The following is a 121896-nucleotide window of genomic DNA, read 5'->3' as shown; positions in this document are numbered from 1 at the left end:
TGTTAAGGAAGTCTATTACAGGAGAGTGTTGGGTTTTGAATGAGAAAATAAATACTAACCCATCATTTCATATGAAGTAAGACCCTCTCACAGAAGACTTAATACCCACACAAGGTTGAGGTGGGTATCTTCCCACTTGAAATCACAATTTTGCCATTACAGTCTATGACTGTATCTCATTCTAGTCAGACTGCCAAAGCGAAGGGTCAGCTGGGTGGTTTATAAGCAATGGCAATGAATGGCTCACAGTTGTGCAAGCTAAGAAGTCCAAGGGCAAGGCACGGGTAGATGCGTTTGGTACCTGATGAGGGATGTATGCTTCCTCAGAGAGAACTATAATTTCACATGGCAGAAGGAGCAAAAGTCTCAATTTTTTGGCTCTTTTATAAGGGCATTAATCCTACTCATGAGCCCTTATGACTTAATCACCACCCCCAAATCACCATTCCTTAAAACTATTAATATTTAGGTGTGGTCTGTATAAACCTTTAACATCCAACCTCAGCCTGATGTAGCAGCACCCAGCAGGTCTCCTGGACCACTTCCTTTCCCAGAGCCTCCTTCTGACATTACCTGCTCCATTTATCATCTCTCCATTCACGTTCGTCCATTCATCTCGATACCTTGCCTTTACAGCTTTCACAATTCCGTACCTTGCCTCTGTAGCTCACGTCAACCTAGTGCTAGGCTCAACCCTGTGACCCTAGAGCCCCTGCAGCTCAGTACCTCCAGTTGCTCTCCAACAGGGTTCATTAACATCCAAACTCTGCAGTAACAACTCTCTGCATTTCTGTCAGCCCTCTGTCTCCTCCAGTGAGGCCACCGAACTCCTCTAATAATGCCGCGGCCAATGGTCAGCCAGCATGGAAAATCAGGAACACTTTGCAAATTGCAGCCAACAAAACCAAGGCAGCTTGTGGATTTATTGTTATTTGATAAATTTGGGCATGGCGGGAAGATCTAAACATGTCTGACTTTGCTTCTGACATGGCGCAGGAGGGGTGTAAATATTCAGTCCACTCTACATTATGATATGTATTTGTCTGATTTCTGCACTTATGTGTAAGTTCCTTGATGGCCTGCATTTTGTCTTACTCACTGACAGGCTATCTGTATCTAAAAGAATGTCTGGCTTTGTGATGCCTCCACAGGAAACATGTGAGCATGTTATAGAAGTTAAGACAGAAGCAAAGGGAGCTGAACTTATGTCTCAGCAGTTAAGAGAACTGGCTGTTCTTTCGGAGGACCAGGGTTCAATTCCCAACACCCACATGGTGGCTCACACTCTGCAACTCCAGTTCCTGGGGATCCCAACCCTGCTTCCGGCCTCTGGCAGCACTAGGCATGCAAGTGGTACACGGACACACAGGGTAAACACCCACACACATTTCTAAATGATTTCTTTTTGTTGTATATGAATGGGTGTTTTGCCTGCATGTATGTCTATGTGAGGATGTCATATCCCTGAACCTAGAATTACAGATAGTTGTGAGCTGTCATATGGGTGCTGGGAACAGCAGCAAGTGCTCTGAACTGCTGAGCCATCCCTCCAGCCCCGACATTAACAGAAACCTTTTAAAAATAGAATACACTCTTTTTTTCCTTTCCTCTAGTGATAGCCATCAGGTGAGCCAAGATGGGTGCATACAAATACATCCAGGAGCTGCAGAGGAAGAAGCAGTCCGATGTCATGTGCTTTCTTTTAAGGGTCCACTGCTGGCAATCCGCCTCCCGGTGCTGCTCCCCGCCCCACCCGGCCTGATAAAGCGCAAAGGCTGGGATAGATACAAGGCTAAGCAAGGTTATGTCATTTACTGGATTCGTGTCCGCTGTGGTGGTCGCAAACGCCCAGTTCCTAAGGGTGCAGCTTACGGCAAGCCTGTCCACCATGGTGTTAACCAGCTGAAATTTGCCCGAAGCCTTCAGTCTGTTGCTGAGGAGAGAGCTGGGGGCCATTGTGGAGCTTGGAGAGTCCTGAATTCCTACTGGGTTGGTGAAGATTCCACATATAGAGGTTTTGAAGTTATCCTCATTGATCTATTCCATAAAACTATCAGAAGAAATCCTGACACCCAGTGGATCACCAAACCAGTCTACAAGCACAGGGAGATGCTTGGGCTGACATCTGCTGGCCGCAAGGGACGCAGCCTTGAAAAGGGCTACAAATTCCACTACACAATTGGTGGATCTCACCGTGCAGCCTGGAGAAGGCGCAACACTCTTCAGCTCCAGCGTTACCGCTAATACACGTAATATTTGTAAAATCCATATCCAATAAAGTAACCTAGGACAGTCAAAAATAGAATACTGATTTTTGAGCATGTCAACTGAAAGGTAAGTGAGAAGATTAAGCTAGAGAGATAGGGAGACAGAACACACCAGGAACAAAAGACCTCATGGTTGATACTTATGCATTAAACAAGATACTCTTCTTCCTCTGATGCGAAACTTGGACTCTGTTCATCATCTGATTGACAAGTATTTCCAGCTAGTACATTACCTCCTGCTGCCAGCAAGCACTCAATTCAATTAGTTGAACTGTGTAATTGGAATATTGAATATGGTAATTATTCATTCAGAATGTCCTCTAAATTTTTCTTCTCTTATAGCTCAGACTCTGGCTACCCCTTTATTTCCAGGGTCCTTATTTTTGACTTCTACTCCTCCATTTTTCCACCTATCACCTGTCTTTCTTCCTCAACCTTTCTTGGTCTAGCCTCAACCATGAACAGTTAGTTTTTCAGCCCTTTCTGCCTTAGCTGCATAAACAACGGTGTTGCCATTAACAGGGTCTTCAGTCGCTGTCACATGGTTGGGGATGATGGGAAGACTTCCCTCAGCAGCAGCCAGCAGGTCTTCTGTGGGCACTTCCTCTCCCAGAGCAGACGCTGTCTCTTTCCCCAAGTTCCCCGTTTGGTTAAGTCTATCATGCTCAATCTTAGCAGACATTTCCTCCTTTCTTACTGAGGACGAGTACCCCCTTCTGTTTCTGTCTTAGTGTGCCCTTTTTCTCCCTTCTGATCATGTCTGCCACCTGCTGTCTGAATCTGTGACCTGTCTGTCACTCTCTTCTCCTTCAGTGTTGACCCTTTCCCCTGGGGAATTCTTCTGCTTCCTTCGTCTGTAGCTGGCACACTCATGTCTGTGGGTTTAAAGATTAAATAAAACTATCTACATTCTCTATATTCCCAAATACAAAGTTACTTGCAACTAAATTACTCACAAATTCTGTATTATTCTGACTGCTATTAGAATATCATTGAGTTGCCTCCTTACTGATTTGTAGTAAGAAATACACCCCAGTGAGACTAAGCTGTTGGTGTCTGTGGGAGCCCTTTACTCTGGAGGTCTTGTGTATTATCTAAGCTTGTAGGAACAATCACTAAGTATGGACCTTGAGCAAGTTAATATCCCAAGCCACAGTGCTTTTTTAATTTTCTCATTATGATGGTTTACATATGCTTGGCCCAGGGAGTGGCACTATTAAAAGGTGTGGCCTTGTTGGAGCAAGTGTGTCACTGTGGGGTGGGCTTGGAGACCCTCCTCCTAGCTGCCTGAGAATGCTCAGTCTGTTCCTGGCTTCCTTCGGGTAAAGATGTAGAACTCTCAGCTCCTCCTGCACCATGCCTGCCTGGATGCTGCCATGCTCCCATCTTGATGATGATGGACTGAACCTCTGAAGCTGTAAGCCAGCCCCAATTAAATATTGTCCTTTATAAAACTTATATTGATCATGGTGTCTGTTCACAGCAATAAAAGCCTAAGACACTCATCATCGTGACTGAACCTCGGGCAGCAGCACTTTAGAGGGGGAAGAGTTTATTTGGGTTCCTGATTTGAGAAGGCACAATCCACCACGGTAGGGAAAGCATGGCAGAGTTCAAGGCAGTGGGAGCATGTGACTGGGGATCCACACAGCTCAATGACCAGGTAAGAGCACTTGGGCCAGAAGCAGGGCTGACTATTACCCTCAAGGTCCACTCCTAAGGCCAAGGTCCACCAGGTAGGCATCAGCTGACGACCAAATAGTCAAACGCTTGAGCTGTCTTATTTTGGATTTTATTAGCGTGAAGAGACACCATGACCAAGGCAAGTCTTATAAATGCAAACATTTAATTGGAGCTGGCTTACAGTTTTAAAGGTTTAGTCCATTATCATCATGGCAGAAGCATGGCGGCACCCAGGCAGACATGGTGCTGGAGAGGCAGCTAAGAACTCTGCACCTTGGAGAAACTGCACTGAGCAGACCTTCAAAGCCCACCCCTACAATGACGCACTTCCTCCAACAAGGCCACACCTTCTAATAGTGTCACTTCCCATGGGCCGAACAGATTCAAACTGAGCCTATGGGGAAGCATTTCATATTCAAAGTCATATATATATTATATATATATTATATATATATAAAATGGTACCTATTTTATAGGGGTATTTTCAACATTAAATGAGATATAATCCATTTAATACAAGGTATTTTCTTGAAACAAGTGCTATATAGGTATATAAATATTATGCATAATTATTGCTGTTATGCATATTTAAATGCATAACATTAAAACATAAAACATAACATTTAAATTAAATTTTACATGCATCAGATTCTAAAAGAGAGTTGCTTACTCCATTGCTTACTGTCTTCAGGTAAGAAACATCCAGTGCAGGCACTGGAGAGCTCAGTCACAGGCTCTCGAGTCCTGTTATCTGATATCGCTATAACAACCGACACTCTTGGAGTCTTTGTCTTTAACCTTCTGCTTCATGGTAACTTCTCTCAACTTCGGGTCTAGGGAAATAAAGAAAGCTTTCTCCTTCGTTAAGCTGTTAAATGTGGTGTCTCTTTTCTTTCCCTGCCCTTACACGTTTGCTGTGTAATCTCATTTGTTCTTATGACCCTAGCCAGCAAATTCCAAACCCACACACGGTTCTCTGAGCCTTAATGCTTAAACTCAACTGCCCACTGAACGATTTTGCTTGGACACTTCAGATGTCAAACAGAACCTCCATGGAATAAAAGTCCCCGTGTTCCTAAACCTGTCTGGTATTCCAGTTTTGGTTGGGGCACCAATCCAGAATCCTGGAAGTTATCCTTATCTATAACCTCTTGCTAATGCATACTGTACAGTCTGGCCATTCCTCATTGGGAATTCACTGAATGTCCCCCCAACCCCCCATGAACTATGCTACCACATTGTAGCCACCATATTGTTCTATATGAATTTCTATAACCAACACCAAATAGGTCTGTAGCTTCCTAAGATCTATCCATTATATACTCTCCATCTCATATGCATATGAGTAGCTCCGAGGGAGTTTATAATGGAGTCAAGAGGTCACATTAAACAATACCGGTAGATCCTGGAGAGATCTCAGGCAGCATTCTTGTCCAGAGGAGACTCTTCCCTGATCCAGAACTCTCCGGTGCTAACTGGCTGAGGTTACCAAGGGCCCAAGAGACCAGGAGAGGAAGATAATTTACACAAATGAGACCCATGAGGACAAACACATCAGCTAATTCTTCTTCTCTTCCTTAATGATGCCTCCATTCTTTGATTGTGGCATTCAGGTTGCTGGGGTGGTTTGAGTAGAGAAGGGTGGATTGATTTACCCAGGAATAATGTAGTAAGATACAGCAAGGTTTATTGGGTTAGGAAAACGTTCTACCTCAATGACAAATTACCTGAGAAACAATTTAAATAGGGAAGAGTTCTTTTGGCTCCATTTCTGAATTATTGGAATTCATGGCCTGCTGGCTTCATTGCTTTAAGACCCTCATCAAGTCAGAAAAAAAATTTTTTTTCGGAGCTGAGGACCGAACCCACTGAGCTAAATCCCCAACCCCTCAAGTCAGAAATATTATGGAGGAAAGATGCCAGGGAAAAACTAGTCAGCTTGTATCAACCAGGAAGCGAAAGGGGGAGTCCAGGAAGGATCAACAGCAAGATGGACCCCAAAGTCCTATCCTCAAATGACCTAATTCTTCTGGCTAAGCCTCATCTTCTAAGTTCTATTATCTCCCAAAATAGTTCCCTCCCACTGGGGGCCAAGGCTTCACCAAGGTGTGTGAGCATGTGTGTGGAGCGCGTGTGGTGATACTGTACAGATTGCATTCCTGTTCCCCCTCCAGAAGCTGATTTCCAGATCAATATAAAATGTTTTACACGTGTTTCTAAGAGTCCCCAAAGTCTCATCAGTTCCAACATTGTCCAAAAATCCGAATTTAAAGTCTCTGAGGCTCAAGACGAATTTTTAGCTGAATCTCCTTACAAAATAAAGATCACTTTAACCCAGTATAAAAGGGTACGGAGTAAATATCCCCATTGGATAAATAATAGAGTTGGAGAATAGAAAACAGGGCCAAGTAAAAGCCAAGCCCTGGAGGGTAAATACTGAGTCTTATAGGTCCATGTCTGGCATGACGTAAGCTCTCAGGGTCTTCTTGATCCTATAGCCCACATGGCATTTGTTTGTGTAAGGGAGGTAATGTGTGTGAAGTGAGTTTTGTGTGTGTGTGTGTGTGTGTGTGTGTGTGTGTGTGTCTGTGTGTGTGTGTCTGTGTGTGTGTGAGAGAGAGAGACAGACAGACAGACAGACAGACAGAGGCAAAGAGATAAGAGACAGAGATGTGCATCTGTGTAGGGTTGTTGGCCCACCTCTGCTCCAACATTGGGCAGGGCAGCTAGGGGAGGCAGAAGGCGGGCAGTTTGACTGCATTTATCCCACTTGGGAAGACAAAGGCAATGAGTATCCCATCATTTCCCACCTTATTTCTTTAAGGTAAGATCTCTCTGTGAACCTAGAGCTCACAATTTCTTCGTTCAGGCCAGCAACTAGCAAGCCCCAGAACCCTTCTGTCTCCATACCTCAGTGCTGCAGTCCAATCTTCCCATTCTGGTGCATGAATAGGAAGCACCTTTAACCAGTTAGCCATCACTTCCATCTTGCATTATTTTTCTTGTGGGGGTGGGGAGATAGACCTGGCTATGCTTCTTTCCTGCTGGTTTTCTCAGCAGACATTCTACATTCTTGGCATCTCCTGCTTCCTGGGGTCTCCATCACATTGGCTTCAAAATGGTTCTCTCAAGTCCTACTTGCAGGAATACTGATTGATCCTGCCACACAGAGCCTGATTTCCCCAGCCTTCCTTTGAAATAGGAGTGTAAACTATTGGGAAGATTGGTTTTTGTTTTTGCATTTTGCCTTTTTTGGGGAGGATTGGTTTTTGTTCTTCGATTTTGCCCTTTTTTGATAAGTGGGTAATGAAACGTTGTTAGTTTTAATTTTCAGTAACTAGTGGTTAATTGAGAAGTTTTCATGAACGTAAGTGCTCTCTGTATAGTCTCTTCTATTAATGTGATATTTCCATTCTCTAACTGGGTTTTTTTTAGTTGGCTTATGACAATTCTTCCTATTTTCTGCTTACATGTCTTTTGTCGGATATGCGCCATGCAAATATTTCCTCCTTCGTAGTTATGAAAATGTTCTCATTAGCTGGCCTTGACAGGTGCTCTGAGGCAGCGGGAGCCAGCATTGGAAACAGTCTTCATTACTGTCACTGTAACGGTGACTTTTGGTATGGGGAGTCTACTGTAAATTAATAGTTACAGTTTGAAGACTGTGTGGACCAAGAACTGGGTTAGAACCGACAACAGTGCTTCTCAACTTCCCTAATGCTTCCACCCTTTAGCATAGTTCCTCATGCCACCTGGATGTGATGGTACACACCTTTAATTCTAGAACTCAGGGGGCAGAGGCAGACAGATCTCTGAGTTTGAAGCCAGCTTGGTCTACAGAGTAAGTTCCAGGACAGCCTGGACTATACAGAGAAACCTCGTCTTGAAAAACCAAACCAAACAAAAACAAACAAACAAAAAACAAAAAAAAACCCTCCCTCATATTGTGGTGACCCCCTAACCATAAAATTATTTTGTTGCTACTTCATAACTGTAATTTTGCTATTGTTATGAATTATAATGCAAATGCAATGTAAATATATGATATGCAGGATATCTTATATGCAATCTCTGTGCATTTGACCTCAAAGAGGTTTGACCCAAAGGTTGAGAACCGCTGACCTAGAAGTACCAATAAGGCACCACCTGCCTTCAAAGGGTAATTTCAGTACAGAAATAGTTTAAATTTTTTTTCTAGTAATCTGACATGCAAGGTACCATGACGGTATCCTCTCAGAGCACAACCATGTCAAGGGAAAATCTAGGCAGCTTAAGGAAGTATTCCTGAAGAGCACCATCTAAGATAACTTAGAGGGAACTCTTTGTCCTAGTTAGTGGCATGTCCTCTTTCTGATAGTGTGCACCACACTTCCCATCCTCTCTGAATGGAATTCGGCAAACCCTTTTTGCCACCAATCAATAAGCAACGCACAAATGGAGAAGAAGAGCTTTTCTAGTGATCTTCAGTGAGCCCCTCATGGCTCTTATATGTCCTCAAGTGGCCTTTTACTGTAGTACCCAGAAGTCCAGCATTACAACAGTCCCCAGAAGGATCTGAGTTTCTCTAATAATCCTGGCATATGCCCCACAGGAAATGAGAACTTATATAAATAAAATGATAAAGCCTCTTAAAACTGAGGCAGATACATAGTAATAATAATTATCATTCACTGCTGGTTTGCAATAAATCCTGGTTTGCAAATCACAAATTAAATCCATTCATGTTGTCCCTACTCCATCTCTCATATGTCCAAGCATAGAGCTAAAATTACACAACAGGGAACGGGAGGTGGCCTAGGATGTTTGAGTTAACTCCTCTGGTTCAAGGAGCTTATAAATATTCCCTGGTATCAGCATGGATATTTACCCAGTAAAGTCTCCATGTTAGAAAAGGTGGTTATCCATTGTGGAACCTTTAACCGAAGATCTGGCAATGTAGATCAATTGCAGGGACAAGCTTAGCATCCACAAGGCCCTGTGTTCAATTTTAGTACCTCCCCCACCAGTCCCCCACCAAAACCAAAACAAAACAAAAAAGTGTTAGAAGAAAACAAAAGGGCAGTCACCAAAAGCCTGCCACAGATGCGGTACAACTGCATCAGTAAGAACACTGAGGATATGCTATCTCACTTTCAGATTTTTAACAGTTCTGGGTCCTTTCTGCGTAGGAAAGAAGGTCAAGCAAGAAGTAACCGCTGAGCCTGGCGCTGATGCTCGAAATCACCACACCTGGGAGGGGGAGGCAGGTGGAGCCTGTTCAAAGTTGGCCTCAGCTCCATTGAAGCCGACCTGAACTACAGGCTTCAGTCTCAAGAAACGATCTGGCTTCTAGTGGAGGTGGAGGTGGAGGTGGAGGTGGATGGAGGTGAGAATATGGGGGTTTGGTGGGAGGTGGGAAGGACTCCGTTACCTTTAAGGGGCTGGCCACCAGGACTTTGGCCATGCTTTAGTGAGTATCTGAGCCACTCCAATTGAACTTTTTTTTTTTTTTTTTTTTTTTGGTGAGGGTACAAGAGGGGGGGATGGGCATGGGAAGAATGGGAATCAAGTTGGATGGGGGTGCACTGCATGAAATTCCCAAATAATTAATAATTACCTTGAGAAATTTTTTTAAATGTCAAACAAAAATAAATGACTGCTGCCCATAGTCAGAGACATTTTAGAATGCCAACAGCATCGTCTCTATCCACTTTTAAACGGAAATCTTGTATAATATTAATCAAGAGCACAAATCATCTACTGATGCTTGCCTCAATAAAACCCTTGTTGATTTACTTGAAGGAGTGTTTCACATGGTTAATAAAAATGGTTAATATGGACATTTTGGTTCTATTTGAAATGATACTGTAGATAAAACTTGGAAAACCATTAAGCCCTCCTTAAATCACAGAGTTAAACTCAGAATTCTGGAGATGGCTCAATGCAACAGTAAGGGCATCTATTTTTTCCTTTTTCATTATTTACATTCACCTTCCACTTGGCATTAGCACCATCAGCCCTGACAAAAACAATTTACAGATAATTACTGGAATTGTGTTGTGCAGTGCTGCAGCCAGTAACTACACGTAGCTCTGGAACATTCTAAATGTGCCTGAGTCCCAATGAGAAATGCTTTGAGTGTAAAATACACATTAGCCTTCAACTAATTTTCAAAGAAAGAGGCTATGCCATTCACATTTAACATTAATTACAGGTTACAACGATACCATCTGAGCATATAGGAGTAAGGATATTAAAATTAATTTCACCTGCCTTTTCTTTAAGGCGGCTTCTGAACATTGACAATTAAGTGGTTTGCAATTTTTGCTCACGAACTTTATTGGACAGCGAGGGTGGAAGATGCAAGAGGGAAGAAGCGGACGTGCAATGGAAGGTAGTGTAATTTTCTAAGAAGTTCCTGGAGGGAAGACACAAGGGCAGCGGAAGAGGCTTGGTGGACGTGACCTAGTGTGTGTGATAACACCTAGCGGGAACTGGAAGGCGGGCGCGGTTGCGTTCTGTTTGCACTCCCTTTCTCCGCAGACAACCGGGCAGAGGGAGGGCTGCGTCCCGGGCCCCCTTCGCCGCCAGGCCTCGGGGGTCGGCCGGAGCGCTATCCCTGAACACACCTGCGCGCCCACTGAGGTGCGCGTCGGCGAACCCTGGCGCTGCGCCCACGCCCCTCCCCCCGGATTATTTTCCTGGCACCAACCGTCAGTCTCGCACTTTTCTCCAGAGGAACCAGCGGGGAGGTCGGAGTCGCCCGGTAAGCGTCCCCCGGACTATCCCTCAGCCCGACCCCGGGAGCCTAGACCGCCGAACGCGTCCGTCAGCGGAGCCGCCTGCTGGCCCGGACGTCGCTCGTCCAAGCGGCTGGGTGAAGCCGCGGCTGCCCGCCCGCCAGCCAGCCTGCCTGCCCGCCCGCCCGCCCGCCAGCCAGCCAGCCAGCCATCCGCGAACGCGAGCGGCCGTCGCCAGCCGGCGGGAGGGCAGCCGCCCCGGGCCTCCGGGCCGCGGGGGCCCTGTGACCTGTCTCGGCCCCAGCTGCGGGCGGGCGGGCAAGTGGGGGGGGGGAAGTGGGGCTTAAGGGAGAGCGTCCGCCAGCCGAAGGGAGCTGGGGAGGCGGGCGCTGTGCTGCGGCGCGTCGGCGGGGGCCCGGAGCGCGGAGGACCGAGCAGGGCCCGCCGGCCTCCTCCATGAGGCCTGAGTGAGGCACAGCGGTGACAGGCGGCCCGCGGCGCCTCCCGCGCGTCCTATTCGGAGCAGCGGCGGCGGCCCCGTTGGAGAGCAAGGAGCATGTCGGACAGTTTCGATCGGGCTCCAGGTGCTGGTCGGGGCCGGAGCCGGGGCCTGGGCCGCGGAGGGGGCGGGCCTGAGGGCGGCGGGTTCCCGAACGGAGCGGGGCCTGCGGAGCGGTCGCAGCACCAGCCACCGCCGCAGCCCAAAGCCCCGGGCTTCCTGCAGCCGCCGCCGCTGCGCCAGCCCAGGACCGCCCCGCCGCCAGGGGCCCAGAGTGAGGCCCCCGCCGGCCCCGCGCGGCCTCCCCGGCCTGGGGCGCTCCCAGGTACGGAGCAGCTCGAGGGGCCCCGGTGCTCCTGGGCCAGCTTTCCCCCGCGGGCCTTCGCGCACGCCGAGCCCCGGCGCGCCGAATCCGCCCCCCGGTTCTCCGAAAGCATTCCCCGAGGGGCCCGCTCGGCACGGGGTAGGGACTAGCCAGGAACTGGGTTTGGAAGGAGGTGGTGGCTGGAATCCTTTGTGCGCTCCGGCCGGGGGTTGGGGCCCGGGCCGGGTGCTTAGTCTGGCGTCCCGGGAGGAAGTCAGAATCGCCAACCTCTCTCCAGTGAACCCGGGGCCCCAGGCGAGCATCACACTTCTTAACCAACTCCTTACTAGAGAGGGAAGGGGTGGGAAAAGCCCTCGAACTTTCGGTTTGCAGGCAGGTATGTGCACCCACTAACCAAAGCAAGGCTATTGTTCCGTTTTGCAAGCTCTTTTGTACGACTCTTAACGATCTTACGTTTTGTATTTAACTCCTAAAATCCGGAAGTTCTCAGACGGTTTCTAAATCTGTAGTAAGTTGCTATATACAAAGGAATGAATACATCTAGCACTGCTTTTTCTTTTCCTTTTTCTTTCTCAGAACAAACGAGGCCCCAGAGAGCTCCACCTAGTTCACAGGATAAAATCCCACAGCAGAACTCGGAGTCAGCAATGGCTAAGCCCCAGGTGGTTGTAGCTCCTGTGCTAATGTCTAAGCTGTCTGCGAACGCCCCCGAATTTTACCCATCAGGTTATTCTTCTAATTATACAGTGAGTACATTTTTTTTAAACCTCCTACAACTCTTGTGTAAAACTATTGGAATAAAGTGGTTATTCTCGCTAGAGTATGCTGGCTGCTTTCTGTACTACCCACAGAAATATCTTACTCAGCGAAGTCATGATTTAGGAATATAATTTGCAGTTATGTATGAGGTATTGGTGTGTAAGCTTGCGTGAATGGGAATTCTTGCTGGCTCGTTTCACTGTTGTGTTCCTAGTACTTAAAAAGAATATATTAAATAACCTGGTATGAAAAGCCCACTGTCAAACATTTTCAATTCGTAAAACTAAAATCCACTTCTGAACCTTCTAGATAACCTGTACAGTGAGCAGTCAGGAAAGCTTCCTTTAAATTGATTTTAGTCACGTTGCAGAATATTCTTTGGTGTGGCCTTTGAAGTAAATTAAATAGCGTTTTGCTGTAGATATTCTTATGAATATTGAGAAACACACATCTTTATTTCTAGAGCAAGTTTTGTCCATTATGTTAAAACAATTTTTTGTTGCAGGTTACATGTTATATACAGAAATATTGTAAACAGTCTTTGATTGATTGGGTTTTGTTGTCTTTATTTTGTTGTTGTTGTTGTTTTTGATTGAGGCAGGCAAGGCAGTTGTCCTGCTCAGCCTTCCAAATCTGGGATTACAGGTATAACTTCACCATGCTTAATATGTAAGCGATTTTGGCAAAGCATTTACATAAGTATACTATACATAGGTATAAAGAACTTTCTGCACTTTTTTAATCTTTGTCAATAATGCAGCAAATCTTAATTGGTCCTTGTTTTCATATTAGTAGGACGCATAATGTATGGTTAAAATGTATAGGAAGAAACTCATTGTGCTTACTAAATTCAAATGAGTCAATGCAGAGAGATTAGCATTAGAGAAGGGAGGCATAACAGTGGTGAATTGAAAAGATGATTGGTAATACCTCAGCTAGAAGTCTCTCAGTCTCTTCAGTTTACTGGATAATAGAATGAACAAGGCTCAGCTCACAGTTAACCACTCAAGACAACTCTGACAAGCAAACAGAAAAGTATCAACATACAATAAGCCCCATTCATCCCTAAAATTATCACTCATGCCCAAAGGTACCCACTGAGCTTTGTTTTGTTTTCTTTAGATAGTTTTGATTTGTATTACTAATTATCCTTGAGCTTGATAACCTCTCACCTCACCTCTCCTCTGCTGCCCTGTTCCCAGTGTTTGGGTGTGAGTACTGACTCACCATTTTGACATACAAAGTATTTTTTCAAAGCTTACATAAATGAAGTTTTTTAGATTGTTCTAGCTCTACATCTAAATTTATATTGTAACATAATTTGAGATAATTTATTCACATCACTTGACTCTATCAAGGTTCCATTTGTTCCTTTATCAATGGATAATTTCTACTTTGGGGCTATTGTGCTGACTCTTGTCTATGTCCTGACTGATATATGCCTTTATTTCTGCTTGGTATGTAAAAGAAGAATTATAGTAGCCAACCTTAATAGAATCAGCCATCGTCTCTAAGACCTTCCCAGTCTACATTCCTCACAGTGTCTGATTTGCTGCTTGCTGCTCTTTCTAGTCAGAACTTGGTATTTTCTGTTTAGCCATCCCAGTAGTTATGGTTTCTTAAAATTAATGACTGCATACCTTCTGTAATCTGTATTTGGTTCTCCTCATGTTTGATCAGTGTGGAAACTCTGAATTTTGTAGAAATAGAAGTTCCATTCATCTTTTAGCTTTGGGATTAGACAGGAGACAGTATGAATATGGCCGGAAGAGCAGTCGATTTGGTGAAGAAAGCCATTGTCATGAAAAGTAAACAGGAGTAGCTTGGCATGTTGTCAAAGTTGTATTTGGCTCAGAAATGGAAGGAACCATTAAAGAGCTTGAGTAGTTGAATAAACTCCTTGAGAATGTTTACTTTTAGCAGCCAAAACCAGTTACCCATTCATTTTCCTTCCTGTTGCCATGAACTATTTTATCATGGGAGGAATACAGGTTTTTTTCTTTGTTTGTTTGTTTTTTGTTGTTGTTGTTTTTCATTTCGAAGTCCTGAATAAAATTCAAATGACCCTTCAATTATAAGTATATTTGTTTGTGGTTATGTACAAGTGAGTGCATTTGTCTGAGCAGGCCAGAGAAAGAATCGGATCTCTTTGGAGATGGATTTACAAGATGGTTGTGAGTAGCCAGTGGATGCTAGGAAAGGAACTGGGTCTTTACACAGGCCCTTTTTTTTTCCTTCCTTAATGACGTATGTGTATGTGTATTAGTGTTTGACCTGCATGTATGTTTGTGTGAAGGTGCTGGGTCCTCTGGAACTGGAATTATGTACAACAACTGTGGTCCGCCATGTGGATGTTTGAAATTGAACTCCAGTCTCAGGAAGAGCAGCCAGTACTCTTAACCACTGAGCAATCCCTCCAATCCCATGTTATATCCTCTTAACCACCAAGCCATCTTCTCTACCCCTCCACCACTTCCTTTGAATCAGTGTTGTATTTTAGGAATTCTTTCGCTTATTTATTAGTGCAACAATTTTTCTATTCAGTGTACTAAAACAAATTATGAACTAGAAGCTTCTTTGGCCCTGTCTGACCTTTTGTTTTAAAGATTGTTTTAATTAGTTGACAAAATTTAAATTGGATATTGAAAAGTCTATATTTCCTAATTTCTGTTCAGTCCATAATGGACTGGAATTCCAAGCAAAATTGGTTGAAGCATAAGAGCATTAATTAACAGTTTCTTCCCTGAATGACTCTTGTGTTGTAATTCTTATGAATTTCATGGGTAAGTGCTTGGGCTTTTGCTGCTATGCCCCAGTACATTTTCTCAACCTTACTAGTTCACATGAGTGTTTACTCATAGTCCAGGTTAAATGTTTTTTAGTCCATTTAGTGGAGAACAAGAGAATCCTCATTAGCCCCAACTTTTCATATAAGTTCCTATAAGGGAATCTTTTCTGTATAATAGCCATGTTCCAAAGTAAGCTAGATTCACACATTCCACACATAGTTCAATACTTATGCTGGGTCAGCATTAGTCATATAGTACAAAGCAGAGAAAACTGTCTTGTTGTTGAGTGTACTTTTTTTTTGATTTGTGAATGAGTAAAGGCACTGTTGCTGTCTTCAGACACAGCAGAAGAGGGCATCCAATCCCATTACAGAGGGTTGTGAGCCATCATGTGGTTGCTGGGAATTGAACTCAGGACCTCTGGAAGAGCAATCAGTGCTCTTAACCACTGAGCCATCTCAGCGTAAAAAAACTGTCTTTATGGAAGTTCTTCTCTAGAAATCTTCCTGTTTCCAGAAATCCCTTGAGTCTGTTCTTTTATACATAATTGGTTCAGTGAGATGGCCCTGCAGGTAAAGTGATTTGCTGCCAAGCTGATGACCTAAGTTCAGTTCCTGGGACCCACATGATGAAGAGAACCAACTCTCACAAGTTGTCCTCTGCCTTCCGTGCATAGACAGACCCACAAATGTGCACACATGCATGCACACAGAAAACCTTTATGGTGGTTTCTGCTGTGCCTTTTAGGTTCCTTCACAACTATGTGTGCTCTTAATCTTCATTCCTTCTCACTCTGCTGCTAGAATTTCCTCCTTTTCATATTGTCTTAGCAAGTTACTATATCCATCTCTTCATGGTTGCTTCTTAGACAAATTAATATGACCATGAATATTTAATCATAGGTTACTTACTGGTAAAAGGTTCCATATAGGATCTCATCAAGCCCTTGTTAAGAGATGAAAATGTTAGTGTCTTACTATACCATCACCAGCAAAAAAAAGCTTTTTTCCTAAAAGTATCTTCCTTCAAGTTACTGCTGCCTTTTTTTCTCTTGAAAATTGTCATCGGTACTCTGTGATGCTCAGTGAATGCACGTCTCTGCAGTTGATCCCTCTAGGTATGTCGATGCTATTTTTATGACTGTAAATGATGCTCCTCTGTTTTTTAAATATGTAGTCGTCTTAACCTGCCTTTATTTTAGGCCCCAACACAATATAATCTGTTCAGTTTAAAAGACTATGCTGTGTCCTATGGTATATGTCAGTTACCTTTTGTGATCTTTAATAAAATCTCTTATAATTATACTAGAACTACATATTTAATATTACTACTTTTGTTCTGTCTTTGTGTATAATCATCTTTATTTCTAAGACTGCAGCCAACATTCTCTTTCAGATTTTAACCTATGAACCTGACACAGATCATCACTTTTCCTTACTCAGCTACCCTTTGATTTCTGAGTTGATATTTCTCTATCCTCCTCCTCCTCAGACCACAGCCTCTAATGTTTTTCCATTTTATTACCTCCTTTGTAAATCCTGCCTCCTCCCAAATTCTGATGCTTACTTTCTCGTGTATGAATAACCGTCAAATCTCATTCTTTAGAACTCCAGGCTTTGTAGCTTGACCTTTTTCTTAACTTCATAAGGATCTCATATTTAAATTAAAGTGTAAAACAATTATCTTACATAGTTTTTTTCCTAATAGGGTTTGGGCAGAAACTTGGTTGTGTTGACTCACCCCCCATCCTTTTCGGGATTCATCCAGCTGATGACCTAAGTAGTCTGAATTATTCCAGAGTCTCAGTCTGTGCTCAGGTTCCTCTCCCAGTGCCTGGATTAGGACCTCTTGACATTGCAGTACGTAGTGACTACCTTCATGAAAGGTACATTTGTAAACTAGTGGTCCCTCATAATCTCCTGCGTAGAACTCTAAGAAAAAAGCTTGAAAAAATACTCTTCAACTGATAAGCTGGTTGTCTCCATGATGAAGACAGAAGAATTCCTTGAAAGGTGAGGGGCTAGAGAAGCAGTGCAGGCCTCGACTCGAGCCCAGGTGGGATGCCTCTGTTCAGAACTCTCTGTACAACGGCAGACCTAGGTCTCTCCTCTATTCTGTATTCAGAACAACTTTGTTTTACTTACCAGACTTGAATTCTATTTTAGAGAGTTCTGTTGACTTTATATAAAGCTGAAATTGGACACTGTAAACTGTGCTTTTGTTGCAGTGAATGACATTTGATAGAAAATATCAGCTGCTGTCTTTAGACTCCTTGTCATTATATTAAGATTCTTTTAAGTCTCCAAAACTGACCATGTCCACCAAAACCTTATTAATTCTGAAATACTGAGATAGGTAATATACATGTTAATGTTTTATGCTTAACTGCTTCACAACTTTTCAATAAAGAGGAAGTATTAATAATATGAACAATGTTTTCATTCCAGATGTGTTGTTAAATTGTTTAGCTTTGCGGAAATGTTGATGGGTCTGTACAAATAAGTCCCTTTCTTAAAAAAAAAAAAAATTATATTTGCTCTTTTCATTTAACAGATTATCTTGTGACTGTTTCTGGAAGGATGGATATGTATATCCTGCCATATATATAATATAAGTTATATGTTAGATATATAAATTCTGTCTTGTTTTCTTAAGTGGCTATATGAAAGCACACTGTATAAATGTAATTTAACCAATATCTTGCTTATAGAATTTGTTTGTTACCAAGAAACATATCTTAACACTTACAAAGTGTCAAATTTGTGTTCTAATATGTAGTTATTTTGACAATAGTGTAGGATATAAAAGTATAATTTTTAGTTAGCTTTGTTATCGTACACAAATTATTCAAGTTGTGTGCAGCTTTACTTTGTATAACCCCCCCACACACACACACTCACACACACGCACTGCATTTAATTAGCCTCCTTATTCTACCCCCTAAAACCAAGCAGGATCTAACTAACTCTTAACAGCCACTATCCCTTCCTCAGTCCTCTGCATTAGCTATTGATTTTGTTCCTCAAAAGTGTCAAGCCAAGTCTCTCCCTCTTTGGAACCAACATTCTGCATCTGCCCCTGCTTAGGTTATCTTTCCACCGATTTCTGACGAGTTGGGAAGGGATTTTGTTTGCACTTTTAGTCAGCTCAGGTGTTCCTACTTTAACATTTTTAGTAATCTGTTTTGTTTTGTATGTATGGATGTTGTGTGAACAAGTAATATGTGTGGACCATATGCATACCTGGTGGCTGCAGAGGTCAGAAGAAGGCATTGGATCCTCTGTAACAGAGGTAAAGAGGCGGTTATTATGATCTACCATATGGGTGCTGGGAACTAAACCCACATCCTCAACAACAGCAACAAGTGCTCTTAACCACTAAGCTTTTGTCTACCAGCTTCCAGATATTATCTGTCAAGACTGTCTGGCCATGTTTTCCATAATTACCTCCATATCTGAATGCACCTTACATCGTGGGATTATGAGAATAGAATTTTAACTTTGCCTGCTGTGCACGGCAGATAATTGTCATAGAAGTACCATATAGTTTGTCACTTAGTGGTCACTCAGCATGTGGTTTGATCTCAGATTCAGTCTTACTGTGTAGTGTGACAATCTAGTTCTGGAGTGACTGGTGTGTCTCTTGAAAGGCTGAGGTACAGCCATATCAGAAAGAGGAGCTCCATCACAGGAAAGTTGGCCTGGTGTGCTATTCTTTGTACTTACTGACTCTAGAACTTAGAGTCCTTCATAAACTACTTCTCTGTTCTGCTTATTATTTCTAATTTGAGTTTGAGCATAAGAGATAAACTTTAGCATGCTTTGGATAGTATTCCATGTGATAAGAGCGAGAGGGATATGTTATGTTATTCTAGCCTGCTAGAATTTTACATAATTCTATCAAGACTCCTGGCACTAGTTACAAGGTTAGCAGCTATGAAAAATGGAATATTTCAGTGAGAAAAATAGTGTTTTAAAACTACTGCTACTATCCAGATTGGTTAGAAACCACATAAAGCCGCCAGAAAGGCTTTATGTTGTTGAGGATGTGGGTTTAGTTCTCCTACTATATACATTATAATATAATTTTATACTTAAAACTTAAATATGTTTCCCCTTCCTTGGGTATCAACAAATAAATGACATATACTAATTTTGGACGGTATTTTTTCTTTCAATATAGATGTAGTCTTAAACTCATTCGAGGATGTACAGAATAGAATAGTATAGTGAATGTTTCTGGGTTGGCAATTCTGGTTTCTGTTTGGTCCATCTTTTCCCATCAGTTTTAATGCAAATTTGTAACTAGAGTTTATTTCATCTGTAACTAGATTCTTTTTATATTGCTTATTATAGTGATTTTAAAAACACTTAGGTTAGCAAGGGAGACTAATAACTGCATGCACTTAGTTTCTGATCCTTAAAGTTACTCAAGATACTAACCAAAACTCACTGCTAGAGACTGCCTCAACTGAAAGCCAGTTATATGAATTATTCTGGTTTTGTTTTTTTTTTGTTTTCATTTTTGAACTGTAGGAATCCTATGAGGATGGTTGTGAGGATTATCCCACTCTATCAGAATACGTTCAGGATTTTCTGAATCATCTTACAGAACAGCCTGGCAGTTTTGAAACAGAAATCGAACAGTTTGCAGAGACCCTGAATGGATGGGTCACAACAGACGATGCTTTGCAAGAACTTGTGGAGCTTATCTACCAACAGGTAGGCAGGCTCGTAGCCAGGGGTGGCCGGGAGTTTCTCTGGAGCCCAGAATGTGGATACTCTTTGAAAGAGACTAGGTTACTGTCTGTTTCATCCAAACTCATTAATGTTTTATGGTTAATTAATAGGAGCTTTGAAGTCTGCCTATAATTCGAATAGTTAAGAGGTCCCAGGCTAGAGTCAGGCCACACCATCGATTGGCCTGCATAGCTGTGGTCTACAGAAGCCGGGCTTACACATAAGTAATAGCACAGAAAGGGGCTTTAGGCTCTGACAAAGAAGTCTACACAAGAATCACATACCCACCCTCACATGCTCCCACTTTGTAGCATCGGAACTAACATACACAAAACAGTTGTAGGGTTTTCCCCCGTCTGTGTTTAATTATGTAGGACTATTGGAGAAAGGGAGAAAAAAGTTGAGAATTTTTTTTGCCTCACAAATGAGTTGTCTTTAAAAAGCCAAAGTGGTGTTGAGGATTGAGTTCAGTGGCCAAGGACCAACCAGGCAAGTACAGGACCCAGAATTTAGTCCTCAGCACTGAGATAAATAAAAATAAGCCAGATCGCAAAATAGTCAAAAATTAAGTTTCAAACATTTTTCTTGTCTTAATTTATGTATTCATATGCTTTTCAGAAGGTCTCACTTTGTATTCAGGCTGGCCTAGAACTCACTATCCCAGACTGGCCTTAAACTAATGGAAATTCTGCTTCCATCTTCCAGGCTGTAGGATTGGGCCATGTCCACTCTTAGGTTTTGGATTTTAATTCCTGAAAGACTTCACAATTGACATTTATCATACAATATTCAGCTTCTATCGCCATGTATTGAGCAGTGGCACATTTAGTGCCATTATAAGGGTTCAAACTGTATCAGACAGTGTTATTTTTTTTCCCCCAAAACTTTATTTTTGAAATCGCCTTCAGTACAATTTTAAAAGTTAAGGAACTTTCTTTTTTACCATTCCCAAATAATTATTAACATGTATAGAAGACCATGCATTACAAAGATGATATGCAAAGACATCACTCTTCTAAGAGGTTGTGTCATCCTTAGTCTGTATCAAGATTAGGAAGGCTGTCTTAATCATTCAAGTATATCACTTAATTCTGCCACATAAGACCAAAGAAGAAAAATAGATAGCCTGGAAAGATGTAAGTCTTCTTGAGTAACAATTGTGATTGGATCTTCAAATTTTAACACTTGAGATTTCCCAGTGGACCTTGAATTTGTGCACATGACTGCTATCATTCTCTACCTCAAATGTGGGGCATTCTTCTTGAAATTTCAATTAAAGAAAAATATACTCTGTCTCCAAAACAAAGCTTTCAAGATTGTGGATGGAGAGAATGGGAAATAAGTGGGGCAGCTTAAAGTAAAGTGCAATCTACAATCTCATCCTCTGATGTGGGGAGACAAGAAAAAGTATTTAAACTGGAAAATCACATATACAGCCATTAATGGGAAAATAGAAGTTTGGATTTCTATAAGGAGAAATCAGTGTTGTCCCCCCCCACCCCACCCCCGAAATGAACCAGATGTGAGAAAGAAAAAAAAAAAAACCAAAAAAACCTAGAAATAAAAAAATATTAATCATAAAGCATTTGCTATGTTTCTAATAATCCTAAGCATTGTACAAATAATCTAGCTCAGTGGCTGAAAGTGTTATTCTTCTGTATACTTTATATATCCTGAGCAGAAAAGTTTAAGTGACTTGGTCTGCTCTAGTAAACTGATCTGGAAGAGGGTAGAGAGGCTTCAGCCCATCTGTTAGACTAGAATCTGTGGTCGATTACCTTTGTGACCTTAGTCAGGCTTCTTAACACCCCAGTGAGTTTTCCTATTTCCCATGAGGTGGTGAACTGGGTCATCTGCTGTTCTCTAAAATCTGCAACTGAAGTCAGATTTCTTAGGTGTTGGTTTCACTACATCACGTTCTCTTCCAGATGTAGTATATTCTGGCTTTGTTGTTTTGTTTTCTTTTTTTTTTTTTTTTTATTCTCTTTTTAAGTGGCTTAGTTGTTTTTCTTTTTATTCCAAGTGTTTTGAGATGTCATGCCAAGTGCTGTTAATCACTTCTGTGTGTCAAAATGAAGCTCAGGGAGGTTTTAGTAGTGGCCAACGTCACAAAGCAGAAAACTTGGGTGTCTTGTGGACTGCTAGGTCCCAAAGTTTGTGCTCTTACCCTGAGAAGCAACGCTGATCAATAGTTATGTTTCTCTTTCTCATCTTTCATAATTGTTCCCAAGCAGCTGTATATATATCTGTATTTTCAGCAAAAATGGGTTAACATCAGGACATTTTCTAATTGTTTTCTGGTAACCTCAGATAAATGAGGAATCAGAGAAGTTGCCTTAAATGTTTTTCTTTGTACTGTGGTTCTTAGTATAATAAGGCTAAGTGAGAGAATTAATTTCCTTTTGCCTAACAAAACCCTTTTTTATATACTATATAATTTTGGTAGCCAAAATGGTTTCCTCCATACAATATTGCTACGTGTTTGAATTGATGATAATGTATTTGTGTCATACAGAATTTTTCTTTTTAAAAGGCCACGTCTATCCCAAATTTCTCTTACATGGGAGCTCGCCTGTGTAATTACCTGTCCCATCATCTGACAATTAGCCCACAGAGTGGCAACTTCCGCCAATTGCTACTTCAAAGGTCAGTGTGAACAAAAATTACACATAATAGACTTGACCATTGATGTTTTCTAAAGACCTCATGATATACAGAGTTCCAGGGGAATATAGGTAAACCAGGCTAATTTCTAAAATATTTAAACCTTACAGTCAAATGTGTCAGTTTTCCTATAATAGCCTTTGATTTGGGTTTTGGATTTAAGATTTTATTTCCCAGAATCATCAGAATGATTACTGATGTGTTCTTAGGTACTTCTGTAGTTTTGGTTTGAGAATTTAAGTTAGATAAAAATGAATAATGCGTGTTTTTTTCTTGATTGATTTGAACTACCACCTGCATCACACAGCATTATTAAACCTGAACTTTTGTTATGTTCCGTCTGTCACTTGTTCTTGTCTTTCTAATTGCTATATAATAGCTATTTTAAGAGCTCTAAAATTTTAATTATCTGGTCTAAATAGTTCTCAGTTCTTGTGGAATCTTCTTTGCTGTATATTTTTGTTACAGTGTAGAAGTAGTGCTTGAATTACACAGTTAGTATTTATTACATATCAAGAGGTGGCATTGATTATGAAGTACAAGGGAAAACTAATTTTCTTAGTGTGTGGTAGCTCATACCTGAGCCAGGATTGTTTTAAGTTCAAGCCTAAGCTGCAAAGTGAAATATCCTTCCTCAAAAAAAAGAAAAGAAAATAAAATATAAGCTGATTTTTTTCTTTTAAAAAAAATTTCTCATCATTTGAATGGTCCTTAGCAATAAGATTATTTTCATATTTAATAAATTTATTATTGGGGCCAGAAAGATGGCTTAGTGGTTAAGAGCACTGACTGCTTTTCCAGAGATCCTGAGTTCAATTCCCAATAATCACATCGTGTCTCACAACTATATCTAGTGGAAGGCTAGAAATGTAGTTCAGGACTAGAGTACAAAGTCCTGAGTTCAGTTTCTACTGGACATGCCTGTATGTGTGTGCACACACATATAACATACCAAAACAACAATATAATAATAATAATGGTTATAAAATATTTCTGTATAAGAGTGGGAAAAAATAATCTTCCCTATTGTCATAGTCAGGGTTCCTGTTGCTGTGATGAAACACCATGGCTAAAGCAACCTGAGGTGGAAAGGGCTTACTTGTGCTTTCATATTGATTTTCAACATCAAAGGAAGTCAGGACAGGAACGCAAAACAGGGCAGGAACCTGGAGGCAGGAGCTGATGCAGAGGCAATGGGGATGGGGGGTTTATGGAACGCAGGAAATACCTATCTCCCTCAGGGATGGCACCAACCACAATGGGTTGCACCTTCCCATATCAATGACTAATTAAGAAAATGCCAAACAGCTAGATCTTATGGAGGCATTTTCCTCAATTGTGGTGCCCTCCTTTCAGATACCTCTAGCTTATGTCAAGTTGACATAAGACTATTTACCAGTCCTAGGGAAGTAGTCAGCCCTGATACCGTATGCATACAAGTAACATACAGACTGAGCAGAATACTCACGCACACACACATATATACATATACATAAGTAACAACAATTAAAAATTAAGAGGCTAGAGACCATATATATTTGAAGGGGGAAATAATTCATGGGAGGAGAGAGAAAGGGAGAAATAAATGATGTAATTATATTTTAATTTAAAGAAATAAAGGTGGTACTTTAAAAATACTTATAAAAGATGAATGTGCTGGCAGCTAAAGGGGATAGGGTTCTTGTCCTATACCATGTTAGTACATCAAACTAAAATGAGGCAACTGGGGTAAGTATTTAATGAGTAGGCAAATCTTGGGTTCTCAAAACTATTTTAAGCAAGATATTGTACCCATAGACCACAAACTTAGATTTATAAAATTAGTTAAATATAAGTTACATTTGTGAGAAGTCAAATTTATGTAAAGTAAAATTCAAAATTTTATATATAGCAGTGAGCTCTTTTTATGCATTAATAAAGGAGATCTCTTAAGAGTGAGTAAGAAAAAGCCTAGTGGGGCTGGAAAGATAGCTCAGCAGTTGAGTCTCTGGCTGCTCTTCCCGAGGACCTGGGTTTGATTCCCAGAACCACATGACAGCTCACAGCCCTCTGTAACTCCAGTCCTGGCATTCTTTTCTTTTCTTCTGTGAGCAGTGCATGCACATGGTACACATACCTGTAGACAAAACACCCATACATATAAGAATAATAAAGTTTTAAGAAAATGTTTTCAAATAGCTCTGGATAAATACAGTTTGGAAAAATTGGCAAAGTTACATATATTTTTAAAAACTACCCTTACTGTAATTAAGTACAAACTGTGGTATCTGGACAGAGAAAGTGGAATCTAAGCAGGGTATGATGCCAGAAAGGCCACCTTATTAAAGTTCTCATTGTTTGAATTTTCTCTGTTCTGAGTTTTCTTTCCAATTGTGAACTCCTACAGTACTGTAATTCTATCAAAGATACTGATTTGAGAAAGTGCTAATAATGTGAATGGGAAACAGCACAGTTCTACCCTTAAAAGTATTTGCCTTAGTAGTTTGAAAAGGACTAAGTGAAGTTGCAGTGGTATTGCGGGAAATCTGGTCTTTGTTTTTTCACCTTTGTGAAATAAACACGGGTTCTTCTTATTGTTGAAAATAGTTAGGTGAAATCATCCATGTATGGGAGTAAGGATTTACTTGGGCACATACATTGTGTCTTAATATCTTATGGCTCTACTAAGTGACGTGCTAAGTTCAAGGGCAGCCTAGACAACTTAGCAAAAAACGTATCTAAAAATTATGAAAAGGGCTGAGGAGGCAGCTCGTTGTTGCCTTGCCTTGCCTCATGCACCCAAAGCCCAGATTCGGTCTCCAGTGTCACACACGCACACACGCACGCACGCACGCACGCACGCACGCACGCACAAAGAAAGAAAAGAAAAACCTTAAGGACTCTTTTTTTCACCCTTCAGCTGAACTGGATATATACATACATTCTTATTTTTAAAAAAAAGTCGAAGAAAAACAAAGTTCAGTTCTTCTTAGTAAAAAAGACCTATTAGACATTAAATAATTTTTTCTTCCTGTTTTTAGTACTAGGATGTTCTGAACCTTGTGAAGTCTTTATTATTAATATTGCAATAGTCAAATAGTTTTACTGCACTTATTCCTGCCATTTTCTCAAACTGCAGCCTTTGGAGAGGTCAGGGCAGTCCTTGCCCTCATTGCTGTGGGTTAACAGACCAGCTTGTTTTACTGTTGAAGAGACAAAAACAGTGTGAGAGAATAAAAGATACATCTTCATTAGGTATGAGATAATAAAAGATATGTCTTCATTAGGTGCCGGACGGAGTATGAAGCTAAAGACCAAGCTGCCAAAGGGGATGAAGTGACTCGAAAACGATTTCATGCATTTGTTCTGTTTCTGGGAGAACTATATCTTAACCTGGAGGTAAGAGCATTTCTTATTAGGACTTAAGGCTCGAACACATAAAATTCCAGGAAGGAATTTTGTTCATGTTAACTTTCCACCATCAAAAATAAAATGGGGAAAAACTAGTGCAGTGATAGCAGGTGATAACTGCCTGCAATCCTGGTACTTGGTGGAGGCTAGCCTGGGTTACATAGTGAGAACCTGTTAAAGTTAAGCAAAGTAAAGGGAGGGAAATAGGAGGGAAAGCAAATCGTTTTGTACTTAATTATATTTGAATGGAACACTGATAACATTTTCTCTACTCATGAGCAGGATGTTACAAAGTAACAACTGAATTTTCAGAAGCGCTGTGTTCTCAGGAAGCTAACGTGTCAGCTAGGCTGGCATCACCCTTGTAGCATTGCTCCTACTGGGGCCTCCCAAGTGCTAGAATTACAGGTGTGGGCACCACACATGGCTTCAGTGCTGGGTTATTCTAACCATAAAAGGATAACACTTTAAAAGTCTTTGTATATTTCTTTTTCAGTTTTATTTGTTTGTAAGATAAATAAAAACACCAATTTAAATTAAGTCACATTCAGGGGACTGGAAATCTAGATCTACTCTTGTGAAAGACTGAGAGCCAGCATATGGGTGGCTCGCAGCTGTCTGCAACTCTAGTTCCAGAGAATCGAATACTCTTTTTAGACCTGTGGATACCACACATGATGCTCATACATACATACATACATACATACATACATACATACATACATACAGGCAAAAACTCATGTACAGAAAATAAAAATAAATCCAATCCATCTTTGTTTTATGAAGTCATGTTAAAATGCCACTCAGAAATGTGCCTACTCCTGATTCGACTTAATGTGCCAGGGCAGGTTGGTACCCATGGTGGGGGGTGTGGGAGGGGTGTTCCCTTCACAGAGGAGAAGGGGAGGGTGGGACTGGGAGAAGAGGAGGGAGGGAGGAGGCTGCGATGGGATGTAAAATAAATAAGTAGATAGGAAAAAAAAAGAAAAGAATGCCGCTCAGAGATGGATGGTAGCAGTGCACACATTTAATCTCAGCACTTGAGAGGCAGAGGCAGGTGGATCTCTATGAGTTCCAATCCAGCCTAGTTTGCAGAGCGAGTTCCAGGAAACCCAAGGGTACATAGAGAAACCTGGTCTCAAAAAAAAACAAACAAAAAAGCCATTTAGCATCTCCTGTGTGGCAATGATAAGGCTGCAAATTCTATGGGGAGTATGGAGGCAAAGCACTAGTCCTACACATGAGTTAATGAAGTAGTCTAATATAGAAAGAGGGTAGTTTTAACTTGTATAAAAAGCAAAGGGACTGGAGAGGTAGTTCAGCAGTTAAGAGCACTGACTGCTCTGTCAAAGGTCATTTCCCAGCAACCACATGGTGGCTCACAAGATCTGTAATGAGATCCGATGCCCTCTTCTGCTGTGTCTGAAGACCGCTACAGTATACCTATCTCTTCCTTTCCATAGGACCAGAATTTGATTCTCAGTACCCACTTACTGGCTTAGAACTTTTTGTCCAGTTCCAAAGGGTCCAACTCTTCCTGGCTTCCATGAGCTGGAGACATGTACATTTTGCACAGAAATCTATTTAGGCAGAACACCCAAACACAAAAAAACTTGAATATTTTTTAAATGATAGCCTAAATTACAGCATGTTTGGTGAAGCAGCAGTATTGAAGTGGACTTACATGTTTGTTTTATATGTAATGAATACAAATTAAATTTTACCTGTGATTTGCAGTTTTATTAAAGGTCTCAATTATGTAGAGAACAATTATAATTAATTTGATGAAGTTAACTGCAGTGTATTCCTGAGATTTTTTTATATTTAACCCAAATACTTATTTTTGCAACCTTCATAGACTACTTCTATATGTCTCTATCACATTTTACTCTCGTTGCTTTAATTGTCTATTTTTTCTCCTAAAGATTAAAGGGACGAATGGACAGGTCACAAGAGCAGATATTCTTCAGGTTGGTCTTCGGGAACTGCTGAATGCTCTGTTCTCTAATCCTATGGATGACAACTTAATTTGTGCAGTAAAGTTGCTAAAGGTTGGTTTTTATTTTCTTTTTTCTTTAATTTTTCTTTTTCTTTCTTTTTTTAAACATTTATTGTGTAGTCAGAAGACAGCTTGAGGGTTTTCCTTTCTACCCTGTAGATTTTGGGACTTGCACTCTGGTTGTAGGTCTGGCTGCAAGTGCCTTTACCAGCTGAGCCATCTCACCAGCTTATACTCTTAAGTGTAACTTTCACCCACTTGATACATAATTTAGAAGATGGAAAGTATGTGTAGTTCACAAATTCAAGATTAAGTTTTAAAGTTAAATAGTTGGCATCCTACATTTGGCTTTCAAATAAGTTAGAAACAATATAGTATATTGAGTATATAAGGATTAAATTAGAAGGAAAAGTGGAAATCCTTCATCCCAGCCCATTTGTAAACTCCCTTCCCTGTCTATGCTTATGTGTCCTTTCAAAAACATTCTTAGTCTATTTCAGCTTTAGTTTTTGGCTCCCAGATGAAGTATCTTAATCACTCTAGAGAGATTTAGCTCTGTATTGAGTAACTTCTTAGTATTGTATTGTATTTAAATACATCATTCATCCATTATTTTAATAAAAGTTGGGGCAGTTTCCTATTTGGCTGCTAGAGCATTGCTAGTAGTCTCTCATTATCTCTTTACAGATACTTAATAAAGCGTTGAACAGATTCAAAGGGTCATGAGCATAAGTATTTTATATCAACAGTTAACATCAAAGTTTGATGAGCTACTGTATACTCTCCTTAGTGATGAGTCAGCATTCCTTTCTCCATCTTCCAGGGAAAAATATGACCAGTTGGGTTTGACATGAATGAATTTTAAAAAAGCCTCACTATAATTTGAAGTTATCGGTAGTTAATTTAAGCATTCCTTCATGCTTATAGCCATTTTTAAACAGTTACTCTGTGTGTGTGTCTGTGTGTCTGTGTGCGTGTGTGTCTGTGTCAAGAGGGTGTCACTATGTGGATCTGGCTGTCCTGGAATAGCTCTATAGACTTGAGGCTAGCCTTCAAAGTTGCAGAGATCCATCTGCCTTTTCCTCCAAAGTGTTGAGATTAAAGGTGTGTATCACCACTGTCGGCTGTTGATTTTTATTTTTTTATTTTTTTGGCAGGGAGGGGGTTATTTCAATTTATAATTTTTAGGTCACACTCCACTGTTAATTATTTTTTAAAAAGAGGTAGTCAAACTTAAATGTCCAATCTTAATAGGAAATATATAATTATAGATATGAAGCTTTATACTTTTATTTTCTAATTAATCAAAGGAAAACAGAGATAGTGTAGAAGTCTCTGAATAGACAATAGGCAGAGAATAATTGGAAATACCAAACCATTTAATTCATTTTGTTAAGAAAAAGTTCCAGCTTTTGTTAATACATTTTTTTAAATTTCTCTTTTACTTTATTTCTGTTTTTTTCTGACATCTGTGCTTTTAGTTGACAGGGTCAGTTTTAGAAGATACTTGGAAGGAAAAGGGGAAAACTGATATGGAAGAAATAATTCAGAGAATTGAAAATGTTGTCCTAGATGCAAACTGCAGCAGGTAGGAAAAGAAGCCAGTAGATCTTAGTCTTCTATTATTTTCTTACTGTTCTTTAAATCTGTGTACTTCAAAGAATAGTTGAATCTAGTATTTTGTCTATGGTTTCTCTAATAAATTTTGTTCAGCTATACTTAAAATTGAAAACTTAAGATTTTCTTTGTGGTAAGATATGATGAATTCGTTGAGAAAGAATATTATGACTTTAAACATGGACCCAGTGTTTATGCAGTGAACTCTACCATAAGTAATATAAGACACTAGTAGAATTCATGACCATATAGTCAGTAAAGTAGAACGTATTTTAAAGGTATTGCTTTGTTTGGCTTTTTTTTTTTCTAAGACAGGGTCTCACTATATAGTTCTGGCTGTCCTTTAACTTGCTAAGTAGGGCAGACTACACAAGGACCTACCTGCCTCTGCCTCCCAAGTACTGAGATTGAAGGAGTATGCCGCTAGCGTATGCCAGCTTCAAGCTTTTTTTCTTTTTTTTTTTTAAGTAAAAACAATACAGTGAATTATGTCATTGAAAATGTCTAGAAATTTAAAACATTGGTACCTATGTTAAATAAATCGAGCATTTTAAGTCACTGGAAGTATAGAGCCTGACAGCAGTTGCAGTAGATGCATATTCACTTTTTAAAACCTTTTTGTCTGTAGAGATGTAAAACAGATGCTCTTGAAGCTTGTTGAACTTCGATCAAGTAACTGGGGCAGGGTCCATGCAACTTCAACATACAGAGAAGCTACTCCTGAAAATGACCCTAACTACTTCATGGTATGCCAGTATTTATATTTTAAGTTTCACTTAATGCTTTGTTTTAGTTTACTTTTTTATAGCTGTCATAAAACACCATGACCAAGGCAACTTAAAAAGAAAGCATTTAATTGGACTTACAGTTCCAGAGAGTTAGAGCCTATGACTGAGCAAAGACACCGGCAGGGACAGCTGGGAGCTTATATCTCAGTTCATATACAGAAGGCAGAGCACACTTGTAATGATGGCTTGAGAGTCTTTTGGAACCTCACACCCTGCCCACCAGTGACACTTCCTCTAACAAGACCACACCTCTTAATCCTTCCCAAACAGTTCTACCAATTGGAACCAGGTATTCAAGCATATGAGCCTATGAGAGCCCTCCTTAATCAAGCCACCACATGATGAATTCTACTTTGGAAACTGTTTGCATTAGATAAAGCTATTCTCATAATTCAGTGCCTATTAAATTTTTTATTGCCACAGAAGCCAGCAGATCATGTAAATAGAGACCCTCTAGTAAAAAGGAGACTAAACCAAGATACACCGTTGTTAAGGAAGGAATAGTGATAATGCTTGGGTCAGCATTATAACCACATTTCTGTATCTCAGATGTTCTCTACCATATAACTTCTGACATTACCAAATAAAGCAGCTACAGAGAAATACTCAACCCCAATCTTGTAAACTCTTTAAAAGTGGCAGGATATTAAGAAAATAAAACTAAACTAAGTCAACATTAAGTTGCAGTTCATCCAGGAATGAATCAAACACGACAGCAGGGCCTTAGAACTACAAGAGGGTGAGGGGACAAATGGAAATATAAGAACCATGTGCATGCCCAGTGAAGCATAGGGGCTGTCGAGAAAGTAGGGGTGCTTACTGTGTATAATATGACTGTGGGTGATGGAACACTCAGGCCATATGAACTTTAAAATGAGTGCCGATTTTTATCATTTGGATTTATCCTAGAATGAACCAACATTTTATACATCTGATGGTGTTCCTTTTACTGCAGCTGACCCAGGTATGTTGTCTCAGTTACTTTCCCGTTTTTCTTAAGTGATAAATTACATAAAACCACTCCTTGACACAGTACAAAGTATGGTTTTTCTTGGTGGGTTTCATATGTTCTAAACTTGTAAGGTTACAATTTGTCCTATGTAGATTACTTGGGACCATTTTAAGTAATTAGTTTATAGTATCTTGTTACTTTCTCAAAGATTTCATACCTCCACGAAGTGCAGCCATTTTTATTTTGTACTTCCTTCTACTGTGTGTTTTCATCTTAACTTTTCTGATGATTAGGATAGAAGGCAAAGATGATTCTAGTTGACTGACTAGTTAGCAGCTTATTTTAATGTTAGTACTTACAGATTGCATTGTATCTACAGTTCAAAGTCATTAAAATCCAAATCTCTGCATACCTTCCAATAAAGGGTTATTTTAGAAAAAATGCAGTAGTCGTTATACAGGAGGGACTGTAGACTGAGAGTTCTGATTTAATACAAACTACAGCCGACTGTAACTAGGATTTCTCCAGTTGTTTCCTCTAAATAACAAGCATTGAATGTCCCATGCCTCGGCGCAGAGGAGTCTCTAGGATGAAGAAGTAGAGCGAAGTTACAGGCGCAAGCATGTTTAGTTTCTCTAAGTTACAGGCGCAAGCATGTTTAGTTTCTCTAAGTTGGGCGCTGTTGCTGGATAGATAGTTTTTCAGCCTGATCATTCCATTTAGTTTTCTAACTTGTGTCTTAGAGGACTTTTGTTTTTATTCTTGGCAGTGCTTATTAGATATAACTTCTGTCATTCCAGTCCTGTGAAATTGGACGTATTTTCGTGACTAATAACACTGAATTTCGGGGGTTGGAGAGATGGCTCAGTGGTTAAGAACACTGACTGCTCTTCCTGAGGTCCTGAGTTCAATTCCCAGCAACCACATGGTGGCTCACAACCATCTGTAATGGGACCCAGTGCCCTCTTCTGGTGTGTCTGAAGACAGGGACAGTATCTTCTCTTACATACATAAAATAAATCTTTTTTTAAAAAAATCCAGAATTTCTTCCTGGGTGTTAACCTATGTTTTATTTTGTCTTCATTTGAAAATTGCCTATTGGTTGGCTTTTTCCCTTATTTCTGTTGGGTCATTTGTCTTACAAATTTGTGATTCCTTACAAATTCTAGAAAAACATGATCTTGACCAGGGATGAGGCTTATCCCTTTGTGCTGTATGGCTCTCTTTCCATTTTATGTATGATGTGTTTCCATAGACATGCTGTAAGTTTCATCAGTCTTGATTTTACTGGTTTTACTAAATTACATTTTCATTTTCTCCTAAAAATCATGCTTGCTATTTTCCTATTTAAACCTTTAACCCACCTAAGTTTTACATGAATAATATAGTAGGTATTAAATATTTTTCTACTGTATTGTCTCAATATCAGGTATTAACCTTTTTTCTCTCTTCATTGTAATAAGTTTCCTATAGTATTCCGAATACTATTTATTCTTGTGGATTCTTTGTTAATATAGTTGTCTTTCTTTACCAATAACCCATTCTTAACTATTCTTATGTGAATAATGCTGTTTCTGGTAGGACAGATCTCTTAAAAGCTGGCTGGGAGAGTTGGAGCATGGAGGCCACACCAGAAACCTGGGGTAGAAGCCTTTGAGTTTCGGAGTTTGAGACCTGCCTAGGCAACATAGGAAGGCCCTCTCTCACAGAACAATTGAAAGACTTCCTTCTGTGCAGAATTTTCCAGAGTTATCCTCCTTCACTTTATTCTTTGGTGTCTATTTTGTCAAATTTGTTCCTACTGTTAACAGAGATTCACTTTGGTTTTCTCAGGTTGGTTTTTGGAATTTGGGGTTTTTTTGTTTGTTTGTTTGTTTTTTTGTTTTTTTGTTTTTTTTTTTGCTTCTTCTTCTTATTATTATTATTATTACCTTGACTTTTTTTTCAAAGTTTCAAATCCTTTCTCTCATCATTCTATATGTAGTCTTTGTTTTGTGTAAGCCTCTATTTAGGAATTACACAACAGTAAGGAAAGAGAATTGCACAGAAGCTGGTCTTTCCCCAGAGGTTCAGATACCGATTTACTCAGCACATCTTCTTTGCCGTCTCTGTCTCCACACAATTGTTTTTGTAAACCGTTTGACTTGCTACCTGCTTCAGTATGAATGCAGTAGTGTTTTAACCTTTTGTTTTCTTGATTAAAAACCTGTCGTCCCTTTGGTTTTAGGACCTCTACTAAAAATAATTTTACATTTGCTTTTGCCAGGCACTGCTAGTATATCACTAACTTGGAAAAAGTTGGATATTTTTTGTTTGTTCTTTTTGTTTGGTTTTTGTCTTGAGGCTTCTTTATGTGGAAAGTAGAAATTCAAGGTCAATTCTCTTGTTACAAACTCTGGATAAACCGTTTCTCCGGAGTGCCAGGCCTCATTCCAAACCCAAACATAAAATAAAATTTTGTTTGCCACTGAGGTGTTTTTTTTGTTGTTGTTGTTGTTTGTTATTTTGTTTGTTGCTTCTGCAGATCCATCCTTTAGATACCAACCCTTAGATGTTTATGAACGATGAGAGATTGGTGTATGAGTTCTGTCTTCCTGTTCAACACAGAACCAGGGCCTTGAACATTCTTGCCTGTGTGTGTGTGTGTGTGTGTGTGTGTGTGTGTGTGTGTGTGTGTGTGTGTGTGCGTGTTTTAAATGCAAACCCCATGGCAGCTGAACCAGCAGCCTCTGGGATTTATAGCAGGGAAATTTTTTATATAAAATTTTCTAATCTGTCAAAATTAGAGACCGGCACCAACCCCTGGTGTTGAGTTAGAGTTTTATAAAGACAGTCTTGGAAAAAACTAATCCAGTGATGTAATAACCTTTCAAAACAAGAATGAAGATTAGCCTGTATGGTGCAAGACAGTAATGCTAGCTACTCTGTAGAGTCCGGACGTTTAAAAGACAGGCCTGGCTCGAGATAAACCAAGCCAGGAGTAGTGGCTAATACTTTTAATCCCACACTGAGTGCTTGGATGTAGCAGCCGGAGAATCTCTGAGCTTAAGGCTGGCCTAGTTGGCATAGTGAGTTCCAAAGCACTATAAAGAGATGGCAGATAAAGGGACACTGTCTCAAAAACACCAAAAACAAACAAACAAAAATGATGAATGACAACAAGTGAAAAAGAGCCTGCTGTGGTGGCACATGCCTTTAATCCAGCCATTGGGAGGCAAAGCCTGGAGGACCTCTGTGAGCGTGAGGCCCATTGAGCTACATAGGAAGTTCCAGGATAGCCAGAGCTACATGGTGAGACCCCTCTCAAAGAAGTTAAAAAGAGGTCGATTGGGGGTTATCGTTCACTTGTAGCTATATGCCATAAGGGAGACCTTAGGTTTAATCTTTAGCAACCAACTGTAGAATGTACTTAACATTTAAAAGAATAGTATGTAAAAATATTTTAGGGTCTGTGAGCATGCAGTGAAACAAAGGCAAGGCAATTAAGAATGTATGTTTTATGAAAGCATTTTATGTAATTTTTAGTATAAAGTCATTAAGAACTTTATGGGGTAAAATTTACTGTTCATTTCATAAGATTATCTGCCCTTTTTTTTTTTTTTCCTGTGTTGTTTTATAGATTACCAAGAGAAGTATCAAGAGTTACTTGAAAGAGAGGACTTTTTTCCAGATTATGAAGAAAATGGAACAGATTTATCAGGGGCTGGTGACCCGTAAGTTCTCTTTTTCATACTGATAGTTTGTGTGTGTGTGTATTCTTTTTTTTTTTTTTTTGGTTCTTTTTTTTGGTGCTGGGGACCGAACCCAGGGCCTTTCGCTTCCTAGGTAAGCCCCGCTCTACCACTGAGCTTTCAAATCCCCCAGCCCCGATGTATTCTTAATGTACGTGTGTGTGCATGTGGAAGCAAGCGATCGGCAGGTATCAGATGTCTCTTTCAGTCACTGTCCACGTAATGTTGAGTCAGGCTCTCTTGCTAAACTCGGAGGTAACAGACTCACTTAGGCTGGCTGACCTGCAGGAAAGGCCTGTCCCTTCTCCCCAGATCTGGAGTTACAACCACTGGTTACACTTGGTTTCCAGCTTGGGTGCTGGGTTGCTAAACTCAGGTCTGTCTCCGTGCTTCCTAGCAACTGCTCTCCTCTGAACCGTCCTTCTAAGCCCCTTATTGCTCACTTTTTAAATGAAGGTTTTATGCCCAAGTTTTGAATAGAAATAGCATTTGGGGGGCCAACAAGATAGCTCAGTTGGCAGAAATGCATGCTTCACTTGTGCCTGGTGACCTGTGTTTGCTTTCTGAATTCCATGTCGGTAGAAATAAAAATTGATTTCTAAAGTTGTTCGACATCCCGTAGGCATCTCTGGAGTGCTGTGATTACAACCGTGTACCACTGTGCCGCAAGGCTTTGTATCATTTTAAACTCCTGTATTTGGGAACAGGGCCACCTGGATAACATAATCTCAAAAGGAGCTTTCTGCTACACAAGGCTGGTTTCAGATATGTGGAAAAGTGACCTGCCTTTGTGAAATAGCCTTGCAGAAATAGGTTTTGATATTAACTAGATATAACCACTGGTAGGATACAACTTTTTGAGTGGAATAATAAAAAAGTCATAGGTAAATTTGAAATAATTCTAATTAAAGTGTCTACTAATAAGATGTAAATTTATATGCCAAGCCTTTTATTAACTTTTAAGTGAACATATCTAAAAATATAACAAAATTCTGTTTCGGAAAGTACATTTAACATCTCCAGACATTTTTGGATTTGAAAAACAGAAAGGCACATGAATCATTTTTGACTTCTTTTATAGATATTTGGATGATATCGATGATGAGATGGACCCAGAGATTGAAGAAGCTTATGAAAAGTTTTGTTTGGAATCAGAGCGCAAGCGAAAACAGTAAAGTTAAATTTGAGGATATCAGTTTTTTTTTTTTTTTTTAAGTTTAGGTATGGTGATTTAGCAGAACACAGGAAAGCAAGAAACTGTGTCAGACTTATACCAAATTAAGGATGTTGAGTTATGTTACTAATGTATGCAACTTTAATTTTGTTTAACACTACCTGCCAAAATAAACTTTATTCCCTGTAACTTAAATGTGTATATATATATAATAGTTTTATTATGTACAGTTAATTCTACTGTTTTGGCTGCAATAAAATCGATTTTGAAATAAATGAAATGTTGAAAGAAAATTTTGCTAGCTGGTTAGATGCTTATTGTTCAACTTCTTTTACTCGAGGTTAAAAAGTCTTAGCCTGGAAATACATATTACTGCAAAAATGTAGCATTCTTTTTTAGATATGATTACTACAGCTTTTATTTTAGTTTAGCATTTGATGTTCTATACATTGAGTTTCAAGTACTAATCACAATCATGAAAATCTTTAGCACCAAAGTCTTGGAGTCTATAAACAACCTATTTACATATGTAGATGCTATTTGATACCAAGGGCTTTTAAATGTCATTAGTGTGGGGTGGGTGGGTCTTAGACACCAGCTAAGGAACCAAGACTCTTCATTGAGGATTTATTCCAATTCAGGAGTGTTTTGCTTTTTGTTTGCTTCACCCGACTAATTTCATTACCCGCCATCCTACAGTATTATTCTGCTTTCTTCATATGGCTTACTCATTTTTATTTCATTGCATGGTGCATTGACTTTTTACTAGAAAATTTTACTAGGTATTTGTCATTCAAGTTTCCATCTGCTTTATATTGGTATACCGTGAGGGTCACTTTTCTAATACTTTTACTATAATGTACCACCTCAGCCCTGTTTAAGTAATGTTTTTACCTAATGTTAAATCTTTTCCAACTAACTAAAAGTAAACCTATATAAAAGGGTTGTTGTAAATGTGCATGTAAATAGTTGTGTTAATAACTCATTGTTTTACATTTGGTACATCTGTGTCTGCTTATACACCTAGTTTTCCCACTTCTGCTTGTTTGTTTGTTCAGTCTGTATTAAAATTAGAATTGGAAAATAAAATTTAGTTTGTTTCTTCTAACTTTTTAAAATGGTATCTTAAAGAACTTTTTGTTAAGCTTGCTTACATGAAATAAAGGTTTAAAAGTTAGAGAAATTACGATACCAATTGAATAATTTAATTCAGTAACATAAATGAACCTAGAAAATTAACAAATACAGTAATTTTTAGACTCTGTTAAAAGTAATTGTAGAATTGCTTTCCTAAATGAGTGCTGTAAGTTGACTCCCAGCACAGCCTGTGGTCTAGGAACATAGTGGTTGCAGCACATTAGAACAGATAACTGAGAGATATGGTCTGCATCTGTTTTAGACAGCTACTGGTCAGTGTAAACATCCAGTATTTGACACTCCCTCCATTGTCACTAATTACTGTACTCAAAAGTAGCTATGAACAGAGTCTACATGCATTGGTATTCTGGTGGCAGTTCATCTGCATAGCATGCAGAAGACCTAAGCTTGATCCCTAGCACTGAAGTTAAAAACCACCCTAGTAGGAAAAACAGTGGGCTAGGGATAGCCTGAGCAGTCCTTGGAGCCATTTTCTCACATCGCTATGAAAGGACCCCTGTCTTCACTGGAGCCAACCTCTCACATGGCTGAGAGGACTAGAACTTTGACATTTTACAGATGGCAGCTTCTTTTGAACCTCTTGCAGCATTTTGGCTGGATTCTGAGAGTGGACACACCAAAACAGGAAGAAGCTGCATTCAGAAGCTGTACCACAGTACTTACTTCCTTGGTTCTAAATGAGTCACTAAATCTATATCAGATAGGAGGCATTGAGGAATGCATATATAAGGTCTAAATTTGTAACTACGTAATGAGTTGGTCCTGTGTCACGTTGTCTTAATAGAATGCATGCCTTCATGAGGCCCAAATATGAATGTCTTGTAGAAATAGTAAGACAGTGCCTTCCAATGAGCGTGGGCACTGTTGCCAGTCACAGCCTTGAGTTGTAACAACAAAACAAATATTAATCAAGCAGACAGGTAATTAACTATATCTAAGTAGACTGGGTTTGTCACAGTGGTGGAGAACCATAGGTTTATCTGTAAGAGGCTGGTAGAATTTAAAATCAGTCTTTGTTTGATTCTGTAAGTATTTCACTAAATCTTACCTGCGAGGAGAACAGATGAGTGTAGATATTTTTTCCATATTAAAAAGAAAAGGTTTTGTCATTTAATGAGAAGAGGATGCTTGGTAGGTAAATCCTGTTGATAGCTGAAAGTCAGCTCACGAAAAAATCCATTTCCTATCAGGTCCTGAGGGCAAACACATAGAGCTAGCTTCAAAGTTAACTGAACAGGTTTTTATCCAAAGTCTTTGGAGCAGCTCTTGAAAGATCCTAGTCGAGTCTCAGGATGGTGCGCCTCAAGAAACACCGATCCCGATTTGAGCCCCAAATGAAAAGATCCCCGAAAGAGAGACCTTTTTCTAAAGTCGGGAAATCACGGACCCCAGACACAGAGAGACTATTTTGGATGTAATAAACAAAGGCAAGGTTGAACATACGGAGATCTATTACAGAATTCTCCGGTCGACACATCCTGGGCGCAGGGAGACAGAGGTGTCACCCCAAGCTCAAAAGTCAGGGGTTATATAGGAAAGCTAGGGGCATTTGGCTTATTACAAGTGGCTAATTTTTGGCACGCTATAAGTGATTGGCTCATTTTAAACATGGCAGTGAGATTATGGCCAGCAGGGGAGTACATATTGACTGGAGCCGCATAGATTTTAGGAGCTAGTGGCGATCAGGGTTTGAAGGACATCTGGTTAAGGTGTGACTCTGAGTGTGGGGAGGTGCCTTCTGCCAGATGGTTTGGGTCAGTCCTGATAACTCGGGCTGGTTCCTGCATTCCTTTTCTTTATCTTTTATGGTCTGTTAGTCCTAGCGGCAGGGCGGGGCTGCCTGGACTTGCTTTTCACAGTGTTTAGCCCTGAGTTTGTGAATTTTGAAACTTATTCTTTTAACTTCATATTTTTAAACCTTAAATCTGTATAATTTTCCTTTCACTCTTAAAATGCCTTTGTGGTTCTCACCTTGTGGGACCATTGATTTGTTACTAGCAGCTCTGCCCTGGCATTGCTTTTGTTCATCTATTACTGGGTCAAACTCTTCTTCCCCTGTAGCTTCAGAAACAGCATCTCCCTGAACTGGTCCTTCTCTTAGGGGACGGCCCAGAGTGTTCCACCAGGAACCTTCCTCCCTTGCCAACTGACGGCTTGAGTCTGGTGGTCTTGACTAGACTTCAGCAGATGGAAATAATCTAAGCTGTGTATGCTAATGCCCTGTTGTGTTGGTTTCAGTAAAACTGAGCCATGAATGCAGCATAAGTTGCATCTGTGCAGCCACAAGCCTTAGGTTTGGTTCTGGTAGGTGTGTGGCAGAATTCAGAATCCTCGCTGCCACTTGGGCTGCCCTTACTGCTGGTGGTAGTTGTGCTTCCTCCTTCCGTTCTTAACTGGGTCTTACCTCCTCTAATCTTTTCATTATCTCATTTGTTTTAGGGGAAAACATGAGAAGTCAGATGTACACAAATGTATCTGTTCACTTTATCTTCTCTCTTCTACAGGAAGCATCCCAAGGAGATTTCCTGCCTCCTCTTTGAGTTCTGTTATTTAAGGCTTGCTGGGGTTTCTTTTCTGTTGTTTTTCTAACCTACCTTTTTTTCTCCCACGAGCTATTTCCCATGTCATTCTTAGCAAATAAAAGGTAAAATCTGGTTTTCTAATTTTCCTTGTTCCAGAGTCCTATAGTCAGCCTTCTCAAGTAGCCCATATTTATCCATTTCCTTGTCTCCTAATTGTTCTTCAAAGTTTTCTTTCCCACTATATGCGATCTCAGTAAAGTGGCTCTGGCCCTGCCTCACTAAACCTAATAGATCTGTTTTCAGCTTGCCATCTTTATACTGACACCAAAATTAAAACAGCATCTAGGCATCTAAGACAATAATTTGCTTTCTCTATGCTCTTCTGCAAATGGGTTTCTGGGCTTCTTTTACTTTACCTAAGTTTCTTTTAGTATTTTAAAAATTGTTTTATTTAGTATGTGTGGATATTTTGCCTATTACGTGTGTCTGCACCAGTGTGTGCTTGGTACTCAGGGAAGCCAGAATGGAGTGTCTGATTCCCAGGAACTGGAGTAACAGTTTTGAGCTGCTGTGTGGATGCTGGAATTTGAACCCAGGTCCTCTGGAAGAGCAGCCAGTGTTGTTAACTGCTGAGCCATCTCTCAGCCCCCTTAATGTTCTATTGTCACATTTCTTTGTTCAGTCTTTTAAATCTTCAGTTAGCATGTAGTGGTCATTGATCTCCATATGGGCATCTCCTAATTCCAACCAAATCTTATTTACACTTTTCACCAAATGAACTGAGAAGATTTAAATCTAGCTCAAACTTTTCCTTAATTTATTTTTATAACCTCTTCTACCTTTCCTCTTGCCAAAACCAGAAGTTTGGGTTATTTTAGAGTCTTATGCTCTCATAAACACCAGGTCCAGCAATTCTCAAGAATATAATTAATTAAATCTCCTGCTGGAGCTGTTGTCTTCTTAGTGCTGAGACCCTACATTCTAGGGGTTCTCTATTACTTGTTTATCCTTGCTGCCCACAATCCATTTCCCATCAACAATTCCAGTAATCTTTCAAAACATGAAATCCCTTGTAGCAGAAATTCCATTTGGGTTCTCAAACATTAGAAGGGGAAAGGGCAGGGGAAGAAAACAACTATGCAATAGAACATACTGTCACAGGTCATTAAGAAATAAAACTGTTATCTGTCCAAGGATGTCTTAAGATTGAGATCAGTTTGCATATCAGTATTTTTCAAGTGATGGTTAATTGAAGAGTTAGATGTTTTCCCAACCCCTTGATGCTGCTAGCTTTGCTTTCAAACTCTTGTACTAAACAAGTATTCCTAATAAAGCTTTTTTTAAAAGTTGTCTAGAGATTCTTAAATTTAAAATCAGAAAATTTCTTCATGTCTGGCCTATCCATAATGACCCGGCCATACAACCTCAGGCTTCCTTTCTCCCTAATCATGCTCCAGCCTCTTAAAGAGAAATCATCCTTCCCTTGGACTGCTTGGAGTTGTAACTCAGAGCCTTGACCTTTCCTTGTACTTAGCAAGCACCTATTTAAAACTCCAGATTTGGATAATGTCCTTGTGGAGAGATCTGCCTACCATTGCTCTGAGCTCATGGTCATACTGAGGTCATTACGGCAACACAACGAGGTCTGCTTTACTACAAAGAGTGTCTTGTGGACACTGTCTATAATCTGGATGCCAGACTATTTTGTTGGCAGTAAATAAGAAAAGGCTACTGTTGGGCTCTGAGGGGGACAAATCCAGGAGGTGGTGGAGCACGTCTTTAATCCCAGCACTAGGGAGGTAGAGGTTGGCAGATCTATGAGATTGAGGCCAGCCTGGTCAACAGAAAGAGTTCCAGGACAGCCAGTTTGTCTCGAAAAAAATAAAAACCCCAAAACTCTCAGAATTTAGTGGAAATATTTCCTCAGACTATATTCTCTCAGATCTCTTAGATCGCTGTTGTTTTTTTTTTTTTTTTTTTCTTAGGAACACCCATAACTAATCGAATGATTATTTTGTCTTCCCAGTCATTCTCCAATCCCCATCCTGATCCCTAATGAATCGGGCTAATCCGCAGCGTACATTGCTGACGTAATAGGCATGTCTAATGTCAATAAATTAAGAATTAGAAGATATTTTTCTGGCACTTTTTTTTTTTTTTTTTTTTTTTTGTTTTTTTTTTTTCGAGCTGGGGACCTGAACCCAGGGCCTTGCGTTCCTAGTCAAGCGCTCTACCACTGAGCAATTCCCCAACCCCTTTCTGGCACTCTTAAAACAAGTGGTTTTTGTCTACAATTCCCTATCCTTGGTGAAAATCCCCAAATCCCTACCAGTGGTGCCTGGTAGAGCAGAAGGCTGGTCTACAATCCCAATTCCCACAGAATCTCAGCACTTCCCCACCGAGCCTGAACACCCAATAGGTGGAGACTAGAATCCTGCCCGGAAAACCCCGTCTTTTTTCCGGTACCGCTCTTTGCGGTGGGAAAGGCGGGACTTCCGGCGTCACTTTCCGGAGACGGCCCCTCCTCTCGGTGCGGGAGGTTCAAACTGCTACCTCGCTTTGTGTTTTGTTTGTTTTGTTTTGGTCCTCCGGTCTCCGATGCTGCCCCAAAGGACTGGACTGATGTTTCAATCGAAACACTTCCTGTGTCCATGTTTTTCCGTAGATGTGATTATTTTTCTTCATCAAGAAATAGCTCTCGGTAGTTAATATATTACTTACTGAAGGAACCGTGGCGAAGCGGTCGCAGACAGTACAGTTCCTGCCACTTGAGCAAAATAAAGGTCGGTCAGAGGCCGTGGTTGCCCTCCTTTCGAAGTGGAAAACAACTTCGCAGCCCACAACTGCCGGTGAGTTTCAGATGTTTGGCGGTGGTCTTGTTGAAGGTGTTTTCCCTCCCCCTTTCTCTTTCCCCGGGTAACTATACAGTTTGTTTTGAAAAAAACGAGCCTTACGTTTTCAGATCTGAAAAAATAGAAAAGAAAAGAAAAAGAAAAACGAGCCTTCCGCATGCAGAACAGATAAGGTTTTCGGTTCGTTAGCCCCTTATGTGTTGAATGGTGAGAGTGCAAACGTGAATTAAAAACAATGCAAAACATCAATTTGCTCTAAAATACCTTGTAGAGCTATGCGTGTATGTACATATCTCTCCATCTGTTGTCCTGGCACTCGCTTATTGACCCTGCAAGGATGTAAACAAGTGGCGTAAAGCAGTTAGTGTGGTCTTGTGGGAAGTTACCTGTGACAGCCATATAGAGGTGCACTGAAGAGAGAAGACATGGGAGAAAGTATTAGTTGTAGGAAATAAGAGATCAGCTTCCAACAAAAGGAGGTGAAGGGCCAAATTCAAGCGAGATTTTAGAAATCAGTAGGAAGCTAGTTACAGGGAAAAAGCATCGAGATGATAGAGGTGTCATTAATACATATTGCAAACTCAAGGGGAAGAATTTAAACATTCTATTCTTAATGTATTTGATGAAAGAATATTTGCCTAACAGCTTCCATTGACTAATACTATTTTAGGTCCCAGTGGTACATTTTTAAAATGAGACAGGCGAGGTCCATTTTGTTTGAGTTTCTATCCTGGTGGGAGAGATTAATAAAGTCTATGAGGACAAAGGATACATTAGGACAAGAATGTATGGAATAGTTTAACTTAGGTGATAAAGTTGGGCCTTTGTGCAAGTGGTATTTGCACAAAGACGTGAGTTGTCGTATGATAAGCCAAGGAGACGACAAGCTAGACCGAGAGAACAGTGTGAGGATTCTGAGATGAAAAACACCTTGTTTCAAGAACAATTTTTACAAAGCCAGTGTGATTGATCAAAGTGATCTGAATAAGGAAATTAGGAAGTGACATTTGGAGGCTGCAGAGATGGCTCAGCGGTTAAGAGCACTGTGACATTTGGAGAGAGTGGTGGGCCAGACTGGCCTCTGCAGGCTGCAGTGTAGGACTGTCGCCTTCATCCTGTGTGCCAATGGCTAGGATTGATGGGCCCCAGCCAAAGAATGACTTAGGGCATGCCGCAACTTTTGGACGGAGTGTGTTTGTTGTCCTTTAATCAGAGTCCCTTTCTCTATGGAACAAAAGACATGGAAGTCAAGGCCTGAACTGTGCATACTTTATTTGCATATTCAAAAAAGAAAAACTGTGAGGATGAAAGTAACCATCGTTATTAAGGTAAGGTCTTGAAGAATCTTTAAGTAGTGGATAAGAATGATTAAAGTAAAGACAGAGATGGCAGTAGAGAGGAAACCCTTACTAACCCCCAGTGGGGTTGGAGGAGGATGGAAGGAGGAGTTTGGGAGAGGAGACGATGTACAACTTTGTCACAGACTGAGGAGGTCTAGTAGGATGACGTCTGAAGACATTGAGTGCACCAAGACATTGGTGGCCGTTGTGAATCGATGCTAGTGGAAAGGCGGAGGAGAAAGCTGGGTCATAATAGGATGAAGATTGCTGAGAGGATGCTAGCAATGAGGGGTTTACTGTACTTGGTTAATAGGAAGTTGGCATGAACTCAGAAGTATTGTCTCTGAACAGTGTTTTGTTGTTGTTTTGGACAGATGAGACTGATAGTACAGAAGGAGACAGGGTTTGTGTTACAAAAGAATTAACATTTCCCAAGGTCTTACAAGGCGGCTTTCATAGTGCTAGCCACTGCCGTGGGTATTTTCTCACTTAAACCCGCAGCAGCCCTGTAACCGCTCATTTTACAGATGAGCAGTCATCCCTAGGCATCTGCCTAGCAAACAGTGGTGCATAAACGAAGCCCACCTCCCCTCTGCACCGCACAGGCATGGAAAGCATAGTAAAAACCGTCGTTTTGGAGGTAAGAAATTGAATGGAAGAAGTGAGAATAAATCAAAGAGACGAGATGAACTACTTCCTTAGTTCCAGACTGGGGAGCAATGTATTCTGGCTTTTGTGGTTTTTCATGATCTTTTCCCTTAAGCTTAATCATTTCCTTTGGCCTGTCTTTTGCATGTTTTAAAACTAATTTGCTATGCTTTTATTTATTTCATTTTTGTTTATTATTACTGTACTGGCTGCTTTTGACACAAGCTGAAGTTATCACAGAGAAAGGGCCCTCAGTTGAGGAAATGCCTCCATGAAACCCAGCTGTAAGGCATTTTCTCAGTTAGTGATCAAGGGGAGGGCCCAGCCCATTGTAGTTGATGCCATCCCTGGGCAGGTAGTCTTGGGTTCTATAAGAAAGCAGGCTGAGCAAGCCAGGGGAAGCAAGTCAGGAAGTAACATCCCTCCATGGCCTCTGCATCAGCTCCTGCTTCCTGACCTGCTTGAGTTCCAGTCCTGACTTCCTTTGGTGATGAACAGCCATGTAGAAGTGTGAGCTGAATAAACCCTTTCCTCCTCAACTTGCTTCTTGGTCATGATGTTTGTGCAGGAGAGAAACCCTGACTAAAACAATTACTAGTATTGTATGTATATATTGTATGTATGATGTATGAATGCAGGCATGCACATGCTTGCTACAGCTTTGCTCTCTCTTTTCCACGGTGAATTCCAGGAGACAGTTCAGTTCATCAGGCCCACGCCGAACCACCATGCCTGCCCAAATTGCTCTGTGTCTTACCAAGTATAATTGGTTATCTGAAATGAGATGCTGAGCATATCAGATACAAAATTAAACTTGAGCACAAAATGTTTATGACTTTGTGAGCTGTCATAACCTCGCAGGTTATGTTTCCTGTAGAGTAAAGTCCTAGAGGTTACTCAAGGCAACTTGTCAAGGAAAGACATTTATTTTAGATCCCAGCACTAAGAGTATACACAGTGGCAGTGTGTGTTGCCCCGTGTTCTTAGGAAGTACACGTGTTTGGCTTGACAGAGCTCCTGAGCCTTAAGTCAGCCTGTGCTGCTGTGTCCCATTTTCTACAGTCCCTGCTGAGAAGTGCGGCGTACCCAGGCATGGGAACGGCAGCTGAAGTGCGAATGGTACTGTACGAGGATGACTCAGTCCAAGTGAACTATGCTGATGGTTCCACACTGCAGCTCTCTCCTTGCGGCTCTGAATTTCTCTTTGAAAAGGCACCTCCTTCTTCAACACATCCTTTAGAACAACCAGAGAGGATTCGTCAGCGGACACACTTTGTTATTAGCAACTACCGAGTAAGGAATATCACATTTCTTTATCCATTTAACCTTTTTTTTTTTTTTTTTTTTTTTTTTTTGAGACACAGTCTCTCTATGTATCCCTGGTTGTTCTGGAACTCTCTCTGTGAACCACACTGGCCTCGAACTCAGAAATCCGCCTGCCTCTGCCTCCCAAATACTGGGATTAAAGTCGTACACCACCACTGCAGGCTAAAAGTGCTCTTTTTAATACCAAGAAGTGGCTGAAGCTGCTAGGATGTGAAGGGATCTAGGGTACTGGACTTTTGCCATTCTAAAATGATTTTCAAATATTCTACATTTCTTTTTGTAGGAGCAACTACAGCGAGCCCTAGATTTTCGAAACTCTTCAGCTACTTGCCCTTTTTTATCTGAAAGCATCATACCTTCTGAAAGAAAAAAGGTAATTTTTGTTTATATCCACTTTTTATGAGAAATATTTGAGTACAGGTTAATTAAACACATGGTTTAGCACTTAGAAATAAGCACATGCTTTAGGACGTACAGCTCTGTGTTCACCAGGGCAGGGAGCATAGAAGTTACTACACATTTCAACTCCTCACATTTCCTTTATAGTCAAGGATTATGGCATTTCAGATTTGTGACGTTTTTATTCTTGTATGTCTCAATATTAAGAATCACGCAAATATTAGTAAACTGTGTGTGTTTGCTAATGTATATTAAGATATGACCCTAGTTTGCTTCTTCTGGTGCTGTGTTAAAATGTTGACCAAAAGCAATGTGGAGAGGAAAGGACTTATTTCAGTAGTTTTCAGTCCCTCACTGGGGGAAGCCCTGGTAGGATCTAATGCAGCCACTGCTTTCTCTGGCTTGTATATAGTCCAGGCCCGCTTGCCTAGGGATGGTATCCACTGTAGTGGGATGGACTTCTTCACATGTCACAGCACCAAGAGAATGCCCCTCAGACAGCACACATCATGGAGACACTCCCTCAGTTGACGTTGTGCCTTTCCAAGTGACTCAGTTTCTGACAAAAGCCGAGGCAGCCCAATATGTAATTATGTGTGAGTATAAAATATTTACTCTTGTTAAATTTTACTTGGAGGAATAATGGTAAATCCATTTATTAAAACTGTGGACTAGGAACTAGAACCAATGTTGAAAATATTTAAAGGCCGAGGCTTTGCTGATCTCCTAAACTTGAGACTAACGTGGGCAATGTAATTAGATCCTGTTTCCAAAACCAGAACTTCAGTGTTACCAGTGTGGCATAGGTAATATTTCCCAAATTCCCATCACTTGTGTAAGCAAACTGTATTTCTAGGAGTTTAACTGATTTACCTGAAATTTTTTGAAGTGACTAAGTTAGGGCTTGAGCCTAGTTCAGATGACTCTCGGTACAAGGAACCCAAGACCTCCCACGTGACAGGAAGGCACTTCACCGCTGAGCAACACGCTCAGCCCAGCTGCCTGCTAGTTACCCTCTGTGCTGTCCCATGCTCTCTCGCCTCCTTACTGAGGAATTTCACACTGCATTGTGGCTGATTTATATTGTTCATATTGCTCTGACAAAACGCCTGAGATGAACAACTTTAAGGGGGAAAGGTTTGCTTACTGTTTCAGAGGTCTGTAGTCCATGGTCATTTGGCTCTATCACCGCTGGCTGATGTTGAAGCAACATTATAGGGACATGTAGGGTGAAGCCAAGCATGACCAGGAAGCAGAGGGAGGGGGAGAGGGGCAAGGGAGGAGCCAGACTCCTAGCACAGCCCATGCATCTGAGAACTCAGGCATGAGTTAGTCCTTTGTGGACCTTAGTGCCTTCATGATCCACTCTTCTCAGCAGCGCCACCAGCTGGAGACCACACCCTTAAGACCTATACCTTTGTGGAGGACACCTCATATCCACACCTTAGCAGGCAGAGGAGCCTCAAGATGTTCTAAGCTACAGCTCACTCCCCCAGGCTTTCCCCCAGTGTCTCTTGAAGAGCGTCATTCATTGAAACGGTGTCATTTGCTGCTAATGCTGTAGGGTGGCCACTGGACTATGGCTCAAGAGCTTCTGACTCTGATTACACAGGTTACCCATCAGTCCCTGCCCCTAAGATGAGTATTCTGACATGGATGGCTCTGTAAGGAGGCTTTCTCGACAACAGCTTTAGTAAAATTAAGGTTTAATAGAGACGGAAGTTGAAGTGTTGAACTATATATAATAATTGATCACAATACTATTATGTACAGGACTGTTGATTTTTTTTGTATAGAAAAGGCATATAGAGACAGTTAACTGTTCTGAATGTGCTGTGTAAGGTCAACTTACTTTTGAGTGTTCGAATTGTTTGAAATGACTTTTAAAGTCACTCAGGATGTATTTTAGGTCCCGGTGTACTGGCTGCCGTCTAGGGCAGGTGCTTCCTGTGACTTTTCAGTTCATCTGTTAATTCCAAAGCTGCCCTAAACAATAATTCTCACCTTTCTGCCATCCCTCCTGACACTTTAAGGACGCTGCATGTATTTCGTGTTATCTGTGCTGTTGTCTCAGTGACTTCGACACTAGTTCCACAGCATGTAAGCTCCAGTTGCTTTTACATTGCCCAGCCCAGCCCGGTTCTCCTTCATCTCCTTATGACTGTTTCAGATGAGGTTTGTGGGATGAGTGGTCTGCAAATCCATCTCCCCTAATTCATTGAACATTTTAAGTCAAAGTAAGTTTAGCGCTAATCAGGTAATAGCCACCTCTTTCTTCTTTCCTCTCTCTCTCTCATTTTGTGTGTGTGCGTGCGTGTGTGTGTGTGTGTGTGTGTGTGTGTGTGTGTGTGTGTGTGTGTGTGTGTGTGTTTCTTAGAGAAATAGTATAGCATCCAGTATTGTCTGTAAAACCATGTATTGACTCCAGTTTTCATTTTCTAGGTAGTAAAAATACAAGTATGAAAACCCTTACTCTCTTACATAATACTTTTAATATCTAAAGTATGGAAAAATTGAACATTAACAGAAAATACCATGGTTTTTTTTCCCCCTTCTCAATTCAGCGTATCTTCATTGATTTCTCGGAAGTAGAGTGGCCCAGCCCTGACAGAGACGACTGCATCACGTACTCGGAGAGTGGCGTAGTGAAGATCACGTCACTGGATGGACACGCGTACCTTTGCCTGCCCAGATCTCAGCATGAATTTACAGTGCATTTTTTGTGTAAAGTGAGCCAGAAGCCAGATTCATCTGGGATTCCACCCGAAACGAAGAATCGGGTCCCAAAAGAAGAACTAGTCGGGAAGACCAGAAACGTCTGCAGAAGTGGACGTTTACCAGGACAAAGGTTAAGGAATAAAGAAAACGAAACTCCTCGCCAGCTCTTGACATCTAAAAACGCTTCAGCGGACATACGTTGCGTGAGTGAAACTGAGGGGAGGGAGGAGCTGCCTTCCCCAGGCACAGAGCACAGATACGGCCACGTGTGGGTGAAGCAGTCGTGGTCTGCTGCCGCCTGTCCAGAGGAGTGGAAGTACCCTCTGTCTTTGGGACTTCGCTTCTATAACAAAGTTCCTGCCCCATCTGCAGCTGATGCAGAAGTCCCTGTGAGTGGCACTGTGACTTCTGACAATCCTGAAGAGAGAGGAACAGGGGTTTCTGTCCTTCCCAGGGCCTTGTTACTCAGCTGCCCTGCCCCACACATGCACAGGTAAAGCAAGAATGGTTTGTTGCAGAGAGCAAGGTTTGGGGGGGGACGGGGGACGGACGGACTTGTCTTTACCCTAAGCGTCACTTGGTTTTGGTTTTGATTTTGGTTTTCTGAGACAAGGTCTCACTATGTAACCTTGACCTCTTAATTCATAGAGACGCTCCTGCCTCTGCCTCTCCCTCCCAAAAGCGCAGGAGCCTAGTCAGAGCTCTTTGGGAGAGCGGAGATGGGAGTCTATGGCTGGTCACTGGAGCCCGTGACCCTGGCCAAAGCGTAGACCTGCAGAATTCTGACTATGGCTTCTCTCTTTGGTATCAGCCCCAAGGCTACCCAGTTTTTAGTTAACTGACTAAAGGTCTACCCTTTTTCAAAGGAGTATATGGAGACCTCTTCATGGCTAGGTCAAAAACTTACTTTCATTTGCAGATGAATAATCTAATGGTTAAAAATTTGCAGCATGAACTTTGTGTAAGTGATACGGTAGCTTTTTTGTGAGGTAACATTGTACTTACTGTGAGACACTGCTGTGCTTACGTATTGGGTGTAGTGACCCTGTGAGAAGAATTACTGCGATCTTTCTGGAGAGGAACTGAAGATCCAGAAATGATAAAGAACTCAAGCAGCTCACATCGCTAGCACTTGGAGAATTGAAAGTTGATCCTAGCTTCCCTCTGTGTACACATTTTTACTTAAAACAAAATATTGTAATAGTTTTTGAGTTTGCCATAAATATCTAGTTAAAACGGGAAATTCCAGGATTATAAATATGTGACAGAAGAGGTTTTATGTCCCTAAATTAAATGTTTCTTTGACTGGATTTAGGTTGAAATCCACTTTTTTTTTTCTTTTTTTTCTTTTTTTTTTTTGGAACTGGGGACCGAACCCAGGGTCTTGCGCTTGCTAGGCTAGGCAAGCGCTCTACCACTGAGCTAAATCCCCAACCCTGAAATCCACTTTTCTTAACAGCTCATCAGGTTCTCCATGGTCTGCTTGCCTCCTTCTCATAGTCCTCACCTCTGCCATCTTCCTGTGCGTGACTTCCCTGTGCTTGCTGACTTGTGCGAACTTGGGCTCTCCTTCCCTGCTGCCTCTGCGTGTGTGTTTCTCTCTCTCTCTCTCTCTCTCTCTCTCTCTCTCTCTCTCTCACACACACACACACACACACACACACACACACACACACACACACACTCCTTCCCTTCTCTCAGCTGAAGCCTTACTGGGAGTGCTTGTCTAACTGATGTTGATGTGTTAGGTCCTGTTCATGCCCCGAGCACTCATTGGCTCCCGTCTCTTTAGATTTGGTGATTACTGCTTTACTACACCGTCACATGGGAAGTCTCCAGTGGGGGCAGTAAATTAAATTCACAGTGTGTAGAGCATGATGCCTGGCCTACCATAGGCATTTCAGTGAGGATTTGTTGTTTGAATTCGGGTTCGATTTTAAAGCTTAGTAAAAATAGAATTTTACAGCGTGCAGAGATCCGTTAATGAGGTTTCTGAGAACTGCTGTGAAGATACATGGCACAGTGAGACTTGCTCTGAAGCGTCTCCAGTGCACATTGCCCTGCATTTTCTTTGCTCTAGTAAGTAAGGCAGGGAGCGGCACTTTGGCGGCACTGCTTTGGTGACTTTTAATGACGGTTATTTTGAAGAAGCAGAGTTAGCTCTCATATTTTCGCAGGTGGAACTTCTGTGACTCACTTGTACAGAGACAGTCTGATGCAGAAGAGTATTCCTATCCTGAGCTTGTGAAGGTGGTGTGGTATAAGGGTGTTACATACAGGTAAAGCTCCTTCCCGTGTTGCACTGGGAGGTCTGTTTGCTTCTTGACTCACAGTGGGAATGAGCTATACTTGCAAACTGATTCTTCTAGACAGACAGTTTTGCTGCATCAACTGGGCCCCTGTGTTGTCTTTACTTTTACAGGTCATAAAACTAAGTTTATTAGTGTGCACAGAGCTCTTATGACTCATGGTAGCTAAGTTTACAAGTCCACATGACAGCTACAAAGCCACCGAGATTCGGACTTGCTACTGAATGGAAAGTTTGTACTAGAGGCTTAGGCTCTCCTCTGGATCTGAGAAGGTCTAGTTTTGTTACGTAGCGAGCATGGAATCAGCCTAAAGGTGATTCAGTCAAAGAAAAATCATTCCTTTCCTGGCTGCTCTGGGCCTGCACTACTCTGCTGAATTCTCCCTTTTCCAGAGCGAGTTACTCTCTAGGTATGGGATGGTGTTGGCCAGATCCAGTCGTATTCAGTCGCATTCCCATGACCAGCCCTGAAAAGCAGACCTGAGGGGTTTGGTGGTCAGGGGTTTGGTGGTCAGAGGCTTTCCTGTCCTGAGTGAAGACACGCGCTCTCTGACTGCATCTTTTATAAATTGCATTTATTTTTTATTGGGGCTGGCAACACATGTGTGCTACAGCATACATGTGGAGGTCAGAGGATAACCTCTCCTTCCACCACGTGGGTCCCAGGAATTGAACCAGGCTCGGCAGCAGGTGCTTTTACCGTCTTGATGGCCCTGACAAGATATGAAAGACATATCTTTTGTATCTGTTCCAATAAAAGTAATTTCCAATAAAAATAATTTTCAGTAATTGTATGTGGAATGCTCTGCTTATACCTGCCTGCCACATGTAATTGGTCACATCTTACATGGACAGTTAATGTCAGCCACCAGAAACTAATTACACTAGTTAAATTCACTGAAGAATAATCTTATTCTCAGAGCCTGGAGGTGTTGATGCTTAGCTTCTGTGTGTCAGCATGGCTTTGGTGTCCATGCCAGTCGCTGTGGTTGGCACTGGGAGCATGAAGGCAGGATTCCGAATTCTAGAGCTCTGAGCTTAGTTGGTCTTATAAACACGGAAGGTGCTTCGTTTGTTCTGCTTCTCTTCAGGTCAGAAGTACCCACGGCTCTGTTTTTGTTTGATTTGTTGTTTGGGGTTTTATTGTCTTAATAGTTGTTTTTGTGCGTTCATTAGTCTTAATTAGAAAACAAAATGATTATTTCTCTACATTAGGCTTACCCATAAAAATGTAAACTCAGTAGAGATTTTTCCTGGCGATGGATCGGTTTTCAGGTCAGAAGGAACTCATTTTGGCAACTATTTCACATATTCAAGCCAGGACGACTCAGGAAAGGTAAGCTAACTACGAAAACTCAAGGTTTTTGATATAAAGCTCTTTCTAAAGCCATACATAGTATAGGAAATTTGCTGTCTATATAGCATTACCTCCCTCTGCGCCGGGGAGTAGGCAGCCGGGAACTGGACAAAGGCAGGGCTTTTGTAGGGCTTCTTAGGGGGTGGGGCTTTGAGGAGCTTTGAGGATTGGTGGGGTTTCTGCTCGGGGACTGGTGTGGTTTTTCACCCCCTTTTCCCTGCATCCAGCCCATGGATTAGGGTGGGAAGTCCTTCTTAGCTGCAGTTTGCTTTTGCTGAGGCGCCATTTATGTAGAGCTGCTGGAGGGTGGAGACGGGTGGGAGGCTGGAGAGGAGGCCCTGCCATTTTGGACAAGCTTCTCTTGAAGTGGTGTTCATGGCAGCAGTGGGCTGAGGCAGAAAAGGTCACCACCTTGGACAGCTTGTAAGGGGCAGCTCCTGCTAAGGCAGGAAATGAGATGCACCATAATAGACAGCTCCTGTGAAGGCTGCAGGCTGAGATGCGGTGGTGCTGCCATTTTGACAGCTCTGGCCGGGGCATCTTACCACACCTAAGGCTGGGGCAGGAAGAAGGGGCCAGCCCCAGCTTTTGCGACTTGTCGCTTAGGGTCTACAGTCCTTACTGGGAGATGAGAGCCTGACAGGAGAATCTATTCCTCGACTGGTATCCTGAAAGTACTGCCCCTGTCGGTGCTACCCAGCCATTGGCTGCCAGCAACTTTATTTACCAATCAGAACCAACTAGGGGCAGGGTCCCTCAGTGTAGGAGTCTCATGTAAACAATTTGGGGGACCCAAATTAACATAATACAAGTAGCCACATTTCCCCCTTTTTGTCCAATTATAAAAGGATCTTTTCTCCCAGGTATATGCTGAGCATAATTTTAACAATTATGTAACTTAAAAGGTATTATGTTATGTAATTGTTACAATTTTGGGGACCCAAATTAATATAATACAAACAGCCACAGGTACATGTATACAAACCTCAAGGAATAAATGGTTAAGTAATGAGGGTCAGATTTATTGAGGTTTTGTTTTGTTTTGTTTGTTTGTTTGTTTGTTTGCCTGTTTTAAACTTTCAGAGAGAAGAGAAAACTTATTCTGTAAATAACCTACCTCCAGACAGACCAGGAAATCTCTACTCTGTCCGTTCCCTGATTAAACAGGCAACCAGGTGAGTTATAACATTTATCCGAATAAAAAATCATACATCTGAATACCTTCTTGTGTTTCCTCTGGTAAGATTAAGACTCTGTGGTGCAGTGGAAATGTGTGTCTTTGCTACAAACCTGTCGGGTTTTCTGGTCTCATAATTCAAAAATGATCTGTGTCATTACAAGAGTATTTCTGGCTTTGACGTTTAAATATGGAGGAGTTTCCATATAGGGAGTGAGCAGGTCCTGAGAGGGACTAACTGCCATTCTCTGGATGCGCAGTGTCCTCATGGCCGATACAGTCAAGGTAAAGATTTGAGGATACATTGGAAATTTTCCCAGCTTCTTACTTTCAAAGCAAGAAGTTTTATGAGCGTGTACTAAAGACAAAGAATGTGTTGTTCTTTATTGCACCTCTTTTTAAATTCTTTTGATTAAGAAAGCACAATAATGAATTAAATAATTTCTTTTTATGAAGTTATCTGTAAGCAATTTCCAAATAGATTAGCAGGCTCAGAAATTACTGTTTCATTTCCTACACATAGTTGACTGCTTTTTGCCATCTTTAGACTACACTAAACCTTTGGGCATGTGGCTCTGTCACCTCTTTAGAACATCTGAGAAGCAAGAAGGCTCAGCTGAGGAAGGCACTTGCTGTGCAAGTCGAGTAGCCTGGGTTTGACCTGTTGAGGCCACTTAAAGGTGAAAGAGAGAACCAAATCCACAAAGTTTGCTCAGCTCTTTACACTCATGCCATGGGGCCTGTGCATTCCACACGTCGGTGCACACACACAAGTAATTAATGTAAACAATTTTTAAAGAGCACCTGAGAATTATCTATGGCATTCCTTCATTGCTAAAAGGCCAAGGAGTATAGCTATCTAAGTTTAGGGCAGAAGGCAGTGATAGTAAGTTCCCATCCAGGAAAGTAAGTTGCTATAGTCATCTAAACTGTTAGGTCATTCGGGATGCTGCTAAGACATTGCACCACAGAGCCAGGTGTTTGAAAAGACTGGAAAATGGCATTATTTATAAACATTTAGGGAATATTTTTCATGTTCACAGAATTCTTCAACATTGTGCCAAGATAAGGCTTTCACTAAGCCACAACTACCATGTATGCTGCTGGAGAATGGTATGGTTTGTTTTTTAAAGACTTATTTATTTATTATGTATAAGTACACTGTAGCTGTCTTCAGACACACCAGAAGGGGGCATCAGATCTCATTACCAATGACTGTGAGTCACCATGTGGTTGCTGGGATTTGAACTCTGGAAGAACACTCAATGCTCTTAACCACTGAGCTAGCTCTCCAGCCTGGAAAATGATATGTTAAAACCAAGATTATTGTTTTTCTTGTTTGGATTAATACTTGTACATTCAAACTGCGTTCATGTAAGTCATGTGAGAAATTCTTTGTAAATTTGTTTATTTAAGAAAATACCTACCTTGAGCCAGGTGTGGTGGTACATACCTTTAGTCCCTGCACTTGGGAGGCAGAGGAAGACAGATCTCTTGAGTTCAAGGCCAGCCTGGTCTACAAGTGAGTTCCAGGACAGCCAGGGCTACACAGAGGAACCCTGACTTAGGGTTTCTATCGCTTTGACGAAACACAATGACCAAAAACAGCCTGGGAGGAAGGGGTCTATTTCATTCATAATTCCATATAACAGTTCATCATCGAAGGCAGTGAGGGCAGGAACCCAAGCAGGGCAGGAGCCTGATGCAGAAGCGGATGCAGTGGCCATGGAAAGGCCCTGCTTATGGAATTGCTCATCGTGGTTTGCCCAGCCTGCTTCCTTATAGAACCTAGGACCGCCTTCTCAGGGGTAGCCTCACACACAGTGGGCTGGGCCCTCCCACATCCATCACTAATCAAGGAAAAGCACATCTTATAAAGATCATTTTCTCTCTGATCACTCTAGCTTGTGTCAAGTTAAATAAAACCAGCCAACATAAACCCTGTCTCAGAAAATGTAGAAACAAAGAAAGGAGGGAGGGAGGGAGAGAGAGAGGAGGGAAGAAAGAATACCTGCCTCACAGACAGATGGGGAAACCCGGCTTCTACTGTACCCTTTTCAAGCCCAGGCATTGCAGATGCAGACAGATATCCTATCACCTAGGCACACCTTTGTCCCTGCTGTACTTTCAGTGTCATAGATACTTCCTTTATCTACGTAAGCTCTCACCCCACCATGTCGGGATTTGAACCTGGGCTTAGAACGTGCCAGTCACACACTCATATCACAAAGCTGTACGAAGTCCCCCCACCCCTCCCCTCTTAGGCTCTTTGATGCAGAATATTGATATGTAGCCCAGGCTGGCCTTGAGCTTACTACATAGCCCAGGCTGCCTTCAAACTTGAGATCCTCCTGCCTTAGCCTGCCAAGTGCTGGGATTACAGATGTGTGCCACCATGCTCAGCTGAATCTTTGTTCTGGTGAGGGGGGAAAGGTAGGAATTGTTTGACTTCGAGTTTATGTAAAGTATTGTCAATATAAACCAATAGTGTCATATTTTACATTTTTATAAATGTAAATTCTCTAATACTGCCTTAGAGGAAATGATTCTCAGACATCGATTTCTAAATCCATACTCATTTGGTTATAGACCTATATGCTATTATAATTCTAATGCCTATGAATTTGCCTATGTAAAGTTCATAGCAGAATGGTAGCTTACAGAGAAGAACTTAATCTTATTAGGTAGAGAAAAGATAAAACATGGGTAGAGTTCTGTACTCACCTTCTGAGTAAGACTCTTGAGTTGCTTCAGGTTCATTTACTGAAGTCCTTTTCACGGAAAGCTCTGTGTGATGCTATCTCAGTTTACTTGGGTTTAGGCACCTGGAGTAAATGTTAGCAGTATCCTGCCCGTGCTTCTGAAGGAATCCCTCATCCCAGGCGTGGGGAGATTCCTCGCCTACTCTGATGACAAAGTCCATGCTGTCTTTTTGGATGGCGTCACACTAACGCTGAATTGGGATCTTAGCTCCTCTGCTGAAAAGACACAAGTAAGTGTGCCTGAGATCCCCACCCTTCTATCCTTATCCAGTTCCTCATGCTGTGCGGACCGTAACCATAACACTACTTTTGTTGCTACTTTATGACTGCAATCTTGCTCTGATACGAATCATAATGTAAATACCTGCTATGTAGGTTATCTGATATGCAACCTGTTAGGTCACAGCCCACGGATGGAGAACTGTTGCCTACGACTGAAATCCATGTTACACTCGGGAAAATTTGCTATACAGCGTTTGTAATGTCACCTACGAGATACCGTTTTGGAATTAGATAGTTGCATACATTATATATTATTAATATTAGGATAAATGTTATCTCCTCAAATATTTATTATTTCTTTGTTACAAAAACATTCAAGAGCCTATAGTCTAGATTTTTTTTTTAAATATAATACATTATTCTTAGCTATGGTCTATCATTTATAGTCTAAATATACCCCAATTGGTTACTTGTGTACAGAAAATAGTACTATATTATCTCAAATTATATTTTTAGGTTTCTTTCTGTGTATTTATGTGTGCCTGTGTAAATTTATGTGCAGTGTGCATGTGGGAGCTCTTGGGATCAAAAGAGGGTATCTGAGTCCCTAGAATGGATCTTGGGCAATTGTGAGCCACCATTTGAGTGCCGGCCCGGGACCAAACTTTTTAAATATAAAATCTTGTCAGAAGGCTTTATGAACCTCAGTGAATTTCCTAGCAAAAAATTAGAAAAGAATAACAAGTAGTTGTGTGTGTGTGTGTGTGTGTGTGCGCACGCGCGCGCGCGTGTGTGTGTGTGTATACATTATAACAAGAAAGATCAGCATTCTTACTCTCTGATAACTATCTGTGTGGTGATGACTCACACATACCATAAGCCATTTAAAGTACAGTGTGTAAAGTCACAAAATAAAATTTTAATGATTTATCTACTCCTTTATATTTAATAGGTTGCTAATGTTTTAGATTTTACTTTTAGGATGGTAAAACGTGCCTCCTCTTTTTGCTTCTTAAGGTAGATCAAGGTCTCAGCTTACGCTGGTGCAGATTAACTTTTCCTGATGGACAGGATCAGTTAATTCAAACCGAGCACCCTGGAGCGTATGAAAGGTACGGAGAGCAATTTTATCTTCATGTTTTAACTGGTGGAGTGTAAATAAAATTTAAATCTTTTATGTAAATTTAGTTTTTCTAGATTTCAGAATTTTCAGGTATACTGAAATTTAATATGATGAAATAAATCAAGTCAGCTTGAAACATTTGTTTGCATCCAAGTGATTTTTTCAAAATAATGTTTCAAACTGTCTGACTTGGAGAGTAGAGTGTGATCAGTTGTGCTCGCCAGTTATTCTAACTCCTCAACAAAACTGAAAGAAAGGTAGTTTACAAATGACCACAAATGAAGTCGTATGTTTCTGTGGTTAAAAACTAGCTGATGGTTATTACTGAGTGAGGTGATACTTAAACTGAGTTTTTAGGAATATAACCTTCAGTTAATGTGGCTCTGTCTGTAGGAGTCATGACACAACAGCAGCCTGACCCGTCAGCGCCCACGGACTGCCTGTTTAACATCTTGAATTTGTCTTTTTGGTGAATGGCCTTATTTTGGTCCAAACGCTCCAACATTTAGTTGCTATTTTAAAAAATTTCTCTCAAGAAGATAGCACATCTAGCAGATGTTTTAATGATTGTTCTGACCTGTCATTTCAGGGCATTCAGTTTTTAAACTTGTTTCCTTAAGTTACATTTCATCATATGTTTTTGTGTGTGCGTGCGTGCGTGTGTGTGTGTGTGTGTGTGTGTCTGTGTCTGTCTGTCTGTACTTGTATATATGTGTATATGCTCTAATGGACATTTCCATGTTTAAATTTTAGTAGGCAAATGCTTCCATAGACTATGTAAATACATTTTCATAGCAAGCTTAAGGAATTTCACTTTACTTTGAAAACTAAAAAAAGTTAACACGTTTTACATTTGAGCTTTAAATGAAGTGCAAGTATTCCTTTTGTGTTTTAATTTAGATGTTTTCTTTATATTTTAAATATAGGTAAAATTATTTTATTCTTTATGAATAGTGTAAAAAATAGGTTGCCTCATCCGTGTCTAGTAAATACAATTAAGAAAATTTTATGGCCTCATTTAGAACTTTATCCTTTTTTCCAAACTGTCATATTAATTTTTTTTCATTTCTTATGTATTTGAAGAGAGTATACGAATTCCGGTTAGGAGTTTAGCTAGGAGAGCATTTCCTCAGCATAGGCCAGGATCTGGTTCCATCCGCAGCATACAAGGTGGGGGAAAATTAATTAAAAAAAAACTTAGAGCTGGGTGTCGTGGCACACCCTGTAATTCCAACGCAAGTAGGAAGGATCAGGAGTTCAGGGTCATTTGTGACTACATATAAGTTAGAACCCAAATATTGTTTTATGGTAATTCATTTATATTATTGCACATATTAATTATATATTAATGGGCTTTCCTATCAAATATTTGTAATGTGTTCTTTCCAGATATGTGACTTCAGTAGTAACATGGTGCAGAAGACTAACGCAGACTAGTTCAAGACACGTGTCCCCACGTCTCTCACCTGTTCCCGAGGAAAATTGGTATTTATATTTCTTATAAACTTAGCCTGTGAATAGGAGCCAGTACCTAAAAGGCAGTGTGATGGTTTGCATAAGAATGGCCACATAGGCTCATGTGTTGATTGCTTATTTACCTGGGAGTAGCACTATTAGAAGGGATCTGACGGACGAAGAGGCGTGGCCTTGTTGGAGGAAGTGTGTCACTAGGGCGTAAACGTTGAGTTTTCAAAAGCCCATACCAGGCCCACCTTTTCTTTCTCTCTGTGGATGTAGCTGTCGGCTGTCGCTCCAGTGTCATGTCCTTGTGTGCTGCTGTGTTCCCTGCCGTGATGACAATGGACTAGGCCTCTGAAACCACAAGGAAGCCCGCAATTAAATGCTTTGTTTCACGAGGTCTGCCTTGGTCATGGTGTCTCTTCAGAGGAATAGAACAGTGACCAAGACACAAGGGGCCGCTAAGATGGTTCAGTAGGTAAAGCTTTACTCCTTAGGCCGATGACCTAAGTTCAGTCCTCGGAACCGTGTAAGCCAAAGCTATCCTCTGAACACACATGCAGGCACGCACTCACTCAGCACACACAAACATGTATGCACACACAGTGAATAAATGTAAAAACAGTATTTTTTAAGTAGCAATGTTTTGTAGTAATATCAGCTTGAGAATAACTTGCTTCTTTTTTTTTTTTTTTGTTTGTTTGTTTGTTTTTTTGTTTTTTGTTTTTTCGGAGCTGGGGACCGAACCCAGGGCCACTGAGCTAAATCCCCAACCCCCCAACTTGCTTCTTAAAAATACTCTTTTATATACAGAATACTCTGCATTGAAAATTTTATCTCCTTATCTGTGATAAATTGAAATTTTTGTGGAAATGTTAGTATTATTAAAGAAAATGCAATACTAAGTAACATGTGGTTTTTAAAAATTGACTTTCTAATTATTTCTGTCATATTTAGTTCTTGTCCCAAATTAATTAGCAACTTAGAAAGTAAGCAAGTATTTTAATCCCTCAGGAGACTAGGCCCAGGTTCCACACGAATGTGTGAAGGGCATCAGACTTAGAGAGTAACGTGAGCAGAGACAGAAAGGAACATTCAGGGCTGGAGAAAGCTCAGTTGAGAGAACTGGCTGTTCTTGGACAGTTTCTAGTCCCAGCACATGCATGGCAGGTCACAGGCTCCGTAACTCCAGATCCTGAGGCCTAATGCATCCTCTTCTGCTCTCCACAGGCAACAAGCACTCACATGGTGCACATAAAATAAATCGTAACTTAAAAAAGACCCTTTTGGCCTCTGGAGACAGTGAGAACATAGATTTTCAAGAGCAGATAGTATTTGCCAGGATACAAGCTTTGATGGATGAAGACTGACCTTATAATAAATAAAATAGAAGTTCACATGGGATGAAAACACAAGTTCACAAATGGAAAAATAATTGGAAGGTCATTGGTACAACTATTACCACTGAGTAAAATCTCAGCGGACTGGAAAATACCAAGAGCAGCTGAGGAATGTACTTATTTTTAAGATTTATTCTTAATTATGTGTATATTTGTGTGCCTATGTGTGTATACGCATGAGTGCAGGTCACCTGAGAAAGCCAAAGCCATGAGACCTCCCAGAGAGGGAGTTCAGGCGGTCGTGAGCTCTTAACTCACTGGGCGCTGGGAATGAAGCTCAGATCCTTCACAAGAGCTGTCTATGTTCTTAACCAGGAACTTCTTTTGAGTAACCTCCTTCTGGGATCAGATCCAGGGTATCATGTGTATTTGGGAAATATTCCACTGCTGACCTATAGCACAATCCTAATTTATGAGCTCTTAAAAGGAAGTTGTAAGGCATCCTAGCATAATATACCAGGATAAGGCACATACAGAGACACACACACATTAAACCTGATTTATATCCTTTGCCTCAGTGAATCCTTGTTAGAATAAAACAAATGAAAACAGTAGGTGTGATTTAGTATGCCAGACATCTCAGGATCTGACCTTGCAGACGCCTCATCCTTCATCTATAGCCTGTTTCACAGCAAAGAAGTTCCTCAAAGCAGCTAGGAAGAAGGGAAGCTGCTTATGATTATAAAACTGATCACTAACCTCCGCTCAAGTGATGAGTGTTTTTTTTTTAAATGCTATCTTGTTTACATAAAAACTGAAAGAGGTTACTGTTCATATACCAAGAAATGAAGCCCAGCATAGTGACACAAGCCTTTAATCCTATCACGTGGAAGGCAGATCTCTGTGAGTTTCAGGATAACCTGGTCTACATAATGAGTTCCAGGTCAGCTGTACTAAGACCCTGTCTCAAAAAAACAAAAGTGACAGCGCAGTTGGTGACAGCAGCCAGGTGAAAGCAATGAGGGACAGCTTCTCTTCCCAGACATCTCCCCAATCCTCTGTTTCATCCAAGAGCTCTCCACTGAGTGTGCTTTGAAGGAAGAAAAGAGATCACACAGGAAGTAGCTCTCTAAGTGGCATTTCAGTTTTTTGTTTTGTTTTGTTGTTTTGCTTATTGATTAAACTTCTCAGTAACTTAAATAAAGGGTTTGTTTTAGACAATGCCCTCATTAATTTTTCAGAGGTAGTCAGGATCTGGTATTTGTATAGTGTTGTGTTCTGACTTGGGGAAGACAAGGTATGACATTCACATTAAGGGCTCTGCTGCAGTTTTCTATTCAGCCCTCATCCTTGTTGACCTTTGCCTCTTTCTGTTATGTGTGGTTGGTGTGAGCTTGTAATCCCTCGTCATCCTTCATCTTCCACAGGTCTGTTGCTTCTGAGCTTGAGAAAATACAGAAATTTAACTGTATCCTTTTACAGAACTGTGTTAGTTATCCTTCAGAAATACTCTGTTTCCGTCTGGGCAGAGTAATGACTGTACTTTATGACTAATGAGTCCATACATCATGTTGCTGCGTTTTGTTAAGTCAGATGATCTCTAAGATATTTTCTTGTTATGTTAACATACTTTTATGTTTGAATTGGGTAAGGAGTGGTGAGCTAGGATTAAAGTCTCTTTTGGAGACATTTTCTCTCATGTAATTATAATTTAATTATAGCTGTTGAAAATATGTCTGTAACTTTATTTTGAACCCTTTCATCTGAATTTGTCATTTTATTTTCTGTAATCTTACTGTTGTATGACTTTTCTTGGAGAAATATGATCCTTTATTTATTTGGCACATATAAGACCAACAATAGACCAAAAAAGACAGTTCTGCCCAAGTCTAACATACTGAACTAATGCACTTCCTAGTATTACTTAGAGGAATATGGTTGAGGGAATCTTTATAGAAGCATGATGAATCAAAGACAGCAATCCCCTAAAAGCCAAGGATGTCTGACAACTCAGAAAACTGCATCTCAGGGAACCTACAAGTAGTTCAACTACTGAAAGTCACCTCTCCCCAGCAACTGTTAGTACTTATATGGCCTTGGCACAGGACCTTGTGAATTTTGTAACTTTTAGGAACTTCCAGAGCCTTGTAAAATTCATACACTTCCTGGGCACTATGTGTTTTACCTATTTCTGAGTCTTGTTTGTAAGCTCCCTTTTCCCTCCAGGAAACATTCAATTGGGAAAAAATAGTTATATAACCTTACTAAAATAATAAGAGAAGTCAAATTTTCTTTTATTCTGGATTTTTCTTAATTTAAAAAAAATCGCATTACATTCATTGTAACTCTATCATCTTACCCTTTCCCTTTTTATTTTCTTAACAAATGTAGGCTAAGAAATATTACTGAGGTTTAATTTCCTACTAAACTGCCATCTAGACACACTTAATTTCCCACTTTGCCTGCACTGTCACTGGTTTCCTCATCCGTAAGGGGTAGACTCCATAAACTCTGAAGTCCCAATGCTATCATGAATTCAATAGATAATCCTTGCACCTGAGAAATAATATTTTCATGCCAAAGCCAAGCTTTCTGAAAAGCAAATAATGTAATGAAAGATGTGGGGGAAAGCACCTTAACTAAGTCATTCAGGGCTGCTGGAAAACAGTGGTGTCCTCAACCTGACTTCTGGCAAGAAAAATGAACAGTGTTCTTCTGATCACGATAAACCAGGATCTTCAGAAACCTTGCCAGAAGCAACTAATGAAGAGAGTGTATCAGTAGCATTGAAAAGAACTTCTGAAGTCCTTCAGGATATTGACTATCTTCTGTCACTCTCTAGAAAGTGAAAAATGGCAGTATTACAAAATCTTAAGGATGTTTCAAATTACTAGTATGGAATTGCTAACCCAAGAAATTGCAGATGTTACTTCTGCAGAATGATCGTTCAGAACTGATTTCACTTTGATTGGATTTTGCTCAGCTTGTAAATTTTAGTGTTCGTGTGTATATGCACTTTTTAAAATAAAAAAATTTTGAAATTTTGAACTATTTCATTTCTAATGTCAGATGTATAAGAAGTTATGTTTTTGCCATTTTTACCATGTGGAATTTGTTAATTTCCGATTTTTGTATTAATGTGCACAATGTACATTGGGCCACTTGGTATTTAATCTCTCCGGTAGAGCTAGCCTGGCAGGTTTTCTTCCTTCTCTTCCCAGCTCTCGTCTCACCACTGTAACGAAGGTAGTGTAGACAATGGGGAAGGTAAGTGAAACAAAGAGTCAATTCCAGGGAGAGCTGGCTGGAAAAGTAACTTCTAATTCCTGCAGGAGGCTCCCTGCTGAATATGCCCACCCTCTCTAGTTCTCTGGCTGGCTGGTTCAACTCAACTTTCTGGCTCAAACCCCTCTCCAAGCTGACTGATGACTCAGTCTCACTTTTCTCTCGGCCTCTCACTGAATTGTTCTCCTTGGCCTCAAACTAACTCTTACCAGTCTGTTTTAATCTTCTGGCTCCCTCTCGTTCTTTGGCTCATTCTATCTTTACCTGTGTCAGGCCTCTCTGCAACCTGTCAACTGTTCTGGTAAAGATTGCCTCCGAACCCCACTCCACTCCAGTGCACTGCCTCTCAACTCAGACTCAATCCAACTGACTGACCAGAACTGCATGCCTCTCTCTCCTGAGAACTGGGATTAAAGGTATGTGCCACCGTACCTGAACCTAAGATTTTCTTTACCTGAAACTTGGTCTATACCAGGCTGGCCTTGAACTCAGAGATCTGCTTGCCTCGGTCTCCTGGGACTAAAGGTGTGTCTGTTTTCCAGCTGGACACACAGACCATGTTGCTGGATTAAAATTCCTCTACAAAGAGTAACAGTTCAGATTTAATAGTGAAGCTCTCAGCAGCCACAGCAGCCGGGGAGAGCAGATGAGAGCTGAGGGCAAGCCTGCGGAGGAAGAGCAGGAACAAGCTTGCCGAGTGGGGAGTGGCCAACAAAAGGCAGGCCATGGGGAAGTGTGCTGGGGAGTTTATATAGCCTCAGGCTCTGTCTGGCTAGGTACATATCCAAATAGACTAAAAAAAAAAAAAAAAAAAAAAAGAATCAGTGAGGGGAGAGCCTGCCGAACCTAGAAGAGAAAGAATTCTCAGCCTCCTTGCTATTATGTCAGTGGTGAGGGAGCAGGCATTCAGCTGCCTGGAGGGCAGCAACCCATTAATTATTGTTACATACGTAAATGTAATAAATACATACTTCTAAATCCGTGCAACCTGCTCCGTCTTTATGTCTCTCGTAGGGGTGTTTGCAGGCTGACTTCGTGGTTTTGGAGAAACAGTTGGTGTACCCTTCTCCCACCCTCAGCATTCCTTAGTTGCTTGTAGTTCTTTACATAGGGTTGAGGCCTCCTGGGCTTTTAGAGCAAGAGGGTGTATATGAGAGGGGTTGGAAGGAGGAAAGAGAAGGGAGAAATAATATATTATCTCACAAAAATAAAAATAATTTAAATAAATACCCAGAGGGTTTTGAGTCTACCACTAGTTCCTCTTAAAAACAGGGACCATTTCCTCCTCTATCCAAACTATAAAAAGCAAAAACTGTATATCAAAAAAGAAATGACCTAAGCAATCCTGTTGCAACCTAAACGATACAGGCGAGGTGTCAGGAACGGGTTTGCTTTTTCTGTTCAAAGGCAGGAAATCTGAAGCCCACAAAGGGCAGCAGAGCAATCTCATGCTGCAGACAGAGCCAGCACTTGAAGAAAAGCATTTACTGGGAGTGAGGAAAAACATGCAGCAGAGGCTCAGAGAAAAAGACCCTCCAAAACCAGGCAGGGACTCCGGCCTGAAAGCCCAGTCTCTTGAGGGCAGGGGTGTTTAAAAACCCCCGGAGAGGGGTTGGGGATTTAGCTCAGTGGTAGAGCCCTTGCCTAGCAAGGGCAAGGCCCTGGGTTCAGTCCCCAGCTCCGGAAAAAAAAAAAAAAAAGGAAAGAAAGAAAAGAAAAAAACCCCAGAGAGTCTTCCTCCTCTATTTGAACAACAGTTCTTGTCAGGATCCAACAGCAGGGGCCTGCTGGTAGGAAACAAAAGCAGCCAGGCTTTGGTTTTAAGCCAAGAGGTTGGAGAAGCTGGCCATCTTGGAGATTTGTCACCTCTCTTGCCTAGCCATGGCCCCTTTCCCTATGTGTCTGCCTCACAGGGAGTCTGAATCCTAATCTCAGGTTCTTCCCATTAAAAGGCAGCAAAGAAGAAGAGAGGAAGGCAGTATAGTGGATCTGGAGTGATAGTGTCAATTGAATGAACACACACACACACACACACACACACACACACACACACTTTATAGCCATTCTCCAGCTCCTTCAAGTTGTACCTATGTTCATCCCAACTACCTCACTAAAGTTAGCCTCTCCCAACTCAAATCTATCACTATCTGGCCAGCACATTTCCATGTGGTCAGTACCCTCCAATAAAGGAGCTCCTCTACTGGAATAGTCAATCTGAAGCTATTCCGTAGCCTAGCACAACGGAAGTATTGAGGGTGTTGTATGAATGAATCACTGTTTAGCCAGTAGGCTTCCAGAAAGCCCACGCTATATGGCGCATATACTAATCCCGTACTGCCATAGGGGTCCTTAATTATAAAAGTATCTCTGATCCTAGTGCAATACAAATCGAAGTTCAGTTTGAGGATTTTTCAGGGTATGTTTGGTGACCTGGGAGTTTGCTTGAAACTGAAGATCCCAACTGTCATGAATACTGCTGGCCTCGTTTTCCATGATAACTTCTTTTGAGGACATAAGAAGAGGTAAAGAATGTCCCTCTTGGACATCTTTGGGCTGTTTTACACCAGATGCTTCCTTGTGCTAAGATAGCACCTGCCTCACCAAGGCAGTAAGGTATATATAGTCACAGTTTCAGAAGGGGTGTCCAAGTCCAGTTAGTATTGCTCTTTTGTTTCCAACAAGTAAGTAGTCTAGATGTTCTTGCTATGTCCTTGATGTCCCAAGAGCAGCCGCCTCCCAACCCCTGCATCGCCCCCGCCGGTGTGTAGCAAAGACTTGAGAAATCCCCAAGGGGGCGGTGAAGCACTGCAGTGTGTCAGGTCTGACAAGTCGCGCCGTCCTGCAACGTTTGCCCTGTGGCATCCTCAGACCTGTGGCATCCACTGAAGGAAGTTAGAAACTTCTGAGCCCCAGACCCACGGTGTGCCCTGCAACCGGTGAGGGGACTTCTCCATCCTGGCTGCCTGCCGTCACCTGGGTGCGTCGCGTAGAGGTAGGTGATTCGATGCGCAGTAAGCAAAGAAACCGACCGGACATTTTCCATGTTTGCCTCCGGCTTTGGAGGCGGGTAGAACTCACAGCAGCCATCAGCTCATCCGGTGAAGGACCAGCGCTGCTTCGAGAGGATCCCGCGTCTTTGCGTCCGCGGGGACTCGGAGGACTCGGCCGCTCTGGCCAGCCGGCACTCGTCTCTCTATGGTGCGGCCAAGGGGCGGAGCGCTGTTGGCTCGCCCGCGGACCGCGAAGCGCGCTGGGAAGGACTGAGCTGCAGCAAGCTGGGCGCGCAGGGACCGATGGACCGTGGTGCGTCCAGAGGGAAGCCGGAGCAGGGTGCGGCGAAGCCTCAAGTCCTGGGTCAGGGCTGAGAGGTCGGGGGGAGACAGGCTCACGGTCGATAAGGAGCCCCCCAGAGCTGCACACCTACCTACCTACCCACTCCTCCCTCTCTCGGCCTGCGGACCCCGTAGACGCTGCTCTCCTAGGCTCAGCTCTTTTCCCAGCCCGAAGCAGGGAGCTGGTGGGTGTGTGTGTGTGCAAAAGAGCCCTAAGCGCCCCGAGTTAGCTAGGTACCAAGGCTTCCAATCCAGTTTGATAATCTAAATTTTAGAAATCTAAATTTTATTATTTTTTAGAATCTAAAACTTACTAGATCGCAAGGACCTCAGAAAAGCATGACCTGAGGAATTTGCTGAGATTAGAAGTGTGCTAAAACACATAACTGTATATTTTATTTGTAGAAGTCACAAGCGCTAAATATTTTACATGTGGAGATCTGATAGCCTTAGAGTTACGGTGAAGTGAACAAGACTTGTGTTTATAACCTTTATTTATTAATTACCAGCATTAGATCTGGAATCTGCTTTTGAAATTTTGGCGCCCAAATGTGATATTACAGCAACTGTAGTTTGAGGACTGATTTGTAAAGCCTCATAAATAAAGGCAGTGTGGGACAGGGGTGTTTTTGTTTGTTGTGATGTTTGATTGTTTGCTTTTTTAGGCGTGGTCTCTCTATGTCCTTCATGTTGACCTGGGAATGCCTGCCTAGTGATTTTTCAGCTTCAGCCTACTGAGGGCTGGGACAATAGACCTACATCCAGCACTTTGTTTTGTACTCTCTGAATGCCCCACACATACACACACAATCCCTGACCTGCACTAGATTCTTTTTTAAAACGTTTCTAAGAGAAAATGTCAAACATACAGAGAGGTAGAGAACAGTGTGAGGAACTGTAGTCTATTTGCCCATACAGGGGTCTGGCCTGCTCTTGCAGGGACCCAGGTTTAGTTCCAGGCACCTAACTGGCAGCTCACAAGTCTGTGGCTCCAGTCCTAAGGGATCCCATGCCCTCTTCTGACCTCAGCAAGCACTACAAGATGCAGACAAATATCCAATAAAATAGAAACGTTAAAACTCAGGGGTTGGGTATTTAGCTCAGTGTGTCACAACACTGAAACGTTTGACAAATGGACAAATTATTTATTTCCGGCTGTGGCAGGTGAGAACTCAGCACAGAATTATGCTTGCCTTTAGAAAAAAGATCCATTTATTTTATGTATATGAAGGCTCCCTTTGTATGTATACTTGCCTGCCAGAAGAGGGCATCAGATCTCACTCATTACAGATGGTTGAGCCACCATGTGGTTGCTGGGTATTGAACTCAGGACCTCTCTCTGGCAGAGCAGACGGTGCTCTTAACTGCTGAGCCATCTCTCCAGCTCTCTTGCCTTTTCATATAAGTTAAAGTTTTGGGGTTTGTTGTTCTTGGCAACAGATAAAAGGGTGTTTGTTGGGGAGATACAAAGAGTAGCTCTTAGAAGTGAGGATGAGCTATAGAAACTAGGCCATGCTTGAAAACCTAGAACACTGGAGCCAAGGATTTGATGCCTTCATTATTAGCTTTTTGTCTTGGTGTTTCTTTGGGAAACTCAAAAGGGATACACCTGCCCCTTGCCTGCAGAATGCTGGGATTAAGGACTTCTCTACGCCTTTCTTGTCCCCAGCTGTTTTGTGTCTTGAAGCATGTGGCCTCCAAGGAAAGGCGGGCCATTCCACATCAGGTGTACTTAAGAAAAGGAAGCTGACAGGCTTAGCTTGGGTGACCCTTATCACTACAGTAGGTAGACACTTTTGCTAGGGAGGCAGGCACTGGAGTTTAGGTATTAGAGACAAGCAGTTTTCCCAAAAGAAAGAGACATTTGTAGACTTAGGTATTTATATGTATATGCATATGCACCACGTGTGTGCAGTTGTCCATAGATGCCAGAAGAAAGCCTAGAGCAGGAATTACAGGCAGTTGTGAGCAGCCCACTGTAGGTGTTTCAGGTCCTCTGAAAGAGCAGCACGAGTGCTTTAGCCACCGAGCCACTCCAGACTTAAAAGGAGACATTTGTCTTTCAACAATAATGGAAGCAGTTGTTGGGTCACTGCCCCTTCTTGAGGGGCCTTCCCCTGCCTAGGGTCTTAGGGTCTTTGCTGACAGGGCAGCCTGGAGAGGAGATAAGGAGTGGGTGAGGGGAGAGAGGGAGTCCATCGATGGTCTGGGGAATTTCACAGCTCAGACTGGGTAGCAATCAGGCTGCTTCTGTGGCTCTGACTTACTAGAAATCAAGCCACTCCGGCTGCTCTGACTAACTAGCAGCCAGGTGCTTTTTTATTCATACAAGTTTCACAGAACAAAGACAAACTAATGATTATCCAAGTGGAACAGATTATGTGTTTGACTTTGCATTACATGTCCAGGGTTACAAGTTCAGTTATAACTAGAAAATACAAACAGAACAAATTTTAGCCTTATTAGTCCTATAGCTCCAATTTAAAGACTATCTCCTCCAAATCAAACACGTTTACTGTATGCCAGCCTACTTTTAGGCTGGCAATGTCCTAACCACTCCAGACAAACAGAAAATGCCTACTCCTGTCTTTTTATGAATAGCAAACACTAATACCTAACTTATTTTACTATATGTTTCATACTACACTATAAAGTAGGAAAAGTTTATTTTAGTCAGTCTATCTTACTTGAGTTTGATTCCTCCGGGGATATAACCTGTAGGACTCCTTATCTTTAAACTACATTTTCAGAGAGCTCTAAGCCCATAATAAAAAGAGGCCTGGAGTCTGTAACCTTTTCTCCTGGCCAGTCAGAGTTTGTCAATTGTCCGTGTCTACCCTGCACCATTATACTGTTTGAGTTTGCTCAGGGCAGACACCCCAGGAAGATCCCTGGAGTAATGGCCCATCTAGCGTGTGCTTATCTGTGCTTAGTGATCCCCAGGGCATAAGGACGACTTCCAAACAGCGGCCAGATAAAGTAAATTTAAGGATTTTCCTAAAAAGACTCAATTTTTTTCCTCAGGAAAAGACATAAAATGTATCATAATGCAGGCGTTCACGATCATGCAACATGCAGAAACCAAAACCCGAAAGTGAGAGAGAGAAGGACAGCGATTGCAGCTGTCCTAGCTTTGCTGGAACGGTGTCAAACAACTGTGCTGGGGTCATGACTCTTGTGTTATGGCTGTGCCAGCGCACAGATACAACGGATGCCCACAGTCATATCATATACATTCTGACCGAGTTCTTTAAATGCAGGAATAAAAAACATTCAGTGGGCTTTCTGAAATTCTCCTTGGTACTACGTAAACTGTTCCTCCTGAACACTGACTTAATTACTTTTGGCCAGACAGCATATTGTGTGCCGTGTAAGGGATGCTATTTTTCTCTGCTGATGTTGGCGGTTTAAATATTATGTTGTGATTCATAACTGTCATTCATATTTTTCTTTGGTTTCTATTTTAGGATGCAGGGGATGCAAACAAGAATTGCCTGTTGGTTCCTGATGTCCTTTACCCTATTGACACAGTTTATGATGGCATCCAAAGTTGAAAAGACTCACGCTTTACCACCGTGCTATAGCACAGAATCCCTCATTTCCAGCCTTGGTCTGGGGATCTTCTGCCTAGTCGCCGACAGACTCCTTCGGTTTTCCATAATTCAGCAAAATGACTGGCTTCGCGCCCTCTCAGATAACATGGTACATGGAGTGATTGGCATGTGGTCGTGGGCAGTAGTCATTGGAATCAGGAAGAAATCTGACTTTGCAGAAGTTCTCTTAGCTGGATTTTTAGCGTCTGTTATCGATGTCGACCATTTTTTCATGGCTAGATCTCTCTCTTTACAGGTAAGACATCAATGGAGTGAACTGTTCTGGCTTTAATGTCTTGGGCACTGCCATGCTGATCTTTATAGCCGTCATAAGCTAGAGAGAATGTCTTGCTGTAAAATAGGAACGCTAATCCAGTCAACTTCTTTCGAGTGTCTACACTTCCCTAAAGATGCAGAGACAAGTCGCTCATCAAATTTACTGTCACAAAGCCCAGTGTAGACAGAAGTAAGAACTATTCGCTGCACTGAGAGGCCTGGTGCTGGCCCGTCAAGCAGCTGGTGGAAGTGAATGGCCATTGTTCCTAGCCTTACCCCAGCCAGTGCTCTTTCTTCACGACTACACTTACATTCTCCTCTTACTCTTTATGTTAGTGTGCATCTCCTGTGCGTGCCATTAGTGAATAGCTTTATAATTACTCCCATTCCTGGGGAATGACTTACGTGGTTTAACTTCTCCAGTCTCACTTCAGGGATGCATTTCAGCAGACTGGCTACAGTAGTCTCTGGTGGAGAAATCGAAAATCACATTGAGGCCTTCAAGTGTTTAGTTTTGTTATGACAGGCCTTGCAAGGGTAAACGAAACTTAAAATGGTATCTCGGTTAATGTTTTCTAAATATCGTATTTCCTAACTATCAAAAGATTTTCCTGCCTTTTATATGCATATGATTTACAAACATTTCAGTAAAGAAGTATAGGTTCAGGGGTTGGGGATTTAGCTCAGTGGTAGAGCGCTTGCCTAGGAAGCGCAAGGCCCTGGGTTCGGTCCCCAGCTCCGAAAAAAAGAACCAAAAAAAAAAAAAAACCTTTAAAAAAAGAAGTATAGGTTCAAAGCAAGGGTTTTTGCCTTGTTAGCCCCTGGTCTGGCCCACCTTGGAGGTGTTCAGTAAGTATCTGCTGATTGGTGGGTAAAGTATCACTTCTTTGTTTTGTCAGATACAAAGTATGTGTCAGAGTTGTTGACGTTGAAGCTCAGTCAGGAAGGAGGAAAAATTGCTGATTCAAGATAGATTTTAGCTTTTCCCCCTTTAAGTGGAGGTTAGTATTCTATTCCCTCAGCTTTAAACATAGGGAACAATAACTTTAAAAGTAATTTAAAAGTAAAAAAACAAAATAATCTTTCACATGTTAGTAGTAAATTCTGAGTGTATTTATGGCCTCTATAAAGCAGATATATATTCTCCCATTTCCCTGCATTAATGCAGGAATATTTTATTTGTTGTGTGTGTATATACTCTAAGACATTTCAAGAAGTTCTTAAAAAGCACAGATCATAGAATAGGAAGGGACGGAGCAAGGATGAATCACAGATACAGGGGTGAGGTTGGATAGAAGGAAGAACTTCTAATGTCTATGGTGCTATAGTTGACAATGTCTGTTTCAAAGCAGCTGGAGAATAGGAGTTGTATTTTACACACACACACACACACACACACACAAATGTTAATTGTCGAGGTGAAGGATATACCATTTGCTCTAATACAGCCATCACACGCTGTATACCTATAGGAAATGTCACATTGAACTCCTTAGACATGTACTGATATCATTTATCAATTAGAAATGTTAAAATAGGAGGGAAGGATGGCTCTGTGGCTAGGAATGCTGGTTGCCCTTCCAGAATTGCTGCCTCAGTTTCCAGCACGTGTGGCAGCTCACAAGCCTGTAACTCCAGTTCCAGGGGATCCAGGTCAACCTCCCACCTTACATACATACACACATAAAGGAAAAAATGTAAATATCAAGGGAAAAACAACTTTAAAATAGGGCTGGTAGGATGGCTCACCAAGTAAAGATACACACATAAATAAATAGAAATGTTTTTAATTTTAAATATTATTTAAACCTTCGTTAACCAAATCACATGCTTAGGATATAAATTTTGTTTGTGACTTTTAAAGCAAATACTGAGAAACTTATAAAATCAATATCATATTCCTAAAGCCTTTGTTTTATTGTTAATGCCAATGATATGCTAACTATAATCATTTTACGTATTTTTCTAAGTTCTTTAACTTTTACTTTAGAATATCGTAGAGAAGGGAAAGAGAGGCCATTAACTTGGAAACCATGTGCTAGGCGCGGCTGGGGTGTTGCGTCTCTCTCGCGTTGCAGTTGGTGCTGGGTATGTTGAAACACTAGGAGGCAGCTATGAGATTTGACAAAGAAGGAAATGATGCTAGCAGCTCCTTCTCCCCTCAGGCCGCTTTAACTCTTCCGAGAAGACCTTTCCTTCACTGTTCCACTGTGATACCCATCACGGTTCTGAGTGTGAAGCTCGCCATGCACTTGTTCAAGCTCAGGGACTCGTGGCGCTTTCTCCCGTGGATGATATTCATTTCCTGGACCTCACACCATATCCGCGATGGAATCCGGCACGGCCTGTGGATATGCCCATTTGGGAAAACTCCTCCTTTGCCCTTCTGGCTTTATGTAATAAGCACGTTGTCCCTGCCACACACGTGCTCATTCCTGATGTATTTAACAGGGACCAGAGAAACGATGTCTTCAAAACACGAAATGCGTATCGATGTCTGAGATGACCATATATATATATATGGCTCTAAGAGATGGAACTGGCTCAGATGACGGTAAGTGAAAAGAGCCAATATTCAAATGAAATTTATAAAACATAGGCACTTTATTAGTTTTTACAGTTCGTGCGCCCGCTTGTCCGGGAGCGTGCTCAGTTCTCACACTTCCCTCTTACATGTATCTATGCAGTATTGGATTTGCACCCATCTCATGCTGGGTCCAGTGTTGCCGCTGCTTTGTCTGACATTACTGGCTTTGTCTCATTAATATGTAATTCATTGTCTAGACATCAGCCCATCTCCTGATCAAAAAGCTCAAAGTTCTGGATCACTAATTTATTTGGACTCCTATTTTCCTGAGACACGGAGACAGTGAAGAGGACAAAATAAACAAGATTGTAAGTCAAGGGCTAACAATTATTTCATATATAGTGGTTCTGACTGAAGTAATGACATTAAAATGTCTTACGGATAGTAATTATTGGCAATATCTAAAATAACAGCATTAAATCTAAGTTATGGTTTCAGAAATCATTTAGGAAGTGATTATTATCACATCATCTGTGACTACAGTCACTGAAATTCATGGCGGATGGTTAATGTCTTTGCCCAAGAATCTTATACTTTTTACTGATTTGAAAAACATAGCTGGATATTTAAAAATATTTGTTGACAAAGAGCATTAACAGAACAATAACTGGATCATCACTGAACTTAAAACACAGACCCAGTACTGAGCAATGGTGTGGCTTCAGATGCAGACTGCTGACGGCCACTAAAGCAGGGACGGTGCTGAGATTGTTACATACTAGCCGGAAAGATGAACGAAACTATTTTTTTAAATCATCTCTGTACTGAGAACTAAAAGATTTTTTTAAAATAAAGTCATTTCTTGAAATGTTTGCTGTTTCTTTTGTCCTTTCAGATTAGATTGTTAAAATGACTGACCTTTCCTACAGAAGGAAGAGCATTGCTGTGAATGTTACGTTTGAAGTTCAGGATTAACATCATATGAATATCTTGTCCCATGGCTCCTGCCTTTCTCTGTGGCATATATGATTCCTATTTTCTTAGGATTTTTTTAACTTACAGTTTGTAAGGCTAGGAGTTGTGTGCCTTGTTCTCTAACTCAGAACACGATGTCATTGCCAGACTGGGCTTCTGGCTTTACAAAGAGTTCTGTGCATCGTTGGAAAGGTTCATGATCTTCGGAGAGTTTTTCTTATTGTTAAATTAAATAGGTTGCAATGTGTGATTTTATTCAGCCTGATAGATCTTATAACCTATTATCTTAGAAAGGCAACTGTCAATTTGGCTGGTATGATAGTAAGTACATAAAGAATAAATTTAGGGGCTGGAGAGATGGCTCAGCGGTTAAGAGCACTGACTGCTCTTCCAGAGGTCCTGAGTTCAATTCTCACCACATGGTGGCTCACAACCATCTGTAATGGATCTGATCCCTCTTCTTCTGTGTCTGAAGATAGCTACAGTGTACTCATATAAATAAAGTAAATAAATATTTTTTTAAAAAAGAGTAAATTTAATTAGATTTACTTTTAAACAGATGGTTTAGCAGGGTTATGGTGACACACACCTTTAACTCCAGTCTCAGGAGGCAGAGGCAGGTGGATCACCGAGTTTGAGGCCAACTTGATCTACAGCAAGTTCCAGGACAGCTACGGCTATGCAAAGAAATCCTGTGTAAGGGGGAAAAAAATCTGGCTTAAACCCATGAAAATAAAGTCTATATCATACATGAGCTTTTCTAAGTTGTAAAACCCTATGTATTCTCTCTCTCTCTCTCTCTCTCTCTCTCTCTCTCTCTCTCTCTCTCCTCTCCTCTCCTTCCCCTCCCCCTCTCTCCTTCCCTCTCTCCCTTCCCCCCCATATTAACCATAAGAACATCATTAAAATAGAAACCTTTGATCTACATAGCAAGCCCCAGTACAGCCAGGACTACATAGAGATACATAGAGAGACCTTGTCTCAAAACAACAACAAAAAGAGAGACCTTGCTTAAGAATGTCACCTTGGGACTTTGGGGGTCATCTATCTTTCTTTTGTTAGAATGGAAATTTACATAGACTGCCATCCTTCCTCAAATAGTAGCTAGAGTTTTGGGGCGGTTTATCATAGTTTCTACCCTCACCCTTGTAAGTGTCCTTTCTTTGCATGAATGTTGCAGCATGAACTCTAGGTCACCAACAACCAGCAGCCACCTTTCCATGCCTTTCTTGGTCCTACCAACAAAAGAAATGTATCAATCACCATTGCACTTGAAGGTTGAGTTCTGCCCTGTTGGCCTGTGCGTCTTCTCCATCCTCTTCACGTGGTCCCTTCGCTAGACCTTCTCTCAGCCACTGATCCATCCTCCCAGGCTGCTCTTGGTCTCCTTAAGACTGCTGTTCACACAGATTATTTCTACTGGCTTCTCCCTCGTGCCAACTGCTACCACATTAGTTTTCAGAGAGCACCTGGTGAAAACTCTGGCCTGTGGCATGACTAGAAAAGAGAGCAGGTTGCCCAGGACACAGAGATGCCCAAATGTTAACAGTCCAAAAGTCCACTGCATTTTTATCCAGGACCATATTAATTTGTGAGAGGATGTATTACACACACACACACACACACACACACACACACACACACACACACCCCTCAACCTCAAAGGCATGGTCCCTATGTAGGCCAGCCCAGACCGGACTGGACTACCAATTACTCCTAGCTTGGCCTCTGAGTGCCGGAATAACAAGCAAAACCATGCCTGGCTTGGATATATTTTTTGTTTCAGGAGTTTCAGTTGGTAGACTTTGTCTCTTAAATCTACAAAACAATGACTAAGGTCATTCAGTCCTGTGCCCTCCCTTCAAGTCAGACAAGCCCAGTGATAATTGATCACACTTTTACACAAGTTTAAAGGATAATCTTAGTACTTTATGCCTTTTCTACTCTATTATGAATGAAATAACACTTTATCTCATATTATTCATATGAATATACAAAGTCTCATTTATGGTATAACAGAGCTATAAGATTCAGTGGCACCTGGCACAGTTTTATGGCAACTAGGCAAACAGTGGGATGATAAGTGGGTGGTACCCAAACCTCTGGGTATGCAGTTCTGTAAAGGCCTTTACAACTAGGCTGTACTTTAATGTGATGGCCTTGTAAGTGTAAATAATGATGTGTATCATGGTGCATGGTAAATTCTCCCTCAAAGGTAAATTTGTCAGCCTACCCATATTTAATATAATTACAGCTATAATAAGGTGATAAAAGGCAAATACCATAAGAAGTCTGCACACAAATTGGAAGTCAGCAACATCTTCCAACTCGATGGTTGGTGCTAGGGTCTTGATGACTGGTTTAGGTACCTTGCTGGGGGATTCATCAAGCAAACACTTGAGAACTGTGTTGGATCCTTCCCTGTGGCACAGCTGGGTCTCACTGGAAACGTACAGAACCGAAAGCCGCTGTGTGTGCTCCCTGGACAGGCAGTGCCCATTGCTTTGTATGTTTTGTGGCTTTTAGAGATGTCAAGGTACATGAATGTAGGGCAGACAATTTATTAACCAGCACTTCCCTGTGTGTGATGTTTCATAACTAAACACTGCCGGACTTAATTCTGATGGAGTCCGCAAAGTGGGAAGAGGGGAATATGAATGTAGTTTTGAGTAAATTTAAAAACGTTGTGTGGCTGGGACACTTTTTACTTCTCAATTACACCAAGAAGGGTTTATTTCAAATACTACACTATGTTGCGGAAATTGTCATTTAAAGGGCAATCCCAAGACCTTCAATGTAGTTAGTTAAAAATACAAAATGAAAAGGTAGTTTTTGAATTCCTCCCTAACAGGCTTCTAAAAGATTAGTGGTTCTCACTGTTGGTGAGAGATGTGTAGAGACCTCCACATCGTTGCCAAACGAAACCTGCTGCTACTGTATTTATAAGTACAAAGCACTTTACCCGGAAATTCCAATTCTAGGAAGTTACTGTAGAGAGCTAAACATGTAAGTACAGAGGAAGGGGTGGCAGTTGGTGACTTGAGGAGCAAACACCAAACAGGAACTCACCAGTCCTTGACTAAATGATCACTAACAAGTTAGTGTGCAAACCTTGAAACAAATGCAAGGCCAATCCACACGACCTATGCAAAAATGTCTGTCTTAAGTGTTTAAAAAGGAAAACAACCATTAGAACAGTATGATATCATTTTTTGTAAAGCTGGCGTGCATGTGAGTATGTATATGTAGAAAAATCTTACTAAACAAATGAAGCGAATGATGGCGGTCCTCTCCGGGTTGGAAAGCCATGTGGGTCATGAGGAATGTCTACCTATATCGTGCTTTCCAATCAGCAAGGATGCTTTTATATTCAGTGAGGGCATTTTCATTTTCGACCATACGTGAAAGTTCAGGCTATGGATGTTTGGCCTGACACCCTCACCTGACATCCCAAACTCAGACGCTAGTGCTATCTGTCCTAGTGGGCAGAACTCTTTGGTCAGCTGTTGCTTCCCCGTTGCGTTCAATGCCTCAGGCATGCCCAACTATCTCTATTATCCAACATCAATCAGACATCTATCCGACTCTAGCCATACACCAAGGTGTCCCAAGTCAGGAAGTCCACGGCAAGGTCATCGACTTGAGAACTTCCTTAATTAGTTTGATTTATTTTCATGTACAAAAGGATAAAAACGTGAAGACTGGGCATGGTGGCATGTGTCTTTAATCCTAGCTCTTGGTAAACAGAAACGGTAAGTTCCAGGCCAGCCTGATCTACGTAGGTCCAGATAAAACTTGAAGTAGTTACAGATTTTCATCCTATTCTGTTGGAGGCATGGCTTTTTCGGCACGTGGATTTATTGGAGGCCTCAGCAGAGCTCAGGCAACAGAACCCCGGCTTAGCAGATCTAATTTCAAACTTGACACTCGTTTCTAAGATCACCACAGAAAAGAGGAGCAAGGACCCACCATAAGCAGCAAATGGTGACAGTGTTCTTCCAAAAGAGAAACTCCTTTTAATAACTAACCTCCAGAGTCAATTTGTACTTTGAATAATTCCAAGGTATTGCATTCATTCTCCCCTGGTCTATCTGTCTGTCTGTCTGTCTGTCTCCCCCACCACTACCACCACCACCACCACCAAGACAGGGTTTCCCTGTGTAGCCCTGGCTGTCCTGGAACTCCCTCTATAGACCAGGCTGGCCTTGAACTCACAGAGATCCACCTGCCTCTGCCTGCCAAGTGCTGGGACTTAAGGGGTGTGCCACTACCATCTGCCTTCCCTGGTGTTTCTTTACTCTGATGATGGAAGGGACTACAAGCATCCTACGCTTCACTTTGCAAGACCCTGAATTATGTGCCTTGTAGCACTGTTAACTCTAGCAGCACAGCCTATACAACCCCAGAGTTGCCTGAGCAGGAGGAGGATGTCAGATGGAGCCCTGCGCCGCCATAAGGATCTCTGCAGAAACATTCAAAGAAAGCCCTCCTCTGAGGTCCCAAAGCTTTATTCATATTCGAGTTGCTCTGAGCCCTGCTTCTGAGTCAGAGTGACGTCACGCACAGAAAGGAAAGAAAGTCTGATTGGGGATGAAGCCTAAAGAGTAGAATAGTTGCTATATAACAAACCATGTGTGTGAGTGAGTGTGTGTGAGTGTGTGTAAGTGTGTGTGTGTGTGTGTGTGAGTGTGTGTGAGTGTGTGTGAGGGTGTGTGTGAGTGAGTGTGTGAGTGGGGTGTGTGTGTGTGTGTGTGTGTGTGAGTGTGTGTGTATATGTATGTCTGTGACTGTGAGCATGTGTGCATATGTATGATTGTGTGTATATATATGTGTGCGATTGTGTATGTATGTATATATGTATGTATGTGTGTGTGTCTGTGTGCATGTATGTCTGTGACTATATGTGTCTGTGAGTGTGTTTATGATTGTGTGTGTATGTATATATGTGTGTGATTGTGTATATATATGTGTGTGATTGTGTATGTATGTATGTATGTATGTATATATGTGTCTGTGTGCATGTATGTCTGTGACTATATGTGTTTGTGTGTTTATGATTGTGTGTATGTATATATGTGTGATTGTGTATATATATATATATGTGTGTGATTGTGTATGTATGTATATATGTGTTTGTGTGCATGTATGTCTGTGACTATATGTGTCTGTGAGTGTGTCTGTGCGTGTTCTCACAGGTTACAAGCACTCACCACTCTGCTTGGCTCAGAAGCATTCATACGCCCTTGTCTCAGCTAGGATTCCTATTGCTGTGGTGAAGACACCATGACCCAAAGGCAGGGCTCTGTTTGGCTCACGCTTCCGTATCACTATTCTCCACTGAGGCACGTGGAGGCGGGAGCTGACGCAGAGGCCGTGGAGGGTGCTGCCCACTGGCTTGCTTCACTTGGCTTGCTCAGCCTGCTTTCTTAGAAAACCCAGGACTACCAGCCCAGGGACAGCACCACCCACAATGGGCTGGGCCCTCTCCCCTTGACCACTAGTTGAGAAAATGCCTGACAGCCTTCCTCAAGGGAGGCTCCTTTCCCTCTGAGAGATCTAGCTTGTGTCAAAACCAGTCAGTACACTCTTACTGTTTCTGAATTATCTGTTTGTATGTGTAGTCATTTTTCTTTCGAGTCATTCACTTCTTCCAGGTGGACATATGAGATGTCCTTACATGCCTGCACCCTTTAGCTTTTATCTACGTTTTTCCCTTCGTGATATAGGAAAGGAAAGGGATGTGAGCTTTTCCAGCTCAGCAGAGTCAAGGCCAACACTGTTAGCATCCTGTCTAAGCTCCACCCCACAGTTACCTGGCAACAGTCAAGTATGCCTGGCTCACTATAAAAGGGGCTGCTTGCCCCCTCCTCTCTCTCTCTTGCTCTCTTGTTCTTCTCTTGCTCCTGTTCGCTCCCCATCCCCCCCATTCCCCCCCCCCCCATTCCCCCCATTCCCCCCCCCCATCCCCCACCCACATTCCCCATCCCCCATCCCCCACCCACATGCTCATGTCTGGCCTCTCCCTCTCTCCCTCTCCCTCTCTCTCTCCCTCTCCTTCCCCTCCACTCTTTCTCTCTGCCTTTCTCTGCCTCTACTACCCTCTTGACTCCCCTCCCCATGCCCTGAGTCAACTTTAGTCTGTATTATACTGTTGTGAGGCTGGTCCCTCAGGGGGAAGGGGTGCCTCAGTATGGGCCCACCCTTCCCCCATACCTCACCACACAACCATACAACTGATTACCCTTCTCTTTATCTTTTTTTTTATAAACACACCAAACACTCCATAGCAAGAGACAGGACAAGACAAACACGCCAATCATTAGTTTCGGATGCAGAAGGATGTCCACACCAAAGACCTCAGACACTGAGTAAACAAATCATTTCTGTGCCTAGATTCAAAACAGCACAGTCATGAAGATGTATAATTATGCTATAGGCGTAAGGTCTAATGCTAACTGTCCCACACAGTCTGCTAAGGCCAGTACTCAGGTTCTTCTTGACTTCTGTATGATGGAGGGTGTGGGGCAGTACCCTTCTGGCAGAATCTAATGGAAAGAGAGAAGGGCAGGAATTTAAAACATCACGGCTGACTTTGGGGAAGGGCCTAGTTTCTGAAACTGCCTCGGAGAAGAGCAATTGTGGATTCCTAGGCTTGCTTTACTGGAGAATGAGGCAGACACCAGGGCAGCAGAAGCAGCTGCTGAGTTGGCTTGGAGGCCTTCCCTTCACTTTGGGGTAACGGAGCCCCAACAATGGGATTTGGTGTTTTGGAATGGTCATTTCTTAAAATTTAATATGTATGAGTGTCTGCCTGCACGTATATCTACCACATGGGTTCCTGAAGAGGCAAGAAGATGGCATCGAATCCCCTGAGCCTAGAGTTACAGACGCTGATTGAGCACTATCATGTGGATTCTGGGAGCCAAAATCAGGTCCTTTTCAAGAACAGCAATAGCTCTTAACCATGGAGCCATCTCTCCAGACCCTTGATGCTAAAATCTTTTGTTTCTTCTATGGCTTCCGAATCTTGTTTCGTGCGAAAGAGTTTCAAACAAGCCACACTTCTTCAACTATGCAATACATTAGATTTTAATGCTTCATCTTTGTCCTTTTACATACAGGCAACCAGCTGTTTCGAAGTCAGTCAATGAAGGACCTAGTTTTCCCTGATGTCAGACACTGACCGCACCGCAGCGTACCCCAGGCTAGCTGTATTAAGTTCACACAAGCACTGCACAGTCAGGATTGTGCGTCAGTCATTTACTGTTTTTAGTTACCGTCTGCAAACACACCAGCATCTGGTCACTCCTACTTTGCTTTTCTTGCTGATAGCACCAATGTGCACTCTGCTTCCTGGCTTGTTGACTCCTGCGTCTCAGCATCGTAATGAGATAGAGTGCGGTGACATTGAGATAGAGCGCGGTGACATCGAGATAGAGCACGGTGTCATCAGGATGAAGTCCGATTCTTCAGGGATCTGGAACTCAGAAATGCAAAGACAGCAACAGTATAACGTGCTCCTACCAGTCAGGCAGCTGGAGTGTTAACCAGGAATTTCTGCAGGAGGGAAACTCCCTTCTTACTGCTCCAGGCTCAAACTTTGTCCCTGTGATTAGTCCTGCGTGTTTCCTGTTTGCTTTGGCATTTTATATGCCCATCCCCATCACATTCATTAGAGCATAAACCGTGAAACACGGCTCTAAAGCTGCCTTAGCTGGAAAAGGCCAGACCATGCGCCTGGAGAATACTGTTTTCTGAAATATCACACACAGCGCCTTGCCCTTGCCCCTGATTCAACCTATAAATCCTTAATCCTCCTCTAATACATACTTTCTGTTTATTCTATATTATAGAAAATAATCCCCAGGGAGAAATGAATTTTAGAGCATTGTAAAATGGCAAATAGAAGAGGCCAAAGGTGTCAACTGGAAACCATTCAGAGTCAGGCCCCTGGTGTGGTTTTCCTCGTGCAGGGAAGCCTGCTCGGTTCTGTTGTCGAGCTTATTCTCCATCAACACACACGAAGCACCCATTATTTGTTGAGCATCGGTTAAAGCCTTGAATATATCGAGGAACATGTTAACACATCCTGCCCTTCCTGAGCCTATTGGAGGAGAGGGGTTGAGCAGAGCCCTTTACAGGATTGCCAGGTAAGTTAGCAATTTATATTAAAAGTGACTCATATGAGCATCCATTTTCAGAATGTGGACGTCCTTTCCCTTTAAAATAAAATGTTTGCGTGTGTGCATGTACTTGCATGTGTGTGATCATGTGTATGCTGCATGAATGGAGTCACAGAACTACCTTGAATGTTGCTCGTCCACATGGTCTGTGTCAGGTCTGTTGTTCACTCCCCTGTGCACTAGGCCCTAAGTCTCAGGATTTGTCTACTCCCTCATCTCGCAGCAGAAGTGCTCCAAGACGTGATTATAGATACCCACTGCACATGGGCTCTGAGGTCAAATCCAAGTCCTTGTGTGAAAAGCACTTTGACCTACTGAGCCATTTCCCTAGCCCTAGAGATTTCCCATCTCTAAGAATTCATATAAGAAAATGCTGACATGAGCAGACACAAATTGCAAGACTGACTACCACTCATCGCTAGAATCACGATGCACGCACATTACCAGAGTCAGAGAATTAGCTCACTAAGAGAGCGTTTATTTTTGTTTTTCAGGTGAGGGTTTCTCCATGCACCTCTGGCTATCCTGGAACTCCCTCTGTAGACCAGGCTGGCTTCGAATTCACAGAGATCCGCCTGCCTCTGCCTCTCCTTCTTGACTACTGAGATTAAAGGTATGTGCCACCGCGTCCAGCTAAAAATTATTTCAGTAATAATCCACACCAGAAAAAGAACATAACCAACTATCTGGATATTCATCAGTTAAAACAATCATCAGAAAAACACAAAAGCGTGTCTTTTGGTTGGTGTGGTGGTGCACACCTGCAATCCCATTACTTTGGAGATGTGTCCAGATGATCAGGAGCTCAAGGACATCGTTAGCCTGGGTTCAACCAGTTCAAGACCAGCCTGGGTTGCAGGAGCCATGGCTCAGTGGTTAAGTAACTGCTTTTACAGAGGACTGGAGCTGCATTTCCAGAGACCTGCGTTAACGCACGCACACACGACACACCCAATTAAAAAAAAATCTTTAAAAAACAAAATCCTCAAGAACCAAAAACAATCAACAGGCCTTGATACTATAAAACCATTGGAAGGTAAAAAGCTACAGAAAGGCTCATGGAGACTTACTCCTGACCTGTTAACAGAAAGAAAAAAAAATCACAAAACAAGAGGTGCTCTCTTTTTGTGAAACTAGAATATATTTAAAGCATACACACACAGAGTGAGGATATACAAACCAGACTTTAAAGAGGAATTACAACCGATTGGATTTTGTTTAAGTGCAATGGTATCATGTAGGTGGTTATAAGTTGGGTATCTGGTTAGTAGATTTTTGCATATCTTCCTGAAATGCAAATCTTGATGTAAACACATATTTCTAAGTTACGAAAAATGTATTTTTAGGTGATCTCGAGTTTCTGAAGATATAAAGGAGAGTTACCAAAACAGAGCTGACCACGACAGAGACAAAGCTAGCAAGAGCCCTCTGTCCCACTCTCAAGGGTCAACCTGAAAAGCCATAAAACAGCCTGGGTAGCTGAGGGGAGGAGACAGAGATGTAGAAAGGTGCCTTCGAGGTACCTAAACGAATAAATGGGTTTTCTAGATGGGGTAGGAGAGACTGGGAAGATTGTCCAGATAAAAGCAACAAGAACACCGTGTTCCTAAAAAACGACAAGAATAGGGCTGCTGTCAGTGCACAGCCTGTGGGCTGCACAGAGAGATACCTGGGGTGGGAAAGCCTGGGTACCAGTGCAGGCTGGGTTTTGCTTGCTGAGTTACGATCTGCCCAAAGGAAGTTACTCTCCCACTTCCCCTTTGTCGTTGATAGAGGAAAGAGGCCTTTTGGTTTTGCAAATACCTTCCGGCCCACTATTTTGGGGTGTGTGTGTGTGTGTGTGTGTGTGTGTGTGTGTGTGTGTGTGTGTTCATGTGGTGTGTGTTCATGTGGTGTGTGTTCATGTGGTGTATGTTCATGTGGTGTGTGTTCATGTGGTGTGTGTTCATGTGGTGTGTGTTCATGTGGTGTGTGTTCATGTGGTGTGTGTTCATGTGTGTGTTCATGTGTGTCTCTGTAAGCAGCCGGAGGTGAGAGGACAAACTCAAACGTCCATCTTCACTTTTCACTTTGTGTGAAATCAGGGTGTCTCCTTTACCATTTCCTGCTGGGTAAAGCAGTCTAGCTGTCTCTCACTCAAGCTTCTGGGGATTCTCCCACCCACATCTCCCATCTCACTGTAGGCACACTGGGATCACAGCTATACACTGCTGGGGCCAGCTTTACATAGGTCTAGGGATTTGAACTCAAGTCTTCATGCTTTACTCCCCATCCCTGTATGCCTACTCTTTGTGCCCCTGACTGTGTAAGTCCTTGAATCTTGACTTGGAGACAAACAATTCTAACAATGTCTCCCGGGGATAGAAAAGCCCTGCCCTGTGCTCTGAATCATATCAAAGCATGTGGTGTGCTTTTCATAGCAATTATCATTATAGGTGCTGGGGAAAACGTTCAGTGTGTTGATGACAAAGAATCAGGGGAAATGTCCAATGTATCTAGAAGTTAGGTCGTTCTTCACCAAAGCCCCACGCTCCCAGAAATAAGACTCAGACTCAAAATATATTCAAATGCCTTGGCCATATAGCTAGGCTCTTCTCTGACTAGAATATAACTTAAAATATCCCGTTTATTCTAACCTACATATATTACACACATTCTGCCACATGGCGGTTACCTGTGCTCAGGCGCTGTGTCTGTCTCATGGCTGGGGCTGTGCAGCAGTGCTTTTGAAAAGAACGGGCACAAAGATCTGAAGTGACTGGATGCAAATCTCCAGCCTCGGCATTCAGCATTAAGAGCAGGTGGCTATAAAGTCCAATGGCTCCGCTTTCAGAAATGCTAACACTGGGCAGGTGTTAGCTCGAGCTGGTTCCAAGGGCAGGAGAAATGCCTCTGCCAGGTGTGCCTGAAGCTTTGGCTGTCATCCTCTCTGTGGAAGGTGACAGTGTCCCCTTTGCCCGCCATTTGTCTCCAACGTCTAGCACATTGTCTCACGTAAAGCACAGCCTTCCTTGATATTTATTCCATGAAGAAATAACTAGATAGAATGCAGAGAAAGAATGGAAAGATATGTATCACTAAATTGAAAAGGCTTATTTCTAGATATTTGTTTGCACTGTATAATTCTTTTACATGTTCTGAATTTTCTACAGTGGGTCTAACATGGAGATAATAAAAATTTTATTAAGTAACTCATAAATGATTGGAGCCAAGTTTTTAATATGAGACAAAGTTGCTCTTGCTCTGTCAAAACAAATCCACTATGAATTAGAACTCACACTTAACACAGGCTAAATGGTAATGAGCCTTAATACAAAAAAAGGTTGGGGGGTGGTGTTATTGAATAGATAATTATCCTAGGACACTTGAATGTCGATAGGAGTTTTGAAATAGTGCATCTGTATTCCAAAGACAAAGAGTAAAGTAAGTTCCACTGTCCTCTTTTTGTTTTGTGAAATGTGCTGTCTAGAAACCTATATAAGGTCATTTTTCCCAGAGTACACATGGCAACAGGCATTGATTGAATGAAGATTATACTTTACCTTCTGTCTTTAAGTACATGTGTGGATAGAGTGCTGATCTGAATACACTTGACTCAAAGGCTGGCACTGTTAGGAGGTGTGAGCTTGCTGGAGGAAGTGTGTGCTGTGGGGGTGGGCTTTGAGAGAGCTTCCGCCTAGCTGCTTGCCGATGCCAGTCCTCTCTCCTGGCTGCAGTTGGATCAAGATGGAGAACTCTCAGCTCCTTCAGCACCATGTCTGCCTAGACACTGCCATGCTTCCCACCTTGATAATAACAGACAGAACCTCTGAACCTGTAAGCCAGCATCTTATAAGAGTTGCCTTGGTCATGGTGTCTCTTTAGAGCAATGAAAACCCTAACTAAAGCATATGTGTGTGTTTAATTAACATAAAATTATGTTTTGGGTACAGCGTGAGATCTCAGTACCTGTGTGTGAACGGTCAGACTCTGAGTAGATGGGACCACCTTTGCCCTTTCCTTGTGTTGACAACATTCAAATCTCTTCTGTTGGCTTTTGTGAAATATGCAGTTTATTTTTGTTAGCCATCGTGGAGAACATTTGGTGCCGCTCATAGGAATTTTGGCAAGTAGGCTCAGATGAAAATATTCACATTTGGGCTAATGCAAGGATCAAGGTAAACACAGCCAAGAAATATGTGACTTCCCTTTTGTCTTGGTAATCCCGATAAACTCCCCTGGAACCAGGAACTCAGGGACTTTGTTTATCGCTTTGTTTAATTACTACCTGGTGCGATCTCTTTGTTCTTGGCCTTGCTTGATCACTTTGTCTTTGATCTGAGAAGTGACCATAGTCTTTGACCTAGATTGATATAAAAGCAGACTGGAAAAAAAAAACCCACTTCAACCTCAGCACTGTCTGGAGTCATGTTATAATGTTGTCTGATTGTCTTTTTCTTTTCAATCCACACTCCCTGCCTGGGGACCCCGTTGACTGACTGAGCTGGCTTGGTGAGGCCATAGTTACTCTTCATGCTACAGCACATCAGACATCATTCCTCCTCTTCAGCTGCATCCTCACGCCTGTCCACCCTCCTTCTCTATCCTGTTCCTCACACTTCCCCGAGCCTTTCCACAAGTCTGACTGCACACGGAGCCAAACGTGAATGCTCTTGTATGTTTCTATGCAGATCTTTATGACTTATCACCCAAAACTCCCTGTTTCAAACCCCTTAAAATTGTTTTTTAGCAATTATTCTCAACAGACCTGCCCATCAGAATCACCCATGAAGCTACTATGAAATTCAAAAGATACTCCTACCCTAGAACTCTGGGGTGTAGGCTGGCACGTGCTCATATAGACTGCTTGGAGTTGTAATGGTTCCCAAATGGTGCTGATGAATACTACCAACTCAGATGGCCACAGATGCTCTCCAGTCTCTGGCAACACAGCAGGCTGGGAATAGCTGCCAGCCCGGAACCTGGCGTTAAGAAAGAAAGCTGAGAACTTCCCCGGGCGGGGTTACCTGGCCTACTTAAGCTGTTTCTCAGCACCCAAGGACACCTTTAGATTTACTTCCTGATCCCACAGCCTCACCGGTCATTGCCAGATTCAGCTGGTCAGGCGGGAATGCAGCAAGCAGGACTCACCCTCATGGCTGTGGCTGTGTGTGTGGCCTTTCGAACCTCGGAAGGTGAGTTGGGACACCAATCACCTGTAGCTCCAATGGAAGAGGGGATACCTCCTAAGCTGGGGCTAGAAGGAATTTCTTTCTATCTTCGGGTAAGACTTTTCCATTGCTCTCTGATCATCTGGTGAACAACACTGGTTCAAGATCAGGAGTTTCTCGGAGGGAAACCCATTACCCTGGAATATTAGTTGGCTGCCTGGTGATGAGCCCTTCCAAGCAGGTGCAACTTTCTGCTAACAGAATACCAGCTTTTTTCAGCTAGAACCTGGGGCAGAGGCACTGATCTCCATTTAAACTCCTTAAACAGCTAACCTCTTAAAAGGGGCATGCGAGAGTGTGTGTGTGTGTGTGTGTGTGTGTGTGTGTACGTGTATCTGCATGCACATGTGTGCACATATGGGTCTGCATGTATCTCTCTCTTTCTGTGTGTGTGTGTGTGTGTGTGCCTTGTGGGTACCATACTTCAGTCTAGCTCTTAAAACGGGAAGCATGATCAAGGAAATCCAGCCATGTGAAGTGTACTGAAGAGAAGTTAGCTTGTGCATTTGTACTGAATATGTGAAGATCATAACTGCATTTGGACTGAAAACAACCTACTCCTGTAGCATTCACTACTGCACCTATGAAACCCTCCTCTACCACTGAACTACAGAATCTCACTTGGCAGCCCTGGATGGCCTAGAACTATGTATCCTGGACTAGTCTCAAACTCATGACAATCCTCCTGCTTCAGGCTAAATGCTTGGACTATAGGCATGAGCCACCACACCCTGTTACCACTTAACTAATGAATGGAATATGTACGTTGATGAACTATGACACAAACACTGGCTGCAAGCAAGGAATTCCCTCCTGATGATATATTAGATTATTAATTCCCTAAAGGATTAAAAAAAAGAAAGAAAAGAGAGGTGCCCTTAGCATATGGAAAGTCATGGATGATAAGTCTTTCCCAGTCATCTTTTCTTAAGTTGCACCCTAATCAGACTCTGAGTCCAGAAAACAGGTAGGATATAAAGTTTGTTTGGTCTTCTTTTTAAATACACAAGCCAACCTTTCAAAACAAATTTCACAATCACACACACACACACACACACACACACACACACACACACACACACACACACACACCAGATTTACGGCTCCCCTCTGAGGTGAGAGTTGATAGCTAATGGTGGAGCTCGGAGAGCTTGCCTAGCACCCACGAGACCTGGGGTTCAAGCCTCTGCACAGAAAAAACATCAGACCTGGCCGCAGTGGTTCTTCACCTTGGCTACAGCTAGTGGCAATAGATGAGCTTCTATCCCTCCCCGGAGCTGCCTGCATCTAACTAAGTGTGTGCCTCCCGTCAGCATTTACTTGAGAATTTTGATCTAGTCCTCCAAGGTGGCCCTGCCCATTGCCCCCAATCTATTTTAACAAGACGAAGAAGGAAGCTTTGCATCTTATTTTGTAATATCTCTTCAGAGAAATCCACCATTGAGCCGGCGGGACTTTCAGATTTACTGGCTCAGGTCTGAGCCCAGTGTCTGCAGCTCTACCAAATAAAGCTTTTCATGCAGTGCTGTGAAACGCAGGCGAGGCCTTGCTTGCAGCTTCCTTCCTACAGGAGAAGGAAAGGGTGCGGTGAGGGGGGTCGGGGAGGAATGAGAGAGGCTCTGGCGTGCAGCACCTGGTTGGAAAGCACATCTAGTGATGATAATCAGGGAGCTAAGACTGCCAGTATGCGGTTGGCCAGGGCCTGCTGCTATTTAAAATAGGTGATGCTGTGTGTGTGTGTGTGTGTGTGTGTGTGTGTGTGTGTGTGTGTGTGTGTGTCTGTGTGTGTGTCTGTGTGTGTGTGTGTGTGTGTGTGTGTGTGTGTGTGTGTGTGTGTGTGTGTGTGTGTGTGTGTGTGTGTGTGTGTGTGTGTCTGTGTGTGTGTGTGTGTGTGTGTGTGTCTGTGTGTGTGTGTGTGTGTGTGTGTGTGTGTGTGTGTGTGTGTGTGTGTGTGTGTGTGTGTGTGTGTGTGTGCGTGTGTGTGTGTGTGTGTGGCTGTGTGTGTGTGTATGTGTGTGTGTGTATGTGTGTGTGGGGCTATGTCTGTGTCTCTGTGTGTGTGTCTGTGTATGTGTGTGTCTGTGTGTGTGTGTGTGTGTGTGTGTATGTGTGTGTGTGTGTGTGTGTGTGTGTGTGTGTGTGTGTGTGTGTGTGTGTGTGTGTGTGTGTGTGTGTGTGTGTGTGTGGGCTGTGTCTGTGTCTCTGTGTTTGTGTGTATATCTGTGTGCATATGCCTCTGTGTGTGTGTGTGTGTGTGTGGCTGTGTGTGTGTGTATGTGTGTGTGTGTATGTGTATGTGGGGCTATGTCTGTGTCTCTGTGTGTGTGTCTGTGTATGTATGTGTCTGTGTCTCTGTGTTTGTGTGTATATCTGTGTGAATATGCTTTTGTGTGTCTGTGTGTGTCTCTGTCTGCCCTGTGTCTGTCTGTCTGTCCTGTGTCTGTCTGTGGTGGACTGGAGAGATGGGTCAGTAGCTCTTGCAGAGAACTGGATTCCATTTCCGGCATCAACATGTCAGCTTAGAGCTGTCTGTAACTACAGGTGTAGGGGATCTGCTACCCTCTTCTGACCGCTTCTGGCACTGAATGCACATGGGTCACACACACACACACAAAACACAAGCAAACACACATAAACTGATTTTTTTAAAAATCTAAAACTAGCCAGGTGGAGGGGGTTTACGCCTTTAATCCCAGCACCCAGGAGGCACAGGCAGAGGCAGGAGGATCTCTGTGAGTTTGAGGTCAGCGTGGTCTACAGAGCTAGTTTCAGAGCAGCCTGAACTACACAAAGAAACCCTGACTTGAAAAACCAAAATAATAATTATCATAATCATAATAACGAAGGTGTTACTGTGTTAAAATTCATGGAGGTTGAGCTGAGAACAGTTATGGAGCTAAGAGGGCCCAATCCAATTCTTCCATTGCAGGAGGGTGCCCCGTCGTCGTAGTACTGATTCTAGATCCAAATGGGGCCAGGGAGAGGGGTGGGAAGAAGCCAAATTGAGCGAGGAAGACACAACAGTGCAGACAAGATGACAGGTGGCCTTGGCAATTGCAGCAGACTGGAGGAAGGGACAAGGAAGTGGCCAGTGCCAGTTTGAGACTAGGAAACACATTTTGTTCTTTCGGGAACAATGCTGTTCCATTATCTTGGCCGTGTCTCGGATTGTTATCTCGGTGTGATGTTTCAATAACTGGCATTCCCAAAGCGTTCCAAAATAATCAGAAAGCAGGTGACTTTATCCATAACTGAAACCTTGGACTTTGTCCAGAGGCAGAACACACGCTATGCCTGTCAATGTGGTTGCTGGCTTCAAGAACTTTACAAGAGCCCATGAGCATGTCTGAAGTCCACGCCCTTGAATCCCACCAGGTTCGCTTAACTGCTTTAAAATATGTATTACATGTGAATCTATGTTTCACAGAGGTCACCATGGAACCATGTGGAGGTCAGAGGAAAGCTGATAGGACTCAGTTCTGTCTGTCTACCATGGGAATCCTGGGTTCAAACTCAGGTCAACTTGAGCGGCAAGTGCCTTTACCCACCGAGGAGCCATCGCACTGACTCCCAGCTGTCCTAACAGTCCTTTGACTCGGGTTGCATTTGTATGCAAAAGATGCAGGCTATGGGATGTAGCTTCATCCGTGGGTGGAGCCTGCTTCCTCACAGCCGTCAGGATGTCCCCTGAATCACACAGATACTTGTTATAGACTTGATGTTAAAACAAAACAAGATGCCGACCTTACCAAATCACTTCTAGGAGGAATTACCAAAATAGGTTTGTGTTTGGGAGTTCTTCCATTTCATCGGCAGTGGTCCCTGACAGGTCTGACACAACCGGCCTGGGGACCTGCTTCCCTTCAAGTTCTTAGTGAGTGTGCCCTGTAGTTAAAACATGTTTGTGTGTTCCTCAATCCTACATCAACATTAGTGTTATATTTTGGTTCCTAAAAGTTGCATCTATTTAATGCTGATACAGGTATGTTTTTCAAACATCCTTTTCTATGTTAAGGACACAGTGTGATAGAATGGCAACCTTTTGCAAAATGAGTAATATATGGACTCCTCTGAAGGGAAGCCCCTCTTTGTTGTCAGCATTGAGTTTTAAATTATCTTACCGTTACTTCATGTATAAACAAAACCAGGTATAATTGTGCACTCTATAAACCACTTTTTAAAAAATATTTATAGATGAGTACACTGTAGCTGTCTTCAGACACACCAGAAGAGGGCATCAGGTCTCATTACAGATGGTTGTGAGCAACCATATGGTTGCTGGGATTTGAACTCAGAACCTCTGGAAGAGCAGTCAGGGCTCTTAACCACTGAACCACTTCCCCATCCCTATAAACCACTTCTATTACAATACCAAAATGTTCAAAATGTAAGGTCAACTACAAAGCCAAGATGACTGCAATATGTTGACCACTAATCACTACTGTGAACAATCCTTCACCCCTGACAGAGGTGGCTCGAGTGGAGGTCTGATGCACACACGTCCTGCCAGGTCGAGTGTGGCAAGCACTTTTGTCTCACTTATTTGATTTAACAATGATGATGTAACTTGGCCTCCCCTTACTGTCAATGCATTGCGATGTTCAGTCTCTTCTGATTGGACTGGGACAATGATGGTATTAGTGCACCTGCTAACCTCACTGGCATTACCATGAAGCCAGCCAGGTTCAAATGTCCTCAAAGTGCTCTCCTAAGATGATCTTCTGGAAGATGGAAGGTCATGAAGTGACATATTGGATCTCTGGAGAGTTCACAGGTCCTGGGAAAGCACGTGTCAGGCTTTTGCAGAGGTCTAGGAAACCCAGTCTGAAAAGTGCTGACACAGAGATGTATGAGCTTTGCTTCCAAGACTAAGGATTCTTTAAGGAAATTGCTTATTCCTCTCCAAACTCATCCCTTTTCTATAAAACAGTATTTCTCTTACCTATATTGTTTGGCATAGTCAGCACTGAGCCACCAGTGCCATGCAGAGATCAGAGGAGATCTGTGGAGTGGATTTTTTTTCCTTCCTCTTTAATTTGGGTTCTGGGAATTGAACTCAGGTTGCCAGGCTTAGCGGCAAGCTCTTCACTCAATGAGCCATCTCACTGGCCCCTCTTTAAGACACAAAACAATTCAAGCCCCTTCCACTCTCTAGAGTCTATTCTGTAAGTACCGCCTCTTGACAGGGGGCAAAGGAAACCTCCCAACCCTTCTTCTTCCTAGTAGTTCAGGTTCCAAAGGTATGCGGGAGGGGATTTGGGCATTGCAACCCTGCGCATCACAAATGGACGAGTCTTTCTGCTACTCAGTAACAGCAGGGGGCATCCTGTGTGCCATGGCCCCACTACGATGAGGTGCATTAGATGCCACATGTTTCTAACTTCCTGTCCTAGGCTGACTCTTTCAGTGTGATAAAACATCCTGACCAAAAGCTGCTTGGAGGAGGAAAGGATTTGTTTCCTCTTATATTCCAAGTCCTAGTCTCCCATTAAGGGAGGTCAGGCAGGAATTTAAGACAGGAGTTTGAGAACAGAAACTATGGAGGAACACTGTTTTACTGGATCACCCACTGTTCTTTATACAGCACAGGGCCACAAACTTAGGGATGATGTCACCCACAGTGGGCTGGGCCCTCTCCCATCAATCATCATTCGAGACAATCTCTCACAGCCATGGCTCCAGTCAGTCTGACGTAGGCAACCCCTCATTTGAGATTTCCTTTTTCCAGGTGACTGTAGGTTGTTCCATGGTGACACTAAATTGTTACTGAATTACTCTTTTTTTAAAAAAAGATTTGTTTAATAATTTTATTTATGTAATATAAGTACACTGTAGCTGTCTTCACACACCAGAAGAGGGCATCAGATCCCATTACAGGTGGTTGTGAGCCACCATGTGGTTGTTGGGAATTGAACTCAGGACCTCTGGAAGAGCAGTCAGTGCTCTTAACTGTTGATCCCTCTCTCCAGCCCCTAATTATTCTTAATATATATGTAAACAGTGAATTCATCCAGCAGTTGTATTCTTTACCTTATTTAAGTTAGTCCCCAATAACTGCACGGAGAAACCAAGATTTATTTAAAACTCACCTCAATAGCAATTGAATGACCCATCCTTACCTTCTATGCTAATCTGACTCCCTCCCAGCCCCATCCCATGATACTTGCATATTATTATTGATCTGGCTCTTTGGACCCTCTTTACATGGTTCCAATCCCTCTCACCTCCTGGTGTATCTGCTCTTTTTCTATCTTTTTCCCTCTGGCTAGCAGATGTCCCACCACATTCCCTATTCTGCCCAGGCCAGGCCAGCCCAGCCATTAGGTGATCAGCATTTACTGACAAGGCAGAGAAAAAATGCTGTACACAAACTTGAGACAGGAGATTCTTGGTGTAAGCATTATAATCCAGTGTCTAGATTGAAACAAGATAAGAGGGCAGAGAAATCAGCAAATCAGCATTTGAATAACCCAAGGGTAAACTTTACACAGCATACAAAACATGCTGACATTAAATATTAACCAGCATGCCAATCACACTCTAAGCACTGTTTATTAACGGACCCTTAGACTTGAGACACTGATGCAATTTAACATCTTTCATATTCTTTGTTGATGCTGTGCTTTTTGGACAATGGCATACACATTTTTATTTTGTTTCCTGCGATATGCTTTTTAAACTTTTTTTTTTTTTCTCTCCCCAATTCTCTGCTTTTTCAGACAGGGCCTCAAGTAGCACTGGCTATGTAGTCAAGGATGACTTTGAACTCCCAATTCTCCTCTTGCCTTCACCACCCAAGTGCTGGGAGTGCATGTGTAGACCACTTTCATTTATTAAGCCAGAGTTTCATTGTGTACTCCAGGCTTTAAACTCAGTCTCCTGGTCCAGCCTTCAGGGCTGAGATCATCGTAGGTGTGTAACACGTATCCAGTTCACACTGCATTTTTCTTTTACAAAAAACAAAACAAAACAAAAAAAAACACCAAAAAACAAAAACAAAAAAACTTTTAATTTGTAAGAAAGTTGAAATTATACTAAAATTTAAATAATTTTATCTTGCTAAAAGATGAAACTCCTCAAATCAGGCTGACTTCTACTTTGTTTTGTTTTGTTTCTTTAGGTCTCTTCTCTTGTAATACAAGGTAGCCTCAAACTCATGACCCAGTTGAGGCTGGCCTTTTCTTTCTTTATTGAAAAGATTTTTTTCTATATTTTGAGCATGGTTTTCCCCTTCTCCAACTCCTCCCAGATCCTCCCCACATCCCCACACACAACTTTATGATCTTTTTCCTCCTCTTATTTTTAAAACAAAACTAACCCCCCCCCCCCACCCCAACACACACACACACACACACACACACACACAGGAAAGCAATTGAGTTCATCTTGTATTGGTCAGCTACTCCTGGGCTGGGGCTTACCCTAAAGTGTGGCTAATATACCCATCAAAACTTCACTGGAGAAAATGACTTTTTCCTTTGCCAGTGAATATCAGTTGAAGATAGCTTCTTGGTTAGGATTGGAAGTCTACATCCACTATATTCCAGTCCTCAGCCTTGGGACCCTATGTGGCTTGAACCTATGCAGGCCTGGTTTCTGTTGCCACAGCCTATGATGTCTGTCATACATGCACCAGTCCTGTTATCCGGAAGTCACTGTTCCCTTGGAGTCATCCATAGTCTCTGGCTCTTACAGTCTTTCTACTTCCTCTCCTGCAGATCCCTAAGCCTTGTGGCGTTTGAAGGCATCCCACTTAGGATTGGGGGTTCTAAAATGTCATGCCTTGTCCAGTTGTCCATCTCTGTGTTAGTTCCCATCTACTGCAAGAGAAACGAAGCTGGTTTTTAACTCCTGATCCAGTCTTTACTTTCTGTGTTGGTTAGGGTTTTGTCAACATGAGCCAGGCCCACTAGGAAGAGGGAACTTCAGCAGAGAAAACACCTCCATCACATTGTATACAGGCAAGTCTTAGGGCATTTTTTTTTTTAAATGATTGATGTGCAGGGGTCCTGCCCACTGTGGGTGGTGTCAGCCCTGGGCAGGGAGTCCTGGGTGCATAAGAAAAAAGGCTGAGGGGTTGGGGATTTAGCTCAGTGGTAGAGCGCTTACCTAACAAGCACAAGGCCCTGGGTTCGGTCCCCAGCTCCGAAAAAAAGAAAAAAGAAAAAAAAAAAAAAAGAAAAAAGAAAAAAGGCTGAGTGAGCCATGGGGACAAGTCAGTAAGCAATGTTCCTCCACGGCCTGTTTCAGTTCCTGCCCTGATTCCTTCAGTGATGGAGTGTGACCTGAGAGTTGTGAACTAAAATAAACCCTTTCTTCCCCAAATTCCTTTTGGTCATAGCATTCCATCCCATCAACAGGAGCCCTGACTGTACATGTTGCAAATGCTGGAATGGCAGGCATCAGACTGCTTAGTGCTCCCATGTGCTGTGTTGCTGAGCTCCAGGGACAACAAAGGAAATGCACAAAACTTACCAACCTACCAGAAGGAAAATTTACAAAGCACAGAAAATGATGACCTTAAAATGTAAAATGTAATGTAAGTGGGCGTAGAACGTCCATCTTTAATCCCAACAGCCAGGAGGCAAAGGCAAGCTGATCTCACCAGTTAGAGGCCAGTCTGGGGTAAATAATGAGTTCCAGGCTAGCTGTGGCAACACTGTGAGACCCCCAACTTTAAAAAACTAAAAATTAAAATTTAGGACAGAAGGCTGGGTATGGTCCCAAGTACAGTGTGCTTAGCACAGACAGGCACCCTTCCCTTAAAAGAAACTAAGGTAAATTTTTAAAAAACAAGTTTTTTAGAACAAAAGGTTAGTGTGGCAATGTTAACATAAAAAACATAACACCAACCAAGCTGGAAAGGAGATAGGAATACAAGAATAAACACAGGGCACATACCTGATGAGGTAGGTGAGCCGATACTGGCAGAGAAATGTTGGGTTTTGTTTCTACTTAAGTGTGTAAAAAATAAATCCCGCTTTAAAAAACAAAAAGGCACTTAAATATGACCGTAGACCATATGACCAATGTTTCCCTGGCTCACCTAAAATTTTTGCATCAAGCTCCCGACACCAGGAGTGCACTTGTGCATACAATTCCCAGTGCATACAATTCCCAGTGATTTATTTCAGCCGACACCTCCCTACAGATTCACGGTGAGGGAGGCAAGGTGTGTGGGTCGTGCAGAATAGAAGCGGCGGCATGGGAGTGCACGTGCGCATCTCCACCCACCTTCGAGCCACTCCTGGGTAGCTCTGCGGCTGCTTTGCGCGGGCTTCCCCGCTAGGAAGCACTTTGGGGTTGCCTGGAAGGTCCGCGGGAGTGCAGGGTGTCCCCACAGTAACGAGCGGCACCGTTCCTAGTTGCTGACATCCGACTGTCCTGTCCTCTGGGTTTTCAGCTCTGAGTTTACGTAGCTGCTACTGCCCTTGGCATTCCCCACCATCCTCTCCAGTTCCAGGGCGGCGGGTTATGAACCTGAGCAGCACGACAGAGGTGAAGCCAGCACGACAGCCGTAAAGCGTCGCCAAGTCCGTCTTTCTGGTTTCCTCCAACTTAATCGCTCCAGGTTAATGAGACCTCTACTTTGGTTCTCTGAGTGTGTTTTAAATAAAAACATCATGAGTTTAATGCATCTTTTAGTGTCTAAGCAAATCAAGGTTATAAATGCTTATTAATTTGAATAGGAGGCACAATTTCTTTACAAATATCAGTAAGTTTTTGTTGTTGTTTTGGAAACAGTACTGGAGATTGAACCCAGGGCTTTACACACATAGCCAGGCAAGTGGTCTACCACTGAGCTACAGCCCTTCAGTGAGTAATTTAAAGTAAATACAAAACATATAAGTATCCAGTAATTTAAAAAATAAGTAGGAGGTAAAAATTTTTTCCTCAGACACAAGCCCCAATGTTTTTGGAGATTTTACCAAAAATTGAAACAAACAGTTCTTGTACAGACTTCTCTAAAGAATTAAAAATGAAAAACCAGAGAACGCTGTCCAGTGCATCATTAACATAAATATAACCTTAATACTCATGTGTCCCAAGGATAATATTAGCCAATAAAGGCATTAACTAATTTATGAGCACAGATACAATTTTAAACAAGAACAAAACACAAAAGAGTGAATGAAACAAATCAATTAGGACCAAGTATAATTATCCCAGTTGCACAGGGGGAAAAATAAATCATATTAATTTAAAGATTGTGTATTAATCTCACATGGTCCAAGTACTGTTCTAGGCAGCTAGCAGAGTAGCAGGTTAAATAGGAAAAGGGTGTGTGTGTGTGTGTGTGTGTGTGTGTGTGTGTGTGTGTGTGTGTCTGCATAGCCCAGACTGGCAATGAGCTTGAGATCACCCTGCCTCTGGTTCCCTGTAGCTCATATATGTAAAAATAATTTCCTTTTTATACGTAAAAAAAATATTTTTTACAGGTATATTTTCAAACCATATTCAATGGAGTAAACCTCTGAAACTGTAAGCTAATTAAATGTTTTCCTTTGTAAGAGTTGCTTAGGTCATGATGTCTCTTCACAGCAATAAAACCCTAACTAACCCAGAAGTTGGAACCAGGGCCTGGGGTATTGCTGTGATAGGCCTGGCCATGCCTTTATTTGGAGGAATGTGGATTTGGGGACTTCAGACTAGGAAAGCAGTGGGTTGCTAAAGATGCTTTATGGGCCATCATAGCAGGGACATGGAAGACAGTAGTGCTGAGGGGGATTTGAAGAATTTTAGTATATTACCTAGAGATTGTTCTTGTGATATTTTGTTGAAGAATGTGTCTACTTTTTGCCTTATCTGAAGGTCTACCTGAAGTTAAAGTGAAGAGATTTAGATTAATTGCATCAACAAAAGAAATCTCAAAACAGCCTAGCATAAACTTAGGCCGATGGTTCACTCTTATGAAGAGCATTTGATCAAACATGGCAAACTGGGAAAGAAAAAAATCTAAAATATATGGTTCAAGGGTAAAAGGGACACCAGGATGTGGAATGCAGCTAAGTCCTGTGTCCAAGGAGATAAACAAATTATAGATATTAACTGAAATTAAAGCAGTGGTGACATCAGAGCAAGATCCCGTCTTGTGGAAAGGATGTTGAAAATGGGACCTTGGCACACATTCTAAATTTACTGTGCCTTTGTGGTTTATGACAGTCGTATCATGTCAGGTGTTATGACCTGGTTACTGTTGATGTGTTATGAGATTGTAGGAGAGATAGTTATATCCTATTGCGTGTTATTATGACTTGGTTATTGTTTTCATTTAGACATAAGAAGATATGATAGTGTGACAAGGGGTGGATTGTGATGGCTATTCTTAGTTGTCAAATTGACTATATCTGGAATGAACTGCAATCCAGAAATGGAGGGCACACCTATAATCCAGATCCTGAGGCAGGAAAACAGCCTGATCCAGAGCTTAAGGCCAGAAAACTTTAGAAGCTTTTGATCTGAATCTTGAGGTGGGATAACACAGGTTTTTGATGTGGATCAACACATACCTTTAATCTAGATCCACTCTTATAATGTTCTTGTGATGAGCAATTGAATTTAGGTTCAGGCATGGTGGTTCATGCCTTTAATCCCAGCACTCAAGAGACAGAGGCAGATACATTAGCCTGGTCTACAGAGCAAATTCCAGGACTACCATGCTTAGGTAGTGAAGAAAACCATGGAAAACAGAAAGCTGGGGAAGATGTAATTAAGAGGGGGTTGGGGGAGGGGGGCATGTTCCAGCCTCAGCAAACAGCAGAACCTGGCAGCTTCAGCCATGTAGTTTTGACTTTACAATCAAGGATGGAATCTCCCTCTGTGACTAAGGAATGTGTCAGGGGTGTCCCTGCATGGAGGTTCAGAGCAGCCATTGTGTGAAAGGGATAGAGTCTCCCTCCACAACTAAGGAAGTTACTGAGGCCAGGCATGTGGAAGGGGTGTCCCTGCATGGAGGCCCAGAAAAGCCATTCATACATGTGATGGCACCAAAGTAGTGTAAGCCTAAAAGCTTCAACAATCCTGTTCACGAGGTACTCTGCCTTTGGGGTAGCCTGCTGCTAGTCTTTCCTAGCATTACCCCAGACTTCTTCATCCATGGAGTAGTCTACTGCTCTTCCTCAGTGTTTTAGACCTTAAGTGTCTTGCTTTAGAAGTAGTCCATATTTATTTTCTACTCCATACAAGATACCCTGTTTGGCTAGTAAATGAGTCACTCATTGTCCATTGGTTGTTAACTTCCTCTCCCAGGACTGACCCTGGTGTTCGCTCCTCCTGTCAGCAGGAAGGTCTCACAAATCACTTTTAAAAGAGCATTCTGACCTAGATCTGTTGTGCCATGTCCTTCTCAAAGCTGGCACGTGTAAGCTGGGTCGTGGGTGAAGCTGGGCAGATGAGCCAGAGGAGGTGGTAGTTCCAGTCTTTGGCTAGTTCACACTTTACTGTGCTTTAGAGCACGCACGTGAACGACTTTACAAGCCCACTCTGCCACACTTCTCTCAAATTTATATATTTCATCTATTTCCCTTCAGAGGAATCCGAACTACATCAGACAGATCTGTGTTTGTGTAATCTGTGATTGGAACTGTTTGCCCCATGACATTCGGCCTCAAACAACGGTGGCATCAGTATAGTCTTTAGGGAAAGATAAACCCTCCCTAATAGATCATCGGCTCTCCCTACAAAGTAACAGTGTCATCTAAATAAAAAAAAAATGTAACTGCAGAATAAGTGACATGTATTTTTATCTTTTATTAGCATGTATTAATTGCACAAAATCATGGACTTTATTACATTTTCATACATGTATATACTGTGCTTCCATTGAACCAAGCCCTCAATTAGCATTTTAACTTTCTTCTCCCCTCCTCATCCACATTTCTAGTAGACCCCTTTACCATCTTTTTAAATCTTATGACATTTATCTCCTTTGTATGGGAGAATGGGTGGGTGCACAGATGCCATGGAAGGCAAATGTGGAGGTCAGAAAACACCTTTCAGGGGTTGGGGATTTAGCTCAGTGGTAGAGCGCTTGCCTAGCAAGCGCAAGGCCCTGGGTTCGGTCCCCAGCTCCGGGAAAAAAAAGAAAAGAAAAAAAGAAAGAAAGAAAACACCTTTCAGAAGGTAGTTCTCTCCTGCCATCACGTGGTTCCCAGAGACCAGGCTCAGGTCCTCAGGGTGCCAGACACTACCCACTGAGCAATCCTGGCAGGCCCCTTTTATGTTCATGTCCTTTCCCTCCCAATCCACTCACCTGCTGACGTGCACTGTCTTAATTACCTTTGGTTGCTGTGACCAAGAGCAACTTATAGAAGAAAGAGGGGACTGTTATAGAAAAGAAACCGTGGAGGCAGGCAGTGAAAGCACCAAACTGAGAGACCATGTCCTCAATTACACATGGAAAGCATGTGCATGCATACATACACGTGCACAAACACACAGACACACAGAAAGACAGACAAAAACAGAAAGACAGACAGAGATGGAGGGGAGGGAAGGAGGGAAGGGGAAGAGAGAGAGAGAGAGAGAGAGAGAGAGAGAGAGAGAGAGAGAGAGAGATTCTCCCACTGGGTACCTGAGCCTATAGGAGACATTTCTATTCATTGCAAGGTAGGACGTGGGCACATTTCATAACCTGGGTGTTGCAAATTGTTCCACAATAAACATGGGTGTGCTGAGTATCTGTGGTACGCTGACTTCGGTTCCTTTGGGCACATACCCAGCAATGGTGTAGTTGGAGCACATGGTGGTTCCATTTTTTATTTTTGAGAAACCTGCAGTATCTATTTTTACAATGGTTGTACTAAACTGGAATCTCAATGACAATGTATCAGAGTCCCCTTTCCTTTGTATCTTTTTTTTTTTTTGGGGGGGGGGCTCTGATTTGGTTATGGTTTTTCTTTTTCATCACTCTCACTCTGACTGCCATAAGACACAGTATCATTGTCCCTTTAATTTATATTTCCCCAGTAGCTAAAGATGTGGAAAATTGTTCCCATTTATTTATAAGTTGGTTTTTCCTGTCTGGAAAGTGTCTATTGAGTTCATTTGTTAATGGGGTTATTGTTAATTTTTTGGAGTGTTTGGTTTCTTTCAGTTCTGTATACACCCTGGATGTTCTATGAACAGCTGGCAAAGAGTTGTTCTGAATCTGAGGTCTGTCTCCATTGTGTTTCTTTGGCTGTGCAGAAGCTTATAACTTGATGCAATCCTGTCTCTCCGTCTGTGCTGTTATTCCTTGAGCTGCTGGAGCAACGATCAGAAACTCATTGCCTATACCTGTGTCTCGACGTTGACATTTTCCCTCTGTTTGCTACTAGTTTCAAATATAATTCTCTTCTTCAGCCTACGGGATACCTCTAAATCTCTCTTATGTAAAATTATGGAGTCGTGACCGAAATCAAAAAAGGTAGTGGAGTGTTTGTTTTGTTTTGTTTTATAAATGCTGGCAGGACTTTGCATAAGAGAACCTCTAGGGGGCAGTGTCATGCAACAGAATCTAATCTGTTCATTTTTCACCACCCAACTTCCCATGCGCCTCTTCAGAGCTATTTCTGGTCTTTTGTATTTTGGACCATGTCAAGATATCACTGGTCATAACTGCTAACATATACTAAATACTTCGCTACTTAGTTAATCTCACAGATCAAGTAGTCTCCACATGAACTAATCCTCCTTTCTTTTCTATGAGTAGTGCATCTCAGTTTTATGAAACACATATAGGTAGGTCCCTGATGCCTTTCTGATTTAAGACTATTCCTTGAGTTGATATCAGCACTTGGCTAACTCTTGTTCCTTAACTCAGGTTTTCTTGTGACTCCTCATTCCTATGCTTCTAAAGGGCACAGGTCATGATTGAGAGTTGATAACAGGGTTCTGAAGTCCTTCATGGCTTCACCCTGGGAGTTCTGTACAGTCATCTAATCAGATTGGTTTTACTGCTCCTGTGGCAACTACTTGGGAAACACAAAAGGAACACCTGTTTAACGGTTTCTGAAGTTTCAGTCTGTCGTCCTCTGTTGATTCTGGGCCTGTGACAAGGCAGAGCATGACTGCAGTGGGACCACATGGCACAGGCCTCTCACCTTGTGGCACACAGGAAGTAGAGGACTGGATGCCCTCAGTAACCCACTTCCTCCAGCTAGGTCTCCTCTCCTAAAATGTCCATCACATCCCAAAATAATGCCATCGTCTGGGGACCAACTGTTCAATACATATGTGAGGGATACTTCAGTCGAACCATAGCTGGGTTCACAGGAAAACTCAGTATTGTGATTTGGGATAGTAGAAGTCTGACTGGGAGAATAAGCAGTTAGAAGAACAAGTGATTTAAGGAAATCAGTGTATTAATAAACATAACCTCAATTAGGGTCTCCACACCAAAATGCATCATTTTAAAACTCAACTAAGGGATTTTTAATAAAATCACATTTGTGAATTCTTCATTACTCTAATTATGGTATGTTTTTATCATACTGAAAGGAAATCATGTTCTTGTTAGCAGCCATTCCCATCTCCTCCTCCCAGCCTCTGAATCCGTGAATCCACGTTTTACCTCATAGATTTGCCTGTTCTGGGCATCCCACATAAACTGGGTTCTGCAGTGTGTGGATGGTTTCTTTCAGCCATGATCCCATAGCATTTTCAGCACATCTCACTGAGCACTTACTTCGTGTTTTGCTAGGGATGGAGACCAGCATTTTCTAATACTAGGCAAGCATTCTATCAATGAGCTATGCCCCCTGCCCAAGACTCATTTAGTAGGTTATAGTAACTTGATCCATCCTCCCACTGAGCATCGTAAGGTCAGATATTTCAAGTTGAAAGTCTGCCACATGGTGGCCACTTGAAAAATATTTTCTGGACAAATTGTCTTTCTACTTCTAGAACATCTGGTTGACTCTAAGCACCCCCATGTGCCTAGCAAAATGAAAACCTCTGACTGGAATCAAGGAAGATCCTGGTGCATGATGGTTTACTCTGGGAAATGATCTTTTTCCTCCTTTGAGAAGTGGAGCTAAGCAGAAGAACAAATGTTTTGTATCATTTGTATAGTTCAAACAGTTATGGACTAGAATGCAGAGTTTGCACATTTTTCAGGACATTTTGTAAACAGACTTACATAGATATGTAATTAACATATGTTTGAGGATACTTTGTATAACCTATTTTCCTGGGAATATAAAAAATACATTAAATTGAAACGTTCATTCCCTCCCAACTTTTCTCATATATTCATTATGCATTGTAACATATTTTTGATGACATATATGTTTGATTACATGCATTCCCACCACCTTTCACTCCTGCTGCTCTCCATCCTCATCCAAGCTAGAACCCCTTTCCTTTCATGTCCTTTCCTCCTGTTGAGCATGGTTATGACTCAGTGAGTCTTTAGGGTTCTTTATAGAACAGTGAGCACCTTCCTAGTGGCTACCCCATTGAAAAGGTCTCTTTCTCACCCATTGAGTATGGGTCTTTTGGGAGGGTGGGGCTTTGCGGGCCTCTCCATTCTTATGCAAATGAGCTTTCTCAAAGGTCTCGTGCTTTTCTCTGCACTGTAGGCTTTAGAATCTGTGAGTATCTGTGTCTAGCACATCCTTTCCTGCTCTTGGATGATGTCCTACTGTTTACTTAGCTATTGGCGGGCATTTTGGGTAAGTTCTTGGAGGTCTTTCACTTTTACTGTAGCTGCCTATTGAGACAAGCCTTTCTTGCAGCGATGTTTAGTGATATACTACAAGTTAAGGTTTGTTGTATTATTTTCTTTATTCGAGATATTTTTTAGTTTCCATTATTATTTCTTTCTTATCTCAAAAGTTGTTCAAGTGTGTGTTGGTAAATCTTCTTGTATTTATCTGTTTTCTTGTTTGATCCCTAGAACCATCATGGGAGAAGGAGAGAACCATCCCTCAGAAGTATAGCTAATTACCTGGGCCAGTGGGATTGTACCCTAAGAATTAAGTTCCAAATTGCTTTTTACTACACACTTGAGTATAGGGGAATAATATTTCACTTATTTTTGCATCTTCCATTGACTAAAATTATGTTGGAAATGGTCTAATTGTTTTTTAAAAAAGTATTTAATTTTATGATTGAGTGAGCAATGAGTAAACAAGTAAATTAATGATAACAAAAATTTGATGCTTAGAAATTAGTCATGCAACATTTAAAATTTCAGAGTAAGTTGCTTTTCTCCCCCAGAGCTTCTGGTAGGCCTGGTCCTTTCATGTGCGTTAGACACGGACACTCAGATCTTCCCTTTTCCACAGTCTACTGCTTCGAGAGACGCCGTAGAGAGCCTGCCCGCTCCATCTAACTGTTGATTCATTTGGAAGCTCGCTTCTGTCTCATTTGGGGGCTGACACCTGCACCCCTGTTCGCTGTGATTTCTAACTCTGTTTTGTGCTCATTATCTAGTTGGTGAGATGGTGTGTGTGGGGGGGTAAGAATTCGCAGCGATTTTAATATGAGGAATGCATTTTCATATTTGTGCTGTCAAATGCCTCATAACTTGACAGTATAAGCTCATATACTGGTGGCATAAGTCACCTCCCACCAGTTCATGTCTTCATTTTACCGCAAGATGGACTTTCTCAATCTTTATCACACAGTGATCTCTTTTCACAAAAGCTCAGCCTCCTTAGACTGTCATCTGAGGATTGAGCAATGCTGGCTCAGCACTCCCTGAATCGTATTCGCCAACATTAATCTCGCCCAGCTACTCGGTCCACAAAAGGCACCCCAAACTGTGTCATGCGCTTTGGTCTCAGAATTTTTTAAAATTTGTTTTGGTTTTTTTAGACAGAATCTCACTATGTAGCCCAGGCTGACCTGGTTTCCAAATGCTGGGATTACAGGTGTGCCACTGTGCCTCTTGTTGTTTTGGTGGTGCTGGAATCTGAATTGGTGAGCTCGTGCATGCTGGGCGGGCCAAGCCTTTCTAACAGAAAACATTAAGCCTTCACCCGAGGCCCATGAGGCTTCTTTTTCAAAATGAACTGCATGGGACACCATTGACCGAACCCTTTCCATCCTCGTGTGCATCACTGTCCGCATCCCTGGCGCAGCCTTTTCTGCCTCCTACCTCTTTTGTTATTATGCCCAGATTCCCATGTTCTCTCTCACAATGCAGCTTAAGTTCTAGAAGGCAGAGACATGTCCTGTCCTTGTCTACACTCACGAGAGCGGAGGAGTGCTTGCTTGAGTAGATTTACCGTCTGTTTCCCCGGAACCCTGAAGATGAGGGCGTACTGGTGTTCTGCGGTCGGTGATGTAAGCTTTCCCTTTCTTGTAGCCATACTTCCCATAGCTTCCAGCTGTTGCACTGAAGTTTCTCATCATATTCCCAGAAGACTTCTGGAAAGAGTGAATTCGTGCAGCATCCAGAGAGCTGATGGGGACTGTGACCTGGCTGCTGTCATGTGAGTGCCTCCCAGCAAGGACATGGAAAACCCAAGTGACATGTCCTCAGTCACCAGAGATCGTTCGTAACCTTACTGCAAAAGAGCAATCAGAGGGGACACTGTCATATGTCACGGGGTTACACTGTGACTTTGCTCAGGCAGGAGACAGCTGCTGACCCTTTTACACTCTGAATTCAAGAGGAATTTACAAGATATGAAACATACTTGTCCCAGGACCCAATGCAATCTAATTACAGACGCTCTCATCTGCTTTAGATTTTAGTGTGTTAGTTTATTTAGTTCATGGTGAACCTCCAGTCCTCATAGCCCTTCCACTGCCCCTCACCCCACCTCACCCCCAGCCCCAACCCCTATCCCCCCAGCCCCTCCCCCCTGGACTGGAGGCCAACAACAACAACATAAGAGGAAAGCAGAATTTACTTTGTTGTCAGGCAGAAAAGCCAGTGGGTGAGATTACAGAGCTCAGCGGGGGGTGGGGGTGGGGCGCACCCCTTTCATCCCAGTGGGAGGCAGAAGCAGGAAGATCTTTGTGAGTTCAAGGCCAGCCTGGTCTACAGAGTTAGTTCCAGGACAACTAGGGATACACAGAGAAACCCTATCTCAAAAAAGACAAATCGAAAAAAGATTACACAGTTCATTTGCTATGCTCTGGTATTGCCATCAAATGGCAGAAATGGGATTCCATGCAGCTCTCTTGCTTAAGAACTCTATACATCTCCCATGGTCAGAAACACAATAGAAAGCCCTTGTCCTTGGCAGGGGTTGAGGCTTCCTGCACTTCACAGAGATTATGAGTGAAAAATCTGTTTGTTGTTTTCCTTAATGAAGCCATTGAGGAGGTTAGAACTTCTCAGAAATAAATTTGAAATGCTGCTCTGAGGAAAGGAGGGAGAAATGAACTTTAGGGAATGAACCCAGGTATAGCCTTCACAGCAGGAGAGCAGGGTCAGGGGCTCTTTACATAGCCCTGGCCGTCCTGGACCACACTAGCTTTGAACTCACAGAGCTCCTTCTGCCTTTGCCTCTTAAATGCTGGGATTAAAGGCCTGTGCCACCATGCCCTGCCCATGGTAAGTACCCTCCCTGGGTAAGAATCAGAAGGTCTCCCTGGTTTCTGACCCAGAAATTCAGTGAGGTTCGCTGGTGCCTGTTAGGGAATTGTGAAACCGGGGGTGTCTGCAGGACTGTGGGGGAAGCTACTACTCTCAGTGTAGCCTCATCTTTTAATCACTAACAAAAGAGCAACAGAACGCAGCTGAGCTTCAGTCCGTTCTACACCTGAGGATTCTAAGCCCTTTCACAGAGTCGGAACCAAAGCGTGGCCTTACCAGGCTGGCCAGAAGACAGGCTTCCACGTGGTTGCCTGTGCCTTTAGCTCCCTCCCACACAGTTACTGCCTCCCGTGGCTTCTTTGAGTTTCTCTCCTTTGGGAATGTAGGAAGAAGCTGCATCCCCCACCACACCCCCCAGCTCAGCACTGCTACAGTCAGGTTTTTCCCCACAAGAACAAAGCAGCGGGCTGCTGAGACTCAGCATTGGTTCAGAAGCCATCTCCCTCCATGCACAGCATAGAGAATATGCGGTCTTCTACCTCAGGCTGGATGCTAAAGCCCACCCACACCTTCCGCATTCTCCTCCTCTGTTGATTCCACACATTGTCTCACAATGATTTCTCTTAGGGGAAATGGTAACCTACTCCCTGTCTCTCACTTCATCTTAATAGAACTACGTTATATTAAGTTTTATCGGACACCAAAATATTTTAGTATATTTTACTATTGGTCAAAATTGACTTCATATCTGTAACAAGTTAGTGAGTTTCTACTATACATAAGGGCTTTTCAAAATTAAATCTAGATTATTGCTCCATCAAGATGTAATGTCGCTTCAGTGGGAGAAATAAATCAATTACTAGAACAAAAGGCATGGGAAATTAAGGACCAGCAGAGGCAGAGCACGAGTGCAGACTCACAGGGAAGAAAGAGGGGGGTCCTTGTGTGCAGCCGAGAGGGTCCAGACAAGGGTGCAGGGGATGGACAGTAAGGATGAATTGGTTTTATTGGAAGAAGCTTACACATGGAAGCAAATTATTTTACTTGGGTCTGTTATTGGCTTCTTTTTCTTCCTCTTTTTTTCCCCTTCTCTTTTCCCTTTCTCTTCCTCTTTATCCAATTTCCCCTTACCTCATCCTCAGTTTAATACTTTCTGCTGACATCTGAGGACAATGGGAACAATGTCTATAAAGTAAGGATTTATCCTCTTGGTGTTCAATTTGAAGTTACTGTGAATGCAATGTCCAAAAAGTGGGGCTACCCACGAGTCACTAGTTTTTTTGTGTGTTTGTAATTCTTTTGTTTTTGTTGTTTAAGGCAGGATTTCTCTATGTAGCTCTGGTTGTCCTGGAAGTCACTGTAGACCAGTCTGGCCCGGTTTTAGAGACCCACCTGCCTCTGCCTTAAAGATGTGTGTCACTACACCTGGTTTGTATTTGTATTTTCTGTCAAGATTCATTTTTTTCCACTTTCTTGGCAGCCTTCATGTTAAACGTAGAAGAATCTGCGTCAGCCCGCACAATCCGACTGTGAAGCGGTGGGTGAGCGCCTCGGAGATGAAGAATGGCAAGGAAAATCTCTGCCCCAGAAAGAAACAAGACAGTGGGAAGGATAGAAAAGGGCACACCCCAAGAAAGCCCGGCAAACACGGAACACGCAGAATACATGGAACACACGGCCACGAAGCCCCTCGTTAGAACAGACGCATGGACCTACAGTGAACTCAAGTGAACTGGTCCGTAATTGGTTATAAATTTCTCAGCTGAATCTTCCCATTGACACCTAAAGGTGTTTTGCTTTGTTTTGTTAATGAGTAACCGCAGCTAAGTCTGTAAGCACTGGATATGCTCAATCCCAGCACCAAAAGCAAAACAAACAACACTGAAGCTATCCTCAGATTTTGTCTAGAAGGAGAGCATTCTTCTGTTCAACTCTGGCACACCTTTGAAAGGCAATCCTTGGGGTTGGGGATTTAGCTCAGTGGTAGAGCGCTTGCCTAGCAAGCGCAAGGCCCTGGGTTCGGTCCCCAGCTCCGAGAAAAAAAAAAAAAAAATGAAAGGCAATCCTTGTATACCCAGCATCATCCAAGTGCAGGATAAATGCCAAAGAAAACAACACTGAATTTAAAATTTTAGTAAAATACAATAATGTGAAATCAAAGCACAGTCACAAATTTTAAATTTATTTTGTGTGCTATATTTTGAAATCTGGTTGCTATGGTTTGGGTAAGTGTTCTCAAAGGCCTGTGTGTATTTTTTTAAGATTTATTTATTTTACGCATATGAGTACACTCTTGCTGTTTTCAGACACACCAGAAGTGGGCCTCAGATCCCATTACAGATGGTGAGCCACCAAGCAGTTGCTGGGATTTGAACTCATGACCTCTGGAAGAGCAGTCAGTGCTCTTAAGCACTGAGCCATCTCTCCAGCCCACAATGTCTGTGTATTGAAGGCTTGCTTGTTCTTCATCCTGTGGTGCTCCTGGGAAGCAGTGGGAAATCTGAAATGTGGAGTCTAGTGGAACAAACTTGGGTCCCCAGGGGTGTGTCCTGTCTTTGTTTCATACCACCAAGAAGGAAGCAGCTTCCTTAGTATTGTATTTCCACCACAAAATATTCTGTCTGCCACAGGCCCAGTGGATCATGGACTGAAACCTCTAAAACTGAGAGCCAAAATAAACCTTTCTGCTTTTTAAGTTGATTTGTCTTAAGTATTTGTTACAGAAACAGAGGGTGAATGCAAGAGTTTTATTGTGATGTAAATAGCCAATGAGATTATCAAAATAAAAAAAGCTCCTAGAGACTACCATGTGTACTTAGTAAAATGCCAGTTTTATTATACTATGTACAATATTGTATTGTAAGTACTGTTACTGCACCGCAAGTTACCTAAACTACTAGTCACCCAGGTTAACCTGTAAGCCTTTTGTAAAAAATCTATTCTTTATTAAAAACTATGCGATTTATTATAAATTGTTTTCATGGTTGTTTTTTTTTTTTTTTTTTGGTTCTTTTTTTTCGGAGCTGGGGACCGAACCCAGGGCCTTGCGCTTCCTAGGCAAGCGGTCCACCCCTGAGCTAAATCCCCAACCCCATGGTTGTTTTTTAAAAACAAAAGAACAACTCAATTTATTGCACACTCATCCTTGATTAATGTCTTTGAGGCCTTTTAAGAGTTTTAGTTCTTCTAGGGGATTAGTACCGTAATTTCAATGAGAATGTAAAGTGTCATTTGTTTATGCATTTAAGCCACTATCTATTGCCTCCTATCGTCCCTCGTCCCCCTTCTCCCTTCTCCCTCCCCTTCCTGGCTTATGTGTTTTATTGCTGTTATTTGCAGGCCTCGCCTGCTGTAGCCTTCTCCCACTTAGTGCACTAACCCTGCCTCTTCCTTTCCTACTCTCCGTCCACACCCTGCCAGCTATACTTGCACACTTATATATGTGCATGAGATTGGATACTATGATTTCCTAGTACACTATTGTCTTCATGCTTTCTCCTCAAAAGGGTTTCCCAGCCCTGACAATTCTGACAACTTGGGCTGGATCATTCTTCGTTCAGGGAGCTCCCCTATAGATCCTTTCTACTGTCTGGGTGACTCACTTGCTAGAGTCCCGGGACTACGCAGAAAGGCTGCAGAGAATTCTCTGTCTGTACATGGGAAGCTGCTCATAGTTCTAAGAGTGTAGATAACAGTTCGTATCCACTGTATCCATTCAAGCAGTACCTCTGGTCCCTACGTACAGAGTATCACCTAAAGGTCTCTTGTCAACGACGGGGGTGCTGAGGGTACCTGGAAGAGAATGGGGGACAAGAGACATGAAGGACACCAAGACAAGAGTCTGATCAAGGCGACAATTTTATTTTTCCTCAAGGCTGAATTTATACCATAACAGGGGTAACAGAGGGAGGGGGGAAGTAAGAAACATTTACGCAGGCCAAGGACACAATATTCGTGTGGTCAGGGAAACGGCTGATGTTGACAGGATGTCAGAAGGGTCACAGGTTTGTCATATCTCTTAGTCAGCAGGATGTTGGTTTTCCAGAGAGGTTACAGGTCATCACATTGGGTATCTTAACATCAGATGTTGTCATATGATTATTCATCTTAACCACCACATTTGTATTAGTCTTCTGCAGTTGGCTGGGGATTTTCCATGAACCCAGTCATAATTAACGCTAACCATAATAATAACATCAATAATGGAGGGCTTCAAAAGCATCGCTCCCAACAGTCTCTGGATGCGACCAATTGTCTCTTGGGCAGACAAGCCAAATTATCCTTTCTCCAATTATAAACTACCAGCCTTAAATCTGAAGTGGATTTGAAACAAGAAGGTCAGTGTAACTAAAGAATGTGTAAGATGACCCCAATATTTCTTACCCTGGTGGACACAGACCAGCATATCAAACATATCAGGCATAATCCAGGAGCTGTAATGAAGGTATTTTGCATTGATAACTAAGGTCAAAGGTCAGTCGACCTTAAGCTGGAGAGATTATCTAGGCAGGAATGACTAAGTCACTGGATATCTTTCTAGATCTTAAAATCAGAGAGGTAAAACAGAGAGACTTGAAGCATAAGGTAGTCAATGCTCCTGTGTTCATCATATTGCTTTTGAACTGGGTCAGACCAAATTCCTAGACAGCTGTGGTGACCCAGAATTCCCAGAGGGTTTATGTCTGACATTTTGTCAGAATTCACACAGTAAATTCACACTTTCTTTACCACCATCAGCCAGGCATGGTTGGTGTTCCAGAGAAAGATGGCTACAGTCTGGTTCTGAGTGTCCTCTGGGGTGTGCAATGAGTGAGCAGTGTTGTTTGGAAACAAAACATTGGTGGGGAGCCAATCCATCCAGTGGGACATGCTAGTCTTAGTTAGACATCTCCTACATAGAAGCTGCTGGTCAGGAGTCACCTTCCAGGGTGACATGGCTTCAGTCGAGCCAGGTTTGTCCTAGAAATTTGGATACCTCTGCCAAAAGGCAGAGGAAATCAGCTCCTGGGAATGTCAGCGCACAGGCTGGCCTAGCAAGTGCTTCACCACAGTCCAGGCCTTGGTGCAGCATTTGAACTTCAAAGCACTGGAGGGATGTGGCTCAGAGGGCTCACAGTTCACTCGCCACTAGGCATCCAAGTCATTGATGCCACAAGAAAGCCAGCCCAGCATATCCTTATGTTATCTGCTCCTTCTATGTGCCAGCATTTGTGGCCAAACTTCCCCTTTTCTGTAGAGACAATAGCCACCAGCCATTCTGGATTAGGATCCACTCCAACGATTTCATTTTGCAATGTCCCCATTTCCAAATAATGTCTCACCTTGAGGAACTGGGAATTAGAATTTCACCATGAGAACTTGGTTGAGTACAGAGACACAATTCAGCCCATCATGGGGAGGTGGTTGGACATAGTACTACCCTGAATATGCCACTGATTAGTAATAAACTATCATTCCAATTCTGAGATAAGGACAGTACGCATCTTAGCTTGTAGCTGCTGCTCTTTCATTGTTGGAAGAGCAACAAATTGACGATCAGGAAATGTATATTTAGATGCATAAAAACATTATGAAACAGAAAATTAACTCCTTTCAAATGGCAGTAATTTGAATACCTTTTGTTTTGAATACCATGGAACAAATTAGAAATGTTAGAAATGTTACACTTGTCCATAGGATAACCTTAAAGTCATCTTCCCCTAGATATTATGAAAGGGAAAAACCAAGGACAGAGAGATTAAACAGTTTACTCAGAGGCAAATCTATTAAGTAGTAGAACCTGGGAACCAGCTGTGGATTTTGTCAGTGCTGACCCCTGACCCATTTCTCTGTATGTAACGTACACTGTAAGTGGTTTCTAGTAGGTTTAGTCATTTTGGTTAAAGACTTGAGAAACTACCTCTTTACTGTCAGGTTGGTTACAGTATTAAAAAAGTGGGACCTTTAAGACATGACTAGATTAGTAAGACTGCAGAGACGGCTCAGGAGTCAAGAGCACTGGCTGCTCTTCCAGGGAACACAGATTTGGCTCCCAGCACCTTACAGTGGCTCATAGCCATCTGTAACTCCAGCTTCAGGGGAGATGACACCTCTTCTGGTTTCTGTGGACACCAACACACGATGCACAGACATACATGCAGGCAAATAACCTTGTATAAAGTAAAATAATAAAAAGTTTCAAGACCAAGAACTGAAATTATTGTTTAGTTGGTTTTGGGGTTTTTTGGTTTTTTTGTTTTGTTTTGTTTTTTGTTTTTTGTTTTATTTTTGAGATAGGGTTTCTCTGTATAGCCCTGGCCATCCTAGAACTCACTCTGTAGACCAGATTGGCCTTGAACTCACAGAGATTTGCCTGCCTCTGCCTCCAGAGTGCTGGGATTAAAGGCATGTACCACCACCATCTTTCTAAATTGGTTTTTAACCTCTTTTCTTCCCAGAGATGAAAAGTTATTCTCCTCCTGACCTGTTATTCTCCTTCTTCCCTTCCTCCCTCTGTCCTTTCCCTGTTATTTTGGAAAACATAAGTGCCTTGCTTGCTTTGGACTGAACTCAAATGATTTAGACAGAGAACACAGGCTTTGACGTATGTTAGTTCTTGTGAATAAAGAAAATTTATTTACAAAGAGCTGACTGGTTAAGTTTTTTTTTAATGACTGTATTTCTACCCTACATAGTTAGACAAGTCTTACTGGTTGCACAGATAACTAAACAACAGAGATCACAGGCAATGGTTTTGAGGTTCTGGCTCTCTGTAAGGACACGAAGGAGCAAGTCTTAAGTATAAAGTGGCTCACTTGGACCAAGGTAACAATCTTTAATGTTAGAAATAGCTTCTCACTACAAAATTTTCAGTTTTCAGATATAAAAGGAGATATTTTAAAGGGGAACAGCCTTTACCTTAATGAAATCTCAAGAGGAAGACCATGATTCCACATTTCTGGCTGAGAAATCAGAGGTAATGAAGATATAGTAGATAGCATACTTAACCAAAATAGTACCAATGACTTATATAGATAAAATAAAATATTGGTGTACTTGAGTTTAGTGGAATTAGCAACTACTATTTAAAACCCACACAAGTTAAAATATGTGGAGCTGTTTTATATGTTAAAAATATGAACTATGGGGTATATACTTTCCAAAATGTACTCAACTACAAATAAACTAAGAAATGTCATGAGATAAATTGTGTGTGTGTGTGTAGGTCAGAGGATGACATCAGATGCCTTTCTCAATCACTCTCCATTTCACTTACTGAAACAGGCTCTCCTGCAGAACCCAGAGCTCACTGATTTGGCTGGTCCAGCTAGCTAGCTTGCCCCAGGAGTCCTCTAGCTCCATCTTCTAAGAACTGGAATTACTCTTGCCTGGCTTTTATATGGGTGCTGAGAATCTGAACTCTGGCCCTCATGCTTACACACAAGCACATTATCTGCTGGGTCATTTCCCCAGCACCACATGTGAAATTTAAAGATTATGTTGATAGCTGAATTTTTATTCATGCAGCATGGTCAGACAAGTCTTGATTGGAACCCCTGTAGTGACTTTTGATTTGTTTATCTACAAATAAGAGATAAAAAAAAAACAAACTAAAAAATTGTTGTGCAGATTTAACATATATTAAAAACAACCAATGCTCCATACAAGAGGTGACAAGCGACCTGAATTCCTTTCCAGCACTTGAGCACTTGTTAAATATTGCAGCATGGCCTCAGAGTCAGTTCAGGAAAATTGAGGATTCTATGTTTTGTACTTCAAAATGAACAGCTATGGGAGGAGTTCCATACTCACAAGGCTGGAATAGTGACATTAGGGACTGTCACCAGTAGGAACAGGGGGTGTGTGAGCAGCCCTTCACGTAAGCCTGGGGCAACTAAGATAACAAGAAGCTGGAAACAGAGTTTGTTTGGTGAGCACAGTTGGGATAGCACCCTTAGGCCCCTAGAGGTCACATTGAATAAAGATAATTTTTGATCACGCGATTGGTGATACCTCAACTGAGTATCAGGATAATGTGTTCTTATCTTTCAGTCACAGATATTGTTATAGCATGACATTAACTTTGTTTCATTGCGTCGGATTCAACTGTGAAGACATTTGAAGCAATATTAAAACTTCCCTTTTTCTCCTTGCCTTTTCCACCCAGAGAAATATTTGAGTTTTCAATGTGCGTGAGCAAGGAGGAGAGAAAACACAAGAGTTGTCTGTGGTGATGGAAGCTAAAGGGGAACAATCATCACGGCCAGGAAGATCATTAAATAGGTGAGGTGAGAAGCCCAGGCGTGCTACAGGTGACAACCAGAGAGGCCAAGAGATACCCTGAACGCTCACTTAGAGAGCAAGGGGAGGGAGAGTTAGGATATCAAGGAGACTCTACCAAGGTTCATTGCTCTCTCACAGCAAGAATCAGGGTGGTATGCATGGAAATCAAATGAGTTTCCAAGGTGAACCCTAGAGTTAAGATGTTTCCCATTTTCAAAAGAAAGTACTAGTTCCCTGTAAGAACACCCAACCCCCATGGTGAGTTTTATGTGTCACCTAGAGGGTACTATAGTTCCTGGTTATTCATCAAACACTGATGTAGGTACTGCGGAGTTTTATTTTTAGCTATAACTAAGGAGTACAGCTGGGCAACGTTAGAGAAGATTATAAGGTCCAATTCTACATAAGCCAATTTCTTGAGGTAAATCTCTTATTATGCACCTGTTGTTGGTTCTGTTTTGCTGGCTGATCCCTGAGAGAGGAGTGCTTTAGAGATAATTGGGGGAGGAAGACTTCCTCCCCCTGCCAGACAAATTAGGCCCTCAATAGGCCCAGTGAGGGTTGACATGTGGTCCATGAAGACAGAGGTCTGAAGTCACAGCTGACAGTGAGCCGCCTACAATGGAGAGTAGATGCTGAGCCGCTAGGACAGGGCAGTCTTTGTGCCTTAGCTCTTTGTTTTAATGAAGGACCTAGATGGGAACTGTGGGCAGCATCTGCTCTTGTAACTATCTCCCTGTTCTTCTTTCTTTAGGGAGCCACCACCTGATCCAGACTATGTCTCCCACCTAGATAGAGTCCAATAAAAGCTTTGCCTGACCAGCCTCATTTCTACCATTTTTGGGCCTGGGCACTAGGCTCCAGTAACATAAAGACACCTGTTCCCTTGTGAAAATCAACTGTAATGCTACTACATGTGTTTTCTACAAACATAAGTCTATAAGGTTAGGAAGTCTAAAACAAGAAAAGAATAAAAAAAAAAGTGTTCCAGTGGTAAAAACCTAGCAAATCTACCAGCATCATTTGGTGTGCATCACAAGTTATCTGAAAAGAATGTTTCTCAGTGTTCCTAAGGGACAGCAGAGAATACAAAACTTTACCTCCAAATTTTCAGAAACTTTTGGGTTAAAACAGAAATCTACTACTCTGATAACATTTGGAGTTTTCAAAAGCAGTTGGAAGTACCAGAGAATACACGAACTGTTATCCTCATCAAACACATTCAAAGCAACATCTAGGTGTACTGCTTGGGATTTGTCGCCTACAGTCTGGGAAAGTTTTAAAGGTACCCCCTCTCCTTTTGTGAGCTGTCCTTGAAAACTATACACAAACTCAGCATAAGATAGAATAGTTTGGCTAAAGAAGAGGATAAAGTTACATAAAGATGACTGTGGTCTGAATGTGATCCACCTCCCATAGCTTCATGTGTTTGAAGAACTGGTCTTTAACTGGGGTGCTGTTTTAGAAGACCGTGGAACCTTTAAGACGTGAAGCCTGTGGGAACAATAGGATCACTTTGGAGGTTTGACATTTCATAGCTCGAACTCACTTCCTGCCTGCTCTCTGATTCCTAGCTGCAGCTGCGATGTGACCCCTCGTGGTATCTGCTGTCATGCTTTCCCCGACATGGTGGGATGTAGCCTCTTTAACTGAAGCCAGATAATCTCTTCCTCTCCAAAGTTGACTCTTGTTCTGTACTTTGTTCATGGCAACAAGAAAAGTGACCCAATGGTAAAGAAAACATCTGTTTCTCGTGGCAGTTGAGCTGCGGTATAGATGCATCTGTCTTCTGAGCTCTGAGTGCTCTAGAAAGAACAGCCAGTGCAGAACCTCAAGGCAGACATAAACTGTAACAGACACGGATTTCCCATGCCGAAAGGCAGTGGTAAATCCTAAGAATGGAGGAAATGGGGAACTGATATAGAAAATCTGACCCATAGGCTAAATTTGTCCTCTATTCCAGTCTGGGCAACGGAAATGACTTCAACAGAATGCCTGCCCTTTACTAGGTCTCTAGCTTAGTTAATCGCTTGTTAACACTTCAGTGTCAGCTAGTAGATGGTTCAATAACCATCTATTAAACACACACTAATTTCTAGGCATTGTGATAGGTATCTTAGGTACAATATAGTACTCCAAATAGATACCATTCTCAGTTCACCACTGAAGAACCAAACCTCAAAGACTTCAAGTCAGTTGCCCACATAAGTCAATGCTAAGATTTAAACACAGCTCCTCTGGGCTCTTCCCCATTATTCTGTCACACCCTATAAAGAACATAGTTGGGTCCAGGGAAGGGGTGTGGCGGTAGATTCTGAAAGAGATAGATGAGTACCTTGCCCTTTGAAGCCTTGCCCAATAGACTTTGTTTTTCTGAGAAAGTGATCATGGGTGAGGATTTGGTGCTTTGCCTGTGGGCTTAGTAGCCAGCTTTTACTACACAAGCTCAGAAGTTAATACTCATCAGTCAAGCTTATGATCCTCATTATGATGCAATCAGAATGTTGCTTTCAGATAGGATTGCCTGAGAAGCTACAGACTAACAACATGCAGAACTAAGAATAGGGACCATCACAAACATCTTTCAAATTTTCCTTTTTAGTATTTTCTGTATTTTAATTTTATACATGAGGATGAAATGGTGGTTATCCTACAAGATATTCAGGAACATAAGAAACGCTGACAAGTGCTTACTGAAGATATCTTGTATAAGCAACGCTGTTTTGTCAGGATTTAAAATTGCTGCCCTTAATGGAAAAGAGAAGTGAATATCATGCTTGCAGGGCTCCAGCCTAACACACCGCACACCACTTTGGAACTTACTTTAAAATAGTAACTTCCTATATTCCAGCATAAGTTTACTCTCAAAATGGCCACCATATAACAGCAAATGTTAAGACAAAGGATAGTTATGAATTGGCATGCTCAACTAGTTATCAATACATATATTGATATTATATATCAATAATAAAACTGAAGACTTAACAAGAGAGGAAAGGAGAAGTGAAAGTTTGGCTGCTGTCTTTTCAAAGTATCAGCTGAGGAGATATTCCAAATCACTGCGTCTGTACAGTAAATAGTTCTAGCTTTAAAAAGTAGTGAAAATGTATGAAATAGTTAAGTGTGGGGACCTTAATTTTTTTTGGTTTATTCTTATGATTCATGTAGCTGGAATGAAACAAACATTGCTTTATTAACTTTTTTTTTTTTTTTTTTTTTTTTTTTTTTTTTTTTTTTGGAGCTGAGGACTGAACCCAGGGCCTTGCAAGCGCTCTACCACTGAGCTAAATCCCCAACCCCTATTAACTTCTTAATTATTTAAAAACAGAAGCCATGACCTATTTTATTCATGAAACACTGGGCTAATTGCAGGTAAGCCAGATATAGTTTGTGATTAGCCCTATTCCATAATTTAAAGAATTTTCTGAGAATTTTTTTAATCTATTATTTTTAAAATTTTTTTCTGTGTGTCTCTGCCCCTCCCCTGTGTGTGTGCATGCTTGCACACATGTAATTTCAATCACACTGTATGCACACACGGGGAGGTCACTGGACAAATTCATGCCCTTGCCTCCCACCTTGTCCGAGGCGGGCCTCTGGTTGCTCACCACTGTATATGCCAGGCTCTCAGGCCTGGTCCTGGGTCCTGCTTCCAGAGTTTGTGGAACCAGAGGATCTGAACTGGGGTCCTCACACTTGCACTTTAACTACTGAGCCTTCCCCACCCCCAGTCCAGAATGGTTTTTAGTCTTTTCTTCCCACAAGCAGAAGATCAGAACAGCAAACCACCTCCAACTGTGGCTTCAGTGGTCAGGTGCTCCCACCTAAGCTTCTGTTGCAAAGAAGTGAGGCAATCTGGGAACGTTTTCTCACAGCAGCTGAAAGATCTAGAACTGGTGACACAAACCACCGCCTCGGTGTCCTGGAGAGGCCTCTCATCCCTCTGCTGGCTGACCAGACATGCTATCACTCTCCATGTCTCTCCAGCTTTGTCCAAATTATCTGAGATACTCAGCATTATTTCAAGAAATCCCCCTTCTGTTTAAATCAGCCAGAGTTAGAGTCAGCTACAGTAAGAACTCCCTATGGTTATGTTTAATAAGGTCTCTGTGCTTAGTTCCTTGTTAAATCAAAACAACCCCCGACATTATTTTATCCCATACACTGGCACTGGGAGGTTATGAATGTGGCATTTTAAGTAACGCGTTAAGAGCCCAACTGTGAACCAGCAGTGGGGACACGTTTGTAACCTCAGCACGTGGGAGGCTGCGGCAGGAGAACTGTGGATTTGAGGCCAATTACACGTTGAGAATATACAGGATAGCCTGTCGTAGGGATGGGGAGAGGGTTCAGCTGGTAAGAATGCTCACTAGAGGATAAAAGTGTTTGCCAAGGAGCCTGACAATCTGAGTTTGATCCCCAGTTTCCACACAGTAAGAGCTATGTTCTGACCTTTATACAAGTACACATTCACACACACACAGACACATGTCCACACTAACTAAATGTGAGTTTTAAAGATGAAAACAAAAAATTACACCTATGTTCTATTTGGTCTTTGTGAAAGCCACAGAAGTCATATGGAAGTGGCATGACTTTTGTTGAAGGGGAACCATAGAGAAGGAATTATTGTATGCTCCTGACCATTCCACCCCTTCCCTACTAAACACCCAGAGGCTTCTTTCCCTGGGAAGGACTGACTGACTCATCTAATTAAACAGATGGAAGAACACAAGTAGGTAGGTGTGACCCAGCTCTCCTCCTCCTCCTTGTGAGCTCCCTGCCACTTGGCATCAGCCCTCCCCATCTGAACGATGCCTGACCTGGGCTACCTGCATCTGAAGGACGAGTCTGTCACTCTGATGCTTGGCGTCAGGAAGACCGTGGTTTTTATCTTGACTCTTAGCAGCAATATAGGCAATAATTTAGTCCCACGAGTTGTTTCGGAACTTGACAGGACTGTTCCTTTAAGGCTTAAACGCTAATAGATCCATGAAAATCATTCCATGAATATTTTCAGAGACTCTAAAATCTTAATGTTTTGTTTATTTAGCATATTTTCCTCTCTCTGTCTAGACCCAATCAAAGCAGAAAACACACAGCCATTTAAACAGAAAAGTTCAATATAAAGAATGAACCAAATAAGAAGCTTAACTAATTGAGGGGATAGATCAAGAAGTAAAGAGAACTTTAGAGGATGTAGAAATAGCAAATCTGAGAAGCAGCCCCTATCCCTGAGTGAGGTAAGTGACAGAAGAGGAGTTCTCTACCACAGTCTAAGCCAGGCTCAAAGTGCAGGAGAGGTGGGCTGGGAATCATTGAAAGATGTGGGTGTCACTGTGGTGGCCTATTCCCTGGAATCTGCTGGAAACACATTCACTAGATTGCCAGAGAAAGTGTCTGGGACTTGCCAGTTGCAGAAGGATATGAAATTGCTGAAGGCTGGAAGCCAGTTCAAGGAAAGGCCTCAGGTGTCACCATCCCAGCCAGCCTGGGACTCATAGAGACAGTGATCGATACAATAGCAAGAAGAGTTTAATTCCGACATGTTGGGGTCCTCCTACTTCAAGGGAGCAGACTATGACAGGGAGCTATATACCTTGCAAACAATTGGGGCAGAATTCAAACAATTGGTAACTAGGCAGGGTATTATTGATGGGGTAAAGTGACCTCCAAGCTGACTTGTGATCAGTGGACCATTCTGGACTTTCCAGGGGGGAACGGTTGGGAGTCAAGGAGAGGTTGGTTGGGAGTTACAGGTGATTTTGTTTGACAGTTTGGTTTGCAGTTGCTCCAGGAACTAACTACTCCCTGGAAGGGAGGGGTCTTTGTGCTTGGAGGTTTTCGGTGGAACTTTCCCACTGGCCTTAGATTGACCCCAAATCTGGCTTTTTCAGATGGACCCTCCTTAAGAAAAAAAAAATACCAGAGGGAAACATTCTGGAAACAGAAGATAGTACATTTGTGTGTT

General features: G+C 42.1%; 4 protein-coding genes and 1 pseudogene across 9 annotated transcripts; all 5 read left to right on the top strand.

Moving 5' to 3' along the window:
- Nucleotides 1-1636: 1636 nt before the first annotated feature.
- On the top strand, nucleotides 1637-2244 carry LOC116895642 (annotated as a pseudogene).
- Nucleotides 2245-10431: 8187 nt separating this feature from the next.
- Nucleotides 10432-37203, top strand: Paip1 (poly(A) binding protein interacting protein 1). Of its 4 annotated transcripts, none has more exons than XM_032898850.1 (11): nucleotides 10432-10695; nucleotides 12070-12239; nucleotides 19577-19762; nucleotides 22314-22426; nucleotides 25711-25822; nucleotides 27760-27885; nucleotides 29315-29421; nucleotides 30079-30196; nucleotides 31148-31202; nucleotides 34810-34903; nucleotides 36003-37203. In XM_032898850.1, exons 2-11 carry the CDS (start codon nucleotides 12141-12143, stop codon nucleotides 36094-36096), a joined length of 1104 nt encoding a protein of 367 aa, XP_032754741.1. In that variant the 5' UTR covers nucleotides 10432-10695; nucleotides 12070-12140; the 3' UTR covers nucleotides 36097-37203. The 4 variants fall into 4 exon arrangements, with proteins under 4 accessions (XP_032754741.1, XP_032754738.1, XP_032754739.1 ...); XM_032898847.1 differs by lacking the exon at nucleotides 10432-10695 and adding an exon at nucleotides 11015-11493; XM_032898848.1 differs by lacking the exon at nucleotides 10432-10695 and adding an exon at nucleotides 11017-11253.
- A 4895-nt stretch (nucleotides 37204-42098) lies between these two features.
- C3H5orf34 (chromosome 3 C5orf34 homolog) lies at nucleotides 42099-63856 on the top strand. The gene is made up of 13 exons (XM_032898846.1): nucleotides 42099-42624; nucleotides 45678-45908; nucleotides 46225-46314; nucleotides 48905-49551; nucleotides 51236-51337; nucleotides 52582-52702; nucleotides 53807-53898; nucleotides 54944-55013; nucleotides 56722-56892; nucleotides 57902-57996; nucleotides 59397-59492; nucleotides 62233-62273; nucleotides 63458-63856. Exons 2-13 carry the CDS (start codon nucleotides 45708-45710, stop codon nucleotides 63652-63654), a joined length of 1923 nt encoding a protein of 640 aa, XP_032754737.1. The 5' UTR covers nucleotides 42099-42624; nucleotides 45678-45707; the 3' UTR covers nucleotides 63655-63856.
- A 3039-nt stretch (nucleotides 63857-66895) lies between these two features.
- Nucleotides 66896-73792, top strand: Tmem267 (transmembrane protein 267). Of its 3 annotated transcripts, none has more exons than XM_032896844.1 (3): nucleotides 66896-67082; nucleotides 70890-71271; nucleotides 73457-73792. In XM_032896844.1, the coding sequence occupies exons 2-3, from the start codon at nucleotides 70891-70893 to the stop codon at nucleotides 73790-73792; spliced, it is 717 nt and encodes a 238-aa protein (XP_032752735.1). In that variant the 5' UTR covers nucleotides 66896-67082; nucleotide 70890. The 3 variants fall into 3 exon arrangements, with proteins under 3 accessions (XP_032752735.1, XP_032752737.1, XP_032752736.1); XM_032896846.1 differs by lacking the exon at nucleotides 66896-67082 and adding an exon at nucleotides 67361-67393; XM_032896845.1 differs by lacking the exon at nucleotides 66896-67082 and adding an exon at nucleotides 67365-67420.
- A 14229-nt stretch (nucleotides 73793-88021) lies between these two features.
- On the top strand, nucleotides 88022-109614 carry Ccl28 (C-C motif chemokine ligand 28). The gene is made up of 3 exons (XM_032898845.1): nucleotides 88022-88150; nucleotides 106482-106608; nucleotides 109144-109614. The coding sequence occupies exons 1-3, from the start codon at nucleotides 88087-88089 to the stop codon at nucleotides 109358-109360; spliced, it is 408 nt and encodes a 135-aa protein (XP_032754736.1). The 5' UTR covers nucleotides 88022-88086; the 3' UTR covers nucleotides 109361-109614.
- The last annotated feature ends 12282 nt before the right edge of the window (nucleotides 109615-121896 follow it).

Source organism: Rattus rattus, chromosome 3, assembly GCF_011064425.1.
Source record: "Rattus rattus isolate New Zealand chromosome 3, Rrattus_CSIRO_v1, whole genome shotgun sequence".
Lineage (NCBI taxonomy): Eukaryota > Metazoa > Chordata > Mammalia > Rodentia > Muridae > Rattus > Rattus rattus.
The sequence above is the reverse complement of the archived record's forward strand: the minus strand, read 5'-3'. Positions and strand labels throughout refer to the sequence as shown.

Coding starts and splice junctions, on each gene's coding strand:
- Paip1 (XM_032898847.1), top strand. CDS start 11,226: ATGTCGGACAGTTTCGATCGGGCTCCAGGTGCTGGTCGGGGCCGGAGC. Junction 22,427..25,710: donor CGCCAATTGCTACTTCAAAG/GTCAGTGTGAAC, acceptor TGTCTTCATTAG/GTGCCGGACGGAGTATGAAG. Junction 31,203..34,809: donor TTTTACTGCAGCTGACCCAG/GTATGTTGTCTC, acceptor GTTGTTTTATAG/ATTACCAAGAGAAGTATCAA.
- C3H5orf34 (XM_032898846.1), top strand. CDS start 45,708: ATGGGAACGGCAGCTGAAGTGCGAATGGTACTGTACGAGGATGACTCA. Junction 55,014..56,721: donor ATGTATGCTGCTGGAGAATG/GTATGGTTTGTT, acceptor ACTTGGGTTTAG/GCACCTGGAGTAAATGTTAG. Junction 62,274..63,457: donor GAAAATACAGAAATTTAACT/GTATCCTTTTAC, acceptor TAAGTCATTCAG/GGCTGCTGGAAAACAGTGGT.
- Ccl28 (XM_032898845.1), top strand. CDS start 88,087: ATGCAGCAAGCAGGACTCACCCTCATGGCTGTGGCTGTGTGTGTGGCC. Junction 88,151..106,481: donor GGCCTTTCGAACCTCGGAAG/GTGAGTTGGGAC, acceptor CCTTTCTTGTAG/CCATACTTCCCATAGCTTCC. Junction 106,609..109,143: donor TGTGACCTGGCTGCTGTCAT/GTGAGTGCCTCC, acceptor CTTTCTTGGCAG/CCTTCATGTTAAACGTAGAA.
- Tmem267 (XM_032896844.1), top strand. CDS start 70,891: ATGCAGGGGATGCAAACAAGAATTGCCTGTTGGTTCCTGATGTCCTTT. Junction 71,272..73,456: donor CTAGATCTCTCTCTTTACAG/GTAAGACATCAA, acceptor TTCTCCCCTCAG/GCCGCTTTAACTCTTCCGAG.